Here is a 122168-nt window from a genome sequence, read left to right as displayed (position 1 = left end):
TCGAAAGCCGTTGTTGCCTGTTCTGTTAAACTCCAGGGGGAAATCAACCTTGTAAGAAAACAGAATCAATTCGGCATTGAAAATGGTAGCTTTCCCTCATGGGTAGGCCAATAGACTGTCGAAAATATGTTGTCAGCCAGAAATTCCGTCAATCTCACCACTTCATCTCTTTAGTAAGTTGTTTCAGAGCTGATTATTATACATAATATAAATACATTTTAACATAATACGTGTATATCGAAATTAACAAGTAATCTTCAACTGGTTCACAGTACTAGTATTATGTTATCAATCAGTGTTCAATATTGGCCTAGTTAGTATGCCGAGGGCTGCCAGAGTTAGATGACCAATATACCATGGTCATTCCTTTACGTGTGACCTTCGACGACACTTGTGCCTGTATGGAACTGTTGGCGTCAAAATATGTTTTTCTTAATTCCTGATTCCTCGCAAGTGATACTGTAGTGTAAGGTATTCTTTGACGGCTGTAGAATGTACCTTTCTCTTTCACTGTTGTCAACCGCCACGTCCAAAGGGTCTGCAAGTCGCCCGCACTAGAGGATAGAAAGGTCATGTCGTCTGCACATGCTATATCAGTATAGGTAGTGACTCCGATCTTAATTCCCATCTCTAACCCTTCTACCTGATATTAGAGGCTGTTAACATACACATTGTAGAAGACTGCAATGATCAAGGTCCCCTTGTTCAACTTCTTGGTGTAAAGTAAATCTGTATGCAGGTTTCAGATCCGTCTATCTAAAACGGGTACATCTTGTCGGTATATCTTCCGAATTAGGCTGTCTTGATGAACCACGTCGAATGCAGACTTGGTAGAGAATATGGTCAGTTTCTGTTCTGGTTTCGTAACACCTAGTCGAAGATGACTGCACACAGGGGGGTGGGAGGTGTGGGGGTAATCATCGGTTTTCCTGTAAGGTAACGTAAGGCCTATAGCTGATAATTGAAAATAGAGACTCCAGGAGTTTTGTGAGTATAAGTGCAACTGTTTCCCATGTATATGTAGTTCCTTGCGTCTGACTTGCATCCATGTTAAGTCGTTCTTGAAATGATGATACCATCCGTAAGGTAATGATGTTCCAGGTATGTAGTCTAGCTGAAATTATGAGTAAGGGATGATGGCGTCACCTGTGTGTATCAAGAAATTACCTTAATAACATTTTCTCTTGTGAATGTGTCAAATTCTATATTGCACAGTTCAGCTATGGAGTCTACACTAAACTGACTTTCTTTGCATAATCCTCGTTGCAATATATGGGCCTGGTAACCTCAACTCAACTTTCTAAGCTCCCCTTCCAACCCTCCATCACAGAAAGTCCTTCATATTACCGTCCTTGACAATAGAGATCCCAATCTTACCTCTGTTTGTCAATGACCCTTTATATTTTATTCGTATCTCTATTCTCATCTCAATGAAATAGTTTCTGTCTTTTAGCCGCTTCTCTGCATCTGCGACTCTACCTTATCTCCTTAGGAAGTATCTAGCTATTTACTTATATCGCATCTGTGAGATTGCCAACTTTCTCACCCCTCTTCCATTTATAATGGTATTTACAACTGTCTTGTATTGCTTGCTTTGTTTTCGTTCCAAAGTTGGAGATTGTTTGCTATCTTCCTTTTTCTTTTTTTAGTCACTATCGTGCTTTCCTTAGCCGACTTCATAAGCACTTCACTCATGTCCTGTGAGGCCGGTCTCGTTACAATTTAATTAAAATTAGACTTGTGATTTCCGCTTCTCAACGATAGAGGAACGGAAATTACAAGTCCAATTTTAATTAGATTGGTCTCGTTACAACCTGTGCAGTGCCCACGTTAGAGTCAGCAATTCTAGTTACCATATTGATATTGTCTGGAATAGTCTTAACGTCCCCCTCTTGTCTCACTTTGGCTTGGTACGTCCTTGTCAACCCTATTTTGCAGCATATTTCCTCCGTCTTACCTTCCTCACTCTGGTATTTCTTCAGTTGGCCTGTAATTTCTACTACAACAGGATGATGATCAGATACATGACAACTAGAAAATTTAAGGAATGGTGGATGTAGTCCCTGTAGTTGAAGCGAAAGGTCTTACCCCGCGACTAATCTTCATTCCCTGTTCTAGAACTAAGCCTTGCATGGCTCTCAACCTTCTGGTGTCGCTCCCAGAGACGATTTAGTTCAAAAAACCTTTCTTGTTTTCTTCTCTTCTTATTCTATTCTAAAGAAGTCACACGCGTCGACATTGGTTGTATTTTGAAAATATTGGCCGTGTTTTTGTTGAAGAAAAGTTTGCATCAAGACAATATTGTCGTAAATTAATAATTGAAGTTATTTCATGCATTTTGCTTCGTTTCAAAGTCTGGCCATTTCATAGAAGTTGTTAAGGTAGTTTTTGCCATATTAAAAGAAAGCTTTTTCGTAAGATTTGATGAGGAAGTCCTTGGAACATCGAATATGGAGAGCAGAAAGTCAAATACTGACGTGAATACGAGTTATCAGCGATCTATATGCAGAGATTTGCACTGCAATGTCAGATGCACACTTAGAAAGACACCCCACCTGGTCATATCAAACTGACAGCATGCAAACCAGTCGTTACTGGAGTAGCCACTACTATTTTATAGACTGTTGTATGTCTTGGCTAGCGGACACAACCCAAAGCCACTGACATGGGCAAACTCTCAACTAAATGCGACTTAGTGGACAGCGTCTTGTTCAGAGAGAAGATCCCAAATTCAGTTGCCTATATACGAATCGTGGAATTGCGACAGCAGGTACAATGCTTATGCTTTGGCGCTACGGTTATAGATTCATTCTGTTTGAAGTTAGTATTTTGGAATCCTGAAATTTTGAACGCAGGCCAGATATCTCCCAATGGAGTTATACATTCCCAAACAAGGTACCTGCTGGAAAAAACTCAGTCTTAATCAAGGAAATGTTTTCTAATCTTTTCATAAGTTCAACACCCTGTGTAATTTTTGTACCTAGCCAATATTCAAAACTGACCTTTGACCTGAAAAAGAATGGCATTGTTGGTCTTCGTAACATACCGAAGTATCATCTCTCTGGACCTTATTGATATTCAGATGTTGTTTTTAGGATTTTAACATATTGACCCACGTGACCTTGGAAGTGGCTCAAGGTCAACTCAGGAAATTTAACAACACATTCCATCTTGGTTAATGTTCAAATATCAGAACCTGGGAGGCTGTTTAAAGTAAAAAGTTTGACTGACGGATTGACACAAGAAGAAGTGCTACACCATACCATCAAGGTTCATTGAAACTTTCATGCGGGGTGATAATTGAAAAGACAAACATCAGCAGCTTGCTGAATGTAAGCATACAAACGACTAACAAACAATATGTAACGAAGATAACAACAACCGTTTTGTGAGTGTGGATGGAAAGACTAAATTATGTATTTATATATAGGGCTAAAAGCCTCTCTTGTTTGCTATCGCTTCTTTCTATGCACCATCAAAAATAAACCTCTGTAGTGTAAGAATGCTGTTTGAACAACTGTATCTTCCACGGCCATAAAATGATGGCATGAAGAATATCAAAACCATCATTCCACACATACATTTGTAACTGTACTTAGCATTTCCACCCACAAACACGAAACAGTTCTAGTTTTATTCTCCAAGATGGAAAAAATACAAAATCTCATATAATACAAAAGACAATAAAGAAAGTATCTTATTGAAACAGCTGTAGAAAATGCGTATATGTAATTTAAACATAATGTAGCCATGTACAGGTATTACCAACGATCGATATATTTTAACTGATATCTCTTGAGCAACACTCTTACACAGAAATTCAGTGAGCTATGTTGCCTTTTATACAATCCAGGTAAACACGATAAAAACCATTCACATGTTTAGGCATTTTTTCTCTCACCATTTTCTATTATTTCTGGAACTGCATGTATATTCAGCATCTAGACATGTATTGGATACCAGTGTACAAAACAAGTAGCTATAACTAATATTATAGTTTTGCGACATTCTATTCTTAGTAAATACCTTATTAATAACTATGATATTGTGGAAATAAGAATTTGTGTATTAAAATTGTATAACAAATATGACCTCCTATTACACAATGAGTGTCTTGAGTGAAATACAAAAAAAATCAAATGAAAAAGAAAAGTAGGAATAAACAAATCAGGAAGTAAAGTGGAAGTAAAAATTTAGGAAAATAACATGTTTCACAGTGAAGAAACATTTTAATATTAACGTTTTTCCATTTTCAAAAAACATGCTTTCATAACAAAAATCTTATTTATTGACAGTATCTTAATACATATTGCTCATGTTAGGTAGGTATACAAGAGTTCCCAGTGATCTTAGCACCCATCATTGAATGGTCTTTATTGGGTCTTTGAAAGACTGATCTTTTCTCTACATTTCTCATCTTTTATCTAAATCATTTGAACATTCATCTGATCATTTACCATTTTGTTGATCAGTCTTAGAATTGAATAGGCATAACTAACGACCACAGGGGACCTAGATACAAAATTTGAGAAAAATCCTTTTAAGTAATTCTCAAGAAATATTGACAACAAGCATTGTTGTCAGACAGACCACAGACGAAAAGTGATTTGAGTAGTCCACCAGATGGTGGGCTAGAAATGTAAACGAGAAACCATGAAAATGTTAACCTGAAGCTGTAGAAGAGCCAAGTGTCAGTATGTGGTTGGTTTCTCGTATGGCACTTTACAATAACAGGATAAAGTAAAATTATGAACACATGAATGAGAGATGGTGGGAAAGTAAAGCACCAAAAAGTTTTCAAAATAAAAACATACTTCGTCTTACATGTTAAACTGTAAATAAAAGATGATAACAAAATGCAAACTGGAAATGGAAAAAAAAGAGACAGAAAAAAGATATACATATCATGTATGAATAATATCAACTAGAAATGTGCTCTGTGTTATTGAAGCTGTACAAGTTCTAAACAACAAATAAGAAATAACTGTCACAACAGGCTTGCTAGTTTGACTAAGGCTGTCTTGGTGCTGGAGCAAGGAGATAGTGCCAAGACAGATTTTTTCTGGCTTAGAGTTCCTTCCAGCTTGTCAAAGGAATGTCTCTTATCATTTTGATACTGCTTGTAAGCCATTGGCAACAGCAACGTCTACAGAACTAAAAGTTTGAAGTTCATATTTTGTTTCAATTAATCCAATTCTAAACAATTATATACTACGTATTCCTACAAACATTTTAAAGAAACTTACTGACTGTAGCGATGGAAGTGATGGATTAAATTTTCAATTTCAGTAGCTCTTGCACTGCAGTTAATTTCAGGTACTTTCCAGTATTTTAATGAAGATATGTTAACACAAACGTCTTCAGACCAGATACAAATTCCACAGCAGACAAAACACTGAACTTAAAACTTCACATCACAACACATTTCAGGCTTAACAAAATTGATGTTCAAACATGCACAGCATTTGAAAGTAAATCGTGTCAGAAAAACTTCTCAAAATAACACAGGCAAGACTATTACATATAATCTAATGCAATGCTGGTTTGAGGTGAACCCATAGTGGGTGTATTATATATGGAAGACAATGAATATTGATTTGTGAATGAGAATTTGAATTTTACATTTATATAACATGTGACATTTGAGCATACATTTCATTCAGATTCTTATTTCATTCAATACTTTTGTCTATCTATAGCTACATATCATATATGTATTAAAATATGTTCATTTGTCTACAGGTATATTTGACCTGAAAAAAATTTCATTGTTAAATGTTGTGAATTTCTTTACTAACGTTCATAGTTCTCAACTTTATGCACATTACAATAATAAATTACAAAATTTGAAAATTTCTTGTTAAAATTACGATACAGAAGACACAAATTGTCCTCAACTTACTTTGTCGTGATAAGAAACATGCTATCATCATTTATACAATCAGTAATTCTCCTGGTACCTTTGACCAGTCTTTTGAGTCAATTGTGACCCATATCCTGAATTTCAACTTAAAATGTCATTAATGAATAATAATATATTACACTATAACATCTCAAAAATTTAAAGTTTAAGTGGAAATTCCAAATTTTGACTCTTCGTTGGATTTGGCTTTTAATGTTGTAAAGCATTCAAACATCTTCATGAATCTTTGTGAATAAATACAATATTACTTTGCGTGTATGTGAAAACTAAATAGTCTTTCAAAATTGCATTAGTAAATGAGCAATATAACAACTATTCTTAAAGACATAAATGAAACTTTTCTCAAAAGAAAACAAAATTGGTCCCATGTATGTTGATGAAAACTTGCAGCAGAACACCTGACAATACTCTCTCCTTCTCTCGAGCTCTCTCTCTCTTTGAGACTAAATTTTCCTCCGAAATTAAGATTTTTTGCATTCTTCCTTCCAGGACGAAAAGAGTGACTAATACAAGTTCATAGATATAACTTGTTAGGTGATGTAAAAATAAATCACACTTACTGATATTTAAATTCACATAAATATGGGGTTGTTTTACATATTTGAGCACAGTTTGACTGTGTCTTTAATGCTTAATTGCAGTGAAAATGCTTTTCATGCTGTTAATTAATTACACCCACTAATATAAATGCTGCCAAAATACAAAACATCGTGAAACATCAAGATCAAATTCAATATCCAGAGAAGAAGAATTTTGTTCCACACTACAAATCATTATAATATCCTGGACATGTATTGTTTTGTGAAACACTCATGTTTCTCGTTATATTGATTCGTTATTGATGAAAACTGATAAGAAATTTAAAACATTGAAAGGAAAAAGAAAACCAATTAAAAATTGCCTGTTACAGAAAATTAAAACAATGCTCTTAAATGTAATAGTAGTGTGTTTGAAAGATATAGGGAACCACTTTATCATATGAAAATGTCATCAGTATATTTATGTGCCCTGGTCAAATTTCAGATTGATATGGCTGAAATTTTCAGATGACTAAGTGGTTTCCTATCTTTCAATTTAACCAGTATTACATTCTATAATATCTTTTTTCCCCCAGTAAACCGGACAATTTCCAATTGCGTTTCTTTTTCCCTTCACTATATATCAATCTAAAGATAGCAGATCTTACCATCATCTAGCAAGACTCTCTTTAAATACAAGAAAACATTTTCATTGTGATATAACAATATAGGTTAAAACTAGACAATGTTACTTTTCTACATAGAATTACTTTGTTAAAATGATAAACTTTTACTGAAGATATTAGAAACTAGGATCAAATATTTTATAGATAATTTGGCTATTGTTATAATTATAAGACTCCTATGTACAAAACCGATGCAAAGTACAATCAAAATCAGAAATGAACAATTCATTTCTGCGTTTTTGTTCAAAGTTATAACCAATAATATTGTCTTGAAAAAAAAGTTAATTGCTTAGTGATCCCTAGGATGCATTACATGCTCTTCTGATAAATTATCATAAATTTTCTTAAAGTATGAAGGCACATCTCGTAATATCACATACATTTGTCTATTAATAGGAATTTGAATCACGTATCTTTTTCAAAATGTTTGTGAAGTTTCTTGTTTCAGAGTACTCTAAAACAGAAGAAACATTTTTGAAATGTTTCTTTTCCTAACATAACATAGTTCTAAACAGCACAAACAATTCCGAGCTGTAATATTTCCTCGCATAGTTTCAGAAAAGATGTCAGAAATGGTTTCCAAGCTGTCTGTTCGCACAGCATTGTTTCAGAGCTGTAAAAACTTTAGAAATGTTTTTTGAGTCGTTTGTTCTCCTCACGTAGTTTTTCTACCTCGGCCACCAGGTCTTGGTTAACAGAGTAATGCTGCAGCAGGCTGTTCACCTCGTTCTGAAGTAATCAACGGACATTTATTAGGTACAATGTATACAAATTGTGATTAAAAACACTGATGTGTTAGATAAACAAGAAGCCACAAAGCATGGCACGATCCTATGCCACCAATATTTTGATGTTGGTCCTCCAATGACTGCATTTTTACCACCCATCAATCGAGGTTTAAAATATCAGGTATAACCATTACCACCCATCAATCGAGGTGTAAAATGTCAGGTGTAACCAAGAGAAGCCATACCAGAAATTCTATTCATTATATGTTCCTAATGCATATATAATTAGTCACCCACTTTTTGTAAAATTATTTGCCAAGAATGCAGAGATGATGAATCCATAATTAAGAAGGTGACCCCATATACAATGTAAGGAAATTTTAGTACGTAACCACATAAAGTTCCAGTGACAAAAAAATAATGTATGAGATAGACCCCTGACAAGCCTTTTCTTTGATGTAGGTCAGAGGTCAAAATTTAGGTGGCAATGACCTATTTTTGATACATGACACACTGCCTTATCTAGGTGAAACTATGTCCCAAGTATGAAGTTCCAATGTCAAGTCATGTAGGAGATAGACCTGGACAGGATGTGTTGAAGGACAGATGGACACAGCACAAAACAATAGTAACAGACCCCCCCCCCCCCCCCCCCCCCCCATTCACCCCAAAGGCTCCAGGAGGGGAACTAACTATACACATATTATAAGAAATATATGCCAAGTTGTGTTTTGAAAACAATGAAATAGGGTGGCAGGTTACGATGGAAAGATATATTATCCACCATATCACAAAATTGAAAACCGAATTGTACTAAATTGCACCATGTGCGTAATACTGTGCATGTTGTGCAGATGATGTATGCACAAGGTTTACAAGGTGTATTTGGTGTGTTGTGAGATCAAACAACTGTATCATTACAAAATAGATAAAATCTTAATTGCAAGTTTACCTGTTGAATTTGGAACTGACGGATCATTTCCACCTGTAGATTCTGCATTTCTCGGTGCATCTGGTCATAGAAATCCTCTAACTCATCACGTATTAGATTCCGTAGCAGCTGTGTCTGAAAGTTTCCAGCCGGTATAGCTTGTGGCTCTACATCCAATCTTTGCCCTTCTTGTGAACTTCGACCTCCATATGCCTGATTTTTGGAACTATAACTCCCATGTTCTATGTCCTGTGAACTCTGACTCTTGTTTACCTGATTATATGAACTCCGAGCTCCATGTGTCATATCCTGTGAACTCAGACCCCTGTGTGATTGATCACGAGAGCTTTGACTCCTGTTCGACAAGTTTTGTGGATCCTGACCCATGTGTATCATGTTCTGTGCACCTACTGATCCAGAATATACACTAGTTACCGCATTCACACCCTCCGGAGATGGAAACTGTTTTGTTCCCGAGTTCTCGGCTACAGCACAACTTCCTGGGGAGTCATCAAGTTTTAACGTAGGAATGCTTGGTGAGGCACTGATCCCAGTAGGGCGAGAGGGACTGACCCTAGGGGGCACCTCTGCCCCTACATGTGAGGGGGTGGGGTGGCCAGGACTAGTACTTGACATGTTCATATTCGATTGACCTTGACCTTGGTATACTGCCCCCCGACCTTCAACATCCGACCTTGAGACACCATTCTGCAAATATGGACTCCCTCCATTTGACATGGCATTGTCTGTCGAATAAATCAAAATTGAGTTTAAAAACTACGTTCAGAGCATAAAGAATAATAAAGAATTATATAAAGAGTGTATCAACACCACATTAGTTCGAAGTAACAAATAGATTTCATTTATATCAACTCACATTCAATTTGTGAAAATATGACTGACTGAGGATGCAACAATTAACGTTGGATATTGCTTCCAAGTGGTGTCATGGTAAAGAGTTGGTATAATGAGTAGTATTCCGATCGTGTCCAGTTTGAAGCGTGATTGGAAGTTAAAGTGGAGTGCTACTGGGCTGTTTCTGTGTTGTCGCATTGGTGTGGATGTTCAAAGAAACAGAATCTAAGTTTACATGCATGTGATCCCCCCATTGCATTATGCATTAGGAGTAGTTGATCAGGTAAACGAGGATTTGGAGGTCTATCCACCTTCAGTGGAGTCATACAATAACAATACCACCTAGACCAACATTGCACCACCCTGCGTCATCTTGCGCCACCCTATGCAACTTGACATCAAGGGCTGCAGACTCTGCTCACTTTACCTCTGATGAGTAACAACTTCATAACAGGTCAGGTATCATACTAAGTGGATGATATGGTTCCCTACACAACACGGACAGCAGCGTGTCTTTTTCCCAGTAAGTTTTTATCAACATATAATTAGATCTTTTTTTCATGATGTTGTGAATAATAGACACATTGAAAATACGAGATGACTAATTTTTGCCAAAACAAACCCCAAAACAATATACTTTGTGCTTGGAAGTTTTGATAAAACTACGAAAACTTGAAACATCATAAAAACAATAACTGATTTAAACCTGTTTTTTCAATGATGTGATAATTAAAGGTCATTTTTATAAGTCAAAAGGACTAGCTAGTCAGGTTAGGTAATCCACTTGTACTTGGCTAAATATCTTTGGTTAGACGACGAAAGTTACATGAAAATCTTCATGTTAGTGTAAAATACCTCGAATGTTGTGTGGATCACTGCGGCTGGTACTGGATGACGTACCAATTCCAGGTGGTGAAGAAAATTTACTGTTGCTGTAGTAACCATCCTGTTGTGTCCTGGACCCATTGACAGTCTGAAAGCCAGGAGGGAAAAAAGATTGACAAAACTATTTACAATTTGTGGTTTTCTTCATAATAGACTTGTGATACATGTATTTGTCACAAGATGTTTTCCGCAAGATACAATATACCTGTATCAGTGAAAATGGTGACGCATCTCAGACCTAATTCCCCATTAGGCCCCGCCCCTTTGGCCCCTTGGGGGTCAGAGTCACCATTTATGCAAAATCTGTTCCCCTTCCCCCAAGAATGTTTCTGACCAAATTGGGTTCAAATCCATTCATAACTTTATGACTAGTAGCGATTTAAAGGAATTGCCTCAATTTCCCCTATTGGGCCCCGCCCCTCAGGCCCCTTGGGGGTCAGAGTCACCATTTAAGCAAAATCTGATCCCCTTCTACCAAGGATGTTTCTGACTAAATTTGGTCAAAATCCAATAAGAACTTTTTGACTAGTAGCGATTTGAAGCAAATGTTGACGGACGACGGACGACAGACGACGGACGCCGCGCCATGACATAAGCTCACCGGACCTTTGGTCCAGGTGAGCTAAAAAACCACTGGCCTACGGTAAGTATACCAGGCAACTGCCCCACGTGGGTTTTGAACTCGCAACCCAGAGATGGAGGGCTAATGATAAAGTGTTGGTACACCTTAACCACTCAGCCACCGTGACTCCTTATAATAAAGGGAAGGATTTACATTGATAACAGTTATACCATATATACACAGGGAGGGATTTACGTTGATAACAATTAGGACTGGGACGATACAGTGATGCCCCGATCCAATACGTTTCACGATACTAGAGCTACGATCTGATACATATTGCAATACATAGAGAAAATATATTTAAACATTATACATTATTTGTTTCAATAAAAAACAAAGTACCTTTTGTAGTAAATGCAAGTTTAATCGTCATTTTCAAACACTGGAAAGCCAAACGTTTTCCATACATCAGATTTGCCTACTGCAGACGGCCTCAATCATTTAACAGCTTTCACTTTCAGAGTAGCGCTCCGCTTTCCCAGAAATCGATAACACTTTCGTTTTTGACAAATGTCTTTTAATTTGAATTCAAGTCTTTCCGAAGAAAATGCATTTATGTATTAAACAAATAAACAACAAGGGCAAGACACAGGATCGATATAGGTATCGTAAAATTGCATTAGGATCAATATTGGTATCGTAGAGAAAGTGATCGCGATGCACTGGTGTATCGTCCCGGCCCTAATAACAATTATACCATTTATACACAACCTTTACACCGGCCCTAATAACAATTATACCATTTATACACAACCTAACAGACTGCATAGTTTGCTAGATACAGTCATATTCCACCAAGGGACAATCACTTTTACAACCATTACACAACCTACCAAACCGTATGTATTGTTTTCGGAGACGGGCGTATTCCAGGATGGGGTTAGGTTATTGCTGTTATTGGTGAAAAGTGGAGACATGCCTATATTCTCCCGATAATTGTAGGTTCCTGTGTCAGCCAGCGGAGAAAATATACCACCTATACATAAATAAAAAAAAATGTTCATTTTAAAAAAAAAAATACATGTCTTTCTCATCAAATAAAACTTCACTGTACAACCATTTAAGCACTGATGTCATTTTTCTTTAGTTTCATCGGGATATTGAATTTATCGCAGCTTGTAAATTAATTCACCTGCTATCCCTACATAGTGTATCAGGCTAAAATTTCTACAAAGTAAGTTTTTCTGGCTTCATCAATATACAAGACAGGAAATTCAAATGCTCACTTCTATTCGGATTTTTTAATCAGATTTTGATAATCGTTGGATATCAAAGACAAATCAACCAGACACTTCTATTGATATTGTGGTCAAATACTACTCACTCATACCCTAACTACAACATTATGAAAGAGGGAGAGACTTACTGGAAGACTGATTGTCCTGTCGGAGGAAGGACCCCAGATTTGATCCAGAGTTTGACATGTGCTCTGCTTCTCGGTCACTGTACCCAGTCAGTGAGTTTGCTACAAATATCACACAATGTAATGCTGCTTAATCATAATAGAATATAATTACTGGATGATTGAATCATAATGACGTCCATCCAACATTATGGCACACTCATTACTAAATTGTAGATCAGGTTTGGTTTGTTTGGTTTTTTTTGGTTTAACGTCCTATTAACAGCCAGGGTCATTTAAGGACGTGCCAGGTTTTGGAGGTGGAGGAAAGCCGGAGTACCCGGAGAAAAACCACCGGCCTAGCTACGGTCAGTACCTGGCAACTGCCCCACGTAGGTTTCAAACTCGCAACCCAGAGGTGGAGGGCTAGTGATAAAGTGTCGGGACACCTTAACCACTCGGCCACCGCGGTAGATCAGACTTTAGCACATGAAACATGGCCACATATAATTACAAAATTGTCATCATGCTTGAAGGGCCATGAACTCAGATTATGTGCTCAACTTCCAATTCTAAAGCATGACTAGTGAAAAAGCACATTTTGTTAATGAAATTATATTGTTTTTCTGTTAGTCAACAGCCAGACATACAATACAAATGTTTTCGGCATTTACTCCAGCCAAAAACTGTTCACATAAACACCCAGTTATCAAAATATTTCTATCAGATCCCATACCATCACATACCACATAGGAAAGAAATGAAAGCTCATCAATATGACCCTGAAGAGATAAGTGGTAAATTTCTTTTCCACCGACGTGCCTTAACTTCAAATTTCCATAGAAATGCATTTTAGGAAAACATATTTTAATAGAAAATTTTGATTTAAGGGATTTCCTATGGTTAAGGAATAATAAAGAGACTCGAGTCTAGTAATTTAAAACCCTGATATTACTACAAAGACATGATAAACAACTATGCATTGTAGAGACAATCACATACTGGTGGTCAAAATGTAGTACAATGTGTTCGATTTGTGATACCAACCATGGGAGTCTTTGACGGGAGAGAAGGTGTCATTATCAGGAATTCCATTGTCAACTCTCCTGGGACCATAATCTGTTTTATCAACTGCAAATAAATGTTTAATATGACAACCTATCTGTACATTGGTATAATCAGTTATATCTGGGGAAATAAATTACACATCAATATGAAATCATTGAAAAGATGGATATGACTATCCCTTCTCTCTCCTAGCTAGCTGCCCATGACAAAATCAAAGAAAGTGTGATGGCGGCTGTGGCATTACATATATCTGACTAGTCCTTTAACTCTAGTGGCTGCCCATGTCGAAATCAATGAAACTTTGTTTGTTTGTTGGGCCTATCGCTCCGTTAACAGCCAGGCTAGTTTTGAGGCGTGTCTCCTTGTAGTTGTAATAGATGATGGCTCCCCGAACATACAGGAGGCCCGTTGCATGCTATCCAGAGCAATTACGGTAAAGTGTCTTTCTCAAGGATACAACCATGTCAGCACAGACCAGTCTGTTTCTCAACTTCTCCAGACACAAAAAAGAAGCTTGGGTAGGTAGCCTCGAACAATGCACCTCAGATCTTCACCAGAGGTTAAATAGGCCAATCCTCTAATCAACAGTTCTTCTAATCAGCTGTTGCAGCCCTGCGAACTCTGATAGCAGGGTATAGTACTGGGTTGTGGAATATCCTAGTAGAGTTAACTTAGGTGGTGATGGCAGAGATATTTCTCATAATAGTGTAATAGATTAGCCCTGCCTTAGTTGGCCTAGATAGCTGATGTGAGCTCTAATTTTTATTAGTGAAATAGTTACCTGTGATGTTTGAGGAATCTGCTGGAGCTTGAGGAAGCTGTCGTCTGTTGGGAGGCGATAAATCCTTACTACTGGCAGTCTTTGACCCACTTTTACTTAAATTCTCAGTCTAAGGACAAACATACAAAATTACATACTTAAAAACTTCAATGTAGAGTTGTGAATTGTCATCCCCAAAGATGTGATGAAAGTTTGTATCAGAAGTACTTACTTACCACATTGTTTTTGCATTAAAAAATAATCTGTCTGGCAAAAGTTTAACACAAGCTACGATAGTTTCAAGTTTTTTTTTTATAATTATGTACATTTTGTTAAGTTTTTCATTTAGGGCTGCAGTGTCTGGACTTTTACACTTTTTACTTATGATACAAGAGATCATAAAAACAACTTCTTTTAAGACTCAATGATCAGATTTTCTACTCATACTTGACAAACTTTTGTTTAGTTACTTACCTGTAAGTTATTGGTGAAACGCAGACATTGTACTGAAGACTTATGGGCATTTATGACTTTGACAGGTGTGTCACCTTGTCGAAGATCATAGATGTATATTTTGCCACGTGTGGATCCGACAGCAACAGTGGCACCATCAGGCATCACATCGACAGATGTTAGAGGACTTTCTGCTACTATCACCTTCGGATACCTGTAAAGACATGGTAACAATATTATCCAAATCTACAATGTGTTATCTTTATTTGGCCTTACGTATGCCAAAGAAATTGATGCTTACAATTCAGTAGATTTTAGTCTAATGCATATGAGTACATTGGTGAAAGTGAGTGAGGTTGCCTGGGCATCCAGTAGACCCTTGAGAGTATGTTATTGACTCTCCAAAATCAAATCCGGCTCTAGACTTTTAAGGAGCATGTCTATCTGGCATAATGTTTTGACCCTTCATATTTCTGAGAAAAGGTGATTTGACTTCGAAATCGCTAAAAGTCAAGGGTCAAATGGATGCCCTGGTTGCAGCAAATTCTAAATTCTAATTTTTCCTTTTGTGAATATATTTTTGTTAAACAATGATGCAAATCAAAACAATATGTGAATTGAAGCTGTAAATGTTTAAAATATCTCACAAAATGTCATAAATAGGTGATGTTTTGTGGATAACAGAACTCTCGGAAACTTTTTACTAGAAAAGTTTATCAGGTTGTTGTATTGTATGATCACAGTAAAGGGAAGTTATCCAAAAGTTTTGTATTTTTTTTTAATTATTTTGTATCAAAGCAAAATTTTCAAAATTTGTAGTTGAATCCTGAAAAATTCACTCCAAAGTCCAGACTTAACTAAACTCACTTCTTGCCCTCCAAGTCATAGCAGATAATGCGTTTATCAAGGCCAACCGATACGAGGAAGATGGCATTGATAGGAGAGAAGTTGATGCCAGTGGCAGGAGCTCGGTGGGCATCACTGAAACTATGGATAAGACGACGTGTGTTTGTGTCCCACAAGTTAACAGCACCATCATCCGATGCGGAGCCAAGTAAAGACTTCTTAAAATGGCTGTACTGTATCTCCTTAACAGCCTGGAGTACAGAGTAAGTGAAGAGTGTCAGAAATCGGTACAAATAATAGGTATTTCATCATATCTTCATGTAATATATTTCAATCTATTTCTGGAAATGATCGAACAGTTTTTGGAATACAACATGTACAGTATCTATTGTACCTATCAACAAGAGGCCCAAATGGCCTGTATCATTCACATGGAAATCTCATTAAATCGTGGGAAAATATTCTCATTACAAATACAACATTTGGTTTATTGGTTGAAAAAGCAATCTGCTTTAATAGCCTGTCTTACCTGGGCCTTAGGGGCAATCATTGGACTGCAGCCCTGTCCGGATACAGCATTGTACACAATTATCTCCCCTGTGTCAGAGCCTGAAGCAATATAGGTGTCGTTCCAGTTAAATTTAGCACACGTCACTGTTCCAGTGTGGCCCTGGGAAATAAAATGAAAACATCACACAATTGGTCTAAAAATGTGGTGTTTTTATAACTTGATATCTGCATATCATCAAAAACCTAAATCATGACATCACAAAAGGAAAGACATATTTGGTGATTTTTCTTTAATTTTCAAATCAAGCTTGATTACATGTTATATATGATTCAATTAACCTTCAACTGCAATTGGCTGCAAATTATTTACTGAATTGATTATTTATTAAAAAGCAAAAAATCATTTTATGATTTCTTACCAAGAATCTTTTGGTTGGTTTGGTTAAAATGATTGAGGGATTCTATCAAAATTTTTAATCAACTACCGTAAAAAAATTTGTAATTTGCGCAGTTATTTTGTACTGAAATAAAGTTTTAAGTTGGGGGTGCGCAAATTATACAGGTAGAGACGTTTTCAAGTTTTTTTTTACAGAAAAAAGATCGTCAATTCTCAATGTCCGTCATCTTGGAAAACTTGGTACTTTGATCAGACCTTGTATGTTTTGCGTAGACTCCTCACTTTAAGGTCCCATACATTGATAGCCTGGTCAATCCCACTGACAATGTAGCGAGATGTAGAATTGAAGTCCAAGAATCCTCTTCCAGACTGTGGAAGCAAAAAAAGAAAATTTCTTATACAAGTAAATGTATATATATGTATATCAAATATATTGTTTGTTATACAATTCATCATTTAATGATTTAAATTTACAGAAGCAACCATGAAGGAGAATAAAAATGAATATGCTCATTTATAAATAAGCTGATGCCAGCTTTTACTCTAAGTTAATTTATAGAATACAAATCTGATTTGTATTATCAGAGAAATGGGATCAAGTTTACCGGTATTGATCCTTTATTACATGTATTGTCAGACAGATTGAAAATTAAAGATAACAGGTGATATCACAATACAAATATAATAAAACCTTTCTGCAGCAATATTAATGCCGACTGTAAATACTTATTAAGTGTTACCTAGTACTCACCACAAATTTCAAATCAAGTATTGATACTGATGAATTTTTCACAACACTCAGGGACAGTTTGTCACCTACATTGGAAACACTGGATAAATAAGAATCTGTAAATTGTTAAGGAATAAGATTATACATGTACCTTATACCAAATGCAAGTTATGTTGCTTGTTTTTGTTCCCCCGATCAGGGGTTGACACTAACTTAACCACCTTGACAGACCGCCGGGCAGCCAGGTTTTGGAATGAGACAGCCCCGGGCTGCCAAAGGTGACGCCCCTCTTGGGGGATTTGGGAGCATTGTCCCTCCAGTCCCTAACCACAACACTGAGGAAAAAATTGAATATTCTAGATGAAGTTTCCTGCATTCAAGTTCATTCTGAGCATAATTTTTTTAGATAATAGATATTACACCAAAGGGTTTCATGAAAAAAGTTTTGAATATTAAATTATTGAAGAAAACAGAAAACTTCAATTGATTATTATACATTTGACTGAAAATGTTGGCAGCCCACAGGGCTGCTGGTCTGGACATTCTTGCAGCCCGACCTGATTTCAGGCAGTCCAGGGCTACTGTTAGTGTTGATCCCCTGCTGATTTCCCGACCTGATTTCAGACAGCCCAGGGCTGCTGGGCTACTGTTAGTGTCGATCCCTGCTGATTTAAATATCACATTGCATAAACAGCCAGTGTCATTTTGATCCCAGGTATCCCTAAGCCTGTAGTGTAAAAGTGGTGAATTAACCTTTTTAGCTCAGACTAGTTGGAATTTTCCTTTAGCCTAGTGGTAGGTTGTTTGAACTGAGAGCAAGAGGTCGCTTGTTCCGGCCCCAGAGCAGGCAGAGTATTTTTTCATTAATAATACTCCTTCCTTTTACAGATCTGTTGCCTTAAACAACACTCAAGAGTGCAAGCTATATGAAAAGGAGAGGCTTATTAGCTTGCAGCTAAAGAAATCGAACCAGGGTTGTGGCTGTCAGTAGGGCGAAGACTTTGTGAAGAAGGAAGGTTAGGTAGCCTCAGCTTACTAGCTCAGACTAGCGGAAATTCTCCTTCCGTAGTGGTACAATATTTGCCCTGAGAGTGAAATGTCGTTAGTTCCAGTCCCAGTGTGGGGCGGTGGGCAGGTTATTTTTCATTACTCCTTCCTAATACAGTAGTAGCTTGTGACCACCTCACAACATACAGGAGACCTGTATGGGCAATTTTCATTACTCCTTCCTGTTACAGTAGTAACTGGTACGTAGCAACCTCATAACATATAGGACTATTCAGGACAACTTAGGAAGCTGGATGCAAAAGGACACAGGAAAAATAGCAAGAAAGTCTATGATGATGTGATCATGATCAGCTTTCCAAGAAATATGATTCTGGCCCAGGAAGGATTCACTTCAGTCACATGTCAACTAGATGTTCATGATCAATAGCCTGAGTTTCTCTGGCCCTGACACCATATGTCTAGGTGTAGGGCCATGAGCGCACTGCTATATGAAAACATGGAATTATCTGACACCGTTTGGTGTCGTTAAGAATTTGGTGCAAATACAATAAAATCGAGTGACATAACACCTACCTTACATATATAACTACGGATAAAACATCAATTAATTTTTTTCAGTTGACAATTATATATATTATGCATAATACTTGCGATATTTTCAACATTATAGAGTTTCACTATTTCATTTTCATATTTTACAGAAATTAGAATATTGAAGAAGGATACTGTCATGGCTCCAGCAGACTTTGGAAACGTTGTGATCATGTGGGTTAAACTGTCGTACCATCGAAAATGACGAATCGACATCCCACAGTTTGATATCGTCGCCGGCCGACGCCAGCGTCATCCCACTCATAATGGACGGCTTGAATCGGTCATTTAATAAGAATAAATCAGTTAATATTCGAAGTCATTGTGGCCATTTAAATGGCACAGGTGTATCAGTAACACTATTCTGTCAGCTGTCATAATACTATCAGACAATCGGTGTCAATATCAACATGTTGCAAAAACATAAACAAAGTATGTATCAGTGCAATAACGCGAGCTACAGTCCATGAATTTGCATTCATTCACCAAAAGTGGTCCTATAGACCCTAGTTATTCAACTTCAACGTGATTGTTTCATATACAAATGCAACGTCACCCACGAAACAGGTACTATGTCGTTCACAAATTATCCCGCGCATCCTCCATTTTCATGTCTACGTCAAAGCGAGGCTTGTAAATATAATACATTTTTAGGAATGTAGACAGGCTAATTACAACGAAACGAAACGTTCTTCGCACGAGTACTGAATCAATTTCTTTTCTACGGTGACAAAAGAGACGTGTATATCACATGGTTAACATAGTCTCTGATGACCTGTTTTAAAGTAGATATGTAAGTGTATATGTCGTAAAATATTAGTTGAGTTTCACAATTACTTGAAAATCTGACTTAGTACACTAACATTGAAATTCAGATGTTAATTCTATTTCATCTAATTCTTTGTTAGATTGAGTATCCAGTAGTAGTATTCAGTTTTCATGGAAAAGAATTAATGTACATTGTACACGTAGTCAATGCTAGCTTAACACATTCTCAACGGCCCATCAGCACTGCATGAATTAAAAAGGACGACAAAAAATGGCGGGTAAAAATGAGTATGACTCGAAACAACATCAAACAAACAAAATACATATAACACAAAACTGAATTGATATACTCGCGTATATATTTACAAGAATAAATATGGCTATGGTTTCTCATATCTTGGGGTACGGACTCGCAGATTTTAGATAGTCGAATTTATGCATATGTTAACAGTTTAAAACAAGAAATATCTTTAAAGAAGATAAACGGCATAGTTTTATTGCTGGTGGTTATAATGTAAAACTGTTGGTGAAATAAATTAACGAACTAATAAATAAATGCGCAGTTTCAGCACGGATAACAAAATTATATCAGTTTGAATCATTTTTGGTGATAATAAGACTGCATTCGAATCAGGAATATAATTTTATTAATGTGTCATTTGAATAGATACATCCACGTATTCAGCTTGCATTCAATCTTAATTTTGTTTCGTCTTTAACTGCATTTTGCATTTACAGCTACATTGACCAATCACATACTTCATCTTGACCAGTAACGCCACCTTTCGCGTCATATCTGGGGTCAAAAGAAAATTATACGGCTATGCCGAAAAAAAACGGAAATAACTGTGTATGTGTTATATTTGTGTTTGTCTCCTTGTGGTAGTGCGAAACTGACGATTTTATAGTGTTGCCTCACTGAAGCATAATGCCATCCAGCAAATCGCCCCGCCCGGGTCGCATATTATACTGACAATTATATAAGGAGAGACAAACAATGAAAGGGAAACTCAGTGTGGCATCGAAAACCTAAGTAAGGCACCATCTGGACATTGGTCTGTGACATTTATTAGGATTGTGACGTCAGTAATAATTATAGAAAGTACTGAGAAACCATTGCAAAACTCCACTTTAAACTAGCTCTAATACATGCATTAGGAGACAGATTTATATATAAGTATTCTAATACTTTTTTCTGAATCCTTGCATTTTTAATATGTTGAAATGCATGACTTTGAATTTGAAATAAAATATGGTTTAAACTAATACATGTAGCTTGCGAACTTAGCTCAACCTATATAAAGTCCATTCAAGTGAGCAATCTAATGCAGTATAAATGAATTTTAGTCCAGAAATTGTGCCAAGAATTCTAGTGGAGGACAAAAATCCAAAGAATCTGGACAAGTCGACGGCAAAGTCAGGTACAGCACAGTGTAGTGTGACATAATGATGTCCGCATGACGTTGAATTTTACTATAAATTATTTGTATTTTCAAACTGGTTTATCAATTACCCTTACTTCATTTCATTCATGGATGGATTTAATGAAATTTTATATTGAAAAACACATATCTAGAGTTTCCTTACGTAATTCACTGGTGCATATGTTGAAAGAAATTAAAATTAACAAAACCGAATATCCCGCTGCTCCGCATCCTTCACACACTTACCAACGTAAAATGGCGTCGCAATAAATCATGTTGTAAATAACTTTTAATTTCTCCAATTAATGGCGACAGAAATGAATGAAAATATTATCTAATGGAAATTTAAATCAATACCTTTCAGCTTGCAAAATTTTGCTAAAATCGGCATATCAACTTTACAAAGTCAGGAAAATAAATTGAAAACAAAAAGTTTACACTCTTAATTTTGCGAACTCATCTAGGCATACAAAAATGTACTCCTCCAAGTTCAAACCCTCCTTTTGGTGGAGTCTGGAAGAATGGGGACAACAACAAATAAAACCTGTTATACATTAAGGAAAGATTATGCATGAAGGACCACTTACAAGAACAATGGGAATTTGGGCTCATGTGTAATTGCTAGATGTTAAAATGGGGTATGAAATCTCAATAACGAAACTTTCAGTTCATAAACAACGAGGGGGAAACGCATAAAAGTTTACTGTCAGATTTATAACAAATACCGTGCTTTTATTTTGGAAAGTAGTATTGTCTGCACACATGTCGACATCTGAGTGTTCCGAGAATAGCGTAGGATTATTAAATATAAATTATAAAGAGGAGTGGGCCAAGTATGGACCCCTGTAGTACACCTGTTATAATTCTTTGTTGCGACGTATATGATCATTACCATGTATGATATGTTGTCTGCTGTTCAGATAGGATTCAGATCGCTGTATACTTTCGGGATAGCTTTAGTAACTTTTAAACAATTGACTTCTTGAGAAAAATAGTGCCAATTATTGCATTTTGTCAATGTTTCTGTACTCAACTGATCATGATAAGTGGTGTTTGACATGAATGTTTTGCTGTGCATCATATAGATGATTATATTTACACAGATATTCATTAAGATGTTGCTACATATTTGTGTGAACTTCGTAGAAAATCATAGGCACTTGGGAGTTATATTGGACGAATTTGTAAATGGACTAGTCATATTGATGGTATTTGTAAAAAGGTATCGAAACAGATAAGTGTTTTGCGTAAACTTAAATATATATCTAATCGTCATACTTTATATAGAATATATACTTCGTATATTATACCATTATTAGAATACTGTTGTGAGGTATGGGATGGGTGTAGTCTCGGTGACTCAGACAAACTAGAAAAACTTCAACTAGAAGCTGCACGTGTGATTACGGGATTACCATCTTACACTAGTATACAGTCATTATATTCTGAAAGTGGTTTAGAACCTCTTGCTATTAGACACTCTAGGCGAAAATTGCAGCTTTTTTCATAAAATTAAACATAAATTATCTCCAAATTACCTAACATCACTTCTTCCACCTTTAGTATCAGAAAATTCTCAATATAACCTTAGAAATGCCAATAATTACTCGATACCAAATTACCGTTTACATCTTACTAATTCGTCTTTCTTTCCCTCTACTATCCAACTATGGAATCATTTAGACAACGAAATCCGACAAAGTGTTACGTACTCGGCCTTTAAACATTCTCTTCAAAATTTTACAGACACAAAGGTTCCCTTCTACTATCAAATTTGTGACAGAAAACAGAACATTATGCATGCAAGATTAAGAAACAGATCTAGTACTCTAAACAACGATTTATTTCATGCAAATTTGATTAATTTTAAACACTGCCAATGTGGACACACTGTTGAAGATGCATATCATTTCTTTTTTTTTAATGTAATACTTACTCTGTTCAGCGTTTGCAACTGTTTCGTGATCTAAATTATTTCATCCCACTAGACCTGCAACTTCTGCTATTCGGAAAAAATTAACTTTCACATCAAGAAAATCTAACTATATGCCAATCAACCCAACTATTTATTAAAAATACAAATAGATTTTAAAAATATCTTTATTGGAAATTAATGTACATTGTATTTTTGTCTTTGCGGACTCGTGTGACATTCGGGTGTGTGTGAAATGTTATAAATGATGGACCAGAAAAGAAAAGGAGGAAGACACCACTGGCATGGATTATCATAGACATTAGACAAGTTTGAACGAAAGGAAAGTCGAATTGTGTACCAAAGTGATTGTTGCTTAGGTCTACCACAAAACTATTTGTCCTTATGAAGTATTTAGATATATAAGATTATTTGTATCAATATCTTATAAAATCTCTCTCTGTCTCTCCCCCCCCCCCCCCCCCATCCCACTCCACCTCTCTTCCCCTTTCTCTCCGTCACTCTCTCCGTCTCCCTCCCCTTCTGTCTCTCTCTCTCTCTCTTTCTCTCTATTTCTTATAAAATTAGATTGTAAATATGTAGATAAAACTGTCATCATGTGAATTTTCTCTCAATGTAAAATTGTATCGGGAGAGGGCTTAATATAAGTTGGAAAACTTGTGCCCAATCCCTTTGTAACAAATTGTAAATTACAAATAAAATATGTTTAAATCAAATATATATTTGTCGTATATTTTGACTAGAGTTGGAAGGATTGACATTGGTCGGTAATTTCCAGGATCATCTTTATTTCCATTTTTGAAAAGAGGAGTTGCTTCTTTGAGCTTAGTTGGGAAAAAATACCAGTGCAGATACTTGTATTATGCTATAAACGATATGAGGAGAGCTATGATGTGTCCACACATTTTAATAATGTTTAGGCCAATAGCATCAAAACATGTAGCCTTAGTAGAATCAAAGTATTTGTAATTTTAAATACGTCTAGTATTGTGATACAGGTATAAGTTGATAGTATAAAGGGTATTTTACTTTCGATATTGGTTTTAACACATCCGGGTGATGACGTAGATAGTAAGTTTATTTCGGAATCATTATATATTTTCAGAGATGTTAGTAAAAAGCACTTTGTGGCTTTAGATGTAAATGTTTTAAATTGATTCCATAGAGAAGAAGTATTATTGTTGTGTTCAATTGGTTTATTTCGTTTAACGTCCTATTAAATGCCATGGTCATTTAAGGTTGTGTCTGGTTTTGGGGGTGGAGGAAAGCCAGAGTACTCGGAGAAAAAAACACCGGCCTACGGTCAATACCACCCAGTGGACACACGACGTTGTATCAACGTTGATTATAGGTTGAATTATGGTGGCAATTAACGTCGACAACCATTTTACAACGTCGATCAGACGTCGAAACCAAACCGTGAAAACAACGTCGATGCTATGACGTTGTATCAATGTTGAATAAACGTTATGTTGTGGTCGCGATATTGGCAACGTCTTTTCAACGTCGATCAGACCACCGATTATGTCCGTTATCCGCCATTGAAATGAACAGGTGGAAGCAATGTCGGACGACATTTACAGCAAATATATATTATATATATGTATTTGAAAATGTACACGTATTTATGTCTCGTTACCTAACAGTTATGAAATTTGAAATGAATATGATATTTACATGGAAGATGTATTTTGCTAGATAAACACATTTTACGTTTCTTTTCAAAGTATATAAAAGCGCAAACTAGCTGCACATGCAGGCAACTGCCCCACTCGCGTCAACGGCAGTCTTTGAAGTAATTCCTTTTGATGACATATTATGTCATTAGATTTGTTTCGCGAGGCCAGTTAAATTCATCTATTTCATCATTATACCATTCTGGTTGTTATTGCCGTTTTACTCTTTTCGTCCATATAGGCGCTAGATTGTCTAACATTTGGGTTAGGATAAAAAGTAGTCGTTCAAGCGCTGTGCGTCCCTAATGTTAAATATTTTGAAGCACCTATAGAATTAATTAAGATATTGTTTTATGTAGTTTTGTTTTATTTTTGTTTGTAGGTGAGTTTGGGTTTTTACTTAACAATTTCGCAACACATCTAGGAAAGTAATACAAGAAATTAATACATTAGACATTAATCGCGTGCCTGTGCAATAAACAAATAAACATGAGTTATTACTGGAACAGCCAGTCACTCTGAAAACATGAAAGTCAGACACAGTGCGTAAACTGTATATTTCCTTTTTATCTGGCATACAAGTTTTATACGATGATTTTACAACAGCAGTCACAAATTCCAAACATATTTCCTCAAATCTCATGTCTTCAATCCACGAGCCTGCGAGTGATAGTCTAGTTCATTTCTGTCGCAAATAAAAGATACCAAATCATGTACAGTATTGATAGCTATATATCAATACACCACTTTATCTTTTTCAATATATTTCTTGTTTTTATTTACAGTAAGTATTGGAAAGTAATAATAGACATGTGAGAAATTCCTAATTAATCTAGTGTATTATAACAATGAAAATAAACCCAATTTTCAAATGTTTGATGCAAAAACACTCCGATGTTTTAACCGGTCGACAGTCACAGTATTTCGTTTCGTATTCATTAGATCTCTATTTTGTAATAACCATCTATTATGAACAACAAACATGGAGGGCGACGGCGGGCCACATGCGCTGTACGTTGCGATGCAGCCGTTGTAAGTGTGTTTATGTTGTCTGTAGATGCATGGATGACAAGCCTGAAGTGCATAACAAATCATTAAATACTGCTGTACTCACGAAATCATAGATCATGACGGCAATATGAAGGAAATGCTATAGCAAACTTCTTTTTTTTGCCCTGACCTTAGTTTTGTGACTGCAGTATATATGAGCCACATGCATACGATTTGCTGCTGGTCGATCTAAATATACCGAATGACGTGATTGGCTGTCGTTGTAGCAAGATGAAAATGTTAGCTGCGAGCTAGATTTGTGTGTAATGGCACCCAGACATTTAGTAAAATGCGTAAATAATACAGCAAAGAAGACGTTTCGCGTCTACACTGAATCTGAAGCGTATGAAATATACACGAGAACAGGCATAGGGTCAAATTATGACCTCTTATGTTATAATGTTACATGCAGGCTACCATTTTCCTGACATGTTGTTACTGTTAGATCGTCACAGACTTCTCTAGGAAAAATATGTTGACTGGTAGTTTGTGTGAGCTTGTTTAAAGTCCAAGCTACAGTAGTTAAAAAAAATTAAAAAGCAGAGGATAATATTATGCATCATTGTTTCATTCCTACTCAAATGACAGAAGCATTGGCCTGTCATCAAAGGGTTTCTACATATGAATTAAGATACCTTACATATGAAAATAGAGCCAAGGCCATTCCAAAGCTTGTCGGATGATATCAATGCACGCTCCTTATAAGTGAGATGATTTGTGTTGTGTATAGGGTTATAACAGGAAGGTGTTTATATATGCTGACTGATGAAATCAATGTGAATATTACATTTGTCCAAATTCTCCCTTGTTATTCTCACAACTGAACTGAGGAAGACTGTTTATAGTGGAATACTAAGAAGGAGTAATGAAAATACCCTGCCCATGCTGGGGACTCAAAGTAGCGACCATTCGCTCTCAAGGCAAACATTCCTTGCTATGTACATGTCAAAACAGGAAGTTGAACTGACCCTGCCGGTAGTCGTATGTCTGAGAATGTTTTCCACTATCTGGCTCCGTTGGCTAGGTTTTCAGTAATGCTTGTCAATAGAAAGAAAAGATAGAACTTTATGTACTTCCATAATCCTTCATCTGTAAAATTATATATACACGATGTATATAATCAAACTCTAATGTGTAAATTCATCCATTTATGTAACAGAATATAAAAAAAATGTGATATAAGTCTCACCAGAACTGCCTGAAAGTGAGGAATTAAAGCCATTTATTTCAAACTCAAAAAAAAAAAAAAAAAAAATTCATATGACCTGTTTGTGTTTGCAGTGGTATACAAACAAAATGGTGAAAACTTTTGAGTTTGCGTCAATGTTTACATGCAATTTTTATGTATAAAATATAAATATATGTATGGAAGTGGATCTGATCTTTCCACTGAAGTTATCTAACTCTTTATATATAGCTGATGAACATTAGAAAATATTCTCGGACATTCAACACCTGGCCAGACTTCATGATTTGATGTAACTTTCTGACAATCTATTTACTGTGAGTGGTGGATCAATGTAGTCATTAGGACGGTGGATCTTTATACTTTAGTCCTTGGTTCACCGAAATGAAGCAGTGTATTATATCATGTACTGATATTAGGTCACGACATGTACATGTTGGCCATATGTCTATAGTGAGCTACAGTAAGGGAAAACAAATAATCTTTGGGCTTCATTTCTCACACTATTTGTAGCTGGTAGGTACATACTTTGGACACAGGGCTCAATCCAAGATTATATATAACAAAGAATGTTTCAATCTCAACATATTTAAGCTTAAGCATTGCGAGTGAGTTGATTCTTTCATTTATTGGCAGCCTTGTTTCACTTCTTGGTCTGATTCTTATGATCAGGAATCATTCAATGATGTCAGTCTCTTTTTCAACCTGTGGCCAATCTTTTTTTTTCACTTTTAAGCACTATCCAACCGTGTCTTAATATATAGGTCTATCAATATCTGTACTGTAACTTAATCATGAGTAGATGTATGTACACTAGTCTAGTGCCAGAATTTAAGGATCTTTACACCTGTTTCTAAACAGCATTTTTCTCCCGATATCTAACTTTCCACTGCATGGCGTTAGAGTTTACCCCTATAGGAGAGGTTATAGCTATAGGGTTCTTATTAAAGTGTGGGGCCGCGGTGGCTGAGTGGTTAAGGTGTCCCGACACTTAATCACTAGCCCTCCACCTCTGGGTTGCGAGTTCGAAATCTACGTGGGGCAGTTGCCAGATACTGACCATAGGCCGGTGGTTTTTCTCCGGGTACTGCGGCTTTCCTCCACCTCCGAAACCTGGCACATCCTTAAATGACCATGGCTGTTAATAGGACGTTAAACAAAAACAGCCAATCTTATTAAAGCTCCCTGGTAGACAAACCAAATTCTATTATTATGCTTGACGTTCAGGTTTGCAGTAATTAATTATATATATATAATTATAATTATATAAGGACTTGCTGGTCTGTTGACAGTTTTGTTTGACAGGTTTGGGCGCCATGCTATCATGTGGAGGTGTGACAGTTTGGTGTGACTGCTTTATAAATACTTCCATCTATATATAGGTGGCCACCTCATTTATGGACGATCTTTAAATGACCTTATTGTGCTATATATATATTGTACATTAAACTGTAAAAATGAGGGGGAAACACATTTCTCGTTTCTCGTTCCTGTCTTTATTTATATTCCAAAAAGACCCTAAAATACAAACGAATAAAATCTATCACAACCTATTTGGACTGGACATATGTACACAGGTATAACATGATATAAAACGCATGGCTCACTGTATTAGATGTAAGCTTCATTACGTGCAACTCATTGTTTATATTGACGGCGGACGCGGTAAAAACATAATATGACGAAAACTGTACCAAACTGAATCATATTAACATAAGCTGTTTCAAGGATGTTATGAACACTGTACAAAACAAATAATTTTAAAATAAATATAAATTTGAAGTGATCAGTTGATAATTAATGGGAGTCAAACCAGTTTAATGTATATATAAAGTTGACCTCAGCTTGTAATTACAGTTCTTGTATTTACAAACAAAAATAAACAACAATGAGTTTGTGTTTTCCTTGTAGTGTTCTGCCGACAATCATCCATGATCCAGATGCGCAAGACGATGAGGAAGAGGATGCTGGGATGTCAGATGAGGAAGCTGTGAGAGTGGAGGAGGGGCAGGATGAAGAAGGTTTTGATTATGCAGATCCCAACTTTGAGGATTCTGCTGCATACAGGTAAAATGTCATATGAATTGGTGAGTTTAATTTGGTCAAACTGCTCAGGAAAGTTGTAGAATTCTTATATACCAGTGGATAAATTAAGATTGCTTAAAGGGATATTCCTCACATGTTGAGAAGTTTCTGGTAGTAATAGTTCTGTAACTGTAGAGAGCTCATTTTGATAATTTTTCAACTATTATCAGCAATAAAATATCTTCCCTGTGGTCAGTTTGGACAAGCAAATTTGGTTGGAACAATGTTAACCACAGCCAGTATATAATAATTTCACCTAAATATAGGCATCAGGGAATCAAAGATTTTTATGCAAAACATATTGTCACATTAAAAACTATAGCCTGGTAAAATCATGGGTAATGGGACAATAGCCTTGTAAAATCATGGGTAATGAAACTATAGCCTGGTAAAATCATGGGTAATGAATCGAAACTTAAGCCTGGTAAAATAATAGGTAATGGAACTATAGCCTGGTAAAATCATAGGTAATGGAAGTATAGTCTGGTAAAATCATGGGTAATGTAACTATAGCCTGGTAAAATCATGGGTAATGGAACTATAGCCTGGTAAAATCATGGGTAATGGAAGTATAGCCTAGTAAAATCATGGGTAATGCAACTATAGCCTAGTAAAATCATGGGTAATGCAACTATAGCCTGGTAAAATCATGGGTAATGCAACTATAGCCTAGTAAAATCATGGGTAATGCAACTATAGCCTAGTAAAATCATGGGTAATGGGACTATAGCCTGGTAAAATCATGGGTAATGGGACTATAGCCTGGTAAAATCATGGGTAATGGAACTACAGCCTGGTAAAATCATGGGTAATGAAACTATAGCCTGGTAAAATCATGGGTAATGTAACTACAGCCTGGTAAAATCATGGGTAATGGGACTACAGCCTGGTAAAATCATGGGTAATGAAACTGTAGCCTGGTAAAATCATGGGTAATGCAACTATAGCCTGGTAAAATCATGGGTAATTGGACAATAGCCTTGTAAAATCATGGGTAATGAAACTATAGCCTGGTAAAATCATGGGTAATGAATCGAAACTTAAGCCTGGTAAAATAATAGGTAATGGAACTATAGCCTGGTAAAATCATAGGTAATGGAAGTATAGTCTGGTAAAATCATGGGTAATGAAACTATAGCCTGGTAAAATCATGGGTAATGGAACTATAGCCTGGTAAAATCATGGGTAATGGAAGTATAGCCTAGTAAAATCATGGGTAATGAATCTATAGCCTAGTAAAATCATGGGTAATGCAACTATAGCCTGGTAAAATCATGGGTAATGCAACTATAGCCTAGTAAAATCATGGGTAATGCAACTATAGCCTAGTAAAATCATGGGTAATGGGACTATAGCCTGGTAAAATCATGGGTAATGGAACTACAGCCTGGTAAAATCATGGGTAATGAAACTATAGCCTGGTAAAATCATGGGTAATGGAACTACAGCCTGGTAAAATCATGGGTAATGGGACTACAGCCTGGTAAAATCATGGGTAATGAAACTGTAGCCTGGTAAAATCATGGGTAATGCAACTATAGCCTGGTAAAATCATGGGTAATGGACCTATAGCCTGGTAAAATCATGGGTAATGAAACTATAGCCTGGTAAAATCATGGGTAATGAAACTATAGCCTGGTAAAATCATGGGTAATGGGACTGCAGCCTGGTAAAATCATGGGTAATGAAACTATAGCCTGGTAAAATCATGGGTAATGAAACTATAGCCTGGTAAAATCATGGGTAATGGACCTATAGCCTGGTAAAATCATGGGTAATGGGACTGCAGCCCAGTAAAATCATGGGTAATGGGACTATAGCCCAGTAAAATCATCTGAAATGACTCTATAGCCCAGTGAAATCATGAGTAATGAAACTATAGCCTGGTAAAATCATGGGTAATGGAACTATAGCGTGATAAAATCATGGGTAATGAAACTATAGCCCAGTAAAATCATCTGAAATGACTCTATAGCCCAGTGAAATCATGAGTAATGAAACTATAGCCTGGTAAAATCATGGGTAATGGAACTATAGCGTGGTAAAATCATGGCGAATGATGAAACTGTAGTCTGATAAAATCATGGCTAATGAAACTATAGCAGAGTAAAATGGTAAAACCTTAAACTCAACGGTAAAAATGATTATGCTTAAAACTGTATCATGGTAAAATAAAAGCTCCTAAAACTATAGCGTGGTGCTGAAAATAAAGCTGACTGAAATGATTTACTTTGACAGATACGACGATGATCACAATAAGCCTGTGGACCTGGATAACTCTGACGAGGCTTTGCTTGGCGAAAGTGTTGGATACATGGACGACATGCCTGCAGCAGATCTGGAACAACAAAGTATTTATACAGATGACCATGCTTATGCTGATGTGGATGATGCTAGGGAATCAACAACTAGTGATGTTGTATTTATTCAGCCACCTCCTGTCCAAATCAGGTAAATTTGAGTATTCAGCCACCTCCTGTCCAAATCAGGTAAATTTGAGTATTCAGCCACCTCCTGTCCAAATCAGGTAAATTTGAGTAAGAAATTCACAATTTTCTTTGTGAATATGCTGGTTATAAGGAACTGCAACAACCTTAAGTGTTCAAAAGAATCCACTTTTCCACAATTTACAATTTTCTGCAGTTATTAAGTGAAGGGAAATGTGAATATATTGTATAATGTATACAGGGTTTCTCTAGTTCGTAAAAAAATCATCAGCATTTTGACCTCAATATGCTGATTAAAACCTTATAAGAACTTCAACCACTATTTTCATGAAAAAATCTACTTTTCACATTTATCACATTTTTTAGGGTGAAGAGAAACGTTGACTTGTAACATGTACAGGGCTTTCTCTGACCCTCTGAAACCCTCATTTTGACCTTTTAGTTTGACATATGACATATTGATAAAATCATACATTGTATCCTGTGTCATTGGAGTCCCTGAACCCAAACATTTTGTAAATTTGAAGGTCCTAAGGAATATTCAAGCTTGCCATTAAAACACGAAAAGGATTTACAGCCTTTTGTCCTTTTTCCACTACGACAAAGATGGCAATATTACAATGATACATTCACTAAACAGAGAATGTGTAACTATATGAATATATTAATGATTATACAATGATAACAATTCATTTTTCCCTAGGGGAGACCACACTTATGATATATCACCGATGCTGCATGACAAGAACTTGCCAGAGGGATGGAGTCGGCGTGTGGTACAGCGACTTAACGGCAAGTCGGCAGGGAAATACGACGTGTACATTTACAGGTATATATATATTGATATTATGACATTGGTATGACAAATATGACAAAACAGTAATAAAGGAAAATTTGAACAAAATGCTGTCATTCCTTCAAAAGATGGTTTTAAAGGATTGATTAAATTTTACATATTAGGCCCCACTCCTCAGGCCCAAAGGAGTCTAGATTGACCCATCATTTATACAAAATTGGTTCCTCTGTCTGTAAAGATGCTTCAGACCAAAGTCATACAGAGTCTCCAATAATTGTAAAACAGTATCCTTATATATAAGTTTGTAAATAAACTTCAGAATTAAAGTTTAGAATTTAAGTTTTGCACTCCTGGAGCTGGCTTAATTGAGAATAAATCCTGTATTTCATTGCCTGATTCACTCCGGATCAGGGTATTCCGTAATGTTGGTGTAATTTAATCACCAATCATGGCGATCACTGTTGTCTTTTTCATAGATGGGTATTTGTTGAAAAATAGTCTGTAAGTGGAGCCTTTTTAGTACTTTTGGTATCTAAAAAAAGGAAACTTTAATATTTTCTTTTTCTATGAAAATGTTACTAACTGAAAAAAATGACAGCATCAAATATGAAATATGATATTAACACAAGCCTCAATGGATGCAGCTGTCTTTTCATTGTGTTGTGATACTTTGGTATATTGTTCTCAGTATCTCTAAAAATGAGTAAAATGTAGTTGTGTATTTCTCTTGGTGGATATTAATTTGTTTCTATTTTTTTAGCCCATCTGGAAAGAAGATGAGGTCAAAAACGGAACTGGCTACATTTGTTCAAGAGAAGCAGCTAGACTTGGATGTGGAGGCTTTTGATTTCACGGTACGAGGCAAGCATCATAGTACAAACCAGGGAAGTGTTACTCGGAAAGGTCAGAGGAAAAACAAATCTGAGAAAAGGGAGAAACAAAGCATGATGTCTCCAAATGCCAAATCTCCTGTAAAAACGAGATTGACACCAAAATCATCAACAAAAACACTGAAAACATTATCCAAAACCCCAGGCAAAGCTGGAAAATTGAAGGCAGTAAGATCTGGAAAATCACATAAACGTGAAATCAAAGAGACAACTAGTGAAAGTGTGAAAGTTTCTCCAAAACTCAGTCGGAAACGGTCTAGATCTATGACTAAAGCTGATTCCCCTAAAGGAAGAGACAAAGTTTGAGTCTAGTAAAAGTTCAGTACAGTTGGGTAAACGCAAAAACCTTTCACCCAAGAAAACACTGGCCCAGAAACTTGTGATTAAAATGGCATTTTGGTTCTGGAATGAAACGTAAGGGTGATGCTGTTGATGAAGGCCCAGTTATAAAGAAACAGAAAAAGAAAGGGAAAGGAAGAGGTCGTGGTCCAAAAACAAAAGTAGTGGAGGAAACTGAGGAAGATTCTGTGACGAAAAACGGAGGGAAATCTGCCATAAGTGACCAGGAAGATGTGAACAAATTTGATAGTTTTAATGAGAAATTAGACTCTCCAACAATGGACGATGAGTATAAGGATTCATTCCCAGATGAGAATATGAACTCCGAACAGTCGCCTGCGTTAAATCCACATATGTTAGTCCAAACGAACATTACTGCTTCATTGTCTCAAGATTTGAAGAAAAGAGAGTCTGGTAAGAAAGTTGTGAAGAAGCTGAAATCCCATGGTGATAATATCTTTGACTTGTTTCAAAATGTTGGTATGGACAGTAAGAACATGTGTGATAGCAGTGCAGAGGAAACCGAAACAGTGCCAGCAATTCCTGAACCTGTCATGGTTGAACCTGCCAAGGTGGAAACCGAACGACGACCTTCGCGACAAAGAATGCGCAGCAAGCGATATAGCTCTGATATCTACAGTGTTGACGAACCAAAAGTTCAACGCAACTCTTCACGAAGACAGTCAGCGACTATGTCGCCTTCCGTATCAAAGACTTCAAAACTGAGTACTGATTTGGAAAGTACGGCTGTGTTGGGGGGTCCCGTCATTAATGTTGACACGAGCAGTGTCCAGCTGCCCGGTGGTATTGCCCTGAGTGACGGTTTGGTCAGTGGTGCTACAGCCCCTGGTTTGGTCAGTGCTGATGTGGTCAGTGGGGCAGTTGTTAGTGGTGGGATGGTGACTGGGGAACTGGTCAGCGGTGTTTATGTAATGGCGAGTGTTGTTGCGGCCAATCCCGAAGGAATCGATATGTCGCAGGTTGTCACTCCAGCATATACTTACTGTCTGGGTAATCCTGAAGGAACAAACTTATATACAGATCCCATGGAAGCTAATGCTATTGTGTCAGACAGTAGCACTGTTCAAGATGTTTTAAATACAAAAAATAGTGAAACACAATATGACGATACAGTTGATTCTGTTAAAGATACAAATACAACTCCTGGGATATCGGAAGACATTTCTAACAAAGTTGAAGAAGGACGTTTGTCTCCTTCAAGTTCACCATCCCCTATCAAAGTACAAACTTCACCCTTGAAAAATTCACCCGTTAAATTTCCTTCTGCAAAAAAATCACCTGTTAAAATTTCCTCTGCAAAAAGTTCACCTGTAAAAAATTCATCAAAAACTGAAAGGAAGCCTATTGTCTCCTCAGGGGAAACGAAAGACAAGCTCTGTTCATCCCCTGTTGAGAATTTGGACAATTTGTTTACATTTATTAAGAATGTTCCAGTGTCGCCACGGCATCAGAGGAGAGCTAGTAATGAGGAAGGTCCAAGGTCATCACCACTTTTATCTAGTCCTGAAAGGTCAAGGTCACGGAGTGTCTCCATGTCCACCACATCTTCTCAACTTGCCAGTGAAGAAATCAGCCATGTAGAAGGTAGAGTGATGACTAACCATTGAAAAGATATTTCTCGTTAATTTATTCATTAAGAAAAAAACATTATAGGCTTTGTCTTTTTAACTGAAATTACCAAAATAGAATTTCAAAAATTGTTTAATTGTCAAAACAAGAAATGTAAAATCTGTTTATTCTGATCATGAACTGGGTTTATACTGGGTATTTAATAGGAGGCCATTTTAGATATATGTTCCTCTATATAAATTGAATGGGCTTTCTGAAAATATGAAGTGGAGCTCTTTTTATTTTCCAGTCTCCAAATAGTACAGCTTCAATGCTAACTTTAGTAGTATTGGGAATCACTTTAAAATTCATGATCAACCATCACAATTTCTTAATCATCAATTTCTTAAAATGATCAATGATCAGTTATTGATTGATCATGAACAGAAAGGGAAATCTCTACCAAAATGGGGAAAAAATAGTGGATATGTTTTAAGGCATTATAGGCTATGTTAAAAATGTTGCTTTTGTGCATTATGTTTGTTGTGTATAAACTTTCATTGTTTTGTGGTTGAATCCCAAGGAAGAAAACTGTAGTTAAGTAAAACATTTAAGATGTTGTTATTTACTGTGTAGATATCCCATCAGATTCTGATGATGATGACTTTACACCGACGCGACAGCTATCCGCCGAAATAGAGAGCAAGTACTTTGCCCACGGCAAGTTTCTTCCTCGTCCCGAACTCCACCGAGATACCACCTGGGCCCCTCCAAAGTCTCCCTACTGTCTCATACAGGAGAGTCTCTACCACGACCCCTGGAAACTCCTCATCGGCACTATTTTCCTCAATAGGACCACAGGTAAATATCGGGCTTTTGACAGGTATTTTGGGAATGGCACCCTGTCCGAAAATTTGGAAAAGAATCCGTTGTCTGCATTTTACTAATCAAATTGTGAAAAATACTATATTAGAGTTTTGACAGTTTTCTATCATTTGAAAAATATGAAAATTTAATAAAACCATTTGCAAACAAACAATGCATGTTTTAAAGATAAAGCACAGGAATCCATTGAATAAACTTTTAATTTTAAATAGAATGATAATCCTTAAGATAGATAAATTTCTTTCTTAAACATAGATTATAAACAATGATTGATTGGTAAAATAAATGGCCAATTTTGGATTGACAATTGGTCCAGATACCAAACCTTGCTGAGGCAATTAACAAAATCCTGAACCAATCTGCAAAATATTTGAAATTTCTTGAAAAAACAACTTACCAAAAATCACAAGGTAATTGAGAGTAGGATTAATTATTTTGTTGGTACAACAGCGTAGATGGGACCGCTACAATTTGCAAGCTGACTAGGCCTGTGGCGATATAATGTAAACAACCTGTCAATCCAATGTGTCAAATCTGACCGGTGATTCCAATTAAATGTGGTACATTGTAAATTAGCTTTCATAAGTTACAAAGTCCTATCATCTTATGCTTTAAAATTCATCTACCGCTCAGTTGAAAATTGAAAAAAAAAAAAAAAAAAAAAAAATTTGAAAATGAACCTCAAAAACGTACCTGCGCACTATACGCGAGTGCGCACTATACCCGAATATTTACGGTATATGATGTCATGTGCATTTCGTTTATTTTTAAATTCGATGTTTATATCGAAATATAAATACCTAAATTAATTTCAAATTTAACTATAAACTGGTGTTGTGAAAAGATAGCTTTGTGTTGCTGGTATACAGTAGAGACGATTCTGTACTGGTGTTTTATAAAGATAGTCCTAGTAAGACATACATTGTAAGTTATGTGAAGACATTATATAGATAGCTATAGTAAGTTGTGAAGACATTATATAGATAACTGTACATGTACTATGTTATGTGAAGACATTATATAGATAACTATACTTAGTTATGTGAAGACATTATATAGATAACTATACTTAGTTATGTGAAGACATTATATAGATAACTATACTAAGTTATGTGAAGACATTAAATATGTAACTGTATTTAATTATGTGAAGACATTATATAAATAACTGTACTATGTTATATGAAGACATATAGATAACTATACTAAGTTATGTGAAGACATATAGATAACTATACTAAATTATGTGAAGACATGATTATATAGATAACTATACTAAGTTATGTGAAGACATTAAATATGTAACTGTATTTAATTATGTGAAGACATTATATAAATAACTGTACTATGTTATGTGAAGACATTATATAGATAACTATACTAAGTTATGTGAAGACATTATATAGATAACTATACTAAGTTATGTGAAGACATATAGATAACTATACTAAGTTATGTGAAGACATATAGATAACTATACTAAATTATGTGAAGACATGATTATATAGATAACTATACTAAGTTATGTGAAGACATTAAATATGTAACTGTATTTAATTATGTGAAGACATTATATAAATAACTGTACTATGTTATGTGAAGACATTATATAGATAACTATACTAAGTTATGTGAAGACATTATATAGATAACTATACTTAGTTATGTGAAGACATTATATAGATAACTATACTAAGTTATGTGAAGACATTATATAGATAACTATATTTAGTTATGTGAAGACATTATATAGATAACTATACTAAGTTATGTGAAGACATATAGATAACTATACTAAGTTATGTGAAGACATTATATACATAACTGTACTATTAAAGTTATGTGAAGGTGATTAGTTATTTCTTCAGGCAAGGCAGCTATCCCTCTTCTGTGGAAGTTTTTCAACAAATGGCCAAATCCAGATGCCGCAAGGAAAGCTGACGCTGCAGCCATTGCCAGGCTTCTTACGCCTCTTGGGCTTCATGAAAAGCGAGCAAAAATTATCATCAGGTTTTCTGGTAAACAATTTTTATACTGACCAGAATAAGTAACATAGGTCTATAATATGTAGATAGTTAATTGTCATCTACACCTTATTCATAGGAACTTCAAGAGATATGGGCAGTGATGAACATTTTTAGCCTTTTTCAAAAAATTAGCATATACAGAGCAACCCGCTTATTTACATAGCCCATTTTCCATGACAAAATATGCAAATAACCGGAGTATTCGTATAGGCGGAGTTGGGTTTTGGCCCCTCTTATACACTATGTAGATCGTCAGGTAGGTACTCAAAATGGGCGCTATATGATTGTTTACGTTATTTGCATTAAAAATATATTTAAAAAAAAAACCCAACATTATTTAAAATATAAGAGTAAATACGAAATACATGGGTTGTTATTCTTTGTAAATGTACAAATATTTGCATACACTTCATCGTTTACTACTTGTCACTCTGAGTCCGATATCTGTCATACACGCATGGGTTGGCACTACGATGTACAATGTCATTGTTTCAATTAACATTCATTATCATCTCTAGATGCGTTGTGTTCCTGCTATGAGTATATTAGTTGTTTGATCATAGATGATGAACTGCTAAAGCAATAGACTGTCTTAAATGACCGTGAGATATGTATTGTCGTTTGGGTTTGTTTTGGAAAATGGCGCACACACACAAAGAGTTGTCGTTCATTACACATATGCCCCCACAATGCAACGTGCCTGGTAAACAATCATGGCGATCGCAACCTGCCTCAGCGAGTGTTCAAGTGCACGGAACACAGGTTTGGATCCATGCTATAATAAATAAACAAATCTCATCAAAAGATGAGGCATATAAATATTTTATTCAGTAATTCTTCTGCACATTGCTACTGATATGGTCTGGATAATAACTAAATGTCAATATCGATGCATCGAACGTAACCTGTAATGACGAAGTGTGAACCAATGATAAGATAATGTTGTACATCGCGTCGAATCAATATGGAAGTTAAAACACATTTCATTAAACTTTTATTACGGGAAAATCACAAAAATACCCTAAAATCAATTAAAATTTTAGAATACAAAGATAAAGAAGACAAAAATATGAAAAGTGGGATGTCATCTTCTGTTTTTATGAGTGAAATGGAGATACCAGCACAATAATCTAGTACCTTATAAAGTCTGTTTTACTGTTTTATAGATGAGTTTCTTACCAAAGACTGGACCTACCCTGAGGAACTCCATGGAATCGGAAAATACGGAAATGACTCCTATCGGATATTTTGTGTTAATGAATGGAAAAGGGTAAGAAAAAGGAAAACAGGGACCTGTTCAGACATAAAATCGTGAAGATTAACATCGTCACCTAAAATAGGGAGCAGACGATTTTCAGTCTATCCTTCTCCATAGATTGATCAGGCGCCAGATTCATTAATATTTCTTAAACAAAGGAAACTCCTTCGCTAAAGAATTTCTATCAAAAAAATATTATTACATAATTAAAGAAAAGTCCAATAATGCATTCTTATGGAACATCTTAAGTTATTTCTTTAAGTTAAAGAATTTCGATCAAAAGCTGGCCAGATAGCTGTGTGTCCGTACATAAATCGCTCTTCAAATTGAAAACATTCAAGAACAGAATTTCAGTTGATCACCTAGTTTCAGCAATTTCTCAAAAATCTTACCCAGACATCAAAACAAATTCATATTAGTGATAAAGAGTGGAAATCATCATCTGAGGTTCGGCTAAAGTCACTTGTATGTTTTATATATCTCTGACACGATGTTCGATATATCTCTGACACGATGTTCTATATATCTCCGACACAATGTTCTATATATCTCTGACACGATGTTCTATATATCTCTGTTACGATGTTCTATATATCTCTGACACAATGTTCTATATATCTCTGACACGATGTTCTATATATCTCCGACACAATGTTCTATATATCTCTGACACAATGTTCTCTCTAACACAATGCTCTATATATCTCTGACACGATGTTCTATATATCTCTGTTACGATGTTCTATATATCTCTGACACAATGTTCTATATATCTCTAACACAATGTTCTATATATCTCTGACACAATGTTCTATATATCTCTAACACAATGTTCTATATATCTCTGACACAATGTTCTATATATCTCTGACACAATGTTCTATATATCTCTAACACAATGTTCTATATATCTCTGACACAATGTTCTATATATCTCTGACACAATGTTTTATATATCTCTGACACAATGTTCTATATATATCTCTGACATGATGTTCTATATATATCTGACACAATGTTCTATATATCTCTGACACAATGTTCTATATATCTCTGACATGATGTTTTATATATCTCTGACACGATGTTCTATATATCTCTGACACAATGTTCTATATATCTCTGACACAATGTTCTATATATCTCTGACACAATGTTCTATATATCTCTGACATGATGTTCTATATATCTCTGACACAATGTTCTATATATCTCCGACACGATGTTCCATATATCTGACACAATGTTCTCTCTAAGACAATGTTCTCTATATCTCCGACACGATGTTCTATATATCTCTGACACAATGTTCTATATATCTCTAACACAATGTTCTATATATATCTGACACAATGTTCTATATATCTCTGACACAATGTTCTATATATCTCTGACACAATGTTCTATATATCTCTGACACGATGTTCTATATATCTCTGACACAATGTTCTATATATCTCTGACACAATGTTCTATATATCTCTGACATGATGTTTTATATATCTCTGACACGATGTTCTATATATCTCTGACACAATGTTCTATATATCTCTGACACAATGTTCTATATATCTCTGACACAATGTTCTATATATCTCTGACATGATGTTCTATATATCTCTGACACAATGTTCTATATATCTCTGACACAATGTTCTATATATCTCTGACACAATGTTCTATATATCTCTGACATGATGTTCTATATATCTCTGACACAATGTTTTATATATCTCTGACACAATGTTCTATATATCTCTGACACGATGTTCTATATATCTCTGACACAATGTTCTATATATCTCTGACACGATGTTCTATATATCTCTGACACGATGTTTTATATATCTCTGACATGATGTTCTATATATCTCCCGACACGATGTTCTATATATCTCTGACACGATGTTCTATATATCTCTGACATGATGTTCTATACAGAGTATATATCTCTGACACGATGTTCTATATATCTCTGACACAATGTTCTATATATCTCTGACACAATGTTCTATATATCTCTGACACGATGTTCTATATATCTCTGACACGATGTTCTATATATCTCTGACACAATGTTCTATATATCTCTGACATGATGTTCTATATATCTCCCGACACGATGTTCTATATATCTCTGACACGATGTTTTATATATCTCTGACATGATGTTCTATATATCTCCCGACACGATGTTCTATATATCTCTGACACGATGTTCTATATATCTCTGACATGATGTTCTATACAGAGTATATATCTCTGACACGATGTTCTATATATCTCTGACACAATGTTCTATATATCTCTGACACAATGTTCTATATATCTCTGACACGATGTTCTATATATCTCTGACACGATGTTCTATATATCTCCGACACGATGTTCTATATATCTCCGACACAATGTTCTATATATCTCTGACACGATGTTCTATATATCTCTGACACGATGTTCTATATATCCGACACAATGTTCTATATATCTCTGACACAATGTTCTATATATCTCTGACATGATGTTCTATATATCTCTGACATGATGTTCTATACAGAGTGTATATCTCTGACACGATGTTCTATATATCTCTGACACAATGTTCTATATATCTCTGACATGATGTTCTATATATCTCTGACATGATGTTCTATATATCTCTGACACAATGTTCTATATATCTCTGACACGATGTTCTATATATCTCTGACATGATGTTCTATATATCTCTGACACGATGTTCTATATATCTCCGACACAATGTTCTATATATCTCTGACACGATGTTCTATATATCTCCGACACCATGTTCTATATATCTCTGACATGATGTTCTATATATCTCTGACACGATGTTCTATATATCTCTGACACAATGTTCTATATATCTCTGACATGATGTTCTATATATCTCTGACACAATGTTTTATATATCTCTGACATGATGTTCTATATATCTCTGACACGATGTTCTATATATCTCTGACACAATGTTCTATATATCTCTGACACAATGTTCTATATATCTCCGACACGATGTTCTCTATATCTCTGACACAATGTTCTATATATATCTCTGACATGATGTTCTATATATATCTGACACAATGTTCTATATATCTCTGACACAATGTTCTATATATCTCTGACACAATGTTCTATATATCTCTGACATGATGTTCTATATATCTCTGACACAATGTTCTATATATCTCTGACACAATGTTCTATATATCTCTGACACAATGTTCTATATATCTCTGACACAATGTTCTATATATCTCTGACACGATGTTCTATATATCTCTGACATGATGTTCTATATATCTCTGACACAATGTTCTATATATCTCTGACACAATGTTCTATATATCTCTGATACAATGTTCTATATATCTCTGACACAATGTTCTATATATCTCTGACACAATGTTCTATATATCTCTGACACAATGTTCTATATATCTCTGACACAATGTTCTATATATCTCTGACACAATGTTCTATATATCTCTGACACGATGTTCTATATATCTCTGACACGATGTTCCATATATCTCTGACACAATGTTCTATATATCTCCGACACAATGTTCTATATATCTCTGACACAATGTTCTATATATCTCTGACACGATGTTCCATATATCTCCGACACAATGTTCTATATATCTCTGACACAATGTTCTATATATCTCTGACACAATGTTCTATATATCTCTGACACAATGTTCTATATATCTCTGACACGATGTTCTATATATCTCCGACACAATGTTCTATATATCTCTGACACGATGTTCTATATATCTCTGACACAATGTTCTATATATCTCTAACACAATGTTCTATATATCTCTGACACGATGTTCTATATATCTCCGACACAATGTTCTATATATCTCTGACACAATGTTCTATATATCTCTGACACAATGTTCTATATATCTCTGACACAATGTTCTATATATCTCTGACACAATGTTCTATATATATCTGACACAATGTTCTATATATCTCTGACACAATGTTCCATATATCTCTGACACAATGTTCTCTCTAACACGATGTTCCATATATCTGACACAATGTTCCATATATCTCTGACACAATGTTCTATATATCTCTGACACAATGTTCCATATATCTCTGACACAATGTTCTATATATCTGTGACACAATGTTCTATATATCTCTGACACAATGTTCTATATATCTCTGACACAATGTTCCATATATCTCTGACACAATGTTCTATATATCTCTGACACAATGTTCTATATATCTCTGACACAATGTTCTATATATCTCTGACATGATGTTCTATATATCTCTGACATGATGTTCTATATATCTCTGACACGATGTTCTATATATCTCTGACACAATGTTCTATATATCTCTGACACAATGTTCTATATATCTCCGACACAATGTTCTATATATCTCTGATACAATGTTCTATATATCTCTGACACAATGTTCCATATATCTCTGACACAATGTTCTATATATCTCTGACACAATGTTCTATATATCTCTGACACAATGTTCTATATATCTCTGACACAATGTTCTATATATCTCCGACACCATGTTCTATATATCTCTGACATGATGTTCTATATATCTCTGACACGATGTTCTATATATCTCTGACACAATGTTCTATATATCTCTGACACAATGTTCTATATATCTCTGACATGATGTTCTATATATCTCTGACACAATGTTTTATATATCTCTGACATGATGTTCTATATATCTCTGACACGATGTTCTATATATCTCTGACACGATGTTCCATATATCTCTGACACAATGTTCCATATATCTCTGACACAATGTTCTATATATCTCTGACACAATGTTCTATATATCTCTGACATGATGTTCTATATATCTCTGACACAATGTTCTATATATCTCTGACACAATGTTCTATATATCTCTGACACAATGTTCCATATATCTCTGACACAATGTTCTATATATCTCTGACATGATGTTCTATATATCTCTGACACGATGTTCTATATATCTCTGACACAATGTTCTATATATCTCTGACACAATGTTCTATATATCTCTGACACAATGTTCCATATATCTCTGACACAATGTTCTATATATCTCTGACACAATGTTCTCTCTAACACGATGTTCCATATATCTCTGACACAATGTTCTCTCTAACACAATGTTCTATATATCTCTGACATGATGTTCTGTCCTGCAGGTTCAGCCAAAGGACCATAAGCTGAATGACTATCACAAGTGGCTTTGGGGCAACTTCAAACAGCTTGGTATTGACTGAGGAGGCAGCCTGCCCAGATTTGAGATTTATATTGGAGCTCCTGACTGATACTGAGTCAGTGGTTAGAACAAGATTCATCCTCAGTCTTGAGACATGTCGGTTATATTGTTATGGATACCTTGTATTTCAATGAAAGTTTGTACATATATATTTATTTTTTTTATCAGCGAATTACAATTTTTTCTGATAAAATGAAAGCAAGTTTTCCAGGAGAGTGAGATATATATTTATGATTTTTGTGTATTGAAAGTACATTAGATGTGAGAGCCTGGTATCATTATTAACTTGAGAAAACTTACTGCAACTAGGTACATCACCGCAAACTTAACCCATCGGCTCATTACAGCACTACACGTCTTCGTACATTGACTGGGTACATCACCGCAAACTTAACCCATCGGCTCATTACAGCACTACACGTCTTCGTACATTGACTGGGTACATCACCGCAAACTTAACCCATCGGCTCGTTACAGCACTACACGTCTTCGTACATTGACTAGGTACATCACCGCAAACTTAACCCATCGGCTCATTACAGCACTACACGTCTTCGTACATTGACTGGGTACATCACCGCAAACTTAACCCATCGGCTCATTACAGCACTACACGTCTTCCTACATCGACTAGGTACATCACCGCAAACTTAACCCATCGGCTCGTTACAGCACTACACGTCTTCGTACATTGACTGGGTACATCACCGCAAACTTAACCCATCGGCTCATTACAGCACTACACGTCTTCGTACATTGACTGGGTACATCACCGCAAATCTTGACCCATCAACTCCGTAGATCACCCCCCATCTGGACACATCAACTCGGGACATCACCGCAAATCTTGACCCATCAACTCCGTAGATCACCTGGACACATCAACTCGGGACATCACCGCAAATCTTGACCCATCAACTCCGTAGAGCACCCCACGTCTTGACACATCAACTTGGTACATCACCGCAGATCTCGACCTAGCAGCTCGATGCAGCTTTGCTCATCTTGACCCATCAACTCTGTACAGCACCATAAATAGCAACCCATCAACTCAGTACAGCTCATGTGTTGACACAACATTTGTATAGAACCAAAAGTCACCACCGATCATGATTTATACCTAAGTATGGGAGGAATTCAAACACGGATCCTGATAGATCAGGAATGTAGCCAATCATGTGTTCTTGTAAATTTTCTTTTGTTTTGTTAATCTTAACCCTTTCACCCCTACTGACTGTATTGAACTTCAAATGACGAATGAATGGCTGAGTCCACTAAAGTTTCTTAGGGTTGAATAGGTTAATATCCACAGGACTTAAACAAGCGTTAAAGATGACTGGTACATGTTGTAGGCTGTGGAATCTGGTGACTTCAGTATCCATGTAAAAATGTATTGTTATCATGTAGTTATAATCTTTGTTATAGTGTCTTTAAAAGTGACTGTTCTAATAAAAAAATTTGTTTCATAATTATAGTAAGTCGATGTTTTGAATTCAGCAATTGATTTTATTATAATCATGTGTCATTTTGAAGAAAATGTATGAAACCTGTTCTAAATTGTTTCACATTGAATCTTGTTATTATATTAAAATTAATGTAACGTTATACAAGATTTAATTGAATTGGTATAATTATGTGAAAGTTAGAAGTATTTCCTCTGACAGGAATAATCAGGAGCTTCAGAGCTTTTACTGCAGTTTTTAAAGGTCTTTTTTAATATTTGATGAACCTGCAATACAGGAACTTGGGAGAGTAACGATGTGACAAGATTAATAAGAATTCAAAGCGATAATGGTTTATGTTGAAGTTAATTATTTTGAATGTATTGTATCAATGTTATTAGAATGAACATGTTCAAAATTGCTTTTGTATGTGATTTTAATGGGAAGTATTCTAATTTGTGTTTTTGTTCACCAACTATTGTTATTGAAAAAAGACAGCCCATAGCGCAATGCCATGTAAAGAAATTAGATTGGAGCTCGCATATTCAATTTAGCATGAGACATACTAGCTTAACATCATACATGATAGTAAAAATCAAAAACTCACCAAAGGTGAAAATGTATATTTGTATGTACATGTATGTATTTATTTTGGAAGTGAGTATACCTAACAATATTAATTGAAAAATAATAAACATAATTGTTCTTTAGGTACAAGTTGAGAATTCAGGAAACAAATTTTTTTTTTTTTTTTTGTCTTCTTTTTTAAACAATTGTAGCTGGAAATGCTGATTGCAGATTTATTGACAAAACACTGGATACTTATGTTAATGTTTATGTATATGAACCCACCATGATTGACTGGGTTCAACAATTACAAGGGAGACAACTGTTTTTATCATGTACATTTTATAAGGATCTTTGACTACAATTGATTTTATTTAGAATTTTTCTTTGTTGTACATGAATTAATTGTATAATTTCAGTTGCTGTTATAGAAATAAAATTATTATGATTAGAGTAACATTAATATTAATTTGAAGTAGAAAATTAGTTTTGACAAAGAATTTGTGACTTGGTCATGATGGAGATCACATGGTATGCAGTTGATATACAGGGAACAACACACTAGGTTTTTAGGTCACCTGAGACAAAGTCTCAAGTGACCTATTCTAATCCCCTTTTGTCCGTCGTCGTGCGTCGTCCGTCCGTAAACAATTTACATTTTCTACTTCTTCTCCAAAACCCCTAAACCAAATTCCATGAAATTTGGCAGGAAGCTTCTATGGCTAAAGGTCAACCAAAATTGTAAATTATATGGTCCCCACCCCCCAGGGGCCTGAGGGGCGGGGCTAAAAAGGGTCAAATTGACTAAAACTTCAAAAATCTTCTTCTCTACTCTCAGATATGGTGGAATCAAACACTCTTCATAGATGGAAGGGTCTTAAGGTGCTTTACCAAAATTGTAAATTTCATGACCCAGGGGTCTCACGTTTGCCTCTGGGGAGGGGGTAAACTTTACTATAGTTTATATAGGGAAATCACATTTTTGACTTTTATTTGTTTGATTTGTATTGGAATTCATTCTAATTTGGTAAACATTGTCAGCATGGGATGACAGTTTGATGGCATGCACATGTTGGCCCTGACTGACCCCCAGGGGCTAATGGGCAGGGCTAAAAAGGGCCAAATTGACTGAAATTTCAAAAATCTTCTTCTCAAGACCAAAATAAGGTGGAATCAAATACTCTTTATAGTTGGAAGGGTCTTAAGGTGCTTTACTAAAATTGTGAATTTCATGACCCTGGGGTCTCAAGTTTGCCCCTGGGGAGGGGGTAAACTTTACTATAGTTTATATAGGGAAATCACATTTTTGACTATAATATGTTTGATTTCTATTGGAAGTCATTCTAATTTGGTTAACATTATCAGCTTGGGATGGCAGGTTGAGGGTATGCACATGTTGGCCCTGACTGACCCCTAGGGGCTAATGGGCGGGGCTAAAAAGGGTCAAATTGACTGAAATTTCAAAAATCTTATTTTCAGACCGAAATAAGATAGAATCAAATACTGTTGATAGATGGAAGGGTCTTAAGGCGCTTTACTAAAAATGTGAATTTCATGACCCTGGGGTCACACATTTACCCCTGGGGAGGGGGTAAATTTTACTATAGTTGATATAGGGAAATCACGTTTTTGAATGATTTGTTTGATTTCTATTGGAATTCATTCTAACTTGGTAAACATTTTCAGCATGGGATGAAAGTTTGATAATATGCACATGTTGGCCCTGACTGACCCCTAGGGGCTTATGGGCGGGGCCAAAAATGGTCAATTTAATTAACTGAAATATTTCAAATCTCAGGTGACCGTTAAGGCCCATGGGCCTCTTGTTATGTACTAAATCACGTGGATTTAAGTTTGTGATCTTGCTGATAATATGGACTATGCATAATCAGAGGTCATTGAACATTCAAATCATAGTATTTGCTGAAATTACTTTTTACAAACATTTCAAAGTGGATCTGTGGATTAGATCAATCAATGTCTGCCTGTTTGAATTTTTTTGTGACCTCAATGTTTTCAGTTGGGTTATCTGCAGAACTCATAATAGCATATGCTAGATAATTTGAAAACCTAAATGGAATTCCAATATCTTTGTAATAAACTTGTTTCCAGTGCATGGTAAAGGTGCTGCTATTCTAAAGTTTGTTTTTCCACTCAACTTCATACCACACAATCCTCTATCATGTGTATTAAGAAGCAGAATATTAAATTAGTGCCAGTGTCTTGATTTTAAAGTGGCTATAATTTTATGGCATGATTCATAGAATCAAACATTGTAGTTGTATCATATTTTGTTTGTTTATTTTTAAGCTAATTTTGTTACAATGTGAACCGAAATCTTGATGACTGTTAAAATGTAGATGTCTGTGTCCGTCCATGTTTTAAGCGTTCCATTTCAATTTCTGACTGAATTGCTGTTAAAATGTGAACACAATGATTTAAGTATTCATTAACAGATATTTATAACAATATATTGACAGGAAACCTTAAGGTTGATTGACTTGAATAATAAAAATTTATATCTAGTTCTGATAATTCTAAGTAGAAGTTTTAATATTACTTTAGAGTTCAGCATCAACTGACGATAAAACAATTGATTGTAAAGTCTTTTATTTATTATTTTTTACTTTTTGAATAAAATCCAATTTATATTATATTATTGTGTATTTAAATAGTAATTTCACAGGCATCAATACATTTTTGATATAAAAATTGTAACTGCTATTTCATAATTAAGAAATTAAATACGTCATATAAACTTTTAAGTCTCTTCAGCTAACTTAATATCAAATGCATGTGATTTTAGCAAAGTTTGTAAAATTAAATGATTATTTCCCTTTAATCTATATGTGTAAATTTCATGAGGATGTTAAATTTAATTATTTTGCAAGTTGACATATCTGATTGCTATTTGAGACACACCATACAGCTAGGTTATGGTGCGAAAAAGTGTATATTGTTTTCCAAAATTTAATAACGTCCGAGTCAGAGAGAGGCTACTTAAGCAATTATAACTTAATATAAAACGTATGTTTATGCCATTACATAAAGGAGATATAACTTTTTTCTTCAGGAAAAAATTATTTCTGTAAAAAATTATGTATCTTGCCGACTCGCATGTGTAATATAAATTTCAGATGCAACTTTTTTCTCGGGGAAAAAGTTGTAACTGTAAGAGTATATAATACATTATACCTGCCCACTTACCTGTATGGCTGGTGATTTAGCAGATGCAGCCACCCAGCATTCATCTGTCAACTTTCCATTTGAAAGACTCCTTTTACAGAAAGGCTAAATGGAATCTGACCAAATTTTAGGTTAGAACATTCCTGTGCTTCATCAACCAACATTGAATTATTTAAGACCCTTCGAGCGTCCGATGAGTTGATGTAGAACATGCATGAACATTTAGAAATCTACTCCCTTTGAATGGATGAAGAGATTTTAACCTAGTTGAGATTAAGAATCCCTGGACCAAGGACACAGAGGAACATAGAGGGGACATTAATGAATAAATAATGACTACTCTCTCAATATAAATGGAAAGATATTAATCTTAATTTCGTGCAAGAGAGTCTATGTCTCTGCATGTTCCATATATGTGTAATAGTTTAACTTTATAATTTGTTTGTGTAGTGTTTGACTTAAGAGCATGTGAGTCTTTCAGGCCCCAAGGGCCTCTTGTACCATTTATATCACTACTAGTTCAAGATGAGGACAGTCATATATATAGATATTTTACTAGTCATATTTTATTGCAAAAGAAATGTTGAAGTGCTAATATTTCTTTTTCTTTCAGTTAGTGTGCTATACATTTGCTAATGTTGTTGCTGAATTAGAATGTTAATGTGCTAATTTGTCCTATTGTTTATGTACATTATATTATATTCAGACCTATTGTTTTCAGTTCTATCCGGTTAAAAATCTGAACTAATGTTTAAATATCTACACCAGTCATGTAAACTACAGGAGCTAGACTATATGGATTGATTATTGGAAGGTATATTGTATATCAAAAAACATTAGTTTTGCTACAATATGTAGATTGATTTTAATGTTTAATCATTGTAATTTAAGACAGACCATGGTGAGAAAGGTAAATGTTTTCATTTAATTTCACAAAGATTTTATTGAATTAATTCAATTGGTGTTAGGCAACAGGCTAATGCCTGTATAAGCCCTCTCCCTAAACTAGTGAATGTCTTGTATCCCGTCGCCCAGTTCTAGATAAGTTATATCATGAGATTTAATAAGTGTTAGGCCTCGCTGTGTTTCTGAAATTGGAAGGATCATTTTTGAAACTGTTGTCTGCATAATGTTGCATGTTTCTCGCTGTTTTCAATGTATTATGATGTACATGTCTTGGTTAACAAATAACAAAAGCCTACAGTCAATTTAGTTAAATAGCTTTTGTTTTTTGGCTTCAAACGCAAAATCATGTATTGTTAAGTGTTAATCTTGTGTTCTGATCATTGCTGTACATAAAACTGTTAGACGTGATCTTTATCATCACTGTAAATAAACAATATCTTGTTTATAACTGTACATACTAGTTAGATGACCTGTTTCTCATTTATATGCCGATTTTACCCTTATTTGTTATCCAACACGTTTTTATCGCTAATCAACTTTATAAGTGTTATATGACCTAGGTGTAGTACTGTCTGGTACGAAAATAAAACCGTGCAAATATGTCACTTTGTATTTTATATTTCTCAAACATGAGGGAGGGAATGATCTTACCTTGGTTATATCACGCTTTTACCGGGAGATTTCCTGTTCTAGTACACTAGACATGTTTATCCACGCTTTTACCGTGAGATATATTTTTCCAATACCCTGGACAGGTGCATCCACGCTTTTACCGTGAGATTATCAACGCTTGTATCGTGGGATTTCCTTTTCTAATACCCTGGACAGGTGTTTCCACGCTTTCACCGCGAGATTTCCTTTCCTTATACCATGGACAGGTTTATCCACACTTTTACTGTGAGATTTCTTTTCTAGGAAGTAAGCACAAAGAATAAGCTTGCCGTATTAGACCATAGGCTCCGCATACACCCCTTATGCCAATATTATGTCTGCCCGGGGGTGGGAGATCATGGGATTGAATGGTGACGATCCATATTGGAATCGTAAATATCTTTTTGTGAGACAAGTTTGCATCACATATACTTTTATCACAGGCATCTGCATCTGGTTAGTTTTTAGCTCACCTGCCCGGAGGTAGCTAAAAACAATTAAACAACTTCTTCTCAATAACCAAGAGGCCCAAGTTTGTTCAAATAAATGACCTTGACCTTCATTCAAGGTTACATGGGTCAAATAGGCTATAATCTTCAATCGACTTCTTCTCAATAACCAAGAGACCCAGGGACTTGATATTGGACCTGTAGCATAATGAGGTGAAGGGCTACCAAGTTTGTTCAAATGCATGACCTTGACCTTCATTCAAGGTTACATGGGTCAAAAAGGCTATAATCTTCAAACGACTTCTCAATAACTAAGCGGCCCAGGGACTTGATATTGGGCTGGTAGCATGCTGGGGTGAAGGGCTACCAATTTTGTTCAAATGCATGACCTTGACCATCATGCAAGGTCACCTAGGTCAGATAGGCTATAATCTGCAAACGACATCTTCTCAATAACCAAAAGGCCGAGGACTTGATATTAGGCCTGTAGCATGCTAGGGTGAATGGCTACCAAGTTTGTTCAAATACATGACCTTGACCTTCATTCAAGGTCACATGAGTCAAATAGGCTATAATCTTCAACTGACTTCTCAATAACGAAGAGGCCCAGGGACTTGATATTGGATCCGTAGCATGCTGGGGTGAAGGGCTACCAAGTTTGTTAAAATAAATTACCTTGACCTTCATTCAAGGTTACATGAGTTAAATGGGCTATAATCTTCAAATGACTTCTCAATAACCAAGATGCCCAGGGACTTGATATTGGGTCTGTAGCATGCTGGGGTGAATGGCTACCAAGTTTGTTCAAATACATGACCTTGACCTTCATTCAAGGTCACATGGGTCAAATAGGCTATAATCTTCAACCGACTTCTTCTCAATAACCAAGATGCCCAGGGACTTGATATTGGGCCTATAGCATGCTGGGGTGAAGGACTACCAAGTTTGTTCAAATGCATGACCTTGACCTTCATTCAAGGTCACATGGGTCAAAAAGGCTATAATCTTCAAATTACTTCTTATCAATAACCAAGATGCCCAGGGACTTTATATTAGGCCTGTAGCATACTGGGGTGAAGGGCTACCAAGTTTGTTCAAATAAATGACCTTGACTTACATTCAAGGTCACAGGGATGAAATCGGCTTAAATCTGTAAACAGTAATTTTGCGATAGCCAAGTGTCTCTGAAATCTGATATTAGGTAAATAGTATGCTGGAATGAAGGACTAGAAAATTTATTGATATGAATAAAAACATAGCGTACACTGATATTTGAATAAAGAGGTAATCTGCATAGTATGTGTAGAAATGACCCCAATCCACTTCAAAGTTGCTGTAAAGCCAGGTGAGCGATACAGGCCCATTGGGCCTCTTGTTGGAGAAAAAAATATTAGCTCCTATCAATTAGTAGGAATGCAAACGCCTGTGCTTGAATTTATACATGGTTTCTTCTTTCTACAGATGAAATACTTTTATAGCTTCGCTGTATTAAAATATGTGTAATTTATCTTAAAATAATATAATTTTAAGTGTTGCAATTACTTGAACCAAGCACCTGCTTAATGGGATATTAAGCACTCATAAAATGCTACCTCCCGAGAAAATATCGCCAATCAAACGTCCTGCGTTCGAGTCCTACTTGTGTCACGTTCTCTGAGTTTCTCCCCAAAACAATGGACCTAAATTATTTATTAGTATATTTCAAAACATAACATTTCGAGTAAAATTCCCACGGGGCACTGTCAAAATCTGGTTCATATGGTGTACGCTATGATACCTCTCGTCGTTACAAACCTGTAAATGGTCACACACAAAAATAATAATAATAAACATATATATGATTATCTCGTTTTCGCACGGGAATTTGTATAGCTCGTCTGTCAATACACCAATGCATATACATGTATTGACCGACGAGACCAGTACCCGTGGTTTTCGAAGAAATCCAACTTTGTACTTAAATGTTGTGAGTTTTGGTGATTATCTGTTGGGTAATCACTACAAAATCAATTAAATTACAAAAATAATTGATTGGTTTATTGCTAGAGTGAACGTGACATTCGCATTAGTAAAACAGAACTGCCTATTTATAGTGAAAATGCACTTTTCTAAACGACAGTTGCCTGTGTAAAATCAATGGTCACATGAAAAGTACTTTCACTTACAAAACACGGCAATAGCCGTTACATGCCCGTCAAATTATGGTATGGCGTCGTCCGTCCAGCCGGCCTAAACATTCCTCGACCGATTTCTTAAAATTTCGTAGACTTTATAATCATAATAAAATATTTAATTGATTTCCTGAACGGCATTTTGATTCGGCTCTTTTATTTCGAGTTTTTCAGACTCTAGTTTTCTGCCGATTTGAAACTCTCTATGTTTTAAAATCATGTGTTTTAAGTTCGGAGACAATGTCCCTGGAATTCCTCAAACTAAATTAGAAAATTAAACACTGAGTTTGTCGTGAAAAATATTGGAGTAATTTAGCATGCCATCAAACCACTCACAAGGTGAATTAAATCTTATTCAATGCAAGATACTATATATATGCATGTATATAGAGAATACATGGTCAGTGTCTTAAAATATAAGCTGTATTTTGGCGAGGGTAAAAAAGACAAAAGTGGCGAGCCTTGGCGAGCCACTATTGTGTCCCGAGCCAAAAATACAGCTTATATTTTAAGACACTGACCATGTATTCTATTTATCCTGCAACAGCCATACAAATAATCATCTAAAATAATCATTTTGAAGTGAAACGGCGTCAAAAATGACAGAAATATGTTCGCCTTTTAAACGTAGTTTCACTTTGAAGTAGGTCAGTCGAACTGACGCACGTGCTATGATTCCAAAATACAGCTGTTTTCTGTCACTGCCGTATACAACAAAAATATATACGGTGGGTGTATTCCGACAATGCTGTGGCAGTTGCAGGATAAATAAGTGTTTTTGATGTTCTTAAAGGGTCATTCCTTCGTCAAGGCTCGCCACTTTTGTCTTTACCCTCGCCAAAATACAGCTTATATTTTAAGACACTGACCATGTATTCTCTGACATTCAGTGGGAGTACAAAGTATATTGTTCTGTCCTGTGGTACGGTTTTTATTATTTTATTGATTGATATAATGAAAAAAAAGGATATTATCGGATAAATTACACGTTATGTCATAAATGTGGGTACGTATATTACAAGTTTAATTACCCTTTAAAACAGTGAAGATATCTGATAATCAATACTGCTTTGGCACAATATCTTTTGATATTTCCGTAAACCATGAATAAGTAATTGTAATCATATTGAGTCGATTTCTCATGAGTATTGCCGATTAAATTGCTAGCTGAAGTGTATACATAATATTTCATCGAAAGATGAGCATTTTGATCTATATACCAGGAGAGTTTAATTATTTACAGTTATGGCCGGTCTTTGATTACTTGTAATGGAAGTTGATTCTTCTTATCAGTAAAGAACGTGTTGGCAGCCATGAATTACGTCTATCGTGTTATAACCGTGCGTGCGAGTGATCTTGATAATATTAACGCGTCACTAGCGCCTCCATGGATTGTAAGTTAATGTTTTAACTCCCTGTTAGGTATAGACCTCTAATGCTCTACTGTTAAAGTTTGCGATAAATCCTTGTATTCCATCCCCAATTGTTGTGGAGTCATGCTAGTTTATATTGTATACCCTACTGTTTTGGAGTTATGATAGCTTATGCTGTTTACCGTACTGTTTTGGAGTTATGCTAGTGTATGTTGTTTACCGTGCTGTTTTGGAGTTATACTAGTTCATGTTGTTTTCCCTACTGTTTTGGGGTTGTGCTAGGTTATGTTGTTTACCCTACTGTTTTGGAGTTGTGCTAGCGTATGTTGTTTTCCCTACTGTTTTGGAGTTGTACTAGTGTATGTTGTTTACCCTACTGTTTTGGAGTTGTACTAGTGTATGTTGTTTACCCTACTGTTTTGGAGTTATACTAGTTCATGTTGTTTTCCCTACTGTTTTGGGGTTGTGCTAGGTTATGTTGTTTACCCTACTGTTTTGGAGTTGTGCTAGCTTATGTTGTTTACCGTACTGTTTTGGAGTTATGCTAGTGTATGTTGATACCGTGATGTTTTGGAATTATGCTGGTTTATGTTGTTTACCCTACTGTTTTTGAGTTGTACTAGTGTATGTTGTTTACCCTACTGTTTTGGAGTTGTGCTGGTTTATGTTGTTTACCCAACTGTTTTTAAGTTGTGCTAGCTTATGTTGTTTACCCTACTGTTTTGGAGTGGTACTAGTGTATGTTGTTTACCCTACTGTTTTTGAGTTATGCTAGTTTATGTTGTTTACCCTGCTGTTTTTAAGTTGTGCTAGCTTATGTTGTTTACCCTACTGTTTTGGAGTTATGCTAGTGTATGTTGTTTACCGTACTGTTTTGGAGTTATGCTAGTGTATGTTGTTTACCCTACTGTTTTGGAGTTATGCTAGTTTATGTTGTTTACCCTACTGTTTTGGAGTTGTACTAGTGTATGTTGTTTACCGTACTGTTTTGGAGTTATGCTAGTGTATGTTGTTTACCCTACTGTTTTGGAGTTGTACTTGTGTATGTTGTTTACCCTACTGTTTTGGAGTTGTTCTAGCTTATGTTGTTTACCGTACTGTTTTGGAGTTATGCTAGTGTATGTTGATACCGTGATGTTGTGGAATTATGCTGGTTTATGTTGTTTACCCTACTGTTTTTGAGTTGTACTAGTGTATGTTGTTTACCCTACTGTTTTGGAGTTATGCTAGTTTATGTTGTTTACCGTACTGTTTTGGAGTTGTTCTAGCTTATGTTGTTTACCGTACTGTTTTGGAGTTGTACTAGTGTATGTTGTTTACCCTACGGTTTTGGAGTTGTACTAGTGTATGTTGTTTACCCTACTGTTTTGGAGTTGTTCTAGCTTATGTTGTTTACCGTACTGTTTTGGAGTTATGCTAGTGTATGTTGTTTACCCTACTGTTTTGGAGTTATGCTAGTTTATGTTGTTTACCGTACTGTTTTGGAGTTGTTCTAGTTTATGTTGTTTACCCTACTGTTTTGGAGTTGTACTAGTGTATGTTGTTTACCGTACTGATTTAGAGTTGTACTAGTGTATGTTGTTTACCGTACTGTTTTGGAGTTGTACTAGTGTATGTTGTTTACCCTACTGTTTTTGAGTTTTACTAGTGTATGTTGTTTACACTACTGTTTAGGAGTTGTACTAGTGTATGTTGTTTACCGTACTGATTTGGAGTTATGCTAGTTTATGTTGTTTACCCTACTGTTTTGGAGTTATGCTAGTTCATGTTGTTTTCCCTACTGTTTTGGGGTTGTGCTAGGTTATGTTGTTTACCCTACTGTTTTGGAGTTGTGCTAGCGTATGTTGTTTTCCCTACTGTTTTGGAGTTGTACTAGTGTATGTTGTTTACCCTACTGTTTTGGAGTTGTACTAGTGTATGTTGTTTACCCTACTGTTTTGGAGTTATACTAGTTCATGTTGTTTACCGTACTGATTTGGAGTTGTGCTAGGTTATGTTGTTTACCCTACTGTTTTGGAGTTGTGCTAGCTTATGTTGTTTACCGTACTGTTTTGGAGTTATGCTAGTGTATGTTGATACCGTGATGTTTTGGAATTATGCTGGTTTATGTTGTTTACCCTACTGTTTTTGAGTTGTACTAGTGTATGTTGTTTACCCTACTGTTTTGGAGTTGTGCTGGTTTATGTTGTTTACCCAACTGTTTTTAAGTTGTGCTAGCTTATGTTGTTTACCCTACTGTTTTGGAGTGGTACTAGTGTATGTTGTTTACCCTACTGTTTTTGAGTTATGCTAGTTTATGTTGTTTACCCTGCTGTTTTTAAGTTGTGCTAGCTTATGTTGTTTACCCTACTGTTTTGGAGTTATGCTAGTGTATGTTGTTTACCGTACTGTTTTGGAGTTATGCTAGTGTATGTTGTTTACCCTACTGTTTTGGAGTTATGCTAGTTTATGTTGTTTACCCTACTGTTTTGGAGTTGTACTAGTGTATGTTGTTTACCGTACTGTTTTGGAGTTATGCTAGTGTATGTTGTTTACCCTACTGTTTTGGAGTTGTACTAGTTTATGTTGTTTACCCTACTGTTTTGGAGTTGTTCTAGCTTATGTTGTTTACCGTACTGTTTTGGAGTTATGCTAGTGTATGTTGATACCGTGATGTTGTGGAATTATGCTGGTTTATGTTGTTTACCCTACTGTTTTTGAGTTGTACTAGTGTATGTTGTTTACCCTACTGTTTTGGAGTTATGCTAGTTTATGTTGTTTACCGTACTGTTTTGGAGTTGTGCTAGTTTATGTTGTTTACCGTACTGTTTTGGAGTTGTACTAGTGTATGTTGTTTACCCTACTGTTTTGGAGTTGTACTAGTGTATGTTGTTTACCCTACTGTTTTGGAGTTGTGCTAGCTTATGTTGTTTACCGTACTGTTTTGGAGTTATGCTAGTGTATGTTGTTTACCCTACTGTTTTGGAGTTATGCTAGTTTATGTTGTTTACCGTACTGTTTTGGAGTTGTGCTAGTTTATGTTGTTTACCCTACTGTTTTGGAGTTGTACTAGTGTATGTTGTTTACCGTACTGATTTAGAGTTGTACTAGTGTATGTTGTTTACCGTACTGTTTTGGAGTTGTACTAGTGTATGTTGTTTACCCTACTGTTTTTGAGTTTTACTAGTGTATGTTGTTTACACTACTGTTTAGGAGTTGTACTAGTGTATGTTGTTTACCGTACTGATTTGGAGTTATGCTAGTTTATGTTGTTTACCCTACTGTTTTGGAGTTATGCTAGTGTATGTTGTTTACCCTACTGTTTTGGAGTTATGCTAGTTTATGTTGTTAACCGTACTGTTTTGAAGTTGTACTAGTGTATGTTGTTTACCCTACTGTTTTTGAGTTGTACTAGTGTATGTTGTTTACCCTACTGTTTTGGAGTTGTACTAGTGTATGTTGTTTACCCTACTGTTTTGGAGTTGTACTAGTGTATGTTGTTTACCGTACTGATTTGGAGTTATGCTAGTTTATGTTGTTTACCCTACTGTTTTGGAGTGGTACTAGTTTATGTTGTTTACTGTACTGTTTTTGAGTTGTACTAGTTTATGTTGTTTACCCTACTGTTTTTGAGTTATGCTAGTTTACGTTGTTTACCCTACTGTTTTTGAGTTGTACTAGTTTATGTTGTTTACCGTACTGTTTTTGAGTTGTACTAGTTTATGTTGTTTACCCTACTGTTTTGGAGTTATGTTAGTGTATGCTGTTTACCGTACTGATTTAGAGTTGTACTAGTTTATGTTGTTTACCGTACTGTTTTTGAGTTGTACTAGTGTATGTTGTTTACCGTACTGTTTTGGAGTTGTTCTAGTTTATGTTGTTTACCCTACTGTTTTGGAGTTATGTTAGTGTATGTTGTTTACCGTACTGATTTAGAGTTGTACTAGTTTATGTTGTTTACTGTACTGTTTTTGAGTTGTACTAGTGTATGTTGTTTACCCTACTGTTTGTGAGTTGTACTAGTGTATGTTGTTTACCCTACTGTTTTGGAGTTGTTCTAGTGTATGTTGTTTACCGTACTGATTTAGAGTTGTACTAGTGTATGTTGTTTACCCTACTGTTTGTGAGTTGTACTAGTGTATGTTGTTTACCCTACTGTTTTGGAGTTATGCTAGTTTATGTTGTTTACCGTACTGTTTTGGAATTGTACTAGTGTATGTTGTTTACCCTACTGTTTTGGAGTTATGCTAGTTTATGTTGTTTACCGTACTGTTTTGGAGTTGTTCTAGTTGATGTTGTTTACCGTACTGTTTTGGAGTTGTACTAGTGTATGTTGTTTACCCTACTGTTTTTGAGTTGTACTAGTGTATGTTGTTTACCCTACTGTTTTGGAGTTGTACTAGTGTATGTTGTTTACCCAACTGTTTTGGAGTTGTACTAGTGTATGTTGTTTACCGTACTGATTTGGAGTTATGCTAGTTTATGTTGTTTACCCTACTGTTTTGGAGTGGTACTAGTTTATGTTGTTTACTGTACTGTTTTTGAGTTGTACTAGTTTATGTTGTTTACCCTACTGTTTTTGAGTTATGCTAGTTTATGTTGTTTACCCTACTGTTTTTGAGTTGTACTAGTTTATGTTGTTTACCGTACTGTTTTTGAGTTGTACTAGTTTATGTTGTTTACCCTACTGTTTTGGAGTTATGTTAGTGTATGTTGTTTACCGTACTGATTTAGAGTTGTACTAGTTTATGTTGTTTACCGTACTGTTTTTGAGTTGTACTAGTGTATGTTGTTTACCGTACTGTTTTGGAGTTGTTCTAGTTTATGTTGTTTACCCTACTGTTTTGGAGTTATGTTAGTGTATGTTGTTTACCGTACTGATTTAGAGTTGTACTAGTTTATGTTGTTTACTGTACTGTTTTTGAGTTGTACTAGTGTATGTTGTTTACCCTACTGTTTGTGAGTTGTACTAGTGTATGTTGTTTACCCTACTGTTTTGGAGTTGTTCTAGTGTATGTTGTTTACCGTACTGATTTAGAGTTGTACTAGTGTATGTTGTTTACCCTACTGTTTGTGAGTTGTACTAGTGTATGTTGTTTACCCTACTGTTTTGGAGTTATGCTAGTTTATGTTGTTTACCGTACTGTTTTGGAATTGTACTAGTGTATGTTGTTTACCCTACTGTTTTGGAGTTATGCTAGTTTATGTTGTTTACCGTACTGTTTTGGAGTTGTTCTAGTTGATGTTGTTTACCGTACTGTTTTGGAGTTGTACTAGTGTATGTTGTTTACCCTACTGTTTTTGAGTTGTACTAGTGTATGTTGTTTACCCTACTGTTTTTGAGTTGTACTAGTGTATGTTGTTTACCCTACTGTTTTTGAGTTGTACTAGTGTATGTTGTTTACCCTACTGTTTTGGAGTTATGTTAGTGTATGTTGTTTACCCTACTGTTTTGGAGTTGTACTAGTTTATGTTGTTTACCGTACTGTTTTTGAGTTGTACTAGTGTATGTTGTTTACCCTACTGTTTGTGAGTTGTACTAGTGTATGTTGTTTACCGTACTGTTTTGGAGTTGTACTAGTGTATGTTGTTTACCGTACTGATTTAGAGTTGTACTAGTGTATGTTGTTTACCCTACTGTTTTGGAGTTATGCTAGTTAATGTTGTTTACCCTACTGTTTTGGAGTTATGCTAGTTGATGTTGTTTACCCTACTGTTTTGGAGTTGTGCTAGTTTATGTTGTTTACCGTACTGTTTTGGAGTTATGCTAGTGTATGTTGTTTACCCTACTGTTTTGGAGTTATGCTAGTTTATGTTGTTTACCGTACTGTTTTGGAGTTGTTCTAGTTTATGTTGTTTACCCTACTGTTTTGGAGTTGTACTAGTGTATGTTGTTTACCGTACTGATTTAGAGTTGTACTAGTGTATGTTGTTTACCGTACTGTTTTGGAGTTGTACTAGTGTATGTTGTTTACCCTACTGTTTTTGAGTTTTACTAGTGTATGTTGTTTACACTACTGTTTTGGAGTTGTACTAGTGTATGTTGTTTACCGTACTGATTTGGAGTTATGCTAGTTTATGTTGTTTACCCTACTGTTTTGGAGTTATGCTAGTGTATGTTGTTTACCCTACTGTTTTGGAGTTATGCTAGTTGATGTTGTTAACCGTACTGTTTTGAAGTTGTACTAGTGTATGTTGTTTACCGTACTGTTTTCGAGTTGTACTAGTGTATGTTGTTTACCCTACTGTTTTTGAGTTGTACTAGTGTATGTTGTTTACCCTACTGTTTTTGAGTTGTACTAGTGTATGTTGTTTACCCTACTGTTTTGGAGTTGTACTAGTGTATGTTGTTTACCCTACTGTTTTTGAGTTGTACTAGTGTATGTTGTTTACCCTACTGTTTTGGAGTTATGTTAGTGTATGTTGTTTACCCTACTGTTTTGGAGTTGTACTAGTTTATGTTGTTTACCGTACTGTTTTTGAGTTGTACTAGTGTATGTTGTTTACCCTACTGTTTGTGAGTTGTACTAGTGTATGTTGTTTACCGTACTGTTTTGGAGTTGTACTAGTGTATGTTGTTTACCGTACTGATTTAGAGTTGTACTAGTGTATGTTGTTTACCCTACTGTTTTGGAGTTATGCTAGTTAATGTTGTTTACCCTACTGTTTTGGAGTTATGCTAGTTGATGTTGTTTACCCTACTGTTTTGGAGTTGTTCTAGTTTATGTTGTTTACCGTACTGTTTTGGAGTTATGCTAGTGTATGTTGTTTACCCTACTGTTTTGGAGTTATGCTAGTTTATGTTGTTTACCGTACTGTTTTGGAGTTGTACTAGTTTATGTTGTTTACCCTACTGTTTTGGAGTTGTACTAGTGTATGTTGTTTACCGTACTGATTTAGAGTTGTACTAGTGTATGTTGTTTACCGTACTGTTTTGGAGTTGTACTAGTGTATGTTGTTTACCCTACTGTTTTTGAGTTTTACTAGTGTATGTTGTTTACACTACTGTTTTGGAGTTGTACTAGTGTATGTTGTTTACCGTACTGATTTGGAGTTATGCTAGTTTATGTTGTTTACCCTACTGTTTTGGAGTTATGCTAGTGTATGTTGTTTACCCTACTGTTTTGGAGTTATGCTAGTTGATGTTGTTAACCGTACTGTTTTGAAGTTGTACTAGTGTATGTTGTTTACCGTACTGTTTTCGAGTTGTACTAGTGTATGTTGTTTACCCTACTGTTTTTGAGTTGTACTAGTGTATGTTGTTTACCCTACTGTTTTTGAGTTGTACTAGTGTATGTTGTTTACCCTACTGTTTTGGAGTTGTACTAGTGTATGTTGTTTACCGTACTGATTTGGAGTTATGCTAGTTTATGTTGTTTACTGTACTGTTTTTGAGTTATGCTAGTTTATGTTGTTTACCCTACTGTTTTTGAGTTGTACTAGTTTATGTTGTTTACCGTACTGTTTTTGAGTTGTACTAGTTTATGTTGTTTACCCTACTGTTTTGGAGTTATGTTAGTGGATGTTGTTTACCGTACTGAATTAGAGTTGTACTAGTTTATGTTGTTTACCGTACTGTTTTTGAGTTGTACTAGTGTATGTTGTTTACCGTACTGTTTTGGAGTTGTTCTAGTTTATGTTGTTTACCCTACTGTTTTGGAGTTATGTTAGTGTATGTTGTTTACCGTACTGATTTAGAGTTGTACTAGTTTATGTTGTTTACTGTACTGTTTTTGAGTTGTACTAGTGTATGTTGTTTACCCTACTGTTTGTGAGTTGTACTAGTGTATGTTGTTTACCCTACTGTTTTGGAGTTGTTCTAGTGTATGTTGTTTACCGTACTGATTTAGAGTTGTACTAGTGTATGTTGTTTACCCTACTGTTTGTGAGTTGTACTAGTGTATGTTGCTTACCCTACTGTTTTGGAGTTATGCTAGTTGATGTTGTTTACCGTACTGTTTTGGAATTGTACTAGTGTATGTTGTTTACCCTACTGTTTTGGAGTTATGCTAGTTGATGTTGTTTACCGTACTGTTTTGGAGTTGTTCTAGTTGATGTTGTTTACCGTACTGTTTTGGAGTTGTACTAGTGTATGTTGTTTACCCTACTGTTTTTGAGTTGTACTAGTGTATGTTGTTTACCCTACTGTTTTTGAGTTGTACTAGTGTATGTTGTTTACCCTACTGTTTTGGAGTTATGTTAGTGTATGTTGTTTACCCTACTGTTTTGGAGTTGTACTAGTGTATGTTGTTTACCGTACTGTTTTTGAGTTGTACTAGTGTATGTTGTTTACCCTACTGTTTGTGAGTTGTACTAGTGTATGTTGTTTACCGTACTGTTTTGGAGTTGTACTAGTGTATGTTGTTTACCGTACTGATTTAGAGTTGTACTAGTATATGTTGTTTACCGTACTGTTTTGGAGTTGCGCTAGTTGATGTTGTTTACCGTACTGTTTTGGAGTTATGCTAGTTTATGTTGTTTACCCTACTTTTTTGAGTTGTACTAGTGTATGTTGTTTACCGTACTGTTTTGGAGTTGTACTAGTATATGTTGTTTACCGTACTGTTTTGGAGTTATGCTAGTTGATGTTGTTTACCGTACTGTTTGTGAGTTGTACTAGTGTATATTGTTTACCGTACTGATTTAGAGTTGTACTAGTATATGTTGTTTACCGTACTGTTTTGGAGTTGCGCTAGTTGATGTTGTTTACCGTACTGTTTTGGAGTTATGCTAGTTTATGTTGTTTACCCTACTGTTTTGGAGTTATGCTAGTTTATGTTGTTTACCCTACTGTTTTGTAGTTATGCTAGTATACATTTGATTACACCAATAAATAAATAAATAAATAAATAATAAAAAAGCAGCGTCCTTAAAAGATCGCTTTTTGAGTGACAACAAAGAAAGATCGGAAGTTGCATACAAGATTCATAGAATGTGGATTTAAGTATTTAAGTTTTGTTATTTCATAATGATAAATCAACAGCATGTTCTTGTTTTCAATTGATACTAATTACTCAGTCGGAGACGTAAGTCATTAATATTTGTGAATCCAAAATCATTTTAATCTTCAATGGTGTTTCTGTTACCCGAAGGCCAATTTGACGAAGTATCTTTCACATTAACTTCTGCAACATCATTAGACAACGCAAATGAATTTGTATATGATTTTTATTGTCGAACTTGTCATATGAACGATTGTCTTCGACATTTTTATAGAAAATACATTGACCATTGACGAACATAATATCCTGCATAAAGTTGTGTATTTATTTAATATGGACAAAACGACGTTTAAGTACTATGGGCACATGTAGTATATTCAGTGGAGCGGACAGGTTACGGTTGACTGGGGTGTGACAAGAGGAAACCCGAATAAAAAGCAATTAAACATTCATGGAAATAAATACATTTAAAATATCGCGAATTTGATATTTTTGTGTCAAGAAACTAATATTATGATACATTCACCGTACGTTCATAATTTGTTTCAATTTCATTTCTTAATTGAAAAGTTAGCACGTGTGAAAAAAATATAGTCCAAGATACTCTCAGAGTGGAATCAAATCATATGTGGTTTCATTTCAAGCTGTTTTGCTTACTTTAACAACAATCTGTCGATGTGTGAGACGTCTTTTAGGAGAAATATGTCGGAGTACTTTGGGATATTTTAATTAAAAGTGTAATGATTTGAATTTGAAATATTTTTCTTCGTGTAGAAAATAAAATAAAATAATTTAATTCAGAAAAGCATGTACATACAAAGTTTTAAATGCTCTCCTTAGATATGGATATCTCATCTGTAGAAATAAAGAAACGGGTAAAATTTACTTTTGAAGATACTGCAAAGTATCAGCTTTTTGGGAGCCAATTATTTGTACGTAGAACATGATAAACAATGTAATGATCTTCATTCTGTCATTATTAGCGGGACCATCTCCATAAAGAATTGCGATGTCGTCATTATAAGTGAAAAGTGGAAATATAACAAATTAAGACGAGTAAAAAACAAACAAAAAAAAGAGTACTTTCTAAATGCACCAAATCCGGGCAATCTTCTCGAATTTCAAGTTTTTTGGAGTATGATGAAATTTCTAAAATTTAATCAATCAAGCTTTCGGAATGTAACAAGTCTTTCGGACTCTGATTGCAACTTTTGAACTTTAAGGTAGAGTGTCCCATCACTTTCTCGCTGTATAGACCTTCGAAAATCATTTCCCTGTTTGCTTATTTTATTATTTCACTGCTGTATTCACTTTAGAAAAACACTTTAACTGAGATAAAAGTTTTTGATTTTTTTCCCCAAGGCTGTTGCAGAAAAGTTTAAGAACAGCAATAACTTTCAGGATCAGTTATGTCGTTGCTGTAAGATTAAAAAGCATCTGGTCCAATTTCATCAATATTCCTTACTATTCCTTAATTTAAGGACATTTCATAATATAATTTAAAGAGGTTTCTTCCTTAAATTAGGTAATGTTTTCCTTTGGAAAATGTTAAATCAAAGAATATCATAATGAAGTTAAGGAACATTTATGACGCCGGGGCCTGATCTAATCCCATGCTGGCATAAGATATACTTTTCTGCCTTTGTGAAATTTAGAATTTATTGTGAACACGTTTTGGTATATGGGAAACAAATCAAGGTTTAAAAAATGCCATGCAGAAAAAGAACTCTTCTTTCGCTGGAGATATAGTAAAACGCTAGGACACGCCACCTTAAGGAAAGTTGTTTGAACTGTTTAACCATTATATTCCCGATATATCAATAACATGGAGTGTATACTGCTTAATTACTTCATATTGTGATTACGGTTTCACCACAATCTTATTCTATACGTACATGTAATGAATATGATAATGATACAAATGTGCCAAGAAACCGACATGCAACGAGAGCAACATGTATACCAAAACGAACGTTCATGCACTTATCACCAAGTTGTGGTCACTCTGAAACCTGTCTTACACTTTTCCTTTTAGTTTGCGTTCTATGTTTGACCGGTATTCGGCCTCCCACTCTATGATTCGGTGCCGTCGTGTTCATAACGTCAATATCCTCAGTGTCTGTACTGTCCTCTGTGACGTCATCAAGATGATCACGTTTATATTTTATATGAATACGGATTTTCATTCCGGGTGTCTGTTCGTACTGATCCATCGCCTGATCATCCTCATTTTCCTCCTCCTCACCCTCAACTTGTTCGCCGTTTCTATTTGAGTCTTGCCCCGCCCCCACGTTTTCTGGAGACCCCGCCCTCCCTCCTAAGAGCCGCGCCTCTGCCTCACCATCAAAGTCTGTTCTGTGGGTATTGCACGCTGAGTCTGCCTCTTCAATTGTACTATGTTTGCGTTCATTATGAAAATTTGAACCACGTTTTTTGTTCCGTCTATTTCGAATTTCATTTTCTCGTAAAACACGATAATCCGACAATGTCAATTGTTGTTCTGCACCTGGACGCTTTTGACCCTTCCCTGTGATTCTAGGAAGTTTGTCGTAAACATTGAGCTCTGGCTTCCGATTCGTATGCTGCCATTGCACAGTTTCCGGTGTGCTAGCACTTTGATTTTTATTGCTGGTATTATTATCGGGTTGATTGTCCTCCAGGCCCTTGGTGGGTGAGATGTGCGTGGTGAGTTGTGTGGTCGTAACTAATGACGGGGGAGGAAACTGGACCACGGATTCCGGCTCGTTGTGCTTTTGTACAGAAGTTATAGCTAGAAGATCGGGTGCCGTGAGGTCCATTTCCTCTTTTGTACTACCATTCATCGGCGGAAGACGCTGGTTTTTCTTCAGAATATTCTGTCCCGATAAACATGTAGAATTCACAAAATGAAGATGTTTCTTCAGGTCAAAAATCCTACGATATCGTTTTTGATATTCTATTTCATTATAAGCACTTTGCTTTCCAGGTCTTTCCTGAGTTTCCAGCAGATCGTCTGAAGATCGACTGAATTTCCTATCTTTAGTGTTCGTCTTGCTGACCATTGTGTTCTGTGAAGTTTTTGTGTCGGTACTCGACTGCTTGGTATAATCCGTACTGACAGAAACCATAGACTCGCTTCCCCCTGTTACCGACTCCGTAGTTTCCATAATGTCTTCTGCATCTCGCAACCGATGACGTTTTTGGCGCCTTTTCCTTGATCCATCAAACGTAGGTGAAATGACTGGACGCGGGGAGACTCGTTGACTGTCATGAACCGGTTTGGTTTTCATCCAAGAATGGACCTGACGGTCAATGTCCTTTTTCCACTGGTCAGTGTTAAGGTGGACACCGGTCTTGCCTCGTCCTGGCATACCCATCATGGTCTTATTGGTGTTGTGCCCGCCCAAATCTTCGTTCAGAAACGTCACCTGCCTGAAACACACACGAAACGGTTAGAAACGGAAAAGATATCAAATTCTCAGCAGACTCAATCGAAATGAAGAACTCAAATGTTATCCAAAAGCCAGTGTCATCAAGTTATGATAACGATTGGGGCGACCCAAGATGTTGTTTTGGTGCAAGTAGTGAGTCCATTTTCTGTGTCAGATTGAGGAAGCCCTAGAATTTCGGACAGTTCCGTCAAACCTCGGCAGGATTCCGAACCTTAACGGAACTGGCCGAGATGTTAGATTGTGTAACGAAGGCAAGCAGTTGGAAGGATTATAATCTTCATAATTTAATGCGGACATGACAAATGAGTCTGCATTTTTAAACTCCATATCTTATTCCAACAAAACGAGATATAGAATAATGATTTATTAGTTATTAGAATTGGAAAACTTTTTCGGAATAGCAAAGTAAACAAGTTCACTCATTGCATTTCATAATACACACGACCCCTTCGAGAGCAAGTACGTTTGTTGATGTTGTGATCAACATCCATCGAGATTCTATAGGTACCTGTGGTGTAATGAACACGGTCAGTACAGTGTTCACACCTGATTAATTAAGTTAACACTCGATTACAACCTTACAAGAAGGTCGTGCCAAGTAAACGGTTTCATTATCTTTATCTGGTGTAGGAAAGGAAATCAGGCCAAGTTCTACTGAAAACAAAGAAATATGTAATTATAATTAGGAGAAAATTACTTTGTTTACAATATTCTGTACCGAACGATTCCGGATAAATGAGTTAGCATATCTTTGGAGTAAGCTTGCATAACTGCTAAGTTAAACTGAAATCTTGCAATCCAATTACACAAAGTGAAATTTGACCCTACAAGTAATATAATATAATATTTTATAATATAACATGATACAATCGTAAATATCATATTTATTAATTTATTTCCTATATAATAACTTTGATATAACAGTAATACATGAAACAAGACTGGATTTTTTTCATTACGTGTTGTCACGTTGAAGGTTGAACGCCTCTCTATCGATGTAATTATTTTTAGAAGCTAAACATGTTATCCCAAAAGCTTGTAAGCAGAGCAAATAAATCGATAGTACTGAATGCTTCAAACAGAGGGCAAACAGCGGAAAGCAATTAATTATCATGTAACCTTAACCAATGATTTCTCCCTCATTTCAACAGTTAATAATTAATTTTCCCAATCATATTATTTTAACAATGACTTCTGTCTATTTAACAACATTAAACAATGCTTGATCCCGATAATATGATGTAGAATAATTCTATCTTTAAACCTTACACCATGATTGCTAATTATTAGTCTTATATTTTGCAATCAAAGATCAACATTTTTTTTTGTGCAGTGCAATGTTAAATAACCATTTCCTCCTGTCACATACAACGTTAAATAATGATTTCTCCCTGACATTTCACGAATCAATAATATCCTCTCTTCTTGTAATGCTTAATAAATGATTTCTCCCTTTCGTGTATATGGTTTATATCGGCAATTTCTCACTACTGTATAGTTAAAAATCCATTTCTTCTAGCATAACGAAGGTGTCAATGGAAAGAATTAATCAAATGCCTATAGTTTCGGTTACTTACCACTAACCTGACAAGGCCACATGTTTTTTTTTCTTTTTTCTTTTTGTTTTTTTTTATATCAAATTCCTTGATTTTTAAGCTAGAATATTAAGTATCACAAAATCTCTCGGAACATAAGGCATTATCGAAATATAGAAATAATATTATTTATCGAAAGTTGCATTAAATAAACTACTAGCACCGGACTACAAGGCGCCGATATATGCCCCCTTTTGTTAACCCTTTTTATAGAGAATAAAACAAAAACCATAATATTTAACAACTCGTATAAAGCAAACATAGCATATTAACAGCACTCAGATATTGGAAAGCCATACAGTACACGTCCTTATAGACAATACATGAAGGTTGACGTGATTTTCTGCACGACCATAAGTACACCAGTGTTGCAGGCTGTTTGTATTAGTCTCGTCGATGGCATATTACCGCATTTCTTAACACTTGAATTTTATGTTTTTATATTGAAACCGTAGATTCCCTTCAATCACGGACTTAAACCTATATACAGGTCCGTTATTCAATTATTTCTGCTTGCCAAATAAGATGTTCGCAATTAATACGTGTAATATCGACAATGTTTGATAGACAGATGCACACGAGTTAGTGAACCGCTTTCTCCCATTTGTTTTGAAGAACATGTAATTCTGACCAACACCAACCTTATACCACAAAATAGTGCCGTTCCTTATAGATATACGCAGATATTATATTACATACATACATATATATATACCTCTTGCAATAATGGACAATACGACAAGGCAATAATTCATTACTAACCTTGATTCGGCGAATGTCTTTTCCCTGAGAAATATCGAGAATATTTAACTTATCAAGAACACTTTTTTCTCTAAAAGGTGATTGACACTTCAAAAACACCAAGATTTGTATCATTTCATAGTTAAACTATACAGCAATACGCTCTCATGTCATCTTCAGACGTTTTGTGTCGTGTCTGAAGTTTTTAACATTTTGAAACCGCTCAAGTCGCACATCTGCTTGCCATTAAAGACGCTGTCAACGATTTCGTCATATATAATTCCCGAGATTTTAAAAATAGTCCGTAGCATTAATATAGTAGACACCCATGCCATGTACGATAAAATGTACCAAAAATGTCCATGAACCCTGAACAATTCAACTCACGCTCTTGCATTTGACAACATGACATATGCTGTTTAAACTTGAATATTGCTAAATGCCACACTTCACAAAATGTACCAAGATGTAGCCCCAAAGGTAGCAGAAATTATAATGCAAAACCGATAACTGACTGGCGTCACATGTCACAGAACCTAACCCACGTATTGACTTAATCCAAAACTCGTTACACTGGACAAACAAGAAAGTTTGATTAAGGATCGACTAATTGTAGGTTATCGACGGACAGAAAACCCGTGTATCAGTAAGGTGTAAGCCAGGTAGAGAAATTAACAGCCGAGTTGGAAGTCAAATGACGAAATAATTATTATATATATACTATCGGAGGTGTGTTTAGATATTTGATACATAACAGCACCCGACCAAATCAACCACCTGACCAGGTATCGTGGACGTAGTATGGAAACCCGTATTTGGGAATATTATATTAAACTCGCTATTTAAATGAATAAAGTAAATAAATCCCAGGTAGGACGCCTCTAAATTATTATTGCATATAACTGTATGCAGTAAATGGAATAACATGGGCTTTCCGCACTCGAAGTCGAATTCAAGGCAACTGACACCCATCCTAATTACGTTCCAATCGTTTTTTGTTTAATGCATGAACACAACAACGTCATAAAGGGTCACGTGAAAGTGCTAAGCCCATCAACGCAATAACGTCATATGAGGCCCCGCATCGGTATACATCATCCAATATAGCCCAGCAGAGCAATAAACATTACATTCATCCACACATAAGCCTTTATAATCCTTCGGTACAATAAGGGCACACATGGTTCATGTTCTTGGGTATTCTCAACAGCTCATCAAAGCAATACGTTCATCAAAGGTTTGCCCTGTAGATAAGATGATTGTAAGAGGCAACTTAATTTGGGATTTCATCTTTTCTCTTCTTTTCTATCAACTTCCGAATGTCTCCCTTGACACTGCCTTATTTTGGCTTGTAGTTGAGTGTTTGCCCCTATGAGGAAGGCTTTTGGCACTGTTCCTAGCCGAGACATACCAGAGTCTATAGAATGGTAGTTTCTGTACCAATGCTTAGCACTCAGCATCTTTGATAGTGGGACGACTGGTCGCCCCTTGTCAGTATATTGTGACCGGATGGGGTGTCCTGTTGGGTGTTGTTGGCAGTATACTTAGTTAGCACTATAAAGTCGGCATAGATTCCGTGCTATCACTAGGGACAAACGCTAAACATACCACAGCCACACGACTCACGCATGCATCTTGCACACAAGTGAGGCCATCCTTAAATTACCTTAGCTTTTTGGGAGGACCTTAAACAATATTAGACTTGTAGGTTTTATAACAAAGACGTGTGTGAGATACATGCGTGTGTCACCATCCTTAAATGTCTTGTCCCGGCCAGGGAACGAAACCGAATGTCTTCCTCACAAGGGCAACCGCTCAAGTAAAGGCCAAAAGTATTTTTTTAAGGAAGTGTCAATGGAGACATTAGGAGAAGAAAGTAGAATACATATACAGATAAGATCTCAAATCAAGTTGCCTCCTACAAATCCTCACGTCCTACCTACAGGGCAGACAGAATAATATAGCTTAGCCTGCTCATCATAGCAATGGGTTCATAAATAACACATATTTTTGTCTTAATGACAGATCAGCAAAGTAAGGAAGACACAGTAAGCCACAAAAGAGATAAGACATAGACACAAATGTAGATAACAACGATACCAGATCGGTGTTGATGCTGAAAATACTATTGTAGTGAACTAGATTAACGATGGCCATACAACTTTCTGAGCGTATATTGAAAACTGTCAGGTAGACAACCTTGGCTAAGTAGCTTTCGAGTTTGCCTTGTTATTAGTGTAGTAGCAGGCTAGATAATACAATGGATATAACTTACATTGTAATCACAAGATATGAAACCGAAGATGATTAGTATTTTCCGAACTTAAACCTCCGGAGGAATATGAGTTGCATCGAGTAGAAATATAAGACATTTTCTGTTGCTACCTTTGTGGGATTCCCTATTTCTAAGATTACAATCTCATTCTTCACCTGTTATGTTCATTTCCCTTGGTGTCCTGTTACACAAAACATGGAACTTAACACGAGCTAAAACACCCCAATATTTCACGCAAGATCAATTGTCAAGAGTTTTTATTAGAATGCGTATTCAATATCGGGAGAAGTCGAGCACTGTCAACTTAATATCGTCCAAATGTAAACGTAAACGAATTATTCTTTCATTAATTCACAAGCTAAAAATAAATAAATATAACTATATGAAAAATGTGTGAACATTCAAATAATTATATCACTTCAAAAAGGGAATACAAGAATTTATCAAATATTTTGTGGAAGACTGAAAAATCATTAAACTGAAAACAGCTTTTGTGTTTTGGGGTGTACATTATAAAGGTTTTATATTATCATGTTATGACCATGACTTTTAACACTATTTAACGTTTGTTTATTACCTTAGGGGCTTTTCTCCATTAGCTCTTTAAATTCCGGTGATTTAATTAACTGCCACAAGGCTATCGAATGTGATTAGTTCTCTCCTTTTTTTTTGCTATTTGATTGAAGATAATACCCTTGTACATTCTCTTAGCTCTGTAGAGTAAAAACTGAAGTTCTCATGAGGCTACTAATGTGGACCCCCTGAAGATGAGGGTACCATTGTGGATCCCCTGCAGCTGGGGCTACTTATTTCGAACGACCCCCTGCAGTATTGCAAGCATTCACATGTGTCTATTTGGGGACAAAGATATATAGCAATTCAAAGAATGCCCCATTGTTATAATCTGAACCTGGGAAAGTTTCTTTATTCGTGGCTAGTGTCTCTCTAACTGTATTATATGGTCAGACCGTCTGTCAAGCTGCAATGTCGAGGTGCTGGAATTTCAGCATGGTGGCTGTCTTAAAATGCATAACATAACTATCAATAGACTCTGTCGTTAGCGAAAACGAAAATATTGACATAGAGAAATTCCCTTCTAAAAATTAAAATAAAATTTGGAATGCACATCACGTTCATCGATGGTCATGGGAAAATTTCACATAATAAAAATAATCAGCAAGATATACTCTCATATAACGATGTCTTGTCTGTCAATAAATTATGCCAATATTCTACTAAGTGTGGATAAATGAGAAAAATAAACAGCCGAGATAAAGGCTGTTTTTATTAAACATTAACAAATACAGACCTTAGATAAACACATCGATTGTTTAAGCTCAATCCTTCCTAGTCCTCAACCCATTATCGGCTTCAGTATTTACATGTCAGGGTCGAATTGTATGCTATGAAAACAGTCTGCTTTAATGTATTGCCAAGTCTGTTATGTTGATTTACGAGACTGCCAATGCCTACTATATATACTTTGGGGAGGAATCGTTATGCGAGCACTTAATACAAACAATCAAATAATACTTCTATAACAACTTGAGACGAGACATAATTGGAAGTTTGATTCAGGTAAATACAATTTATAAAACTACTTTTAAAAAAATCCATTTGGGGATTAATGAATTTATATCAAGATCAACTCAAATTGATTATGTCATAAGTGAATACTATCTACCGTGTTGTACGAATGAAACTGCAATCTTGTTTGCTTAAATAGGACTTTGCTTCCGCGGCCATGACCATTTACCGACAGAAATATCACTTCAAAGTGCGATCTCACTGAAATGTTATAACCCGGTTTTTATAGTACCTGCATTTTTCTAACATGGCTTATCAGGCAATTAAAATTACGGAAAGAATGAGACTTTTAGGAAGATAAGACAAAAGATATATATATTTATATAAACGTGCCAAATGTTGCAAAAGGGATGTAGCATATCCAGTATAATGGGTTCTCTAGTGATCCCTAAAACGCGACTCTAGGACACTCATTTCTCAAGAGGATCCCTCATTAGTTCCCCCTACGAGTATGCAGTGGCATATAGCAAGTAGTTCTTTTCCTCGGCTCTACAGGTATAATTCAAAGTTAAAGGTCCCCACTTACTATACTCTCAGGCCATACAAGGTTTTTCTCACCACCATGTAGCTGAAACTTCATGAAATAAAAAAAAAAAAGTCATTTGTATATATGTTCTGCAAATATTCTTGACTTTCGAGAAAATTTAGTAATATGTGATAATTGATTGAGTTTTAGAGGACAAATAAAACACAAATAAACTTGAGATTAATTAAAGAGAATGATCAATTGTTAAAATCGTAGACAAATAACCTCCGCGTGGTGCCTTTTCATCTGCAAGGCAATAAGGACTTCACATTGTTCCCGGCAGATTTCAATGTTTGTCGAACTCTTGACATCACGAATATACGACTATCACGTGATTCGGTAATTATAACTATAAGAAGTACAGTCTCAAGTATGCATACATCTCGAGAGGTTCCTTTAAGTATTTGTCAATCACCAGTTGAATGGTGCTTGAACTGAAGTAATTTGTAACCGTTTTTCTGTTTACTATAGGATGAAAGTGTCTCTTTCAACAGGAAAATCGTTTAAAGGAAAATATAGTATGATGACATCAGACAAATTAACACAAGCAATAAACATTTAAACAATCTTAATATAGAGTAAACAATATCCTACCAAGCACCCCAAGACATGACCGTGAAGAATTGTTATCTTTTGACGAACAAGTACAAAAGAGAAACAAGGGTGGCTTGTATAGGTGACGTACAAGTGAAACTAACCTTCAAATATTAATGTAATAATAAATTAGTATGTGATGATTAATCAATATGAAACTGCATCATACAGCGTTTTAGTCCTTTGTACATGAAATAGACACATAAAAATGTCTTTCATCTGGTAATACTATGTGATTTCAGAAAGGAAGTTTCAAAGAAAATTTCAAATATGGAAGGGGATGATTAACAATGTGATAAATTTTGTTAAATTTGGATATAGAAAAAATCTTTAAATGATGTAAAGTATTCTGAGACGTTTCCATTAATTTGGAATCTACTACATTGGAAGTAGCACCTCTAACATTCCCTTTGAGTTTTCTATTTACCTGGATTAGCAGCCAGCCAAAAGTTTCCCATGTAACAATTCACCGTATTATCCATTTCCGAATGATTCAGTATCCAGAAAGAGCACATTACTCTCTACAACTCAGTCCGTCGGTTTCACATTTCAAAATTAAGATATCTGTTTGTAAAAAGTAATTAGTTTAACCGATTATATCACCCACGTACATTTCATCGGTCCAGTCCAATTTGGCGTTATTCCCGTTGAAGGAAACCGCTTATCAACAAAGTGCACCTTTGGCGTCAGTGAAAGTCATAAACAACCATGAGTGTGTATATATAGAAAACACAGATATTTCTATGTATTCAAACTACTGTGTGTGCCATCACTGTCATTCATCATTAAGGAAAATGTCCATGGTTCGATAATACACTACATCTGATCCTCTTTCAGATACATGTACAAAGTAACGAACGGTAGCAACCATACCTTTGTCAAACATCACGCTTGAACATTTGATCTCTAGTCACCTCTAACGGTTCAAGGGAGCAGAAGTTCAAACCTCATTCACAACAAAATGTAAAGTGTATTTCAAGACGTATTAAACAAATTTACCGTTACAATCTACGTATTGTTATCAAAAGTAATGCTGTTACGCATGACATTATCAATGTCCCTCATTACTCACGCGCCGACGACAATTACCCCCTCTAGCGGTTGTAAGAGCCTGTCAGCATGCTTTGTAGCAAATATATGTACTTAATCTAAGTTCATGTGAATACGATCTAGCTCTTTCAATAAGGCACAGTGATATTGAGTATAATTGAAAGTAGCCGATGGCCCATAGATAGTCATTTAAGTGGTCAGTATCAACAGAGCTGTGTCAGAGAGACTGTTGAAGAGCGTGCCGCAAAATTATTCCCGTGATCGATGCTTAATTATAAATCGATTAATGATAACGATTAATCATAGAATTGAACCTTTCTTCTGTCATGTCGAGTATGACAAATATACAGAAAACAAAAATAATCTAATCTGTCTTTTTACACGTACGAACGAAGATAAAATCATATATTTCTTCTGTTTATCTCTTAATAAAACCAGTGGACGATATAGACCAACTGTACAGTGAATAAACATTAGATATACAATGTATAAGGGATTACTACCCGGCGATTAATAAATTCCTCAGTGATCATTAACGATCGAGATATGTGCGTTTATCGCCCTAGTTTTGAGTTTCATTCGGTATAAATTCATCATGTAATTTAGAAAAGATTCTCATACAATGTGTTTTGTCATAAGAAATAATGAGGTACTGTTATTTTTTAGCCTATCCATTTGAAGGACATATCTAGATTGAAGCTAGGTGATTATGTATTATGAACTCACATGTTTACTCATTAAAGGTAGAGCATTTTGAAATAGCTACACACTATCACCATGAAAAACCATTTTAACAGGAATTAGCAAAACAAGATTTATGACAGCTTCTAATGAATACAAGCTTGTCATTTTCGACACTTTATAGAAGATGTATATATATACTTACGGGAGTCGGCCACCCATCCATGCTCGTCCAATAGACCAAGTCATAGTGGTGACAATGTGATAATCTATCACTTGGTGATCCGTCCGAATTTTTCTCTATTCATTCACTTCAATAAGATCTCAGGTAGTCTATATCCTTATCCATACATAACAATAGCTAAAAATAATGTTTACAGGTAAACACCTGGTCTTATATGTCCATATCCACATATTTGGAACTAGTATATCATAGTCCATAGCACTAAGTCACTTCATAATTCATGCGATTACTACCTCTGTCTATCTCATTGAAGCCGCCATCTGGGCAGTTCTGAGTCTATCTCCCGAGTTGACCATATATATGGTTGTTTACGTATTCTGAAACCTCGTCCATACAACAGACTGAGGCTAGCACACGCCTCTAGTGTTCAAATCTCTTACAACTGTCATAATGAAGACATTTAAATAATCCCACTTCTTAATTTCCTACATGCTATTTGTGTTAATAATCAGACTGTATAGACGTACTTGTTAGACGGGCAATGATGATATTGACCAACTAAGTACCCAAATAGAAACCCTACCACTGAACAAGGCAAGGACAATAGGCTGGGAACAATGGACCGCCCGGTCACGTAGGGAATCGACGCTATTGCTAACTCAATTAACTTCATTCAGACACATTTAGAGGGACGGAGATTTTTAAGGAAGCCATACATAAAGGAAATTGCTTAACCAGGCCCGGTCAAACAAACTCTTGAAAGTATCCGACCTTACTCTGTATGAACGCTTATTAAGCAATGTTCCACGACAATTGGCAAAAAGTTATGTCTATTAAGTATACACACATCTGATTGTTTACATTCATCATCCCGTAACAATGAAATCTGTCTTTACGTAAATACACCAGGTGTGATGTTTAACAGAAAATGAATTTGAGGAGAACTTAATTCTAGGTCAATTCTAGGCCAAAAATGTATGCAAGTGAAATATATTGTCACGGAACAAACATTTATCAAATGAATGACTTTTTCGTGTTATTTATTTACGGGTTTGACACTTGGGTATTTAAAGTAATGAAAATGTTTTAATACATGGCGAGCGTCCTTTGAAAATGCCGTCAATATCTCTATTATAGATTCGTTTGAAATTAAGCTAGATAAAATTACTGGTTTACAATACTATCGTGCAAAATGACATAATCGTGTTAATTTTATCGCATAAAATTGAAAGATATTTATCTTTATGGACGTGAATGGAGTGAATTGAAGTATGCAAGAGCGGACACACAATACGATCTAGTAAACTTAACTCAAGATCATTTTCGCTTCATTATACAATACATGTACTCTATCTCTACAATATATATATATATATATATTGTAATATAAATCAAGCGTGTTATCAAACTGATTAACAGATATATCATAAATTCGCAATGCCGTTTATATTTCATGTTGACCAATATGAAAATTTCATTCAATGAAAATTGTTGGGGCATTTTGAGTCATAATGTGTGACTAGAGCACAATTGCGACATTAATTAAATCGTTCTTTTAATAACACATAGTCATTTAATCATATTTTATTCGTCGGTTTTACCTGTTCATTTATGTTACATATCAATTTACACGTTCCTGGGTAACTTTAAAATCACTAAAGAACTTGACCCGTGAATTGATACTAGACTCATAAAACATATTTCAATTTGTCAACATAACACTACCAGAAAGTACTGTCCCTAGGAAATGTTGTAATTAATGTGATTTGAGCCATTATCTGATACAACGTTAAGTGCTTTAAACATTCTTTTACAATAAATTACGTTCATACTTAATCATGTATATTCAATATTCATTTTTTAACCTGCACTATTCTTTGCTTAAAGTTAATCTTCCCCTTTTGAAAGTTGGAAATATGAAATTTGTTCGAATTTTACATGAAAAGAATTAAGATATCACACTCCTTTGATATGTGGTTTATTGCTGGTAGAAAACATCACTGACACCATATTTAGTTTAGAGAGATTGTCTAGTTAATCTCCAGAATACAAGTTAGGAGCTTTTGGTCAGGGAATAGGATTATCGTATAATCCTGTCCATGGACAAATTTACCTGGACGTGAGGGAAAGATACTTAACAGGGACACACGGTCAACCATTCAGGTCTTAGAGGATAAATCAATAGTAGTTTAGGTGGCTACCTATGGTGTAAACAATGCAACACTATCGCGGTAACTATTAACTCAATGTTTAAATCGATAGTACCTGACAGGTTAATCGTTCTGTAAAAATATAGTGGAGAATTATTTCGATATAACTGTATTTTACGATCCAGACGACCAATACAATTGAATCACTAAATTGAATTATTGTAAAGAGGGTTATGTTTGTGCTTGGCAACTTCCGTCAATTTATTTTCGTGACGGTACAATGTTGCACTTGCTGACATTAAAACGTGACTTTTTCACTCATAAAATGTTCCAGATTTTGCTAGAGAAATGTCATTTATTTTATGTTTGCCGAAACCTTTATTTCATACACTGTTTTATTCATTCATGGTTATAATTGTTATCGATACTGAATTTAGTGTAGAACTACAATTGTTCATAACTTAAAAAAAATAGAATAATAAAAATATCAAGCAAAAAACGATTATTTTACGGTACAAGATCCTAATTTGTTCAACAAGCAAAGTTATTGTTAAATATTAACCGACTTATCAATATCTAAACCTTAAGTTTAAGCCAGCGGATTAAGAAAAACATAAAATATTCTAATGCCACATTCTGTTTTTGGCGGAAAATAAATCCGGAATAAAACATGCTTTGTTGATAGCATACTCTGTTATGTAGACATCTGACGTAAACACCTACATGCATACACTATCTAGAAAAATAAGAATGAGTTTAAGTCACTTGTTTCTTTATCATTAGATACACTCGTTGACTTCTCAAGATTTTACGAGGATTTTAAACCCCAAACAAACATATTTGAGCTAAAACAATAACTGAGGAACTTCTGACAAACTTCCAGCAGAAACCATTATCTTTAACTAGGTTATTGAATGACAAACGCTTTTCAGCGTGAATATAATCGTTTACACTCAATTATTTGTCATTTTTTTCTAATAGGAGCGTAGATAATGATACAGAATTACACCATTTTGTACCTGGGGATCAATGGCCAATTAAAACACATTTGCTAATACTATATTCAATAATCCAGTCGCTCTTCCACACCTAATGCTGTTATAATGTACACCTATTTCGTTCAGGAGGTTATGATTTCAGCACGAACGCACCCTACAATAGTTTATCACTTCTTAAGGTAGACACATCATAATTATACATCGGACTCCTGATTGTTTGCTTCCTTTATAAACAACACAAATTGTTCTTTGACATTCTAAAACGCAATATTTCATAAAATATAAACGTGATACCGAACATTTGCACTGATACGTAGACTAGTTGGATTGCCGATGAACAGGACTAGTTATCTGAACTTAAGTACCATAGGAGAAGTAAATCAACCATTTGATCAATTAAGAACTCCGCCATTCATCAGGCTATGAGATATCTACCTATCGTCGCCCAACGATGACAAATACTTAGTTATGGTCGCGTGTCACCGGGTTCAAATATAAAAAACATATTCATACAATACGCCGCAATTGTTCCATTGTCATGCATCATAATCGGTGATCTAATAATTTAAGACAGGTTCTGATCTGTCTTTGTTACATAGTTTATGTAGTTGTGTAGGTTTGTCGCGTCGTTCTCCGAATATACAGGGATTGTAATATATATCTTATATATCTGAAACAGTTGTACCGTATACTGTATTGTACCGGAATTATATTAATACTTTGAATATATAAATACAATCAAAGGACTTATAAAAATATCATCCTGTAAACATGAAGGCACAGAATTAACTTGAACGACATTTTATTATAAAATGAAACGTATTACGTTTTAATATAAATTTGGAATGACATTGCTTCTATATATAAAGTCAAACGCTTGAAAATGATTTTAAGGTACATGGGTCCACTGTACACATGTTGATAGAAGTGGAAGGATAAATAAAGTTGGGTAGAACTAATATATTAGATGTAGTCATATACAATAGCGCGCAAAGGTTCCAACCATTGCACAAACAAAATTAAAAAAAAAAACCTACAGGCAAATAAGAGCCCAGTGAAAGATAGAATTGTGTGGATGCATGGAGCTCCACTCTAAACGTATACCCTAAATACAATGTATATCAATACCCTATATAAAAAAAGTAAACAAAACAACAAACAAACAAAAATCAAATTGGTCAAGGTTCCACTGGACACACACAATCTGACTATCCAGGTCAATGTTCAGAAAGTGGCCGGACTACGTCCATGGTACTCAACCGAATTATAAGATATGGGGGAGATTATAGTCTACTAATCTTCTAATCTACATTGATTATTGTATTGACGTCACAAGGAAATGTCTCTGCGGGTACATTCTACGTATGTCTAACTTCAATTGAAAAGTCCAAAAACATGTGAGAGTAGCCTAATTCCTCGGATATAGTAATGTTGATAATGTACTATTTCTACTAGTCTATGATTTATTTGGTAAATATATCATCTATAAGGTTGTTAAGAACTTATCATGATCTCACCAAAGTAGAATAATTGTATAGTGTCATATAATTGTTATCAATAAATTGTCTTTCCGTCAAACAGAAGTTCGATAAATGTTTGAAGATAACAGTTACGTTGAGTGGTCAGTCGTCATAGCGCTTAATATGAAAACGAAATGTACCGATAGGTACCTTTCGAATTATGAGCAACTGTCACATTTCAAAATATGTGGTTTCAATGAAACAGACAGGTACGGCTATTTCGGGTTAAGGATAAGTCAGTCTTACAAAATAATGTGATCGGACGTTGTGTGAAGCAGCGGTATTATGGAATATTAGGAAGTTAATGATCTAAGATACACAGGAGTTCCTCAATATCTGTGATCATCATTCACACATATGACGTAATTTTTATATACTCCATAGCATATATGCGGATAATAAAGTATCATTGTAAAATGGTTTGTTTTAAAATGATCACGTATTTTGGACAGGTGAACGTTATTAGAAATCACTAAATAATTTCGAAATATTTAAGGATTAAGTTGAATATAATGTTTTTTGATATTTTTGAGATATCTCTAAATATCTCTAAATAAACGACAAAATGCTTTATAACTAGAGTAAACTCCTTTTTGTGTCATACATGTAGCTCAATAACATAAAAATATTCAAATTAGTCCTTATGATTTAACCTACTATATATAATCCTTTTGGAAGTCACTTTTATTGACGGATTCAACCTCTTAAATTTTACACCTCTGTATCAGCCAATCAAAAGCGACGTTACAAACGGAAACGACATTTTGTTATCTTATTGGCTGATAACATCATTTTACAAGCAAGAATGAATTATTTAATCATATTTTTTACACCATTCATATCTATAATTGTTGTTTTACTTGAATAAATCACGTATTCAACAATATTTCATGAAGTTGAATGTCTTTTCTCTACCTGTAACTAATTTTGAAATTATGAACGAAATTTGAGTTCACTCAACAATAATCACATATATCAAATTAGTAATATCTGTTAATATTACTTTTGATAACTTATCAAATATCATATTTCATTTTTGTAATTTGCTTATCAAAATAATTCATATACGAAATTAGATATCATAGATTTGTATGTATATATGTAAATACATTTGTATAGGAAAAAAGATTTGGTTTACTTTCTTCATGGTAAAGTAAAAAAGTTTCGGAACAATTGTTCACTTATTGTTTTACTTACCGGTATATTCGAGAGCAAGTCATTTGTAATGTTCAGGTAGACAAATCATTATCAAGAAGAATATCACATATTGTCGCAAAGATACTGAAGTCCCCATTACATTGATTTCTAGATAAACACAAACCATATACACTTTCGGGTGGCATGGCCACTACAGGTCGAGATTGTCTGATACCCGGAGTGTAATAGGTTATACCGTATAACCATAGCTAGACTCAAGAGATTACATAGAATCCTAAACCCCCTTATGTTTCCTTCAACGTTAAATAACACGGCGGTGTTTATCAGAACGGGTGAATTCACAACCTCAATAGGTTTATCCATTGTAGGATTAGTGGCGATTTTCACAGTTATTTTAGTATTATGGAAACAGTGTGTTAAGTCTGGCGATTTATTAAGATAGGTCAGAAGAATAAGACTGCTTTCAGCGCAATTAACAAGGCATCGAGATAGATCGGCCGATTAGGCACCCGATCTATCAGCCATTGATACAAACACGGGATTGAACAGGGTGAATTCAATGCTACTTAATCAATGGTGTTCAGTCTGTAAGGAATTCGCTCATAGGTGATATTTTTTCTTACAGTATATATTCGAATACAGTTTAATTATATTTTTTCATATTTCTTAACGGCAGCTAATTATAAATATTTCATTCAAACTACAAATGATCGGTAAATATATACTAAGAGTGTCAAATACGGCTTATACGAATGTGTAATTCTTTGTTCATATTTATTGTGTGATATAATCTATATTTGGTTTAGTAATATGACAATAATCTGTATTGATAAGGTGGTCTTCATACATATCAAAACAGAATTTCTCACCCGTTCATGCCTTTCTTGTCATATTGATATAATTATAGAGTAAGACAACTAATCAGTTCACATGAACTTTATATTCATATATATAACAATCACTCAACGATCTATTCTTTATTGCCGAATATTGAATACATACACTATTTTAAAGTTTATTGTACAAATAAATTGAATCACTTATTCAAATACTAGTTGGCGTATTAAAAAGCGTTTTATTGATAAACAGTCACAATACAGTATGTCTATGGAAGTAATTTATTTTCATAATACGTCTTTTTAAAACGCCTGAGAGATGTTATAAACGATAATGGTACCCTGTCATAACTATATTCATAGTTTAGAATTTCAATTATGTTGATACGCGCTCTTCAATATTTCACACCCCTAATGCCCTATAAGGTTTGTTTATAGGTAGCGAATGGTAAAATAAACAAGTAAACAATCGAACAAACCACAGACTACATAAAACAAACTACATAGTGACAAAACCAGATATTGGTAAACAATATGCATCAATATAATCAAGTTTGAAGAATTAAGGTGGCATGGAAGTTTTTACCTTAAACAGACCGAAGACCAGGTAAATTAGATAGAGAGTATAAAAGTCAGATTTACCTTCATTCGATAAAGACGATGAAATTTAGTTTGCTTAGAATATCTGACGGCCTATACTTTTATTATGCCATCGTTGTTATCATTGACAACTGATTTCAAATAAATTTATCTGTTCAAGAAAAAAACATCCATTGAATAAAATAAATCCGCATACGTATACAAGGTACAACCAAGTAGAACCTGTCTTGCTTCTTATGATAATATACGTGAAAAAGGGGAAGCAACTCCTGTTTAAAGTTCAATGTACCAGGAAGTTTTATTGCGATATGCATACGCACGACAATAGTAATAGAAACAACGGAGAATACTGACTAGTAAACATGCGTTTAAACAAATATTGCATATTTCATATATTTCAATTACATAAGTATGGCCAAAATGAAGGATTCGTTTACATTCCCAATTTTTCATTGACCGGTCACAAAGCAATCTATCTAAAACGTGAAGTCTCAGGCTCGGCTTGATGTCCTGCGTTAATACGAATATATAATATGAATTGATATGCGAAAAATCTTATTTGGAGTTTCTCACATGTTCGCTAAAACAGTTGAGGGAACAAATTGAACTTGTATGATTGATATTTAGTCCTTTCTCTCCGATTCTATTAATTGATTAATTGATATATTAATTTCAAATCCGAAATTTCACCTTCCCTTTTTTCTAGTATAAATGAATATTGAGGGGGGTATACATATATGTGATAAGACAATTTTAGTTTTCTTACACTTACATATTTTTTTCTAGAATTTATGTTTATTTTCGTATTCATGTCTTCACGAATAACATTTTATAATTCCAGGAATTCAAATTTTACTCAGCTCTGTTAATGTCTACATTATGTTTATGATATCGTCTCAAACTGAGGAAACTCATTTGATTTTAGTGAGGTCAAGGTCGAATTAAATTAATTTAATTAGCCACATAGTCTGTTAACAAATACAGTCTACTCTGCATGTAGGATGATATAAATGTACCTTTTGTGTTAATTCCATGATTCTAAAGAAGCAACTTTTTTCTTCCCTCATTTCTATACCATTTCTCATCCAATCAGGTGCAGACTATGGATTATGACACACCAAAGTCGTTAAAAAGATGATGACAGTGAACAGGGATCAGATATCTATCTATGCCAATATTCCGGGGCCATGGCAATTTGAAGCGACCATGAAGACGATTCCACTCAAAAAGGAAACATTCCTGAATAACATTTTTGTGATGACAGAACAATACCAAACCAAACAAGAAATAAATTCTGTACTTCATGGTGAGGAAAAGTCTTGCCTTGTAATGTGCATTGGAGTTCATGGTTCTTCATGACTTCAATTAGCCCCCTTTCACAAACACATTTACTTCACCCTAAACTACCCATTTTCGTAATTTTGGAAAAAAAGATGCAACCAGTGCAACTAAATTTTATCAGGTTGTCCTAAATGTCTTTTAGTAATCAGGCGTATAGTGTTTCAGAATTTCTTACTTTCTGTTGTCTACTCTCTATGCTCAATTGTCCATTGCACAACGTCCGTTATTGCATTCTCTTTCTGCCCAGTCCTACTTGTCAATAACCCTTTTACAAACCACTTCTACCTCAATGGCATTATTGCTATACATAAACATTAGTACCATATAAATGTATTACTTTTAGCAAACTTTCCTCCTATTTCTGTCAACCTTAGCTTACCATTTAAACCCAATAGTGCTGTTGATAAGTAGATCGAAACAAGCACCAAAACCTAGCATTAGAAGAGAGCATCGAACAAAAACGGCCATACCTGATTTTCAGTGGAAGGAAGGAAACGCGCTTATAATAAGCTTGGCTATCCATATTCCTTTCCCGGACAAGGTTCGCCATGCGCATAGCATTAAAGTCGTTTGTATTGGCTCGTTGCAGGCGAAGTTGACGGTTCTCCTTTTCCAAAGCCCGACTTGGAGACAGGGAGGAGATGAGGGACGACACAGAACTCGGAACCAGTGATGGGAGCAGGGAAACGGAGGATGAACCTATGGAGGCTGCCTTGACCGATTCCAACCCATCATCGTGTTTGTCCAGAAAACACTTCTCTCTCATGTCACATGTTGGTGCTGGGCAAAAAGATAATCAACGTTCACTCAAAAATCATTCAATTTGTTACCCTATTTACTTTCATTGTAGACTAATCTGAAGCCATGTTTAACATTTTAAAGTGTTCTTCAATAAAATGTGTGGATCAGTATCGAAGAAATCATTGTATTGTTATCCATGGATTTTGTGTACTACATGCATATACAGTTCCCTGTCAGAACGAGGTGGAACATATCTTGGCAGTATAAAACACTAGAACGTCGATGGTCTATAATCCATCGATTTTTCTTCTGCATTTTAATTACTTACTTCTATATACCCAAATCCATGCAATTTTAATCAGTTATCCAAGGTTGTCCAAAGGATTATATCTATTGATTTAATAATCAGAAATACCAGTGAATAGGCACACGCCATGTTTTCATTTATACCATATAAATGACATATACTACAGGTATACTGCATTCTTTTTCACTGACAATATGGATTTTCATATCGCCTTTCAAAAATTATAATTGCAAACACTGTTGGGTAAACAGCTGCAGTGTTCGGCCGTATGAAAAAAAAACCCTTAAATATTTATTAATGCAACATACGTAACTGATCCCATCTTATTTAAATAAAAAAATATAAACAAATATACAAATTATACAAGAATGTGTGATGATAAGACTAATTAACAGGCTGGATTCATCAACATCCCTTTAAGTAAGAAACTTCTTTAATTTGAACTTTTCTATAGGAAAGCACATATGAGACCAGAAGAAGATAAATCACAATATTGATTAACATCTTATAGCACACGTACTATACACTTGTAGAAAAATGGTATTTTGGCTTTCGGGTAAATAGCAATGATTAAAGAATGCAACATTTCTATTACGTTTGATAAATCTTTAGTAGATAACTGAAACAGTCGACAATTCAAAATCAAGGTATAGAAATTATGAATGCACTCCATATTGAACTACGATACGATGTATAAAGATATTCTTAACAGTATTTGGACTGCATCCAAAGAATGTTTCCTACAACATTAAACATAGCCAGTAATGAATATTTGTATAATTAAGCAAAATAATGACAAGTTATGAATATCATCAGCTTTGTTAAGTATAATGAAATTATATTAGTGATTTAAAACACAATTTGATATAACAATACATTAAAACACAATTTTACCCTTTTCAATCATATTGACACACAATGTACAGTTGTACACGTAGTATGCATATAGAACATGCTAAGCCATCGAGGATTGGTATTAAATCACATATTAATCCACTGCGGAAAATATAATCCTTGAGGCACCATATTGGATTCCCTTCGAAACGCAAGACTCTGAGACAGTAATGATATTATAACATGTAAAATTAAGTTAGTAGGTATTCCTAAATATTCAGGTGACGGGTGCAACGTCATTGGAGCGTGGAGCTCAATACACCCTGATCATACCTATCTATATACCAGTTAACAAAGACACCAACCTTTGTTTGACGTTCAACAAAGCCGTGTCGTTACCATCAGATAGCGTGCAGATGGTCATAAGAGAACAGTGTAATACACAGCAATCTGGAAACCTAAGACAGAAGAATTAGATAGAGACGACTAAAGTAGCGCTCTATTTATAATAAAGTAGCTGTCTGCAGCTCTCTGCCGTGTTATATCTGCATGAATATTCTATATAACACGTAAACCGTACAATATGATATCTGACGCATTGCATCATATGAAGTAAAACCCGGATATGACATTTCACTTCTATGATTTTTCTATCTACCAAACATCATTTGTTTCAATATTTATTTCTGTTTTATCATAGATATGAATAATTGAATATCAATTCAATGTATAGGGTTAGCTTGTGTAATTATTAATTCTTATCTTAATTGACATATATATATTTATCCATTTGGTGAAGTTGATAAGGCGTAGCACAGACCTTGTAGAATTAAAATATTTGCTTTCAGTCAATACAGTTATTTTAGATTATACCAGTTTGGTATGAAACCATAATGACCGAATCAAAAGTTCTTGATTGTTATATTAGATATGAAACTTGTTAACAAAAGCTTGGAATCGAGTATATCTATCTTGACAAGAAATTTGCATAGGGCATCCTGATGTCACAATGATTATGACGTCATAAACAGAAATATCATGTCAATATCTCAAAATAATACCCTAGACGTGATAACCAATGAGCATTCAGGAAAATCCAACCTTATATAATATTAGGATGTATATGTATATAGAACTAAAATGCATTCCATTGAAGTTAAGTAAACAATTCACTGATGTCATTTTGCTATATGGAACGCTATTGTAAAATATTCTTCCAGAGTTGGCCCAGCTTCAAACGATAGATATATTAACTAAGTACAGAAAAAAAACCTATCTCATTAGTAAGTCAGATGTACCGTAAATTATGTTGCCTTGTTATGTTTTTGTCCACCTGACTCGGTTGACCAAAGCGTAAGCTTATGTATACACTGGCAACCTAACATCAGCCAAGATTTTAGAAATATTGTTTGCATTTCATACAATGTAACACATACCTCAAAGAATAGATAAACATAAGTACCTTTGTTTATGTCAAACAGACTTTTGATAATAACGCCAAATAAGGCTAGTCTCTGTGTAAGTAAACTTTGACAAAATCATTGTATTCCTTATTTATGATCTAGTACACCCTTTGATCTTTCAATAGTAAACAGTAACGTACCTTTTACATGTTTGTTACATTCTGTAAGTTTGCAATCATTATTAACAAATTTGAGAACCGCTCGTGATAATCTCTCAGCGGTATCATATAACTCCTATTCATAAATATGACGTACGTTTTGCAAATTTTAATTGCACGAAAGTAAACAGCTTAAGTTGAATTATGACTGTATTTGAAATGCTGCAAACTAATTCTATCTAAACTCGAATAAGGCTATAACCATATTTACGCTATAGACATTTGTACGAAAGCAAAATTAACTTTTAGATACACTTTATATTAAACGCTAATTTCCTACATTTTTAAGCACAACTATCTTAAAAAATTAGGTGATCTAAACATGTTCAGTGCCTCAACATCAACTAGTATATTTAAAAAAAAATTACTTCATGAGTTGAAAGATCAACAAATACCCGACGACGTGAGTTTATTTACATTGTATGTTCTATCAATTGTTTTATCAATCAGATAATTAAAGAATTTAAACACATATCATGACTGACTTGTTAAGGTTCTGATTTATCAAATGTAAGATTATACACAGGCTAGATCTTCTATTATGTGCACAGGGACAAAAAATATCAAGAGCCGGTTCATACAATATACTATATGTATCACTATAATCCGTGGAGGGTTTGGGAATTTGTGTAAATTCCTGTGAATATATGTACATGGCTATAAGAAAACGATGATACGTGAACTATTGTGTGAACGAAAGATATATATTTTAAAAGGCAGGCGTGACAACTGTGATCTATATTTTTTCTAGTTCTACCAGTTACCTCCCATTTATTCAAATAGTCATGATTCGTTATATGACGAATTAAAGTCATTTTCTTTTTAAAACAGATTGCTCTAAAAGCTTAAGATAATAAGGTATAAGTGGGGCGTTTCACGTTTATAAAAACAGATTTATTTTGTTTCCTTAATTGAATAACAATTAATTTTGATCATTTAACCAAGATAGTATGTCAAAATTAAGCTAAACCTAAAAATTCTGCCACACATATTTGTATTTCCTTATCCAAATTTTTATATTTCTTTCGGCCAATTTCGAAATTCTTCGTCAACACATTAGGCCCTTAGAGCCACTTTCCAGTCCTTAAAGGACGAAACAGCTGTATACATGTAATTAATTCCGGCTCTACTCTATCTAGTCTCAATTTCTTTTGATAGTTTCTTTTAACTTCACTTCTTATGTTTGTTCTGACACGTATCTTCCAGCGACTCATCCTGCCATATTCTTGACATTTTGATAATTCCTTTATAATTTGAAGGTGCTTGCATTTTTAAAAGAAAATATTTTCCATTTTCCCGTTAATTCCCGATAATTCTGTACCAGAATAAAAAAGAATGTCCGAGTTAACATTTTGATATAAAATATTCCTAATGATACAGAGATGAAACATTTTCTATCATAACAATTCTTTACCAATATCAATGATAAAATAACAGTAATGTGTTGCTGTCAATACTCCACCATTACACTACAACCATGGAAAATGAACATGTGGTTTACCGTAGTCCTTCTCCTGTTACATATTGAAATATTTAACCTGAACTTATTTTTAATGCTATGTATTCATAACACAATACAACAGCGGGCAATGCTCTAAATGAACCGAAAAGCATTTTAAAAGTTTATCATTATAATTTAATCTACTGTACACAATCCCTCTAAAACAACTGCTTTTATTGCTGCTCTATTTTCATGCGATCTAACAAGCAGTGATGTCATTTTTTACGTGATGGCCTGATAACAAACTTGTTTAAGCTAATGGAAATGCTTATAGCAAGCAAGATATTATAATACATATGTAGTACAACAGTTGTTTATGGGTATGTTGATGTTAATAATGTACATGGGTTATATCTAGTCATTGAAGGTCAAAACGATTTTATGAATAGCACGTTACCATCTTAAAATTCAGATAAGGTAAAGGTAATGTCAAACACTTTGTCTTTTCACACTCCGCCAATCTGAACCACTACACTATTCCAGTAATTAATCAATAGTCATCGATCGGAGTGTTAGGTATGCATGAGAAGGGAGATAACTGTTCGAGCCTTAAAATGAGAATTGGTTACATAGTAAATGCTCGACACTAGAATTTCTTATAGTTCACGTAGTCTTAAACCTTAATATCAATACGTCGTAGAACAACTAACATGGAAATTCATATCGATTTAATCAGTATTAGCACCAGTATATGGAAAATGACATTAAGCATTTTCTTCAGTTCCATTTGATCTTACAGAAGGTCATTGCCACAAAGAAAGAGAAACATTTTTGGAAAAACATGGGGTCTTTACAGAGACTAGTTATACCTCAAATTTAATCTTATAAATGGGTACTAAACACGAACACGCCGATAAAAAAAGTCTATAATCAAGTTAAAGATCATCCATAACTATTTCCTTTTACGTGTTAAACAAGCCAGAAAAGGCATTATTTGCTTATTTGCTAATTCCATAGCGCTTCATACACTTACCTTATTTATTTGAATTCTGTGTGTCGGGTGTGGTCAGACTATGATCTATTGCTGGATATGATGCCGGGTCTACGTCCTGCTGTCGATGTGGAGAAAGTACGACATTTTCTATGTCGTAGTAATGAGAATGAAGTCTGAAAAAGTCCCACTCAAGATGAATATCATAGGCGTCTGAATATCATAAAGACTTATCATTTCTATAAAACGAGAGACCAAGAAAAGGATAAAGAATACGAGGTAGAGTTTTAAAAACTATTACATCTAAGAATTGCGTTCGCAAGTTAAGCTTGAATATCGTGTGACAGTCCGATACCGATTCCAGATGGCCTCTTGACTTTCTGAGGTGACTTTGCTTCTTTTATATCATCACTTGTAAATTCTTTTAGAATATTAACGTCATCTTGTGCGATACCAGAATCACTACCAGACAGTATCTCCTTGTCGTCTGTGTCATCTTGTTCCGTAGGGTCAAGAGTTGTTACGAAAAACCCTCCTGCTGACTCAATCACATAATCTGGGGACTTGTCCCCAGTCTGGTTGTTAGAAACATCGAAATCGTCATCTTTCAAGTCAGAAACGTCGCTATTTCTGTGTGTTATGTCACTTCCATTTATAACCCCAGACTTTTCAATCTCGATAACTTGGTCCCCATCTGTAACTATGCCAACTTGTCGATCACCAACATTTAATTGTGATGTTACTGGTGTAACTAGTTTTCGTTCTGGTGCTGTTTCCGCAGATTCACTTGATGTTGAATCACCTGATTCAACTGAAAGAGCATCTGTTTGAACAGTTGTTTCTTCTGAATCGCAAAGTAAACTGTCAAAGCCACTCTCGGGAGAGGATTTTTGTCTCACCTCTGTCGACTGAACAAAAGTGTCGCCATCGGCTTCATTCGGTTTGCTAATGTTCTTGTCGGTGAACTGGGAATCGTCATGCGCATCATCAATAATAGAAATCGTTTCTTGTGATAGAATATGAAGCTCACCTATTCTATTATCGTCTTTACCTTCTATGTCAAAAGCATATTGCTGAGAATTCTTATTTGAATAAGATAAGTCATTAATGCCACTTTCGGCAGAGGCGTCATTAATGCCACCTTCGGCAGAGGCATCACTGACGCGTCGCTCGTGGAACGTGTCCTCCACCGCCGAGTCCCTTATGCTTTTCTGGGCAATACTTTCGACATTTGACTTCTCTTTTTCGAGCCATCTTGGCATGTTGACGATCTCCGAGTAGGTACTCTCTCTCGGGGTAGGTTCATCGTCCGTTGATTTATATTCTATTCTCACTGAGAACTGCATTTCTGGAGCGACTTTCCGCTTTTGGCTTTCTTTATCTTGCTTACACGCCGCCTTGATAATCCGTGATGGTTCCTTTTGATAACCAGTATCATAACTACCTGTTTTACTACTATGCAAGTTGGCTTTACTATTGACTTTCCCTGGTGTCATATGTTGAGCCCTACAGGCGAATACCTCTGAATCACTCCTACTCAAGGGGACTTGTTTGTCTTTTTGAGTTTCATGTACTTTCTGCGACTCTTCAGTATCATGTATGTTTTTAGTTTTCTGTAGGTTTTGCAATTCAATGTCACTTTTAGGGACATTATAATCATGTGTGTTTAAGAATGGTCCACTTGGTTTTCCCTCATCAGATTGTTCTCCATGTACTCTTCCATCCAAATTGGCCATTTGCATGTCAGATATATCCGATGCAAAACTGTGCATAGGTTGAATCGGTACCGGGGCCGGTGACATATCTATGTCTACAGTTGGCTGCGACTCCGTTGACGTCTGAGGAAAGGGATCGTTATATCGCTGGACAGACTTTATTGCGAACACTTCCGTGTTTTCTCGGCGATGTTGTGACTCCCCAGCAGCAAGAATTCCAGGAAGTTTTTTAAACGTTTTTCCGAGTGTTCCTGCTCTCTGTCCCGCCAAAAGTGATGTATTCACAAAATGGATCTGTTGATTAGAATCGAAAACGCGAGTGTATTTCTTCTGAAAAGATAAACTCCCAGATATAGGCAGGCCAACGGATAAACCTTTCTTTTTACTGGGAAACTTCACAGACTTGGAAGGGCGAAGCTGATGCCCGTGGAAACCCCCTGTGTATACTACTTTCTTGCTTTCACTTTGAGTAGAACTGGACATGGTATCCTGGCTAGTGTTACCATTTCCTTCCGCTTGTATGTTCAGATCATTCCCTAGTATACCCGTAGTTACCGCGGATGTAATATCCTTTTTGGTATCCGGCTTTTTCCTCCTTCTTTTCAATCGGGCACACTTCCGACACGCTGACAGCGACATAAGGTGCGGACACATTGGCCCAGCCATCTTTGACTTCTTAAATTCCGATCGGAGGATTTCCTGGCTCCCTTTTCCAACTGCCTTAGAGTCAGAGGATTTCATATTGAGGTTGGCATCGGTTGTGTTGAGAAGTCGCTGGTAAGAGATCTCCTCAGGGGACATTGACCTCATGGACGAAGGGCGAGCTTCTGTACCAACTGACATGCAAGTTGTATGTACTGTTGGCTCCGACTGGATCCTATACTTCGGGACATGTCTGAAAGGTAAACCGAAAATGTCACTTCTGTTACTTTTTGTACACTGTAAAAGACCCAACCACTATGAAAGGAAAAATTTAAATATATAGCACGAAAACTAATATTAATGTCGTTATTCATACAAAATAACTTGTGCCCCTTTTGTTTGCGATGACAAAATATGTTTCGGGCAGATATGACATTGCTTATAATTCTAGCACAAATGCTTTTGCGTTTTAGTTTTAGAAAGGATATCTGTAAATTGCGGACATCAAATTAGAGGACAACAGTAGACACTTTCATCATATTTGAAAAAAGGAATATCATATTAAATGTTTGTTTTAATATGGCAATATCGGAACATATAAGCTGCTGGTGTGTACTGAGAGAGAAATAAACCACTTATCTAGAGTAATGACACTTATTTCGAAATAATTACTTCTCAGGGAAAAGAATACTTATAGCTATTAACTTTATTGAAATCAAACTTCTCTGATACTGATCTGAGTACATTTATTATAAATAAAATAAAAACAAATCCGGAACACTCTTTATTCTGATGGATGCCGATTCTCAAAGTATAGCCATGTACCTTTCTTTCGCTTTACATTCATAAAAGATACATCAAAAAAAAAAACAAAACGGTGATTATCATAACGTTGTCAGACCTGATATAGTCAAAATAGCGTAATAGCGTGCCATTACTTAGATAAAGGTGATTGGTGTGTTGACCTACCTAATGGTGATTGGCAGATTTTCGAGACTTTTGAACACCGCCTGATTGTTGCGCTCCCGATCTCTCTGTAGTTTCAGTATATACCTTTCGGAGACCTCATGGTTGGTAATTCCGATAAGCTTCTCCTTTTTCCCACCGATTCCGATGCTGGCTGGAGGCACTCGGATGGACATGTGACCGGGGATTGTTCCTATCCCGTGTGCGTTTTCCGTCCACTGCATATTTTTGATGTCAGGTAAATCGGTGTCCCTCCTGCAACGATAAGTTAAATGTGCTCGCCATTACTGTAGGGATGTTTTATAGTTATAAATTATTCATATTTCCTCTATGAACAAGATAATCGCATTAGATTAATTATGTTGCAAAGTTCAAACCAAACCTTAGTAGCGAGACTGTCCAATAATGGGCACAAAACTTCATTTATGAAATTACTGTCATCGTTAATTGCGCCGAAAATGTTTATCAATTATAAAATATCCTGTCCTTTGTTTATTTGTCCCCAAATAATAATTTTGTCTATAACACCAAGCACAACCAACTATGGCTTCTACGGACCAGATATACTAGCTTCATGTTAACGTTTGATTAAGTTCATACATACCTAAAATTACTAACAGTCTTTGTTTTTTTTCTGTTCTCGTTCTGATAGATTTAAATAATATTAATACAAAATGTCATGCAATTCAAAGCAGGCAAATGAAATGAATAACACGTTCTTTGTTTTAACAATGGGATGAACTAAGATAACACTACTTGTATGATGGTACAGTTAAGCCGTATCTATTGTACTACATCTGCTCGTAAGATCATTATCATTCTAAGCTATATTTATTTACATATGGGAACTGTGTTGACGACTTATAATAAAATCGCTTGTTCTGTCATTGATACGTCTGTAAATAGTAGATCTATAGAATTTCCAATAATCTAAATATAATACAGTAAAATTCAACTTCAACAACTACATTTATATTATGAAATTCTCGAATCTTAATATAGTGATAAAAAAATACCTCATGATTTTCAATATCGTTTTCAATCAAAATAACAGAAAAGTCTGATATGATGATATTAATTTAAATCTATTTGAAATATAATTCGGATCGGAATTTGTAAATTACCTCCTCTTAAGCTGTGCATGCTTTGGTAAGATAGGCCTTGACCACAACTGATGACACACATTGACTCTTTACTTCAACGATCCAATATTGATTTAAAGATTTTTTTATGTTGATGATGTAATTGATACGAGTGTGATATGTGATACGATGGCTCATTAATATATGACTGTAGTTTTACAAAAGCACGTTTGAATAGCAGCAAACTTTTCCTACTTTTTATCAAAATATCAGAAAAAAAATATATTGATAGGCACAAAATGTTTACGAAATGTCAAAAGAAGGTCGAAACCATAATTTGAAAAGATGATTAATTAGATCGTTCCCGTACAAGCAATATCGCCCATCAGACACAAACTGTACCTGCAGAACAATGGTACAATACCTATGTCAGTTCAATATAAATCAATTGAAAAATGTTAACAGGCATACAACGGATGAGGTGTAAGGGAGAGAGAACAACCAATGCGTGAATTTGTTTTATTGAAGTGCAAATGAAAAATCAATATTTGAGCTTCTAAAAGAAGCGTTCTTTAAATATGTATAGTCTCGAACTGAGTTAAGGGCTTAGTTATGAGAATGTGTTTACTTTACTGTATATAAATAGCTCGAAAGTGTTGACTAACTCTTCGAATATAAATCTTTACATGTTACTTTATTCACTTTGATAATTGGATTAAGTATCATATACAGTAATTTCATTATGGTTGACTTGTCAAAACAGCACGAGGCTAAATACAACTAATAATTATGTAGAAGCACCATAACGTCAATTATGTTTTATATAACTGTTATAGTTATGTAGAAACAATATTACGACAATCTAGATTTTATACAACCGTTATAGTTCTGTAGAAAAAATATGACGCCACCTAGGTTTCATATAATCGTTTTAGGTCTGTAGAAACAAAATGGCGTCATCAAGGTTTGATATAACCGACCGTTATAGTTTTACAAAAAATGACATCACTAATTGTATATAGCCGTTATAGTTCTGTAGAAATGACATAGCGTCACCAAGGTTTGATATAACCGTTATAGTTCCGTAGAAACAAAATGATGTATCTGATTTTTATATAAAAGTTATAGCTCCATAGAAAGAACATGACCTCACCAAGATTTAATATACTCGTTAATGTCCTGCAGAAACAAAATGATATAACCAATTTTTGTATAACCGTTATAGGTCTGAAGAAACAACGTGACGTCGCTAAGGTTTGATAGTTCTGTAGAAACTAATCGTTATGGTTTTGAGGAAATTACATGACGTAACTCATTAACCGTTGTAATTATATGGAGATATTATGACGTGACTTATGAGTGAGGTGGCCGTCATATTCAAATAACGTTAACCGTGAAAAATGATTGACATTTGACATTTAGTATTTCCAAAAGGAAAATTGTTTTCTCTATGCACATTGATAGGACAAATGATGCCAGGTAAAACTATAGATAAACACATTCCTAAATATGGCACAATAATGATGTGTATACTCCCTCTAAACATATTAGCGAAAAGTGACGTCTATTGATTTGATATATACAAGTATATATAGAGTTAAAATGATATACCACACGTGTATGAATACATTTTTTAAAGTACACTTGTACAACATGCAAAAAACTTATCAGTACATATCAATTTATTTGGATGTATCGATATATTTTGATGTTATATAATGTATCAATATATTTCGATGTTACATATACAACATATCGATATATTTTGATGTTATATATACATGTATCAATACATGAAGACTTTGTATAAATACATTTAGAAGTTTTGTTTTATATCTACAATATATTAAATACACTTACCTATATGTTGCACATTTGTATATACTATACAATATACAATGTGAATATAATGTACATCGATAACAAACGCTTTACTTACAAGTTACAGCACAGACACACCGTTCCAACCACCTGTCTAAAATGATGATGTGCCATATCAAAGGTACTCAATCACTCTTGACCACTGATTAGTGTCCACTTGTGACCATACTATGGTATGACCAAAGCTCTGGTTATTGTTCCCAGTTACTGGACCATGCTAAACGTCTTATAAATCCTAGCTATCTTTTAAATGTTTGCCCAATGCTCTCTTCCCTGACACACGTATCAACGATCTCTTTTACAAAGTAAACCAGTAGAGGTTAAGCGCGGACGGGTTTCTCACTGAAGGAGTCTAGTTCAGCTGTATGCTATAACGTTTTGTTTCATTCTAATATCGATTTTAATCGGCTTAGTACATGGACAGACAACAATGCATATTAAATATAATACACCCGTATTGATATATGTGTACCTAACTAATAATATAAGGCACAAAATCCTTTCACAGGTAAGGTGAAAATCCCGTATATTGTTAGGTATCGGGCTTTTATTATTATAGCTCTTTTAAATATAGATAAAAAAAAACAGTTTCTTTCACTCAAAACTATATCTGGTCATTAATTGTTGACAATGTATGTCAGTGATATCCTGCATTAAAGAGCCTTCTACAGACTAGTGAGGTGAGATTTCTTTCAATTTTCAAAGTGAGTGCGTCATCGATACAAGTGTATGACACACTGGATCATATTACATTATGTTTAGACCCAATAAAAGTAATGTTACGCAAACAAAAAATATAAATAACAAAATCAGGACAGAGATATCCGTTATGTTATCTTAATATGTAAGCAAAAGTAAACCAATACGTAGGCAAGCTGAGGCTGAAACTTATTCATACAAAGATCGTTTGCTTTTTTTTACGTTCATTAAGAATTTAACGACAGACACAAGCGTTATAAACAAGTATACATTATGTACTAGTACCAATATAAGCAATCAGATATTAGATTAAAAACTGTGATTAAACAAAACAGGAAATTGATTTACTAAACATTACATTACATTATAGTATGATAGAAATTAACTCCATATGTTATTTGAACATTCATTAACATCTAATGGGATAAAACATATCTAATTTTACAAAGCCAACATGTCAGGCATATTCAATTCGTATTATAATTCAAGCTTTTACATATTATTCTAGTAAATTTATCTGGTAGTTCTGTCGCGTTTCTTGTTTTGAGAACGTGTACTACTTTGACGGTTGAATAGATCATATGAGAACGGGTGTCTAGGAGACACCTAAAATATCAAAGTACAGTAAGACAGCAGTGAGGAAGGTCAGGAAAGATTTGAGATTCCAAATCATGCAATGGGGGCAGAATATATGTTATGGTCTTTTTAATGTCTCCTAAGTAGAAAACGGAAAAAATCCCCGATAGTTTGGGGGCACACTTTAAGTCTCCCTCTATGATCAACATCCAGAGAGATACAGCGGTCCTTATTCAGGGCATTTGGTCTTTTTATCATTGTTATTATCAATCAGTCTGAATGTAAAAAAAATGTTTTGATCATATTTCCTTTGTTTTATCGAGTTTGAGTTAGAATTTATTGTTTTAATATTTGGTAAGTAAGTTAGTAACTACCTCACTACCTCGAAATGTATACTGATGTTTTAATGTTATGGAAATTCAATCGGTAGGATATCTATGACATGTAATCAACAGACCATGAAGTTAGAAACTGTTATGATTAGATAGAAGTCATAAAACAGTAGCAAAAAGTCCGGCTGACCCCAATTTAGACAGACAGTCTGTGGGAGATCGTATATTTATTTTCAGAATAATTACTTCAAATTGAAAGTTCTCTGATACCAAATGAACCACTACTGAATAAGATTTTGAAGGTATTTCTTTAACAATGAAACGTAATTGAAAACTATTTGGTATTTCACACGCATCATAAAAGTAAACAGACAAACCGGTACTTAAATGTAGTCTTCAGTCACACTATAAAAGGCAGTATCTTTATTTTAAAATCTTTCATAAATCGTTATCAGATCATTGATCTCCTTACACTTGTTGCTTTCAAATGAGTAAGCAATAAATGAGCGTTGACAGAACGTCTCCGGAATATCATTAGACAATGGTAGAACAATACATCTGACACATGAATGGGGGCCCTAAAAGAGGATTTAACATTGACAACGATCTATATTGCTTTTACTGTTACCCATATACGATTATACGATTGTCGTTTTATGACACCATAGATCACATTTTTCATTTTGGTACCAAGAAACGCCGGTAGAAAACTCATCTTTGTATAATATTATCCCGCTAGACTTCTTTCAATTTAATGTATGTTGGTTTGAAATAAAAATTATCATAAAGATTTACAATACCACTTTAATGACATCTATACATATATCTGTACAAAGATATTTTACCAGAGAAGGCAGATGAATGGATAATCCTGATATAAAAACATGAATTTATTAGGGAACTAATGCGATTCCTCTGTAAGACTTAAAGATCAAAATTGATCTGCTATCCTCGTTGCACAATATCATACTTTACCTTTCATGCCTGCTCTTTCTGAATGGGTCATTAATCCAATACTATTCACAATAAGGAGGGATATATCGTAAAAATTATAACCTGATTATATAATATGCTGAAAGCAACATGCTATGAATAACATACCATAGGCCCACCGCATGCTTGTCACAGAAACTGGACGAAATGTAACTTTCCCAATGACGCAACCAAACAGCACAGTATGGTCGATGATTTCTACTCTCATGAGAAACACAGCCCTTCACGGGAAGTGTTATTGACAAAATTGAATATAAACCTTTTTGCCAATATTAGGTGAAATCATCAAATTAAAATTAATAAGCTATTTGTAATACACAAGTAGAAATGGACAGCTAATAAGTCATGTCAAGAGGAGCCAGTGGAATAATTAGATTATGACAGGAAGGGTTTAGTGTCTAGCGTGTCCATGTGTGTTGTAGGTCAAATGAGTTTATTTATTGTCCCTGAAGTAGATAAAATATGCGATGGCCTCCCCACCCCTAAAACAAACCAAATACAACTGAATCAAGCGATCAAACAGCAGTATACAGTAACCCATTCATCACTATCGAACCTGTCGAAGATATGCGTTGTTTGATAAACAAAATTAAAAGAAAACATATGATAGCATGTTTAGTGTACTCCTAAGCATCTACAAAATAATATTGATATGGAATTTCTGAAATGTTTTATTATAATAATTCAAAGATATCTTAATATGTCTTAAAAAGTTAATTATATGTAAGAAAGGCATTATAACCAATTAAAGTTTAGAAAAATGAAATTTGTTTTAATGAAGTTGAAATATGTATGAGCAAACTTTTAATCAGTTAATGTACTAGCTACTTGATATGTTGTAGTTAAACTGAATATAAGAGGAAGTTCAACACTCTCGGACAGCTTGTATCACCGGTCCAGAGATCAGTACTTACAAGGATATTGACAGAGCTATCCTGTTTAATGTTGGTTTTAAATGGAGAAGTTATAACACTCCGACCCAATTTGCCTCTAGGGTTAAATAATGCATTTGTATTAATAGGGATAAACGTGTGTACATTTAATATATAAACATAACAGTCAAATGTATATGAACTGGTTAATAACTAAAACTTAAACAGGTCGTGTCGACAACGAGAACGAAAATACAAGAAATATGAATGAACTATTAAGGTACTTTCCATTAACAAAAATAAAAAGGAGCAGCGAATAGAAGGCACATATACAAACGAAACGAAAGGCATTGTTAATCAAGCAAAACGAAGGGAAACCATGAACTTAAGTTCTAGTGTAACACGTTGACAGAAAAATTACGAAAACATCGAAGAAATTAGATGTTATGAGGGATTATATAGTAGGATATCAAACTTGGGAAAGATATGGCAGAAACTAAATAAATATAAGGCATGGTTTCCTTAGCACGTCTAACTTTTCCTCGTGGCCAATTTCAAATAAAATACCATGAATACAAATGGTCTAAACATTGTCTGCGGTATCGTGCTGTTTATTGCAACGCGTTTGGAAAATGTTAATCCTTTTGGCATTAGATCTACCACCGATAGATCGGTTTTAGTACAGATCTGATGCATTTAATCATTATTTTGACATAATAATTTAGATTCGGTGATGTATGGCAATTGGTAATATTAATACGAAATTAAATAACTATGTCAAAGAACTTAAATTGAATTGATATTAGGGTATTTGATAAGGTTCTTATTTTAAGAACACGGTTTATACTTATAGGGATTTTAATTGATTTGATTTTTCAAAAGTTGCAACTGTACAAATATACACACATTTTAGGTTATTGTTGTTAGAAATAGGTTAGACCACAAAACATAAAAATCTAGTAAAAACTGAGGCTAAGGCTAGAAAGATATCTCATGTCATTTATAACTTTATAATACTTTTAACATCGAGAAAGATATATCATTACCAACGTAAATAAGCCGTCTAGCATGAACATTTTATGTATATGTGAATAGTACACATACAAGTCATACATCTAAAATGAAAAAAACAGTTAAATACATATTCATTCATAACTTACCATGATGAAAGAAAATTCAATATTCAGTCTCAGATTTCTTGTCGGGGTAAACATTCTCGCATATAAACAATGCTGCATTGTTAAAATCACAAAATAAGAATAAACAACACACGTTTTCCTTAGTTATACGATAGGTATGTCGTCTTTGTATCCTCCTTCGAAATTATTGGAATTTTGCATCATACTCTTGTTGACTAAAATAATAATGACCATCTGGATGATTAAATCCCCAACTGTTGATCGCCTCTTAAGGCAATACAGTTCATATGTAGATCCCCTGATCATCGAACGGTAATCATCACGGTTGACCTTACTGCTAGAACATAATTGTATAGGTCTTTTTCTCCGTTTTCAGTTTTCCATCAAGACGAACACATCAAACTCACACGGCTTACATCTAAGGAAAAATATGAAGGACCATATACAACAGAAACCTGACTGTTTGTTCCTCCTAAACAGTGGTCACAGGAACTTAGCCTTGTCGTGTAAATATGGTGGAGACTAGCTCTGTTACAGCCATTGTAAACCGAGATTAGCGAGTAATTAGAAAAGTGAAGGCTACATTCGGCATTATACAATGGTGCATACCGTACATACAGGTGTAACGGTACATAGGGTTCATAAAGGTATTCGTAATACAGGTGTATTCAGGAATGATGATACATACTTTATATTCTTGTATGATGTATATAAACACATTTTGCTTGCTGAGGACGTAACGTGCAGATATACCGGTATATCATGGAATCGATGTATGAATTATATAAGGCTATTGAGGATGTCATGTGCGGGTATTTAGTATAGCGGTATATTGAGGTATGTTGTCAGGTAGGTTATATTGAGGATGTCATGTGCCAGTATTTAGTATAGTGGTATATAGAGGTATGTTGGCACTTAGGTTATATTGATGATGTTATGTGCGAGTATTTAGTATATTAGTATATTCAAGTATGTTGTGAGGTAGTTTATATTGAGGATGTCATGTGCGGGTATTTAGTATAGTGGTATATCGAAATATATTGACACGTAGGTTATATTGATGATGTTATGTGCCAGTATTTAGTATATTAGTATATTCAAGTATGTTGTGAGGTAGGTTATATTGAGGATGTCATGCGCAGGTATTACGTATGGTAGTATATTGAGGTACGTTGGCATGTAGGTTATACTGAGGATGTAATGTGCGGGTATTTAATATAGTGGCATATTGAGGTATGTTGGCACATAGGTTATATTGAGGATGCCATGTGCCAGTATTTGGTATATTAGTATATTGACGTTCGTTGGCTACTTAGTTACATTAAGGATGACATGTGCGGGAATTAAGTATAGTGGTATATTGAGGTATGTTATCAGGTAGGTTATATTTAGGACGCGGGTGTTTAATATAGCAATATATTAAGGTACGTTGACGCGTAAGTTATGTTAAGTATGTCATGTGCGGGTATTTAGTATAGTGGTATATTGAGGTATGTTGGCACGTAGTTTGTATTGAAGATGTCATGTGCGGTTATCAAGTATAGTGGTATATTGAGGTATGTTCTCAAGTAGGTTATATTGAGGATGTAATGTGCCAGTATTTAGTATAGTGGTATATCGAGGTATGTTGGCACGTAGATTATATTGAGGATGTCATGTGCGGGTATATAGTATAGCGGTATATTGAGGTATGTTGGCATGTAGGTTATATTGAGGATGTCATGTGCGGGTATTTAGTATAGTGGTATATTGAAGTATGTTGGCACGTAGGTTATATTGAGGATGTCATGTGCGGGTATTTAGTATAACGGCATATTGACGTTCGTAGGCTACTTAGTTACATTAAGGATATTATGTGCGGTTATATAGTATAGTGATATATTGAGGTTCGTTGGATCGTCAGATAAATTGAGAATGTCATGTGCAGGTATTTAGTATAGCGGTTAGTGAGGAAGTTGATCTTTTATTTTTCTAAGGTATGTTGAAGAGGAACATTACGGTATATGCAGAGATGTAGGTAAATTGATCAAACGGATTTACCCACCTTTTAGATAACAATAAAATGGTATTATTTTATATAATACAGATGACACATGATGGATAGCAAGCTTTAATATGAATTCCTTAATAGGTGTAGCATTAGCTGAATAATGTGCAAACTGCACAGCTATCTCATCCATCTATAGCTCCCTTCGGTGCTAGGGGCCAAACGGAAGTGAAGGTAAATCACAATCGGCCTTTCAGAAATGTTATCCGATAATTCCATAATTGATTTAATTGTTTGATGCAAATAATTGATTATTAGTCAAATATCAATAAGTATGTATTTACTAAACTGAGGTCACAAGAAGACAAACGTATTTGCATGGATTTTGATTCTGGTAATGAGGCAAACGATGAGCATACTCATTATTTTATGTTAAATCTATTTTTTAACTACACAGCACCACAGAGGATGGATAAGGGAAACTTGCAGTAACACGCTGCGTGTAAAGTTATAAGGCGTTTGTTCGGGGGTCTGAACCCAGGGTCCGACAACACGGCAACTCCTATCTACTTTATTTTAGATATATATAGGTATATGGAAAAAAAATCAAAATAAAAAAACAACAAAAAACGAAAAACAAAAACGAACAAAGAAAATAAAACTAAAATTAAAAGGAGAACAAGAAAATGGTAAGAAGCCCCTGCAGATATTTCCTTAAAAAGAAGGTGTCGGCTGCTGCCTAGAAGATAACATATATATAACGTGACCTTTCTCTATGATGTATCCATAGCACACAGTATTTCGATAGCATAAATCCATCAACAAAACAACTGTTGTACACAAGGTACGAAGAAGACCTTACTAATCCTATTCTTGAGTACTCAAAATTTCTTAAAACGCCAATTTTGATTTTTAGGAAGTTCAATTACCTGGGTTTGACCTGTTGGTGTTGTCGATGAAGCAAAAAACGTTTAACTTTCCGGAACTCCTGGTCCTATTATCATTGTGCTTTGTAAATGGCCCTATCTATATTTCAGTTACATTCCCCTTTACCTTATCGATGTTGTGTTTGAACTATGGATTGATTTAGCCTTCAGTAATATATTATGTTTGAGCTAGTAACAATGACAACCTTGCTCCCTAGCCTGCATCACCTCTGATAGTAACTGGGGTCCTTATCAGTAATATTATAAAGTGGTCGATATGTCGTCGAGTTCCTCTTAATTGTCCATATCAAAATCAATAAGCCAATCCCTGTACCAGTTTCAAGACTGAAGTATGTCAGCTAAAGAAATGGAATAACAATGTTTTTTATTTGGTCAATCATATTGACAAATATAGATTATTACAAGATAATGCATGGATGATCTCTTATGTAATATATATAGTATGTACATCGACATGCGTATACTGAAAGAAAACATTTCAGCGGTAATCTATTTCAACGTTTTTTTTCGGGCTTGAAGTATTACGCTAAACCATAATTTCGCTAATCGTAATTTCTATATATTTTTTCTGTAGAAAAATATTGTGAGTACGTTAATTTATTAATGCGCAAATTCGATAAAGTTTGTCAATGCGATAAAATTATATTCTTCCAAAAAAGTATATTTATATGAACACTAGTATGTTATTGCACGAAAACCATCCCTTCCATTGCTGTTTCATACTGTGATCAGCATACATCATGGTGAACTTTCACCTGTTTTTAACAACTATGTCATTCCATCATTTACACCTCTGGCAAACGAACTTGGTTATCGTCACATCAATTTCTAGAAATACGAATATGTATTAATAAGACCATTTATGGTTTATGTAAAATGTGAAATGGCCTGCCCGCATCAAAGTAATTGTATGGCACTGCTTCATTCTGTGTTAAGTTATACCTAATGGGGACCTTATATATTGGTAAAGCCCTGTTGATTGTAGCCACAGGTTTTAAATGCAATCTACATGGATGGCATAATAGGTTTTTAATCCGTTTAATTTCGCCCATTTATCACGATTTTACATAAATGGTGCGTGGGGCAGAGGCTAGTCATCTGTAACATCTATTATGTATTCTATAAGGGAATTAGGGTAACAAGCACAATGATTGTCCATAAATTAACAGATCAAATGTACAAATGGGTTCCGTTCGATACTTGGAAACATCAATAATTTAGACATTCTACTGTGTGATAAAAGGCTTCGAATCAATTGATATAAGGATTATTTGAAAATGATAAAATGGTCTATCAATCTTATATCCAGTTGAAATATGTACTGTTTAAGAAAAAAATGTCGTTTTTCAGTCGTCTTACACACGATAAACTAACAACAGAGGTTTTTTTTTTAAATGTCCCAACATGATATGTGCAATACCAGCCTTAAAGGTTAAAATCAGTCCTTTTTTCATGACAGATTTGACAAAAAGGTGAATCGGCCTATTGGGTTTGGATTTGGAATGGAAGACTATCTTTTCTCAAACGTAACATTAAAATATCCACATTGCCAATTTGATATTTTTTGCAAGATGGATGTTCAAGTATGTATTTCAAACCATAAGTCACAAGGTGTCGATATTAAGTAATACTGGTAATTGACTAATCTTGATTGCGTAGGAAAAATTCAGTTTAAAAATTGACCCGCATTATGCATGGGTTCAGTTGAAAGAGTTCAGTCTTGACCTTTTAAACATCCGTAATCTTATTAAAGCTACCCACGAACCAACAAGGCGTTCTAAACAATTAATCAGTAATCCGTCTGATGGGATAAACACACTGAGCTAATACGTGATACCGGGAATGACCTAGTGGCCAAACGCCAGTTACAAAAGCATGGCAAGCTTACACAGATCGCAAAAATTCTAACCTTTACATTTTTGAAAATATCAACAAATATTTAAATAGCTTCTCACTGGTTTTTTTTAATCCAAATATCAACAGATAAATTCAGTGATTGAGTGCTACCAATTTGTATAGTACGTTGCGTCATTCAGACCACATGAAGTTGTAATAGTAAAAAATGTGTACAATGTGTCAAGTGGATTAAGTATTGTAATACCGTCCCCTTATGTTATGTTCATTTAACAGCCATTACGACTATCAAACAGTTGTCGAGTTATAGAAATATTTACCGAAAGGATTATATAAGTAAGGCCTCTTATATATTGAATTTACCTACTAAACACAATAATAAATATAGGTATTTTAAACATAATAATGATGAACAAATAATATATTGACCTACTTTCTTTATATTTCTTTTTTATTGGCCTACTTTCTTGTTGTCGCGTTATGTTTATTTATTCAACGCGTTTACAAATTATTTGGTATCTACTTATAAATGTGTAGTATTTTGAGGGCATGACATCTTATGGATTTAACAAAGATTTGTATGGCTAGAAGACGCTTACTTGCCCGGAACACTAGGTCTTGTCGCCCTTGATGTCTTTCAAGGTTTCAAGCAAATTTTGTTTTTTGCCCTCGCTTTGTCGATTTTTGGTAAAAAAAAAAAGTGGTTTCGCTTTGAAGTCGGTATTCCCTGATGTCTTTACTCCTCTTTAATCGATTTTGCGTTAGAATTCGTTTCGGTGAATGAGAGAGTCATCCAGTCATGAGTATCTTCTCAAGTATATTGATATGACACTGAACGTCATATTGAATGACACAATGCTACATTTTATTATTATTGCACCAAGGTGGTAACCAACGCTTTCGCATAGAAAAGACTAGAGGAAATGACGAAAGCATTATTAGCCATAAGGACGAGATTTTAATTGTTAGAACTAACGTTTAGGATTTGAACATCAACTAAAACTACATAAACAAGTCCAAAATTGGTTTGGTTCTTTCATTACTACTTGGCATGTAAATACAATAGACCAATAAATATTATCAGGAAACGTTGTCAGTTGGTACCCGAAAACCCATAAACATTCAATAATTTTAAATTTGTTATGAAAACGATTTATTATTACTACTTTGTTGTCAGTGTGATATTACTGATTTGCATGCAAGGCAATGTGTATGTTTCTTCTTCAACTGATTTACATTAAATGAAGCGAGTATCTGACCAAGGTAAAATGAAACATTCATGACAAATCCATTTATTGTAAACAGAATGGGAACGGATCTTCTGCTCACTGCACAACCAATCACAGCTCAACTAACTGTTATTATCCATGTAATTATAACACAATTAGGGTATTACTATTAGTATTGCATAAAATAAGTGAGTAGTTGTATCCGATAAGTGTTGTTTATACTCACCGCGGTACGTCACTCTCGGAATATGGACGCCCATTCTTGATCGGATGTGAACTGTAATATCAAAGCAAACATATAATTCAATTCCAACTTTAAGAACTACATAGATATTTCTAATTTAGTTTTCTGAAATGATTTTGTTGTGCTTTATTTGTTTGTTATTTGTTTGTTTGTTTTCTGTTGTTGTTTTTTTATTGTTGTTGTTTTTGTTTGTTTGTTTGTTTTTTTGCGTTTTGTTTTTGGTTTTTTTTTCCATTATCAACTTTTAATTTCACTTAAACTATGTATAGTTCTCTTTAATAAACGAAACAATACCTTTAAGGTAAGCATACATATAAACATATATGCATATCATTTATAATCTACCTACCTATTTTTCTTTCTGGCTTTCCTGTAAATAAAACAATGAAATATATCTTTAAATGACTCGACACAATCCGTCATAACAGAAACGTCCAGAGAAATAAACAAATATATCAAATATCACTTTGATTAGTTAGTCAGGGAGCATGGGGGTGTCATGATGAAATTGAAACTAATAATTACATTGTCCTGGGGCATTATAGTATACACAAAACCGAGAAAATGTCTAAACTCTTTGTAAATAACACAAGTAAAGAATATATTTCTAACTTGAATCGTTCATATTTAAATGTACAAAACGTCTCTCGTGCATGTAAATACCATTAATTCCAACCACGTTAAAGCCACGTTTGAACTACCTTTATACATCTGATATTCTGAGACATGTTTACGATAGTGTCTTTAAAATGACTGTGTACTACATATCAATATTCTTTTATCATAGCATTACAATAATTATTAGTAATATGTGTCGTTCGTCAAATTAATATTGGCATCAACATCACAAAACAGTATCAAGGTAGTGATTAGAATGACTGACATGCTTGACGCTCGGAGAAGACAGGAACACACAAAGATTACCAACCCTATTCAGTATACGGGACCGGTAGCGTGGCCATGCCAATATTCCATAGTCATGTCATTTCGGTGATACAACACTATAACGCGCGTCTTAAGTTATCCATATTCAAATAGAAGTCGTGACGAATGGAATTATTGTATTGTATTGACGTTAAACAATAAGAATAATTTACTCAATTATGTACAAAATACAGAAATAAAAATGCCACATGATGAAGAAAGAGATGATAAAACAGTAATGGAGCAAGGCACATTAACACATTGTACATTTAGTTAAAACCTTGTGATTTTTTTTTTTTTTTTTTTTTTTTGATAGACCAAAGAATATCACTGTTATACATTATTAACACAAAGTGATACAATATCTTACCCGTAAAATCTGTGCTTGTCCATTTGAGGGCGAAACATCGTTTTAGGGCAAATACTATTGTTTTCTTTTTAAATGAGCAAAATTAACGCTACAACAAGCCAGACAATCACTTATAGGAATGTTCGTCATCATATTTAGCAGTTATATCAGATCGTGATGTGCTGTCTAACACGTTCATGCGTCTGCCCATTATCACTACTGATCTACGCCATCAGATAACGTCAACGAGTGTTACACTGTATTAAAAATATATGGATATTTTTCTAAAACATCTTAACCCTTCTTTCCAACCAATGTTTAAAGTGTTCCCAATTTATTTTTATCGCAACTCTTAATTATTGAAGGGTGAAATATCGTTTAAATGTCAAATGATTTCGATATGATTTATCTGAAAGCTTATAGACTAGTTAAAATTCAATCATGTGTGTAAAAACGATGTTTTTTAGTGTAAATATTCTTTTTATCCCAAAGAAAAATATACAAGCAAATGTAATAATATATAGACAGGTATGTAATGTTTGTTTTTTCAAAGCCATTTCTGATCATCAGAAGGAATAATAAATCTTCATAGTTAATCAACACATGATACTTTAAAACGACACAAAAAATGCATTTAAACAATGAAATGAAAAGTCTTGTTGCTCTTAAGAGATTGTATTACTTATGTGCTCCGTAATGAAAATAAAACTGGTGTTAACAAGTATACGTGTAAAAGAGGAGAGTATAGGTCACGTACCTAGACAAGCAGGAATCATCCTTAAGCCTAATGGCTAGGATGCTAGCTTTGAGAAAGAGAGAGAGAGAGAGAGAGAGAGAGAGAGAGAGAGAGGCCGTTAGCTAGAGGCCCAGGACAGGCAGATTATTATCCATCACTTATTCCTATTACATAAGTATACAGATATGGGAGTATACAACTTAAATATGACATTTTGCTGGAACTCTTCCAAACAAGCTTAGATATTTATGATGTCGGCTTATTTATTAGCTACAAAAATTCCACTTTTCATCCACTTTGTTGGTAGGGCTTACCTGTTTTTCTCATTGCATGATTCGTACGAGGCACACAATTTTGGGTCTTATCTTTTCCCTTCGCTGCTCACATTCCCTAGGAATGGTTAGGCTAATCACAGTTTAATAACATGTTTTCAAATCCTGATATAATAATTCCTGGTAGAACTAGCTTGTCAAAACTTTAAGAAATTCTTAATTCTCTTCCAACTGGCATAATTTAAAGATGATAAAATCACAAGTTTTTGCTACAAATGAGAAATGAAATGTTCACTAATCAAGTGATTAAGCTAATCACCTTTTGAACAACTGGGCCATGATTGACATCCTGTTCTAAGTTGCTGGTAAGGATACTAAGTAGGTTTGTTCGTTGGATTATAATATGCCTAGGTATCATACTACCGTTTGTAGTTGTAATATTAAAGTATGGTAGCACTATAATAAACTGATGGTATTAACATAAAACAATGCAATACCGACTCCCACCCAGCCCCTACTGCCCCCCCCCCCCCCCCCCCCCACCGACTCCCACCCAGCCCCTACTGCCCCCCCCCCCCCCCCCCCCCCCCCCCTCTTAAAAATAAACCATTATAAGTATTACATTGTTTTGCAGGGTTTATCAACAGCCATATGACGAGGAGAATCAAAGAAACTCAAACAGAAAGAAAGAAAGAAAGAATATTGTATGAACTTTACGGTCTTTGCAACAGCCAGAGTCATTAGAGAACGGATGTAAACGAGTTACCAAATCACCAAGAGTGTACAAACAAAGTGCAGGAAGAAAGAATCCAATTACAATGTATATATAATCTGTTGATATTAGACCTGTTGTTTTTAGGAGCGATTGTATATCAGGAAGTTTCTAATGCAGATGACATTTCAAAATATCGTAAAATTATTTAATAAACCCTTTATTGATAAGGACCACACTTTGAATTGTTACATAACAAGGATAGATATTTTGTTAACTTGATGGTCTGAAATAGATATGATACTACACGTTGAACTCATTTTTTTAAAATAGCTTTCCATTCAGGATAAACACAAATATATACATTATGTGTTTTTCTATTTCTTATAATGTTCATTACAGGTAGATTGGTAAGTAATGAGTAATACTGAGCAGGTAGATTGGTAAGTAATACTGAGCAGGTAAATTGGTAAGTAATACTGAGCAGGTAAATTGGTAAGTAATACTGAGCAGGTAGATTGGTAAGTAATACTGAGCAGGTAGATTGGTAAGTAATACTGAGCAGGTAGATTGGTAAGTGATGAGTAATACTGAACAGGTAGATTGGTAAGTAATAAGTAATACTGAACAGGTAGATTGGTAAGTAGTAGTGAACAGGTAGATTGGTAAGTAATAAGTAATACTGAACAGGTAGATTGGTAAGTAATAATGAACAGGTAGATTGGTAAGTAATAATGAACAGGTAGATTGGTAAGTAATAATGAACAGGTAGATTGGTAAGTAGTAGTGAACAGGTAGATTGGTAAGTAATAGTGAACAGGTAGATTGGTAAGTAATAAGTAATAATGAACAGGTAGATTGGTAAGTAATACTGAACAGGTAGATTGGTAAGTAATAGTGAACAGGTAGATTGGTAAGTAATAGTGAACAGGTAGATTGGTAAGTAATGAGTAATAATGAACAGGTAGACTGGTAAGTAATAGTGAACAGGTAGATTGGTAAGTAATAAGTAATACTGAACAGGTAGATTGGTAAGTAATACTGAACAGGTAGATTGGTAAGTAATAAGTAATAATGAACAGGTAGATTGGTAAGTAATAATGAACAGGTAGATTGGTAAGTAATAATGAACAGGTAGATTGGTAAGTAATAATGAACAGGTAGATTGGTAAGTAGTAGTGAACAGGTAGATTGGTAAGTAATAAGTAATACTGAACAGGTAGATTGGTAAGTAGTAGTGAACAGGTAGATTGGTAAGTAATAAGTAATACTGAACAGGTAGATTGGTAAGTAATAATGAACAGGTAGATTGGTAAGTAATAATGAACAGGTAGATTGGTAAGTAATAATGAACAGGTAGATTGGTAAGTAGTAGTGAACAGGTAGATTGGTAAGTAATAAGTAATAATGAACAGGTAGATTGGTAAGTAATACTGAACAGGTAGATTGGTAAGTAATAGTGAACAGGTAGATTGGTAAGTAATAGTGAACAGGTAGATTGGTAAGTAATGAGTAATAATGAACAGGTAGACTGGTAAGTAATAGTGAACAGGTAGATTGGTAAGTAATACTGAACAGGTAGATTGGTAAGTAATACTGAACAGGTAGATTGGTAAGTAATAAGTAATACTGAACAGGTAGATTGGTAAGTAATACTGAACAGGTAGATTGGTAAGTAATAGTGAACAGGTAGATTGGTAAGTAATACTGAACAGGTAGATTGGTAAGTAATAGTGAACAGGTAGATTGGTAAGTAATACTGAACAGGTAGATTGGTAAGTAATACTGAACAGGTAGATTGGTAAGTAATAGTGAACAGGTAGATTGGTAAGTAATAGTGAACAGGTAGATTGGTAAGTAATAGTGAACAGGTAGATTGGTAAGTAATGAGTAATAATGAACAGGTAGACTGGTAAGTAATAGTGAACAGGTAGATTGGTAAGTAATAGTGAACAGGTAGATTGGTAAGTAATACTGAACAGGTAGATTGGTAAGTAATAGTGAACAGGTAGATTGGTAAGTAATAAGTAATACTGAACAGGTAGATTGGTAAGTAATAAGTAACACTGAGCAGGTAGATTGGTGAGTAATGCATTCCCGTTTCAACGAATATTTTATCAATATTATATAAACATGGATACTGGTTGGCGTTCTGCCTATCTGGTTAAGTTTAACATGATTTAAGTTGACAGAATAAGTCCAGGTGGGCAGGCAAAAAGGAAACGTTTACCGGTATTTAAGGTTTACGGATGATATACTGGAGATCTCTACAAAAGTCAATGTGTTATGAATACAGTACTATCAGTAAACCTGAACAAAGGTGAGAATAGGTATAAAGTAATAGATTACAGGTGTCATGACACCTGTATGATTGACATGTGAAATCGATATCCACTGATCAATAATAGCCGCGATGTCGGATATGAAAGGCCACATGGAGTGTACAATACTGAACTGTGCCTCTATCCAATAGGCACAAAGGACACCGATATTGTTTACCACTCTAGAAATAATTAGTAATGTTAGTTAATGGTGTCACGTATTAATTGATGTTAAATCATGTTAAATGACATGAATAAGAATTAAATGTCATAAAGCAAAATTTAAAAAGCTTTCTCATACCACGTGCAGGTGACGAGATGAAAAATGTTAAGTAGTCATGTCACGTTATCTAAGATGATCTAATGACGTCATATATGTATAATATTAATGAATAGTGGTTATTGATGCCAGGTGGCATAACGTACCAATATGATATAGTGTCATCACTGCCATGTGACATTATTGAAGAAGCTTTAGTGACGGCATGTGACATTATTGAGGAATGTTACTATGAAGAGAATTTAAGGATTTAGTAATTGTGGCATTTTTTGTGAACGTTTAGTTATCTTTATGACATTACTGAAGTATTTAGGTTTCCCTACACGAAAATCTTCTAACATCACTGTAGGTAATTTGCTAATCCCATTTAGTATATTGGTATTTTCTGTAAAAACATGTACACGTATTATGCAACTTAGTATCCGAATTGTATTGATTCCATATCACAAGTTTTGTTTTGTATTGTGTAACGCCCTGTCAACGGAACATTGCCTCTCCTGTGTGCGAGCTGCATACATGTGGTGATTGTGTTTGTTTTGGAAGGCATTGGTATGTCCGTGTTTGTTTCCTCGTGGTGGTGTGGAATTGATGCTGACCTTATGGTGCCTCTCATTGCATATACTGCCGAAGACGTCCACCAGGACACCCCACCTGGTCACATTATACTGACAACGGGCAAACTAGGATCAAAATCCCGAAATTGCTAAACGTTGTGCAGGAGTAGCAACACCATTTTATAGATTGTAGTATGTATCGGCCAGAGTTCAGAACCCAAAGCCTTCCTCACAGGGGCGAACGCTCAACTAGAGTTTGGAAGTCCTAAACCACGTGAAGTTTGAAGTGAAACTATCATATATCAATCTATTTTTCAGGTGGGAGAGTCCTAATCTATACACAAAGTGAAAGTGGAACCGTCCTGCTCTTATACAACCATTCAGAAGTAGAACCGTCCTACACCGTATGAAGATTGAAGTGGAACCGTCCTGCCCCACGCAAAGTTTGAAATGGAACCGTCCTACACCACGCGAAGTTTGTAGTGGACCCTTCCTACACCACGCGAAGCTTGTAGTGGACCCTTCCTAGGCCACGCGAAGTTTGAAATGGAATCGTCCTACACAACACGAAATTTGAAGTGGAACCGTCCTACATCACGCGTAGTTTGAAGTGGAACTGTCCTACACCACGCGAAGTTTGAAGTGGAACCGTCCTACACCACACGAAGTTTGTAGTGGAACCGTCCTACACCACGCGAAGTTTGTAGTGGAACCGTCCTACATCACACGAAGTTTGAAATGGAACCGTCCTACACAACACGAAGTTTGTTGTGGAACCGTCCTACACCACGCAAAGTTTGAAGTGGAACCGTCCTACACCACGCGAAGTTTGTAGTGGAACCGTCCTACACCACGCAAAGTTTGAAGAGGAACCTTCCTACACCGCATGAAGTTTAAAATGAGCGCATCCTTTAGCACACAAATACTAATGAACAATATATATATTAAGTGCTTAGGTAATGTTGAGAAACTTGTTACATAACCTATGAGCTATCAAAACACTTCACACTGACAAACCACTCTTTCACTCACCTTTTCAGATGCATATAGATGAATGTTTCCATTGCTTGCGGTCTGTAATTATAATAACATAATCCATTACAACAACGACGTCATAGAGGTTTGCGCGTGCAAGACGTTTAGAAAAGATAAAATATCCATGTTTTATCTAATTCCTGTTTCAAATGGAACATACTCTATAGCAAATTGATCAATATGCTCTATTTGATCAATATACTATTCACAGAAGCAATCGCGAGTTTAGTTATTAATCATACTTACTATATCAACTAATATTCGAAGTCTGTAGCTCAAAGCGCTTAAATATGTTCTTATACTCGAGTAGAGCTCTCTGAACTAACAGAAAAGAGCTTCGCCGGTCTTATTTAATTATCGCTCATCATTAGATATCGAGTATCTGGGAAATTTTAGGCTGAGATCTTGAAATAAAGATACAAATGGTAGCACGTAACAATAGATACAAAGCACGCACCAAGCTCGTGACGTTTTATGAAGTAAACTTCTATCTATTAAATCTTTAAAATACACATGCAATGTTGTCAACACCGATGTATAATATATTTACAAACCGAACTCTGATCACAATTACTTTGAAGTAGAGATGATAAGATACAATGTACCCGGTAGGTACGGATAAGTTCGTCTCTTTAGTCCCGAGGTACATTTATGTACGTGTTGAAATGTTTACGAAGTGCCCCGAAAAATGTCAAGAGGTCATCATCGATAACTCGAATGAACATTTCTTAAATATAGTAATGTAAATGTACATTTATATTACAATGAGAAACAAAAACACTACTTAATAAAACTAGACCTACACATCTCCATTTTATCTCCGTGCAACTGTTGTAAACAATATCTGAGGTCAGACAACATTTCTTAGTTTTGAAGTAGAATTACAATATTTCTGAAAGATTTTTTTTTATTTATTTATTTTTTTTCATTATCATTATTTTTTGTTTCACGTCTTATATTTTCAAGATGACAAATCTTGTTGATCGACAAGGTGTTGAAACATATACCGGTTGTTGATTACAGGGAGGTTTAACAATGCAGGCGAGAGACATTTAATTAACCAAGGGTCGAGTTTTTACTGTTCTAGACTAAACATATATAATACTGTACATGTAATAGGAACGTCAACACAGGAATAAGAGAATTAGTTTTCTGCCACCAGTATTTGATAGTTTTAAGTCAGTTTAGGAAAATACATGTAAAATATAACTCAAACAAATGAGATTAACATGACTATAAGGAAAAGTATAGTCAGTTACTATCTTATAACTGGTCTACTGCTAGCATTCTAGGGAGCAAAGAAACAGAACATATTGTCTGATGACTAAACTATAAGGCCAAAACCACTTCTATACTCTTTAAACTGCTTAGCTATTGCGATAATATGAAATTTTAAAACTTATGTCCCAATTACAAAAAAAAAATCTTAATAAAACTGAACATATTAGTTTGCATTCTGTACCACAAAAATGGCAATGCTCAAATACCCCAGACTTAAATTTTGAATGAAAAACAGTAAAAATATTGCAACAACATTTAGTAACTTACAATATGTCCCGAGCTGTCCTCTTCCCTGTTGACTTATATTAAGTAGTGTTATCACTCTCTATAGGGCTAATAGAGTTTGTAGCAAAATAACAGTATCTCTGTATAATTTCTCGTTTTATCGGAATTTTAACGAGTTCAAAGGACTCTGTGTTGAACTATGTCGTGCATAACTTAAACAAACCAGAGAATATCAGACAAACACTGTGAGAAATAGATATACAAGGTAAGTAATACATCACTGGGGGGTAAGACTGATCAATACAATTCATACCGGGGTCCTTATGATTGGCGTTACAGAATTGTACCCACAGGGACTTGGTACGAATTCCCAACACGCGGTCCGTATCACAGGGACTTGGTACGAATTCCCAACAAACGATCTGTATCACAGGGACTTGGTACGAATTCCCAACACGCGGTCCGTATCACAGGGACTTGGTACGAATTCCCAACAAACGATCTGTATCACAGGGACTTTGTACGAATTACCGATAAACGGTCTGTATCACAAGGATTTAGTACGTATTCCCAACACACGGTCCGTATTACAGGGACTTGATATGAATTCTCTATCAACGGTTTGTGCCACATGGACTTTTTACGAATTACCCACAAACAGTCTGTATCACAGGGACTTGATGCGAAATCCCTACAAACAGTCTCTATCACAGGGACTTGGTATGAATTACCTACAAACAGTCTCTATCACAGGGACTTTGTACGAATTACCTACAAACAGTCCGTATCACAGGGACTTTGTACGAATTACCTACAAACGGTCTCTATCACAGGGACTTTGTACGAATTCCCTACAAACGGTCTCTATCACAGGGACTTGGTATGAATTACCTACAAACAGTCTGTATCACAGGGACTTTGTACGAATTTCTTATAAACGGTCTCTATCACAGGGACTTGGTATGAATTACCTACAAACGGTCTGTATCAAAGGGACTTGGTATGAATTACCTACAAACAGTCTCTATCACAGGGACTTGGTACGAATTATCTACAAACGATCTGTATCACAGGGACTTGGTACGAATTACCTACAAACAGTCTGTATCACAGGGACTTGGTATGAATTACCTACAAACGGTCTGTATCACAGGGACTTGATACGAATTCCGTACAAACGGTCTCTATCAAAGGGACTTGGTATGAATTACCTACAAACGGTCTGTATCAAAGGGACTTTGTACGAATTACCTACAAACGGTCTGTATCAAAGGGACTTGGTATGAATTACCTACAAACAGTCTCTATCACAGGGACTTGTTATGAATTACCTACAAACAGTCTGTATCACGGGGACTTGGTACGAATTATCTACAAACAGTCTCTATCACAGGGACTTGGTATGAATTACCTACAAACGGTCTGTATCACAGGGACTTGGTTTGAATTACCTAAAAACGGTCTCTATCACAGGGACTTTGTACGAATTACCTACAAACGGTCTGCATCACAGGGACTTGGTATGAATTACCTACAAACGGTCTGTATCACAGGGACTTGGTTTGAATTACCTAAAAACGGTCTCTATCACAGGGACTTTGTACGAATTATCTACAAACGGTCTCTACCACAGGGACTTGGTACGAATTATCTACAAACGGTCTCTAGCACAGGGACTTGGTATGAATTACCTACAAACGATCTCTATCACAGGGACTTGTTACGAATTACCTACAAACAGTCTGTATCACAGGGACTTGTTACGAATTCCCTACAAACGGTCTCTATCACAGGGACTTTGTACGAATTACCTACAAACGGTCTCTATCACAGGGACTTTGTACGAATTATCTACAAACGATCTGCATCACAGGGACTTGATACGAATTACCGATAAACGATCTGTATCACAAGGATTTAGTACGTATTCCCAACACACGGTCCGTATTACAGGGACTTGATATGAATTCCCTATAAATGGTTTGTGCCACATGGACTTTTTACGAATTACCTACAAACGGTTTGTATCACAGGGACTTGGAATTAATTACCTACAAACAGTCTCTATCATAGGGACTTGGTATGAATTACCTACAAACAGTCTCTATCACAGGGACTTGGTACGAACTATCTACAAACAGTCTGTATCACAGGGACTTGGTATGAATTACCTACAAACAGTCTGTATCACAGGGACTTGGTATTAATTACCTTCAAACAGTCTCTATCACAGGGACTTGGTACGAATTTCTTATAAACGGTCTCTATCACAGGGACTTGGTATGAATTACCTACAAACAGTCCGTATCACAGGGACTTTGTACGAATTATCTACAAACGGTCTGCATCACAGGGACTTGGTATGAATTACCTACAAACGGTCTGTATCACAGGGACTTGGTTTGAATTACCTAAAAACGGTCTCTATCAAAGGGACTTGGTATGAATTACCTACAAACGGTCTGTATCAAAGGGACTTTGTACGAATTACCTACAAACGGTCTGTATCAAAGGGACTTGGTATGAATTACCTACAAACAGTCTCTATCACAGGGACTTGGTACGAATTATCTACAAACAGTCTCTATCACAGGGACTTGGTATGAATTACCTACAAACGGTCTGTATCACGGGGACTTGGTTTGAATTACCTAAAAACGGTCTCTATCACAGGGACTTTGTACGAATTACCTACAAACGGTCTGCATCACAGGGACTTGGTATGAATTACCTACAAACGGTCTGTATCACAGGGACTTGGTTTGAATTACCTAAAAACGGTCTCTATCACAGGGACTTTGTACGAATTATCTACAAACGGTCTCTACCATAGGGACTTGGTACGAATTATCTACAAACGGTCTCTAGCACAGGGACTTGGTATGAATTACCTACAAACGATCTCTATCACAGGGACTTGTTACGAATTACCTACAAACAGTCTGTATCACAGGGACTTGTTACGAATTCCCTACAAACGGTCTCTATCACAGGGACTTTGTACGAATTACCTACAAACGGTCTCTATCACAGGGACTTTGTACGAATTATCTACAAACGATCTGCATCACAGGGACTTGATACGAATTACCGATAAACAATCTGTATCACAAGGATTTAGTACGTATTCCCAACACACGGTCCGTATTACAGGGACTTGATATGAATTCCCTATAAATGGTTTGTGCCACATGGACTTTTTACGAATTACCTACAAACGGTTTGTATCACAGGGACTTGGAATTAATTACCTACAAACAGTCTCTATCATAGGGACTTGGTATGAATTACCTACAAACGGTCTCTATCACAGGGACTTGGTATGAATTACCTACAAACGGTCTGTATCACAGGGACTTGGAACGGATTACCTACAAACAGTCTCTATCACAGGGACTTGATACGAATTTCTTATAAACAGTCTCTATCACAGGGACTTGGTATGAATTACCTACAAACGGTCTCTATCACAGGGACTTGGTATGAATTACCTACAAACAGTCTCTATCACAGGGACTTGGTTCGAATTTCTTATAAACGGTCTCTATCACAGGGACTTGGTATGAATTACCTACAAACAGTCCGTATCACAGGGACTTGGTACGAATTATCTACAAACAGTCTGTATCACAGGGACTTGGTATGAATTACCTACAAACGGTCTGTATCACAGGGACTTGATACGAATTCCGTACAAACGGTCTCTATCAAAGGGACTTGGTATGAATTACCTACAAACAGTCTCTATCACAGGGACTTGGTACGAATTATCTACAAACAGTCTCTATCACAGGGACTTGGTATGAATTACCTACAAACGGTCTGTATCACGGGGACTTGGTTTGAATTACCTAAAAACGGTCTCTATCACAGGGACTTTGTACGAATTACCTACAAACGGTCTGCATCACAGGGACTTGGTATGAATTACCTACAAACGGTCTGTATCACAGGGACTTGGTTTGAATTACCTAAAAACGGTCTCTATCACAGGGACTTTGTACGAATTATCTACAAACGGTCTCTACCACAGGGACTTGGTACGAATTATCTACAAACGGTCTCTAGCACAGGGACTTGGTATGAATTACCTACAAACGATCTCTATCACAGGGACTTGTTACGAATTACCTACAAACAGTCTGTATCACAGGGACTTGTTACGAATTCCCTACAAACGGTCTCTATCACAGGGACTTTGTACGAATTACCTACAAACGGTCTCTATCACAGGGACTTTGTACGAATTATCTACAAACGATCTGCATCACAGGGACTTGATACGAATTACCGATAAACGATCTGTATCACAAGGATTTAGTACTTATTCCCAACACACGGTCCGTATTACAGGGACTTGATATGAATTCCCTATAAATGGTTTGTGCCACATGGACTTTTTACGAATTACCTACAAACGGTCTGTATCACAGGAACTTGGAATCAATTACCTACAAACAGTCTCTATCATAGGGACTTGGTATGAATTACCTACAAACGGTCTCTATCACAGGGACTTGGTATGAATTACCTACAAACGGTCTGTATCACAGGGACTTGGAACGGATTACCTACAAACAGTCTCTATCACAGGGACTTGATACGAATTTCTTATAAACAGTCTCTATCACAGGGACTTGGTATGAATTATCTACAAACGGTCTCTATCACAGGGACTTGGTACGAACTATCTACAAACAGTCTGTATCACAGGGACTTGGTATGAATTACCTACAAACAGTCTGTATCACAGGGACTTGGTATTAATTACCTTCAAACAGTCTCTATCACAGGGACTTGGTACGAATTATCTACAAACGGTCTGTATCACAGGGACTTGGTATGAATTACCTACAAACGGTCTGTATCACAGGGACTTGATACGAATTCCGTACAAACGGTCTCTATCAAAGGGACTTGGTATGAATTACCTACAAACGGTCTG

General features: G+C 35.2%; 4 protein-coding genes across 8 annotated transcripts; 1 reads left to right on the top strand and 3 right to left on the bottom strand.

Annotated features, from left to right (window-relative positions):
* Positions 1-7122: 7122 nt before the first annotated feature.
* Positions 7123-19466, bottom strand: LOC117330732 (protein NEDD1-like). The gene is made up of 13 exons (XM_033889187.1): positions 18992-19466; positions 17279-17373; positions 16783-16896; positions 16150-16290; positions 15642-15871; positions 14796-14988; positions 14343-14451; positions 13541-13624; positions 12518-12616; positions 11985-12127; positions 10497-10614; positions 8808-9532; positions 7123-7856 (listed from the first exon to the last, which is right to left on the bottom strand). Exons 1-13 carry the CDS (start codon positions 19119-19121, stop codon positions 7752-7754), a joined length of 2286 nt encoding a protein of 761 aa, XP_033745078.1. The 5' UTR covers positions 19122-19466; the 3' UTR covers positions 7123-7751.
* A 6173-nt stretch (positions 19467-25639) lies between these two features.
* On the top strand, positions 25640-47086 carry LOC117331201. Its single transcript, XM_033889799.1, is given in 11 exon segments — positions 25640-25689; positions 28805-28960; positions 31217-31429; positions 32129-32254; positions 32982-33414; positions 33446-33511; positions 33513-35055; positions 35656-35880; positions 37773-37922; positions 39098-39201; positions 44432-47086. Coding segments are annotated over 11 exon segments (3144 nt in total). The 3' UTR covers positions 44510-47086.
* A 17296-nt stretch (positions 47087-64382) lies between these two features.
* Positions 64383-91635, bottom strand: LOC117330731. Of its 3 annotated transcripts, XM_033889183.1 has the most exons (3): positions 91419-91635; positions 85912-86221; positions 64383-67585 (listed from the first exon to the last, which is right to left on the bottom strand). In XM_033889183.1, exons 2-3 carry the CDS (start codon positions 86205-86207, stop codon positions 66175-66177), a joined length of 1707 nt encoding a protein of 568 aa, XP_033745074.1. In that variant the 5' UTR covers positions 86208-86221; positions 91419-91635; the 3' UTR covers positions 64383-66174. The 3 variants fall into 3 exon arrangements, with proteins under 3 accessions (XP_033745074.1, XP_033745077.1, XP_033745076.1); XM_033889186.1 differs by lacking the exons at positions 85912-86221; positions 91419-91635 and adding an exon at positions 82704-82867; XM_033889185.1 differs by lacking the exons at positions 85912-86221; positions 91419-91635 and adding an exon at positions 76860-77259.
* A 31-nt stretch (positions 91636-91666) lies between these two features.
* LOC117330730 lies at positions 91667-115739 on the bottom strand. Of its 3 annotated transcripts, XM_033889180.1 has the most exons (5): positions 115715-115739; positions 108884-108904; positions 108517-108567; positions 94703-94954; positions 91667-93986 (listed from the first exon to the last, which is right to left on the bottom strand). In XM_033889180.1, the coding sequence occupies exons 1-5, from the start codon at positions 115726-115728 to the stop codon at positions 91700-91702; spliced, it is 2625 nt and encodes an 874-aa protein (XP_033745071.1). In that variant the 5' UTR covers positions 115729-115739; the 3' UTR covers positions 91667-91699. The 3 variants fall into 3 exon arrangements, with proteins under 3 accessions (XP_033745071.1, XP_033745073.1, XP_033745072.1); XM_033889182.1 differs by lacking the exons at positions 108517-108567; positions 108884-108904; positions 115715-115739 and adding an exon at positions 102295-102744; XM_033889181.1 differs by lacking the exons at positions 108517-108567; positions 108884-108904; positions 115715-115739 and adding an exon at positions 97721-97982.
* Positions 115740-122168: the final 6429 nt, after the last annotated feature.

This window comes from Pecten maximus, chromosome 7 (assembly GCF_902652985.1).
Source record: "Pecten maximus chromosome 7, xPecMax1.1, whole genome shotgun sequence".
In the NCBI taxonomy this organism is placed as follows: domain Eukaryota; kingdom Metazoa; phylum Mollusca; class Bivalvia; order Pectinida; family Pectinidae; genus Pecten; species Pecten maximus.
The sequence above is the reverse complement of the archived record's forward strand: the minus strand, read 5'-3'. Positions and strand labels throughout refer to the sequence as shown.

What these genes read in the sequence shown, in the direction of transcription:
- LOC117330732 (XM_033889187.1), bottom strand. Translation starts at nt 19,121, where the DNA reads ATGAGTGGGATGACGCTGGCGTCGGCCGGCGACGATATCAAACTGTGG. An exon ending in ACAGGACAATCAGTCTTCCA is followed by an intron (nt 12,128 to 12,517) that starts GTAAGTCTCTCC and finishes ATTTATGTATAG; the next exon opens with GTGGTATATTTTCTCCGCTG. An exon ending in TGATCCACACAACATTCGAG is followed by an intron (nt 9,533 to 10,496) that starts GTATTTTACACT and finishes TTTATTCGACAG; the next exon opens with ACAATGCCATGTCAAATGGA.
- LOC117330731 (XM_033889183.1), bottom strand. Translation starts at nt 86,207, where the DNA reads ATGAGAGAGAAGTGTTTTCTGGACAAACACGATGATGGGTTGGAATCG. An exon ending in TTCCTTCCACTGAAAATCAG is followed by an intron (nt 67,586 to 85,911) that starts GTATGGCCGTTT and finishes TGTGTGTTTCAG; the next exon opens with GCAGGTGACGTTTCTGAACG.
- LOC117330730 (XM_033889180.1), bottom strand. An exon ending in TCCGAGAGTGACGTACCGCG is followed by an intron (nt 94,955 to 108,516) that starts GTGAGTATAAAC and finishes TTATCGTTGCAG; the next exon opens with GAGGGACACCGATTTACCTG. An exon ending in AATCTGCCAATCACCATTAG is followed by an intron (nt 93,987 to 94,702) that starts GTAGGTCAACAC and finishes TTTACCTTTCAG; the next exon opens with ACATGTCCCGAAGTATAGGA.